At 39.5% G+C, this 102,919-nt stretch overlaps 3 protein-coding genes across 7 annotated transcripts; all 3 read right to left on the bottom strand.

The window, feature by feature from the left end:
* Nucleotides 1–9,526: 9,526 nt before the first annotated feature.
* csgalnact1a (chondroitin sulfate N-acetylgalactosaminyltransferase 1a) lies at nt 9,527–55,104 on the bottom strand. 3 transcript variants are annotated; one of them, XM_049018829.1, is made up of 8 exons: nt 54,985–55,104; nt 36,216–37,923; nt 32,995–33,211; nt 21,917–22,018; nt 14,034–14,212; nt 13,576–13,670; nt 13,227–13,308; nt 9,527–11,759 (listed from the first exon to the last, which is right to left on the bottom strand). In XM_049018829.1, exons 2-8 carry the CDS (start codon nt 36,856–36,858, stop codon nt 11,470–11,472), a joined length of 1,608 nt encoding a protein of 535 aa, XP_048874786.1. In that variant the 5' UTR covers nt 36,859–37,923; nt 54,985–55,104; the 3' UTR covers nt 9,527–11,469. The 3 variants fall into 3 exon arrangements, with proteins under 3 accessions (XP_048874786.1, XP_048874784.1, XP_048874787.1); XM_049018827.1 differs by lacking the exon at nt 54,985–55,104 and adding an exon at nt 53,501–54,470; XM_049018830.1 differs by lacking the exon at nt 54,985–55,104 and adding an exon at nt 54,165–54,470 and having other exon boundaries at nt 36,216–37,026.
* A 2,079-nt stretch (nt 55,105–57,183) lies between these two features.
* nxnl2 (nucleoredoxin like 2) lies at nt 57,184–63,214 on the bottom strand. Its single transcript, XM_049018860.1, has 2 exons — nt 62,554–63,214; nt 57,184–61,631 (listed from the first exon to the last, which is right to left on the bottom strand). The coding sequence occupies exons 1-2, from the start codon at nt 62,853–62,855 to the stop codon at nt 61,463–61,465; spliced, it is 471 nt and encodes a 156-aa protein (XP_048874817.1). The 5' UTR covers nt 62,856–63,214; the 3' UTR covers nt 57,184–61,462.
* Nucleotides 63,215–65,372: 2,158 nt separating this feature from the next.
* On the bottom strand, nt 65,373–97,978 carry LOC125745724 (spindlin-Z). 3 transcript variants are annotated; one of them, XM_049018856.1, is made up of 7 exons: nt 97,806–97,978; nt 76,210–76,259; nt 76,051–76,137; nt 73,214–73,262; nt 72,760–73,013; nt 68,975–69,208; nt 65,373–68,571 (listed from the first exon to the last, which is right to left on the bottom strand). In XM_049018856.1, the coding sequence occupies exons 3-7, from the start codon at nt 76,100–76,102 to the stop codon at nt 68,372–68,374; spliced, it is 789 nt and encodes a 262-aa protein (XP_048874813.1). In that variant the 5' UTR covers nt 76,103–76,137; nt 76,210–76,259; nt 97,806–97,978; the 3' UTR covers nt 65,373–68,371. The 3 variants fall into 3 exon arrangements, with proteins under 3 accessions (XP_048874813.1, XP_048874812.1, XP_048874811.1); XM_049018855.1 differs by having other exon boundaries at nt 76,215–76,259; XM_049018854.1 differs by having other exon boundaries at nt 76,051–76,259; nt 97,806–97,977.
* Nucleotides 97,979–102,919: the final 4,941 nt, after the last annotated feature.

Here is a 102,919-nt window from a genome sequence, read left to right as displayed (position 1 = left end):
ACCCAAAGTTTAAATATAAATTATGTCATATGGAAATAAATGGGATGATAACTATTAATACTTAATATTGTAATTATGGTGGTCTTTTTGTGAGTAAAAGTTTCAGTTAATTACATTTATTATAACAAGCAGACAAACCTTCAACTGCAAATGAAATAGATAGTACTTTACAATATATAGGTTAATCTAAACGATATTCTGTTTCCCTAATAATCTTGTAGCAGCGGCGTAGCGCATGTCCCAGCATGCCCCGCGTACAATTGTAAATATCCCTTGTTGTATCTTTGTTGTTGTTCATGTTAATGTTGCATTTCCCAATTGTCGCGCGTGTGTTTGCCCGTGTCTTGTGTGTACCCGGTCCGATCCTCGCGTGTATTTAGCGTGTGTAAACCTCCCACTGTGTGTGCATCTTGAAGTTCGGTGTCTGACAACCTTGTGTTTCCCATCTTTGGTATGGTGCTCGTGGTAGTCCTTTTAAGGAGCTCTACTAGACAGTGTGTTTTCCCAGCAAGCGAGTCTCAGTGTTTTTTCCGCGATGCGTCGGTCAGCCGAGCCCTACGCTATTTTCTATCTTACAAACGGTTGGGTAATCGGCTGCAATCGGTTTTATTTTGAGTACAATGACTTAATACTTCCACCTACTGGATGGTTCGTTACAACAGCGTTTCCCATTTATAGTAATCGTCTCTTACCATGTATCTACCGAGGCGTAGTGGATAGGCCCTGGACCCAAAGTGATGGAACTAGGGGTGGGCGGTACACCGGTATGATAGTCATTACCAGTGTAATTGTGCAACAGGATACAGATTTGCAGTGTATCGGGAACACCCCGAAAAGTATATAGCCTAATTATACAACATGTTATTTATAAACAATAAAGCATTTTTTCTTCAAAGCTTCAGCCGAATTCTGAGTACTTACCCCTTAGTCTATGTAATTGTTTATCTGCGTTGTGTGTTTTGTCTATTATACACATGGCCGCCAAAAGGGTGGTGGGTGGATGATTCCAAGGGCTCTGGAGTGAGAGGGGCCCTAAAGTTTTTTGGAAAATTACTGAAATGGTCTGGTTTGGGGGCCCCAATATGATATGCTTTCATAGGGCCCACAATCTTTTGCAAGGCCATGCGCGCAGTTAGCACCAGGGACAGATAGGATGGGTCCCCTTCAGATTCAGAGTGACCTCGATCCGTCCCCCCACTTACAGGACAAAAAAAAAAAACAGCATCTGCTGTCTTTGCATAAGGAAAAAATATCCCGTCAGAACTGCGTTTGTTGAGTTGCAGCACAGACAGTTCGCAGTAGCATTTACTGAGAAGCCTGTATACCTTGTCACGTCAACATCTATCCACAAGTGCTCAACACTGATGAGGGAGGGGACAGGCAAAAGCACACAGTAATTGCTATAACTCATACTCCTGTTTTAGGGACTGAACACACTTTATTACGGCTACCTTCTAGCTCCTAGCAGCACTTCTTGTGTTTTTGTTATTGTTAAGGGGTCCTGAATCGTACGAGCTGCCTTATCAGTGCCTGTCAAACTTGTAGCCGTAACCATAGTGACCACTAGGCCCACCTGATAGATTGAATAGAAGGACGAAGACAACGAAAAGGCAAAAAACAATTACAGCGTTTTTTTAAAAAACCAAACGATGTAGGTAGTCTCTCCTTTACTTGTTGCCTGTTTAACTTACAACATTCTAAATATGAATGCCTTTCTAATGTATCGATATTATGCTAATGTTAAAATTAGTGCTCTCAGCGTTAATGTGTTAAGGCACTTTTGACGCAGATTAATCGGACTCTCCGTGCATAATCGAGCGAGCATAGTAACGTTTCGTTAGGAAAATGAGCAAAGAGACGTCTGTTCCGTTTACAATTTTATGTAAATATGTTGTTAACGTGGTTGCAAGGCACACTAAATGGAGAGTGAATTATTTCAGTTTTATTATTTAGTTGTTTTTTTGTGTATTCTGTTTTCTCAAAGAATTAGCATGCTGAAAATCAGTTAATGCTTAAATAAAACATGTTTTGCATAAGGATTTGGTTGGTGATTGATTGGCACACTAAGAAATGAAAGGTTTATCCTGTATGGGTAGCGTTTGTCAAGTAGGACGGTGTTCATTGTTGCTGTGTGGTTTCAAATAATTATCTCATTTTTATTGTTTTTTATTGCAAACCATTGGCGTAAATTACAAAAATAGACTAATTAAGCACAAGTTAAGGCATTTATTGCACAAAAAAATGTAAGCACTAATTCTAATTACGGTACAGTTGAAATGCTGACAGCTTGGTCTAGCCTGATGTATCAGTCCCTTTCACATCATTACACTTTGTGAACCCTAGTAACTTGTCGGATTTAAGGCAGTCTGGGCAAAATGTAAGTGACCAAATACGAAGTCCTTTTAAACTGTGATACCTTAAATCTGACAAGTTACCTCCGATAAGCCAGTAACCCCACTTCGTAGTACAGGCCACTTGACAGGACCGTAGAAGGTCCTTAACCCATCAGGAGAACTGGTATCTGCTCCTTTGGTGAAGGAGGAACAGGATGAGCACTACCAGAACCCTACAAAATGACCTCCAGCAGGCCACTGGTGTGAAAGTCTCTGACCAAACAATCAGAAACAGACTTCGTGAGGATGGCCAACGTCCTCTAATGGGCTCTGTGCTCAGTGCCCGGCACCGTGGAGCTCGATTAGCATTTGCCATAGAATACCAGAATTGGCACGTCTGCCACTGGTACCCAGTGCTTTTCAGAGATGAGAGCAGGTTCACCCTGAGCACATGTGACAGACGTGAAAGGGTCTGGAGAAGCCATGGAGAACGTTATGCTGCCTGTAACATTGTTCAGCATGACCGGTTTGGTGGTGGGTGATGGTCTGGGGAAGCATATCCATGGAGGGACACACAGACCTCTACAGGCTAGACAACAGCACCGTGATGCCATTGGGTGTTGGGCCTCATGTGACGAGAGTATCCAGGCAGTTCCTGGAGGATGGAGGAATTGATGCCATTGAATGCCCCCACGCTCGCCTGACCTAAATCTAATAGCCTCAGGGACATTATGTTTCAGTCCATCGGACGCTGCCATGTTGCACCTCAGACTGTCCAGGAGCTCAGTGACGCTCTGGTCCAGATCTGGGAGGAGATCCCCCAGGACACCATCTGTCATCTCATTAGGAGCATGGCTCGATCTTCTCAGGCAAGCATACAAGCACTTGGGAGCCATACGAACTACTGAGAACGATTTTGAGTTGCTGCAATGAAATGTCGCCAAAATGGACTTGCCTGCTGTATCATTTTTTCAGTTTGATTTCAGATTTTTTGTCTTTGAATTCAGCCCTCTGTAGGTTGATAGTTTTCATTTCCATCGAAGGATGTGGCATCCTTTCATTCCTAACACATCACTCAGTCCATACCAGTATAGATATCCAGCATGATTTTTTCCCATTGAGATCTGATGTGTTTTCATAGTGTTCCTTTAATTTTTTTGAGCAGTGTATATATACAAGCCGCAAGGTTCCAAACAGAATGGATGTTCGGTACTGAAATCCTACAGTTGAAAAGTTTTCAAACGCAGTATTTTACAAAATGTTGGATAAATAGACATAGTTTATTACTGACTTCAGGTTCGTCAAATGTTACGTTATTTAACAACTATATAAAATTATCTTTATGCAAATCAACTTGGGTGAAACAATAAAAAAAATGTGCATTTTCAGGGTTGCCAACTCTCCCACATCTGGCGTGACACTCACGCTTTCAGACTCTCACGCAGGAAATCTATATTATTCCATTATAAACCTAAAATTAACAACATCAAAAGCATTGGGGTAGTTTACAAACGCTACAGACTATTTACAAGGTTAACTCTTACATATATGTAAATGAGTGTGCATGTGTGTGCAGACTTGTCTTGAACTGAAAATCTCACTCCAGCCTGCTGACCAAAGTTGCCAACCCTACGTTTTATGTGAAATGAACTGTGAAATGCATCATTTTTGGCTGAAACGGCTTGTCATTGCCTTTGCATTGTTACTACTACAATTATTAAACAAATATGAGAAAGCATCATTTATGCCACTTTTTGCATCTTTTCGAAATAAAACCGGCCATACCCAACTGTAAATAAAGTGTAAATTAGCAATTAAAGTGTACTTAATATACTGTAAATAAATATTCTTTTTATTTATATAAAGGTACAGGATATACTAATCCTCCCAAAACTTGCAAATAAGTAGCAGGCCTACTGTACTATAATTACCGGGGTTAATAATTAACCCCTGTTACTCTGGTCCACCTATTAAGCTTTCACAGTGAGCGATACAGTGGTACCTAGTTTTACACGTAATAAATGAAGCCTAATCTTCAAGTCATCATTACTTCTAATTACCAATTACATTAATTACCAATTACTTCTAATTACTAATTCTTCTAATTCTAGTCATCATTACTTGTAATCAGGGGCGGCATGGTGGTGCAGTGGTTAGGTTTCTTGCCTCACACCTCTGCGACCTGGGTTCGAGTCTCCGCCTGGGTCACATGTGTGCAGAGTTTGCATGTTCTCCCCATGTCGTCGTGGGGTTTCCTCCGGGTACTCCGGTTTCTCTCCACAGTCCAAAAACATGCTGAGGCTAATTGGAGTTGCTAAATTGCCCGTAGATGTGCGTGTGAGAGTGAATGGTGTGTGAGTGTGCCATCCCTTCCGGGATAGGCTCCGGACCCCCCACGACCCAGTAGGATAAGCGGTTTGGAAAATGGATGGATGGATTACTTCTAATCATTCTAGTCTTTGAACCACTATTAAGCTTTCACAGCGAGCGATACAGTGCGATAAAGCGATTATGTCTGACAGGTATGTGTGTATGTCTGTGCATGGTTAGATCAATCGAAGGAAATATGCTGTTGAGAGGCAAATAGATTTTTCTTTCCATTCGTTCTTAATATTGCCATGGGTCATTTTTGAAACTGATTCAAAAATATGTAGCTGAATTTGTAGCTGTGATTTTGTTGCCAAGTGATTTGTTATGGGACTGGCCCACTTGTTTTTCTGCCGTTCAACCCACGCAATCATTTCTGGCTCCGCTATTGCCATATATGCCAGTTTTTGCTCTAGCTCAGTTCCAAAATAAGATTTAATAAATTGCTGACTGGCTCAATTATTTAAATTAAATGTTAAGATTGTGTTACACCAAAGGTTTTTTAGGAAAACAGTAATGTGAAATAAGATCGTTATGTGGAGGATTATTTTCAGATAATAAGTAATTAGGCCAACTTGCTGGACAAATTAAGCCTTTGTTGTTTCTTTAATTTTCATAGATGATAAAAAATAAGGTACTTTATTGTCAGTACTACGCAGAGTGAATACTTGTTCTTAATAAATTGTTATTAAAGTAAAATGATTAAAATAAAATTTAAAGAAAAGGCAAACTCATGAGAAAAACATAGGCCTATTGGTTATTACCATATGCATTAAGAATTGGATGACCATAAACCCTAATTATCATCATAGAAATGTTTGTTTCTGTCACACCCAGCACCTTGACCAGGGGAGTCGCGATGACGTCACCGCTTCACTGATAAATCTCTGATGCATTTGCACAATTGGTACAAACTGCTGTGCTTTCAGTTTGCCGTGCTGAACATTTCATTAACTCTGTCTATCGTTCTTCATTGCTTGCCTTGCCTGCCCTGCCTGTTTCATCTGCCCTGCCTCTTTTGTCTGCCCTGCCTGTTTCGTCTGCCCTGCCTGTTTCACTCCTGAACTCAGCAAACAACCTTTCGCTCAACACTCCAAGCGTTTGACCATCCAGCTGTGGGCCGGAGTTTTGGAGATCAGCTGTGTGATTTACGACAGAGTTCCTGAACTACCACAGACTCCTCCTTGGAGTTCCGCAAAGCTGCTGCTGGATTGACCTGGCCAGATAAATGCCTGAAGTTCTTGTATTGGCAAGCACTGAACTCATGGTGAGAACTTCCTCTTTTAAGATTATGTCCCCTTGTCCATAACCTTGGATAACAAGATTCAAGATCGTCATTGCCACCACAGTAGACAGGAAAGAGCCTGGAGCTTGGGATCACTGCATGAATGACCTATGCAGTTAGGCAGAGCTTCCCCCATAGCAGTAAACAAAGAGGAGATATTCTCAGTATTTGTGTCTATACTGGGGAAAAACTTGCCATACTTTGAACAATTCAACCTCCTCGCCATGATAACTACATCCAGGTAGGACTGTCCATCTTTTTAGAAATCACCCCGTAATAATTTGTGATCCCTGTCATTGTGTCATATTTCGGGAATACTGTAGAGGTACTTTTGATTTGGGTGCTTTGGGAAGCTTTATTTATACAAAGTTTGCTAAACAGCTTATCTCCCTCTTGAAGCTGTACCCTCTCCGTTATTGGTGCATGGGGTCGGTGGTGAGCCCCTGGACACAGGGGAAATCATGCATCGCTCGCTCTGCAGACCGGAATTCTCCATAAGGAAGACATTCAGCTGTTCTTGATTCTACTATAGATCCCCTCAATTTGGGTCACCATAACCTGCACATAATCTGCTCGACAGGTGAATTCATTTCCTGGTCTCCGACTTACTACTCCTGGTGTTTAACATTTCCTTGTCATGTCTCCTCTATGAAAAGTATCAAGCTAGAACTGACATTGAGGAGTACCTGGGATCATTACAACGATGCATTCAGTAAGTTATGGCTTTTGGTTTACTCCCACACCGATCCAACAATTGCTTTGCTGGAAGGTGCCCCCCCCTCATCCAGAGGGGAGCTTATACTTGTTGTCCAGATTGGAGGAGGAAGCAATGAACACCCATATTACCAATGGGCTCAAACAGGGAATCATGCCCCTCTTGACTCCAGATGGTGATGGAGTACCTGGAAGCAGTCCTGAGTTTTGGCGAGGGACGTCCTCGATCCGTCCCTTATTTCCACTTTCCATCATGAGCACCCTTCGAAGCCCACTCCCTGACTACGGGGGCCTCACAGACATTCCTCCCAGCCTCCAGGAGGTGGCCTTCAGAGGGGGCCTGTCATATCCAGCGGGGTGGTGCACCTGGATCTCATCACTGCTTCCAGCTGATAAAACTCAGATGTGTTTCCAGAATCAGTGTGAAGTATTGTAGCTTCAATGTGCCGCGCCAAGCATTTCATTAACGCTATCTATCATTCTTCCTTGCTTGCCCTGCCTGTCTCACCTGCCCTGACCATCCTGCCCTGCCTGATCCTGCCCTGCTCTCCCACCTGTTCTGCACTATGCTCCTCCTCCTTGTCTCCTTGCATACCGGTAGGGCTGACTTCCCTGGATTACAACCCCCACCCCCCCACCCCCTGCACCATGACCCTGGCTATGTCATTCGCTTTTTGATTTTCTCTCTGGTTGCCCGATTTCCTTAATAAAACACCCCATCTCCAGCGTTCATGTTCTCTGTCTTCTCTGTATTCCAGGCATGACAGTTACTTTGTGTGGACACATGGCAAATCTAACAGAATAAGACTGAGCTGGAATGGAGGACATATTATGCATTTTCAGAAAGATATGAGCTCAGTGGTATATACAGCACATGTATTTGTTATGTCTTATGTGCCGTAAGTTTTTGTTGTGTGCCATAAGGTTTAGCGGTGTTACATGCCGTAAATTTTAACGTTGTTACGTACCGGAAGATTTTTGGGGACAGACGTTTCTTTTCAGTTTTGTCAAACATCAATCAACCCACCCTGAGTTTCAACGGCTATGCCCGAGGCTCTGCCCCGGCTCTCCTGATTGGACGTTGTCACTTTCGGCCTCCAACATGAAAAGGACCTGTGAAGCAAGAATAGGACTCTCTCTCTCTCAACCTTTGTGCTTTGCAGTTGTTTTGATTTTGCTCATTCGTCTATGATTTTTGTTTGTTCCTGGTTTTTTGCTCCTTGTTTTAACCTTGGTTACTGGCACTAGTTCGTTGCACATGCTTTCCTGACTACCAACTTCTTTGCTTGCGTATATTGACTATGATTCAGCCTGACTCTCGGTTCTGACACCTTGGATGCCTTTGTATATTGCGTGTATATCGTAAGGAATGACTGCTGTTTTTCTTTTGAACTGTTTGTGTGTGTTTGGTTAGGGAGTTAGAGTAAGAGATTGCCTTTTATTTCTTTTTGTTTGTACAGGGAAGTTAGTTTGTAATCATTCCATTAGGTTGTTCTGTTTGTTTATCCGTTTTGTTTTGGCCTGGGTCACTTCCCAAGCTTTATACATACACTGTTGGTGCTGTCGGTCCTTGTAAATACACAGCTGATTGTTATCTCTTATGTATGCCATCCTTTCTCTTTAACCCACACACTCATTTTGTTACTCCCTAAACCCCTAGACAGGGGTTCATAACATACGGCGGCATGAAGGCCTAGGTTTTAATGACCATAACCCCAAATTTCTACCATAGAACATTAATCAAAACAGGCTAGAAAGTGTAACCCCTGTGAAATGGTTTTCATTGCCATTTTTGAACTTCACCAAATCCTGATGTACAGAAGAAAAATTCCTCTAAATGCTCTGAATTTTAATGTGAGTAATATGATTTTGTTGGACGTCATCATGGCAACAAGGCTGTTTGTTGCAAGGCATGGGTGGTACAAGCCTTGGTGAATAAATGCAAAATTAAAAAAACTCTTTAAACTCGCGTCACGGTGATGAGCTGGAATATATTTTGAAGAGTTACTAAATCATATATGTCAATATTTCAAACAAAAATGTACTTATGGTATTTATGAGTGATCGTTAACTGCAGTTTTATTATTATATTTATATATTATTATTATATAAGCATCATGATTTATTATTTATATCGACATGGACTGGATAAATTAATGTGAAAAGCAGACTTTCAGGACCCTGACTGGATCAAAAGAAATAGATGATTGACACGCACAGTACATACAAACAGGTCCAGATCTGATCCTGCAGGTGCTGTGAAATGACAAACGTTGAGCTTATGTGACCTGTGATCCAATAAACTGAACACTTGAAAAGTGCACCTATAAGACATGGCCACTAGGTGGCCCAAACTTCCAGTGTTTAACAGCTTTTAAATCTTAAATCTTTTAAAGCTTTTAAAACCTACTGTATTTCATATTTAAACCTGTCGGATGACACTAATAATAGTCCAAGGTATCTCTCACATTCTGTGTTACAACATTTAAGCAAATATAATATAATATATATATAATAACTGAAGTGAAAATCCAAATTTTTACTGATGATACTTGTGTCCTCATTTTCTTTTAGTGTTTATCCCACACTTTATAACTGTAACTGTACTTCAGTTCAATTCAAAACAATTTCCCTTACATTTTATTTTCAACAGCCATCTTGAGCACTTATAGTTTTAATATAACTTATTTCCGATTGTTTTATAATTTAATTGTACATGCCATTTCTCAGTTTTGTCGGTCATTTCTGATATTATGAAGTAAAACATTTGAGTGACCAATAGCAAAAACATTCTTCCAAAATATAAAAACAACAGTAAATGGTCATATTTCAGCACATTACTTTAATATATATTTAATAATAAAAAAATGTCAGGTTATTGTGATTTTTAAGCTTAATACTATACTCATTTCAGTTAATATAATCAAAATAAATAAAAATAAAATTGCAAATCTGAAAAAAATATAGGGATTAATGCCACAACTGGTGCATCCAAGATTTTGGAAAAGTCGTGTTTAACAGCATTACAAATGGTCTATGATTATCTTATGAAAGCACGGAACGTGAACTTATTTGTGACAGTTGACTTCACAGCAATGAGGAATGGAACGGCAACTGATGACCAATTGCTATCCATTACTCAAATGGCATTTCAAACGAAAAACAATACAGCTCACAGAAGCGGGCAGCCAAAAACAGCGAATAAATAACAAACCTGACACATGAAACATTAAAGACTCCAACTCAAAATGAACTACAAGTGAACACAAACCTAATGGAACAGACTTGCTAAGATTATGTCATTTCATGTATATTTATGAATTTCAAATATGTCTTTTCAAAGAAGAAAAGGGTCTGTTTTTTTTCCAATAAAGAGATAAATATGCTGTAGCCTCACCTGCCCAGCCATTTATATATGTAATCTAATCTTTACTTAAAAAATAGTATGTCTGAAAAATGTAGATTCTTTTTGGCCTCTTACACATAATATCCATTAATATTCACATCAGTCACTTCTGAAAGCTGGAACTTTCAAGTGGGACTTCGCCCGCAGTTAATTACTGCAAAATTATTAAGGAAAAACATATCAAGGACGAGGCTCAGAGCAACTTTCCAACTAAAATAATTCCAGTTGCTTGATTTTTTTGTACATTCATCATGAAAATACACAAAGGTGTAAAGAATATTTGCAATACAAAAAACTTCGTAGAAAACATAGAAAAATACTGTCCTTAAGGATTTATGTCTTATGGTCACACTTATGGAAGGTTCCAAATAGCCACTCTCATCCATTGCGATTGCTGCAGCCATCGTGTGTTTGAGTAAGCAGCACACTGCAGTCATGCCAAAGCAGGAGTGCTGGACAGACATGGATATCCTGGCCGATTGGGGCCCAGCATTTTACAGGGGCCCTGAAATATGTAAAACTGTAAGTGAAATTGGGGGAGGGCCCAAGGTGACGTTCTGGCAGGAAGTCCAACATTTCTGGCAAGGACCCTGTACCAAAAATCTCAGGAACAGCTCAAATGACCAGCGATAAATCAGTCAGTACATCAACCGCTTTTCTGGAAGATACGTATAGGATGTTGACATTTCGTTTGACGGAAATATAAACAAAGAAGAATATTAGAATTATAAAAAGCATATATCTGAAGGAGCCAAAAAGACAATTTAATTCCATTTGACTTTATGAGGACCCCCATTAACCATTAAGGAAAGCCGCAATATCCAGGCAATGCAGTGAATGAAAAATGATCCTAGTGAGATATCCCTCGGTTCATAATGGCATTTGGGTAAAAAGACGACGTGGATTGTTGTGCTAATTGCTTCTTGGCAAACTGCATATGTAACACCCTCCACTGTGAAGGGAATATAAACTGCATACAATTATCAATAAATAGGACAAACTAGCAAGAAATTATGAATGGAAGAGAGATGATTGGGATCCCTGATAATTTGTGCCTTGAAAGTCAACTTAAAATAACGGCTTTAACTCCGAGGCTTCATATCAGCATAGGAAGTTATTATCTTCAGCCATCTGTCAAGTCAGCCATCAGGCATCTTCTAAAATTTAATAAAGCTGCAGTCTCATAATTGAAAGATCCATGGCAAGAACAAGGGCTGGGATAAAAAAATGAGAATCTCTGCCTGCTCCTCCATTTCACCTGCCCTCTTCTGCCTGCTCCACCATTTCACCAGCCCTCTTCTGCCTGCTCCACCATTTCACCTGCCCTCTTCTGCCGCTCCTTGGTGCCCATGCGCCCTGGCCTGTCACGGCTTCTTGCCGGCAGCTCTGTGCTTCTGCTTGCGCAGGTGAGCCTCGATCTCGTGGCGGAAGAACAGCATGCCCAGCTGGCTGTGGGAGGCCTCGTTCATGGCCTTCGACTGCATGCACATCTTGTACTGCTCGGGCGGCAGCTCGTCTTCGCAGCGCTTCTCGTGCCACAGGTGGAAGAGGCTGCGTGAGGGGGCACGCACCACCAGCAGGTTACTGTGCAGGTACTTCCTGTACAGGTGCACGTCCTCGCCACCCCAGCCCTTGATATCCACGTCAAAACCACCTGTCAAGAGAAAAGACACAGGCAACATTGATAGGCCTGCTGAGATAAGAGAGGCATGCCTCACGCGTCTTTTGGGATGCTGAACGGATCCATGCCATACAGTGACAGAAAGGCATTATGGGAATTTGATTGGCATTTTGGGACTTCAAATGAGGTAAAATTAATAAAAAAGAAGACAGAGAACAAAAAGCAAAGAACGACGCATGGCTGATAATAATGATAATACATGAATGAAGAGGTTATCACTTGACCTCGTCTTCAGACTCAGGTTTCATAAATATAGACTAAAAAAATATTTAAAAACAGTGAAATGTCTCCATACATTTAATGAGACATAATCTTCTCCAAATATTTATTTAATGAGACAACGATTGCAGATGTTTACAAATCTTCTTTACTGAGTTTCAATTAAGAGTGAGAAAGCAGCATGGTGTTCTGTGTAGAATTAATCTGTGTGTGAGTTGCTAATTCATAGTGCTAAAAAAAAGCTCAGGGCAAAATAATTATATTCAGAAAAATGAAAGTAAGCGTACTTTACAAGCATATCTTGGGTTAAGAATGTCTGACTTATAAACAACTTGTACTTATGAACAGACAGCCAGAAAGCCTATTATATTAAAAATTCAAATTAAATACAATGGTTTGTAATAATGGAGACATGCACTACTTTGTGAAAATATCGTGTGACTTCAGGGGTTTGTCAGCTCGAGTTACTTTTATTATTAATGTATGCAGCCTCTCCCCAGGTTACGATGAGGTTATGTTCTGACTAACCTATCCTAACATCAAAATATCTTAATGTGTGTTAATACTGCACACCTAAGAAACAGCATAGCCTAGCCTACCTTAAACATGCTTAAAACACTTACATTAGCCTACAGTAGGGCAGAATCATCAATGCAAAGCCTAATTTGTGAAAAGTCTCGAATATCTCATGTAAGTTATTGAATAAGGTACTAAAAATGAAAAACATTTACGCATCATAAATGTCATAACTGGGAACATCGTAAGCAGGGAAACGTCAGTAATTATCTGTATTTTTATTGTTCCGACCTACAAATAAAACTCAAAGACAGACTTAAGGAATGGATATATGGGGACTGCCTGTAATTCTATTTGTATGTTTATGTGTCTTTACTGTTTTATTTGTTATTTCATTTATTCTTATCTGCAAGGCAGAGACCATCTGTTTACGTGCTTCACCTGCAATCATTTATAGCTGTATTATTGGGAATCATAATGAACAGAGGAAGACCATGGAACTCTTCCCAAATGAAGTTAGTGAGTATTAGTGCACGATTTTCAAATCTGGTAGGTGGTCATATATACCCCCAAGCAGCTACATTATGTATTTGGTTTTGTGCCGGGAACCATAGTCACATGGATCCACCTTCGAATGTCATAATGAGGTGAAGACAGGAAGGGGGCAGGATTTCAAGAGCAGATGACGCAAATCAATATACTGACCTATATTGATGAAATCTGACCTATACTGGCAAGTCATTCCGAATCCGAAATCTCTCCAGAATCCGGTGTCCTTTTTTATTACCTGATAAAATAAAGATAAAAACCCCGTGACAGCGATTACGATAAACGGCTTGAAGATGGATGGATAAACAAAGATTAAAATATACCAAGAGTCACAGTGCAGAATTTAAAAAATGTACTGTCTAGGAATACAGATGATTTTTTCATAAAGGGCTGAAATGAATTTACATACGAAGGGGAGCCCTTTGGATAAACGCCTTTTATTGACAGACCGCTACACCAATATATAAGCATTATCTAAAATCAACAATGTGAAGTTATACATTACCAGCTGTTGTTCTATAGGTGGAACATTATCATGATGCCCATAAATGAGTCCTGGATTGTACTGGCTGAATAGAATTGGATAGAAAACCTTTTTCCCTGAGAACAGGGGAGAGAAGATCAAACATCAAACATTTTAACATCAAATCCTAACTGAGTAGCTGCCACAGACTTGACAGACAGTATTTTGCAATATTCTGAATGAAATGACTATCTGAGATTAACTGACTAAACAGCCTACATCCATTTAATACAGGGGTGGGCAATCTTACCCGCAAAGGGCCGCTGTGTGTGCAGGTTTTCACTGCAACTCCCTAATTAGCTCACTAATTAGAGGACTGATTGGCTGAAGAGTCCTCACACCTGCATACACACCGGCCCTTTGCGGAAAAGATTGCCCACCCCTGATTTAATATGATTTTTTTTTTTACATCAGGATGACTGAGTGACTATGACCCTCACCGGGTTGCGCGTTCAGCCTACAGGAATTGAGGAAGTCTGACGTGAAATAAATGTCCACATCACAGAAGAACAGGAGGATGTTATTCCCCTTCCATGCCCGAGCGCCAACATCCAAGCCACGTCCTCGAGAAAACTCCTCATTCAGCTGGATCAGCGTGAAGTTCCTGAAATTGATCTCCCTGTTTAGGACAGAAAGCATTTTATCTATCTGTCCTTTCAAATTACATTATTAAAATGTTACATAACATTTCTGATGTTTCAACTGGTTAATATTTCAGGCAAATGATCCTATTATAATTAGAATTGTATTTTATGCACTTTGATAAACAAGACAAAGAAAGATCTCAAAATAAAAAACTGTAAGTTACATTTACATTTAGAACAGTTACAAAGTGAATAACTGGCTGTATTGATACTACCATGTGAAAATATAAAACAGCACCTAGGAATAGCAAAAATAAAAATGCATTCATACACTCAGCATTTTCACTGCAATTATTTCTTTCCATGGCAAAATGGTGCTTTGAGCTATTAATATCTTGTTTTATTATTTTTGTAATTTTTTTTTTTTTGGTAATCTTCCTATTATCTGGTCTCCTGAGCTGCAACGCTTCATAATGATTAGGTGTATTGCAGAATCGGCAATCTCTGTTCGTCATCATGTATGCCTGCATTGCAGCACTGGAGGAATATCAAAGTACTGAGTTATAAGCGTGCAAAGGACAGCGAAACTGAGAGGCTTCCTTTTGTACAAGAGAGACATTAACGGAGCAGCACTGACAGGTAACTTTAATCTCTCCTCCAAAATGAGTTAAACTAATGAGTCCAAATTACTTAAATAGACACATGATGCGGAGAGAAAGGACATCCGGGCATTGGAATCTGGAGATGGCAGAGTGGAGATATTTCAGCCATTCGGTAATATCATTCATTCATCATTTGCAAATTGTGAAATTATTCTGATGAGCGGTTAACCATCAGCATGTCAAAGACTCACTCATATTCATGGTATATAGAACAAATAAATTCATCACCTAGCCTTACTGACTGAGTAAGCTGCAATATATAGTGTGAGTGTAACTTTAATGTGGAGTCATTTCTCATGGGTGGTGTCGGTGTCCGTTGGACCAATGAACAGCACTCAATGCACACACAATAAATCAAGTTACATACATCCTTCACGTTCCAACATGGAAAATTCACTTAAGAAAAAGGAATCAATTAAAAAAATTTAATCTTTTGCCCCTCAATTAAATAGCACTCAGCTTCTATTACAGAAGGAATAGAAAAAAAAACCTGTATTAAGTGTCTTGCATTTTTTCTGAAATTCAGAGCCTGGATGTCTATGACTCAGTCTAACTATAATGAACAAAAAGTGTTCATCAACAACTAGGTGTTGAAGGTGAGAGAATGATTTGGACAACTATCCTACATAAGAGGGGAAGAGGCATCATTATAACAGACACGTTTTTAGAGGGGATGGAGTTAGATGAACTGACAGATACTGTACATCTGAGATCACTCATGAGATGTGCAACAAAACACTGCTCATTTAATGAAGTGACCCTCGATGATGTCGAGTCTGTTTTCACGTGGCAGGATGTCTGATAAGAAAATGCTCACATTCCATATTGAATGTTGTTTTCCATAGTATGTTTCCCGCTAAAACATTCCACATAAATTGACCTTCACAAATGATCTTACTGGTATGTTATATTCAAACATGCACTATGTTTGTTTGTTTCTTTTAGCCCGTAACGTTAAGCCTTAGAGAGCTGTACGAGTTACAGGACACATGGTGCGGCCTGGTTCACCATCTGGCACTCTGCAGTTATGGTTCATGCCGCGGTGCTGCCTAGGCGTAGCGTAGCACGCAGATCAAAGCGAGAGGCCATGCTGAGAAGGGGCCCTTATGACAGCTATTTGCAAAGGAATGAGTTAATGAGCTACACCAGACTCGTGTTTAAAGTTCCTTAAAGTTCCCACACGGTCAGGTGAAATAGCTACCGAGACTGGCCTGTGTTGTTTGGGTACGCATGTCGTGTGCATAGACAGTTTTCTGTTTTTTTTTTTAATTATTAATTTATTCATTAATTTGTAGAGATGAGAGTCAACACTTGAAGCTGGAATCCATATTTTAGGAACTTTCAGGCAAAATTTCCTTGCTTTAAACATTTTAAGGTGGCTAACAAAGCTTATTTTAAAAATCTCTTCAAACTAATTGCTGATTACAAATTTAAACTAATGATAGGCAGCTCTTATGCATAATACTGAACATGCTCCTTTAATATCAAATATACTCAATCACACACTTTTTAAAAAAAAAAAAAAATCTACAGTTACAGTGCCAGTGTTCCTGGGGACTGTCACATGATCACAGACAAGACAGGGAAGCTGAACCTGCATTAAGGTTTTTACAAAGGTGTTAACAGCAAGCCTACTTCAGATTATGTGGTAGGTTATCAGAAGCTTTCCCCGTATCTTAAACTAGAAATCAAACATAGCGAAAATACAAGTGCAACCTGGATGCAAGTGCAATGATCTGGAAAAGGCCCATTCAAAGGCATGATGTGAGAATGTCAGTGTCTTGAGACCAAACCCAGCATTCACGGGCCTTTGGACCTGCCTACTTCAGCACTTTATTATTACATTATATGCACTGTAATTACTGTGTCGTGACCTGCTGCAAGGAATCTGGACATCATGCTGTACTGCAGCCATCCTGGAACAAAGCGGCAGGACAGACACCTGGTCTGACCTCTTTCCCACACAATTTTATGCTAAAACCGAGATGAGATCAGCCATGAGATCAAAGACCAAGGCTTTGATGTTGCTGGTCACTTTTTTCCCTGCTCAGTTGTGGAGAACTGCAGGGAGAGAGAGACTGAGAAACAGACAGATCCTGCCTTGTGAGGAGCAGCAGACAATGACACCACAGCTATCATATCTGAACCCGCCCCCCATGGGTGTTATTCAGAACTCTTGTCAGGCACTAACACCATATTCTTGGTGGCACTGGAGAGCAAAGCCAGGGCTGCGAATCAGAACTAGAATTTAGTTCTATGCATATGAATCCAAAGACGGAACCTAGAATCCAGCCATACAGACATCAGCATGAAATGCGCCACATCCAAGTTGTAGTTTACTGAATTGAAGGGAAGGGTTTTCCTATTCAAAACTTTAAAACTGTGATTCAAATTATATTTTATGTAAGTCTTGTCATGATGAAAACCTAAAAAGTCTGTTTGTTAATATACATTTTATTTACTTTTTATAGTATTTCATGGTTGGAGGCACCTCAAACTTAGTATTATTCTTGTGACGTTGAACAATTTAAATGTCTGACATTTTTCATTACCAAGGGACAGGAATATAATGGCAATCAGTTGTTTAAAAATACCAAAGCTGTGAAAAGAAAGACAGTCTGAACATTAAAGTAATTGAAGGCAACAGATATTTTAAAGGTTTATTTGCCTGATTTTCACTGCGCTGAACACCACTATTCTGATGATAAATATACCAATATTTCTATATATTTTCCATTTTTCCATATACCTGTAAGCCCACAGGGCTACTGTGTTTAACGTTTCACTTACAAATTGCACTATTTTATGTATTTTCTTCAAAACAGAGATGATGATCTTTGAAAATGTCAACCACCACACAGTGGTTCACGGCATATCGTCATTTCAAGAAAATGTACTGCTTTGGTGTAAACATGAGTGAACGACGTGTTAAATATGAGGCCAAAGCAGCTTTTTAATGCTTAATATTACAAGAATTTTGAACATAACAGTTAATGGATCGGTTAGGCTCTGAAAGTTCTGCCCCAATTTTCCGTAAGTCCTGATATATTTATTGCATGATTTTGAATAATGTAATGTCTATAGATGGACTTCAATACAGAAGTGGCTGTATCTTTACTATAAATAATTTTTATTATTATTTTATTCTTCACTTATTTTTTCACAATGTATGCTTAATAATCACAACTGACTAATATGGTAGATTACATGGCGGTCGGGTGTGATCTGATGAAAATATGTACGATGTGCCTTTAACGCTGTAAAAGATGCAACAGATAACTGTGGCCTTGAGGTTTTTAACAGAGATAGGACGGACTCAGTCACACCCTTGCAAAACTCGGCACACACATTCACACAAGCACTGCAAGCTCTGCAAGCTAAGAATGTTATACAAAAACAGAAAACAATATAATTGCCCAGAAGTAACTGAGGGATTTGGAGGAATTTGATCTTGCCAGTGTGTAGGAGTTGGAAAGGTTAATTAACTGAGGTGTAGTCAGTGTGCAACCTGCACTATAGCAGCAGGTGCAGCCAGGCAAAAGCAAACGACTGCTGCATGCTTCGCTATCTCCACTCCCTGCAGCATGACCCCTGAACACGATCGCTTTGCGCTGCCAGTTGGACGGCGATTAAACTCATCCGCCTTTCATGCTCACTGCAGATGCAGGTCTCGAAATGTGAGACTCCATCATGAAGAACAGAGGGCCGGACCCAGCACAGAGAGGGCCAGAGACAGCACAGAGAGGGCGGAGCCAACACAGAGAGGGTGGAGCCAACACAGAGAGGGCCGGAGCCAGCACAGAGAGGGCGGAGCAAACATAGAGAGGGTGGAGCCAACACAGAGAGGGCCGGAGCCAGCACAGAGAGGGCGGAGCCAACACAGAGAAATACCATCCTCCCATGGGAGCCTTCAGGATCCATTATCAGCGAATCTATTCATCCTCATAGTACACAGGGGCAAACAGTCACTCAACAGAGGCAATACAGGCAATGGAAACACAATCCAAATTGGACTGTGATTTTAACAAATGTTGAAAATATTTGGAAACTTCTTAGAACAAAATACATAGATAGCAAATACTCATTAACAGAATTAAGTGCTTGTATACAGTAAAGTATATCACTGACACTTCCAGAACAGTATAAGTGAGAGTCATCCTATTATGCTGGAAGTATTTTCTCTACCGATATCATCTTAGCTCATAACCTGTTAGGGAAATGATAAGGCTTAAGTAAAAAGAGAGACTGGGAAGGGGAAGGAAAGAGCATATTCCTGAGGTCGTAAGAAAAGGAAAACATGTGGTGAATGTAGCCACAGGGAATAAGTCAAAGGCAACGTAAAAAAAAGAGCTGAAAAGCAAATTCTTTAAAGCAGTAAATAATACTTCCAATTCAGTTCAGTCCGTTGCCTCAATTAAAGAAATGAGGACTTTAGCAATTTATATACAAAAGAGCATGTTAATAAACTATAAATTTTCCCCAAAATTGGTCCTAGCAGCAGAAATGGAGATGAATGGGTCCCTTGGAGTGAACATTCCTGTAAACACAGACCCGAGTGTGATGACAGCCCGGACACGAGGCCTTTTTATGCAGCTGCTAGAATGTTTTTTTCCCCCATTTATTATTAAAAGAAAAGCTGTGTTTTGGTAAACAGAGAACTTTGACAGCCATAACCGCAAAGCAAAAAGACACGGTTCATTTTCATAAAAATTTATGTTGGTGTAAAACTACAGTTTTATGTCAGTCAAAACTGTGCCCACACAGCCATTCCTCAAGTCATCCCAGTATTTCCAGTTACCATCCAATACATTCATGGATTTGTTTAACCCGACCACCAGCACCTCTGATCTGGCTAATCAGTATCTCATGAAGTTAATTACCTCATTAAATGAACACGAATACACAGAATGGCTGCAGTTCCCCTGAGGAGAGGTTTGGGGTCTGAAGCAGTGTTAATCCAAGAAACCAGTAACCAGTAACTTCCAGGAAACCAGTAGCTTTTTGGAGAACAGAAGAAACATGACATTTGTATAGCATTAAGCAAATGCCCATTTAAAATGTGAGCCAATTTAAGTGCGCCCTTAAACGTCAATCACACTGTTTGGTCTGCATGTAAATTTCTGCTTCAGTAGTGCTTCTTAGATATTTAAAGTCCTCTGTAAAGGAGACTATGCTTTGCATTCTTTTAGTATGGATGCACAATTGTACCATTGCCCAGTAAGAGTCCCCACAATTCAATATCCTTCAGCTGTCAGTATAATTTACCCAGGCATCAGCTTTACATGTATACAGCATAAGTCAGGAAAGAGACTCTCCACATACATGTAAGTCGCTGTAAATGAGTAAAAGGCAGCCTTGCTGCACATTAGAGAGAAAAGGGTGCTTGTTAGCAAAGTTTAAGCTGGCTTTTTTAAGCCAGATAACCTGGATTGCCTGCTCGCCTCATCCTGAGGGTTGTAATAAAATCACTTTCAGTCCTTGTGTCTGGTAAGAGGTTTATACAATTCATCAACACCAATTGAACTTTATTCAGTGTTTGGAAAGAATGCAGGCTTAATCCTTGACCTGAAAGCACCAGTAATAATGTACATTTGCACTGCTTAAATTATGCTGTTTTCCATTATATGTAGCTACTGAGATTCTGTGCACTACCATTAGAAACAAATGCTGTAATATTTCTAGACTGAGACTGTATACTGTGGTATTTCTGGTAAGTGACTGAATAGTATGAAAGGATAAATGCAGTAAAATGGAAAAACAAGTTGAAAGAATCTCTCTGTAAATTCAGAAAACGCAGCCCACGGTATGACTGTGTCAGACTATTACTCACTGTTTACGCAGTGCCGTCAACATCAGCGAGGGCTGCGTGTTATTCCGAACTGGGTTTTAGGGTAATTGCATTTTGAATAATTGTAATACAGTGCATGATTTTGCATAAATCCTGATTAAGGTGCTTTGAATGGCCACTTAAATGAATCCCTAAAAGCAACTGCCGAGGCGTTCTGCAGTGGTAGGACACAGCAACTGGCATCATTCCAGTATAAGGGAGGGCGTTTGTATGGGGGGGGGGGGGGATTGGTTAAGTTGCATGGGCGTCTCAGCAGGCTGCAGCACAAGCATCTGCCTCAGTCTCAATAAAATCAGCCTGGGCACCGGCACATAGTTACAGCATTTAGTTACGTCGATTAGCACTGCGATGTAAACAACAGACAAAAAAAATGTAAGCTGAAATACTCAGAAGAAAACAAAAGCAGCATTCTTTTAATATTGCTCTGAATGGAAAACTCCATTAGCTTAATCAGCTCTTAAATACAAATAAATGGAATATCTGACCCCATGAATATTCTTGCTGCAATCCTTCTGGCTGCCCCTAGCAGCAAGCACTGTGTGCCTGTTTTATGGACCCATAATACTGAACCCTAAAGTGCTTCAGAACAGCTCATCTGAACAAGGTACTTGTACACGGAGTAAGAGTGAGTAGTGAGTACTACACTGAGTAATACACTGAATATTCTTGGAAAACGATCAGAACAGCAGAGATTCTGAAAAGATACTGAACAGCAGAGATAAATCTATCAACAGTGATGTTGTTATATTCTTACTGATTCCAGTGGGAGTTATCTCTAGGTACAGGCTGCAGTCTTAAATTCACCAGATAGGCACAGAAAGCAGAAATCATTCTAACAAGAGTGAACTGCGAAGGACACTTAGCTACACAACAACAGTCTTTAAGAAAGCCTGAGCCCTCTTGCCCTCCTCAATGAGTCTGGCCCAGATTAAAAAGCAGTTTAATTTTCAACACTGATGCAGGTGAATGGACACTGCCCACTGCAAAGGCTTGCATTGTTTAAGGGAACTGGTATTTTCAAATGTCAGAATGATACATCACTCTTTTTCTCGGTTTAAGTCTATGCCTGGAATAGTAATATGTCTGGTATTGGAATGAATTTTCACTCTGAAGCAGAACCAAACTTTGAGGTTAGAAGCCAGAAGCTGACACATGCCATGACGCCCCCCCCGAGCTTCTCCACCTGGAAGCACCAGCACAGTCGGATTCTTTAGAGATGGATCTCTTACTTGGATGTGTTTTCCAGGATTCCCTTCACCTCGCTCACTTGATCCTTGCCGAAGTACACCACGGTAAGGTGGACCCTTCCATCCTGACGAATGCACACCTCCCTGAAACACACCGGGAAATGATCAGGCTTCATCTCTATACAGATATCCCACGTATGCCAGATGTAGCTCAAAGCCACTTTGCCAACAGCTATCAGTGCTTCCAAGATTCACACGTTTCACTTCTCTGAGCGTATTGGACTGGGGGGGCAGATTTGCGGCCTTTTAAAGGGTTGTTAGGAAATGCTTCACAGACTCCTCTATTTAGGGCTGAGAACAGTGATGTTTTTTCTCTAAGGAAAGACTTTTATCATGAAGTTCTGAAACGGAATAATAAGCGTTTCATAGCTATATACATTTTCCAAACGAATTCTCATTACATCCAGTGAAAAGTACAACTACTAATCTTGTTATTTGTCTGATCAAATTATGTAATTATTTAAAGCGATTTTTCAGCATTCAGAATTACATGATATGAAAATCATGGTCATAATATGGGTAGGACCCTGTCCAGGATAAGCAGATGGAAACAGAATGGATGGATATTAATAAAAGGAAATAGCTGTACTTTACCATGTAAAATGTTATTTATAAAACTCAGTGTATGTCTTGCCATGGGTGTTATCTGTCCTTAGATGTCCTGTTGTACCATCTACATACTGGAAACTAAACAAGATCTCCACTGATCTAAATCATTAAATATGAACCATAGGCATAATTAATATGAATCTATCAAATGTATGAAACAAAAGCTAAACAAAGTTCACATATGAAAAATGTAATACATTGTTTAAAACTTATTCTCCAATATATTGTCACTCATGATACACAACATCAGAATAATATTGTATATAATTATATATCCTTTTATAAAATATGGGACAATACTTTATTACATCTGATAAAAATTAAACATATTTTATACCAGTTTGTTTTATATAATACAAATAATCTGTCAAGTTAAAAATGAGATGGATCATAAATCCCACCAAAAAAGTTTTGTATTAAATCAATTATTGCTAAACAAATTGCTTGTGTGTTTTTGCCTCAATCATATCATTGTTTATTGTAAAACTGAGCACAAGCTTCTGTTACCGTAGTAACAATCATTGATTTCAGATGCTGGATCTCTGCCCTCATTGGTGGTTCTAAATTTTTGATATTAATCATGGAAAGCAAGGCCTTTTCTTTCCTAAGTACAATGAAATTACTTTTGCCTGAGGCTACACAGACAAAAAAAAAACAATTCTACTTTTTAAATTACACTGTCAGCCTAATTTTAATTCACCATATGTCAGGAAAAGTTATGGAAAATATTAGTCTGTGTCTACAAGAGTGCATACAAAAAGCAGAAAGTGAGATTGCTTGACCCTTTGATGTTAAGCATAAAAGATGCATACTAACCACAGACCTAAAGCAATAAGGAGAAGAAGAATCTCCCACTTTGAATAGATGGCCAGCTAGAAGAAAGTTTCATCAGAGAAAGTGGAGATGACCACAGTTATTGATCAGCTGTCAGAGAAGGAAGGAAATGAGAAGTTGTGCTATGGCAGGGTGCTGTCCTGCCTCAGACAGCATAATTACTCCTCAGTGTCAAGCTATAGTTAATGTAGAACTCCTATCGCTTTGTCGCCATGCTTTGCATCGAGTTATTTCACCCATTTTGCCATCATGCTGAAGCAATAAATGACAGTGGAATGTAAGCACATTAGCTTGTAGCTTACTGTGAGAAACAAAGGAAAAGCAATGTGCACTCTTTTTTAGTACCATCATTTTATAATATTGTTGTTAATAAATCTTCTTAAGGAGCAGTGAACCGCAAAACTGAAAAAGGTATGTTGTGGAGGGGCTTTATTGCTATCTACCCATCTACATTGTTCTACTGGGAGTGGCCTAGTTTTGGAGATATCAGCCACAGAAATGCCGGGTTTCTCTCCAATATAATGGGACTGAATGGCATTCTTTCTGTGGTGATTAAAGTGGCAAAAACATACATTTTAAAAATTCAACAGCAATGTCTCTTAACAGAAATCTTGACCCGGTTACTCATGATAATCCACAGACTTTGTAGTGAGCAGTTTAATGTAGGAACTATTTTCTTCTACCGGAGTTCATGCACCAATCATATCACTGCACAGAAAATACAAGCACAAGCACCCCAGCGATATCTGGGAATCAGTACCTTATAACAGTGGAGAGGTTTATGTGCCTCTTTAAAAACACTAGGGGAGATTAAGAACATAAGTCTAAGCAGAACAAAATTAAACAAGGCACAAGCAGGGTAGACCTAAACTAAGGACACAAAACAAAGACAAAAACAGGAGTAAAGGAAAACAGTAATCCAATAAATATCAAAAGCAAGGTAAAAACTCATGACTAGAGGGGTTCAGCCTCCAAGGCCACCCACTCAACCCATTTAGCTACATGGTGGCCTGGGGAGCAGGGAAACGCATTAGGGGCTAAAGGGTTAACCCTTAGGGTTTATTAAAGTTCCCAATTTTCTGTGCTTGCTGATTGTAATTTACTCCACCAGTTATTTGTTGTCCTGTGTCTTAGCTAATTGGCTGTTTTTGGTCATGTTCCACACTTGCCCCTTGTAAGCCCTAGATTTAAGTGGATGTCCTCATACTGTTCTTTTGTCTGTCATTGTAGTTGTTACCATGTGTTAGTAGCTAGTTCTGCTGTCTGTTTTTCTCTGTTCCCTAACTGTGTCTCTTTGTGGCTAATTTTAGTTTAGTTCTTATCTGTCCTGTTTTGTTTGGTCCTTTTCATTTCTGGTCCCCCCCTTTGTGTTCTTTTTGTTAATAAATCCCTTTTTGTTGGAGCCGTTCCATGGATCGTCGCTCTTTTCTCTCGTTTGCCATGCCCTGCTGTTAAACCTGGTCATGGGACAGGCTGTGCCTGTCCATACTTATGCCCGGAACATCAGTTCAGAGTATCCAGCCTTTTTGGAGACCTTGGTTGGGATACTGGTATGTGCCTCCTCTGGGGATTCCATTGTTCTGCTGGAGGAATTTTAACACTCACATGGGTAATGACAGTGAAATGTGGAAGGGTGTGATTGGGAGAAATGGCATGCTTGATCTGAACCGCAGCTATTTATTATTTCTGTTTGCAAACACCGTGGTCAAGCACAAGGATGTTCATAAGTGCACCTGGCACCAGAATACCCTGAGCCATAGATTAATGATTGATTTTTTTTAGTCATATCATCAGACCTGCAACCATGTCTTGAACACTCAGGTAAACACCATCTGGTGGTGAGTTGGATCAGATGGTGGGGAAAAATACCAGACAAACACGGTAGATCCAAAAATACAGTAAGGGTGGGCTGGGAGCATCTGGCAGAACTCCTCTTATATTCTGAGGGAGGCTGGAGACACCGAGTCAGAGTGGGCTACGTTGCTGAGCTGGCTGTGCCGAGTTGTGGCTGAAAGGTTGTCGGTGTCCATCTTACCAGCAGTCCCAGAACCCGGTGATGAAGGGAACCATCATGTTGACGAAAGCAGTCTTTTGAGCTTAGTTAGCTTGTTGGACTCTGGAGGCAGCTGACAGGTTCCAGGAGGACAAGTCCAGTGAGGCTTTAGCAATTGTAGAAGCAAAAACATTGTGTGAGAAGAGTTCAGTGGGGCCATGGTAAATGATTTTTAGTTGACCTCGAAGAAATTCTGGCAAACCGTCCTGTGAATTAAGAAGGGGTTGCAGGGCTTTGCCTATGCTGTTTCCAGCAGGGGTGGAGTGCTGTTGATCTCAACTGGGGATATAGTCAGATTGTAGGAGGAGCACGTCAAGAACCTCCTGAATCCTGCTGATGCACCTTCCTGGGAGGAAGTCAGAGTACTTGGTGGAAGACTCACCCATAACTAGGGCTTCAGCCACTGAGGTAGTTAAAAAGCTCTTCAGTGGAAAAGTTCTGGGAGTGCATGAGATTTGCCCTGAGTTCCTTAAGGCTCACACTGCTGTTAGCTTGTCTTGGCTAATGTCGGGGATAATGCCAGTGGACTGGGAGACTGGGGTAGTGGCCCCCATCTTTAAATAACATGGGTCCGGAGAGTATGTTCCAACTTTAGGAGACCACACTCCTCAGCATCCCTGAGAAGGTCTATGCCAAGGTCCTAGAATGAGGATTTGTCTGATGGCCAAATGACGGATCCAGCAGGAACAATGTGGATTTTGTCCAAGTCATGGAACATTGAAGGATACTGAAGGGTTCGTGGCAGTTTGCCCAACCAGTGTACATGTGTGCTGTGGACTTGGAAAAGGTATATGACCGTATTCCGTGGGGGTCTTGTTGGGAGTGCTTTGGGGTCATGGGGTGCCAAGCTGGCTGTTCAGGACTTTAGGGACCTGAATAACTAGAGAGAGTGCTTGGTTCCCATTGCCAGCAGTAAGTTAGGCTCATTCCCAGTGGGTGTTGGATTCTGCCACGGCTGCCCTTTGTCACTAATTTTGTTCAGAATTTTTATGGATTGAATGTCTAGCTGCAGTAAAGGGGTGGAGGGTGTCCAGTTCAGTGACCTCAGAATCGCATCTTTGATTTTGCAGATGATGTGCTGTTGGCTTCATCAAGCTGTCACCTGCAGCAGGCACCGGGGTGGTTTGCAGCTGAGTGTGAAGCAGTCAGGATGAGGATCAGCACTTCAAAGTCGGAGGTCATGGTTCTCAACCAGATAAGAGTGGATCCTCCAGATTCGGTATAAGATACTGCCTCAAGTGGAACAGGAGATTGACAGGTGGATTGGTGCAGTGTCAGCAGTTATATAGCCATTGTTCCAGTCTATCATGATGAAGAGAGAGTTGGCGGAAATGAGCTTCCTTCTCAGAGTGTTTGGGCTAACTGTTAGAGACGGGGAGCTGGAGCATCTGTTTAGGATGCCTCCTAAACATCTTCATGGGGAGGTGCTTCGAGCATGCCCAAAAGGGAGGAGGCCCCACGGCAGACCCAGGACATGCTGGAGAGATAACATCTTTTAGCTTGCCTGGGAACACATTGGTGTCCCTCTGAAGGGAGGTAGGTGGAGGAAGTGGCTAGGGAGAGGTTTCTCCCCTGACCTGGACACAGATGAGTGGGGGAAGATCGATGGATGGATTTCAGGTACCATATTATGCTGTATAAGAATTTATGTGACCATGATCCCTTCCGTGTCATGTGGGACTGCTAGTGCTGTGACATTTATTTTATGAAGGCATAAAATAAAACTGATTTTCACCTCATTGCTTTACAGCAGTGCACTGCGACGGTAATGTGTAATGATCCAAAGTTAGAAAACTTCTGTTCATATTGGCATTGATTGACTCAGAAATGGAAAACATAGGTAGGTGTGAAGGGGTGGGCAAATGCAACAGAGCAATGTGTAGAGAGCCAAGAATAAATTGTGCCTCAGGGTTTTATGTCCCCATGCAGAGCAGCATGGCGTATAGAGATCCGCTGGACCGCTGGAATCTCAAAGCCGAGTCAGCCGCCCAAACATTTCTGAATGCTGAGCATAAGCAAATTTATCTTAACGGGGGTCTGAGTCAAAGGATCCATTGATTCTCAAATCTAATTCTCATTAGAATTCATCTGAATTCTTATGAAAGTTCATCGCAGTACATCAAATAAAATATTGTTCATGAAAAGTTTGAAAAAGCATAGTTTATTGCAGCTAATCACCAATGAATTGGCTATGATTAATTTTACCTTTAGCTTGGCAGTACTATTTAAAGGGAAGGTGTGAAAGTAAGAACATAACCGATTGCTATACTCTCAATTTATAGTCCATCAGAGCCTTTGATGCTGTCATTGTGTCTTTGCTTGAAAGTGTGTATGTCCACCCTGTTGCTGTCACAGGTTCAACTACTAAAAACACATCCTGATGATCCATAACAAGTCTGTCAGGATGGTTTGGGAATGAATAGGATGGAGATGGTCCATGAGGATGTAAAAAGCTCAGTCTCAGCTCTCCAGTGCTGGGCATAGTTTCTTCAACACACCCTAGCCACCAATCATCATCATATGCAGCCACAACATAACCTTTGATGCTTGCAAAGTCGAGTGATTCCCTAAGTGTGCACTTATACTGGGCCGATTTGCACACGTCACTCACCTCTGATGAATGCAGGGCATTTATTAGCCTTATTTACTAGCCATGTGGGTCTTTTCAGTAGTACAGGTGGCAAGTACAGGTGTCTGCAATGACATCAATGAAGCTTCCATTAAATTTCATTGTAGCATATTTGTAACCCTAATTAATGTTATTGCTTACACCTGTGCTTGTTATACTATTTCATGTCAGTTTGGCTGCCATTAAAAAGGCCCATTAGTGATATGGAACCACGTGACACTACCTTTAAGTCAAGATATCTCAGCAACACCTTAAAAACCAAAGACCAAGTTTTCTGGAGATGTTCATGACATTATGATCTAGCTTTAGTAAAAATTGAACAATTTTGAAATACAGGTTTTCTTGTTATTGAATTTTAAATACTTTTGTCAGTTTTTACGTAATAATTATTCAAATGGGGATGGCATATTATTTGTTCAATCTATAGAGCTGGACAATAGCTTTAAAACAATATAAGGACCATTTCTGTGCAGCTTACATTAAGGTAAATATAGCCAGTCAGAGTCATAGACCCCCCCCCCCCCCAAAAAAAAAAAAAAAAGTTAAAATATTTGTTTGCTTAAATCTCCCTCAATATTGATCCCAGACACGCCCAATTTCAGTTTCAGGAGTTACTCATGTGACCAAATCAGCATGCGAAGTTTCCTTGGAATCCGTGACGATGAGGTCTGAAAGTGTGATGGTCTGGCATGGAATGACCCATGTCCAAATTGGCCATAGGTGCGCATGTGTGAGTGACTGGTGTGTGAGTGTGCCCTGTGATTGGTCGGCCCCCCCTCCTAGGTTGTTCCCTGCCTTGCACCCATAGGCTCCAGACCCCTGTGACCCTCAATAGGACAAGCGGTTTCAGTTTGATGGATGTTTTGTAGTGCATCATATAACATTCTAACAATCTGCTTAACATTTGAAAGATTAACTGAATTACCTGGATTTAAAGGTTTATAAAAATCAGGATGGAAAATGCTTGCCTTTAAGTGCTGTTTCTGTATCATAAACTTGGCATAGAGGTGGTTGTTAAAACACTTCAAAGCATACCTCTCTGCTACTCTAAGTACATATTTAACCTGTGATGTACGTGCTCCAACAAATATACATTGTGTGTATGTCAGTTGTGCTATATATTTTTTAACATACCTAAACATCCATAATCCATAATCAGTAGAGGCCGGTCCCAGGAAGCCCTGGGCACATGACACCCTGGGTGGGATGCCAGTCCATCACAGGGCACATGCTGACACTGAGAGCCTCCAATTGCCTTAACCACAGGTGTTTTGGACTGTGAGAGAAAACCCACACAAACATGGGTCAAACATGCAGGAAGTAGGCCTATATAGCAGGGACAGGTAACCCTGCTCCTGCAGTGCTGGTATCCAGCAGGTTTTCTGTCCTATCTGGTCTCTGGTTAACCACACCTGAGCTCAGGCAAATAGTAACTCTGGTGAGAGTTGAGATTCAATCGCTCTAACCACATTCGAAGGTGGTCTCCAATTAGCCTCAGCATGTTTTTGGACTGTGGGGGGAAACCGGAGTACCCGGGGGAAACCCCACGACGACATGGGGAGAACATGCAAACTCCACACACATGTGACCCAGGCGGAGACTTGAACCCGGGTCCCAGAGGTGTGAGGCAACAGTGCTAACCACTGCACCACCATGCCACCCCCATGTAACATAATTAACAATAAAAAAAGAAATGTTTACAGTTGTTCTTCTGTGAGAAATCAATGTCTTCTAATGAGCTGCATGTGCAAATATTTAAATGAATCAATCTGCATGTAAAGTGTAAACATTTAAAAAGTGCTCACTGAATATTTCAGTTTTTTCTTTTTTTATCCTGCAGTTTCACCTCTCTGTCGAGATAATCAAACAGATCCTCAAAGATACAGAACTGTGTATATCTTCCAAATCTCCACCAATCAAAAAGATTCCTTCCTCTTATCAGTCGTAATTTAAATTTGCAGAATTCGTATGATTTATTTATAGCGTGCACTGAAAGCATCTGTTAAGTTGGCTTTTCTGCACAATAAGTACTAACTGGTGCAATATTCAGCACTGCATAAGTGAAGCAAAAACAGAATAATTATGATGTTTAAGAAAGCCAGCTTGTCAATACTATCCATTACAGAATTTATTTAGTGCTACCATACCTGCAATGAAATCTAATTTTCTATCTGATTCCCTGTCTCCAAAAACATGGCTACTAAGTTTGTGTGTGTGTGTATGTATATGTATATATATATATATATATATATATATATATATATATATATATATATATATATATATATATATATATATATATATAGACACACACACACACACACACATACACACACACACACAAACTGCTAATATATTTATAATCCTCGTCAGCTAGATATCCTTCAACATATCTGGATACATTTCCAGTACAATTTTGAGTGAGACAAGCAGGAAGGAAGGAAGGGCTGGATCACTGTCGGACTAGGTGCCGTTAAAGACACAGTAAATGTCTAAACGCAAATATTCCCAGGGACAGACAGCTGGCGCCTCGCGCTGCAGTCACGCAGAGAATGGCTGCAGTCCCTGTGTGAAATTCCAGATTCCTCAATGCAGCACATTTTGATGAAGAGATGCAGAATTTACCACGCCTGTGAAAGATATAGTTTACAATGAACTGTCAGTGCAGTGAAGAAACAGCATCTTTATAAAGTAAACCAAAAAGAAAATACATATTGTTCAGCTATTTTTGGTTGCGTATTTCCCCGTGTACTGCAATTCAAACATTATTATAATTTTCACTGCTAATAAAGCAATTGCTACTAAAACTAATAATTACTAATTATTACCAATGAAACTGAATTGCCATTAAGCAACTCACACTGTAACCTTTTTTAATAAAAGCAACACTGCTCAGTGTGAGACTGTGTGCAGATATTCAAGTATTGCATGACTAACATATTTATTTGGCAGGGAAGGATTCTTAAACAAGCTTGAATTGCAAACTGTAAAATAAATCACATGTATTAAGAGCCTAAAATATGTCTTAACCAAAGCTATAAACCTGTAATTTCTATCAGAGTATTTACAGTCAGTGTTAAATAAAGAAAAACATTTAACAATAATACTTTTCCTCCATGCAATTTTCATGCATAGCCAAAAGCTGTAGCTAAGAGAAATCAGAAACATTGACATTTGGATAAATCATTTTCTGACTGAAATTTAATGCATTTAAATTAATAAAACCTTGTCAGGAGACAGATACTGATGACAATTAAAACTGTATTTTACAGAATATGGAGCCATCATTCTATTGTAACCCCAATCTTTCTGCATTGCTTTCCATGTTGCTTTCAGAGACAATATATTAGACAGATTTACAGTGAGACTAAAAATTTATCAAGACAAACACCTGCTGCCACTAAAACCTTTGACAGTTACATCTTGTTACTGTGCATGTGCTGTGTTCTCTTATCCAGGGCAACCATACCGCCCCTTAGCTTGATTGTATAGGGCAGGGGTGCCCAACTCCAGTCGTGGAGGGCCTGAGCCCTGTATAGCTTAGTTCTTTCCCTGTTCCACCATAAATGATTCGGCTCAAGAGCTGTGTGGTAATTAGCACAATTTGAATCAGGTGTGTTAAATGAGGGGAAACCTAAAAATGTGCAGGGCTCCGGCCCCCCAGGACTGGAGTTGGGTACCCCTGCTATAGGGTTTCAAATCATGAAACTAATGGCCTCCCATTCATGAAAACTCCAATACAAGTTTACAAGCTTCTGGCTTAACTACAATTGATCAAGGCATTTCGTAACAGTGTAGGATTAATACAAAGCCCTTTTCCCAAGCTAGTTAAGCTGGTAAGAATTTTAGCTATCAAAGCCACTGTTCAGTAAATAGTTGTGAAGTGAGACTTTGATCACTAGCTGGAGTACAACATGGTCTAGCTTAGCGGTGCGAAGCTAATTCCTGCCCAGCTGAATGTACTACATTTTTGTGTGCATCATCTGCAGTACCGGCTGCAATAAGGTAAAAAGTAACCTTGTCTTTTGTGTCATAATTCCTCTCTAAATGCTTTATCTATACCATTTGCCAAAATTCCCCATAATTTAAATGAATCAAGTTTCTCTAAATGATGTGTGTTCATTACAGTGCAGTGTACACTCCTGGTGTCAAAATGTCTGTAATATTTAAGCATTATAAAACCCACAACTTCTACAGATTAATTTCCATAAATCTGTTTCCTTATCTACTGATTAGCCTGCCATTTTTCATTCAGTGTTATAAATTACACAATTAATTTACAGGTTTACATAAATATCCTGTTTGGACCATTACCGTCTGGCAAGCAGCACAGGGCAATTAGATCCTGGACAAACAGAATAAGACACTCTATCTCCCTAAGCTGAGTTGTCCATCTCCCCTCCCCACTCTGCAAACAGATCAATGTGTCGCTTCTCAGGAAATACTGTAAATATTATACATTGTAAATACAAATGCAAAGACTACAACACAAAACTGTAATTTATTTCACTGCGTATTTATAGAATCCCCTGCGTAAGTTGTTTACTGCTTCCTATATGCCTATTTTCATATCTCCATTTTGATAACCTATACATATTTTTTTACATTTTACATTCTTTGAGAGAGCTACAAAAGGGAGAGATGTCAAAGAAATGTTATATGGCAGTAGAATGACATTGTCTTATCTTATAGATATTGCAAACTACATCACGGTCATTAGAAAATGGGAAAATTTGACTGGAAGAGTAAAAGAATTGTTGTTACTTTCACTGGAGAATTCAAGTAAATTCTACCAAATCTAATCTAACTGAAAGAAATCGAGTCTCGAGCATTAAGCACCAGCTGAGACTGATATGATATCAGAAACAAAAGTGATTTTGTCAGGTTACTGCAACGAGGATTATAGGAAGTGATTGAGGAGGGATCGCGTTCTACCTGAAGTTGTGCATGAACTGTCGGAACTTGTCTGCCCGCTTGGCCAGCGGCACGATGATATTGATAAGCGTGTAGGCCGTGTCCACCATCTCATTTTTCACTTTCATCAGCGGACCGAACGGGCGGAAGAACACCAGTCTTCTGAACTCGTGGCTCTGGTCACGCCTGAAGGTGAACTCATACAGCGTGCCCTTGTCCTTCTCGGTCCGGGAGATCCCTGCCAAGACAGCCATTACTATTTTAAGGCATTCTTCCCACCGTGCAAGTTGAAAATGTAACATTTTATATATAGCAATGCATGTTGTAACCAAACGACTATCTACCTTTATACCTCTATAGTCAAAATACATTTTTCATTAAATAAGATGTACTCGCTAATAAAAATATACATTTGAGCAATGAGACATAAAGGAGTATATAATCAGCTTTGTAATAAAAAGGTCACTGCGACTTGAAGTCACATATTTAAAAAAAAAAATAATCGCTGTTCATAAATGGTCTTGGGAAACAGGAACTAGTTGTTTGCAAGACAATGATTCCTTAGTGAACATTATGCATAATCTAACCACATGGAAACTGCCAGGTGGTCTGGTGCCAGAACTGAAAGCGACCGGAAGGCTGATGTTGCCCTTTTGCAGCTACAGCTGAGGCATAAAAAGGACGATATTCCTCTATGGTGTTTCTGAAGAGAGATAGAAGCAATCAGAACGGGAGGGCGACATCATTCAAGGCTGCGTAAAAAAAGGCACCTTAACTGCGAGAGATGATGAGAAAACAGTAGTCACTATAAATGTGTCGTTTTTACATCCACGCGGATTCGAGGACACGCATCCTACAAGCGACGTTGCATTTCTGTAGTGCTTTATCGCTCAGGCATAAGTGCATATTTTTAACTGAAAATATAAATTCTGTAGTGTTGTAGTTTTTTTCCCCCATGGAATGCCTAATGAGAAGTGCAAGTTTTTTAGAAGTGGGCTACAGATTTTTCCATTGAGTGGATAGTGTTCGGTTTTGATGTATTACTTGCTTAGAGCAAAAAATACTGCATTTTAATTTAAATGGGACATGGTCCAAAAATCTAATTTTGATTCAAACAGGAAACCTGTGAATCCTCCAGTGTCCCTGCTGCATTCCGAAGGGCTGAAAGAGCCACTCAGCAGCGAGTCACAGTAGATACGGCAGTAAGTGTAATCTCTGAAGTCTTGAATGACTCATTTTTGAGGCATGACTGCAAGCTTCCATTTCCACAGCAAACAGTCAAAGCTGAACGCCAGTATCAACATCCATCAAGTCTGCGGGCATCGAATCACATGTGAGTAAAGCACAAGGAGACAGTGCTCAGAGAGTATGAGGTTCACTGATCCCTGGCGCGCTGGCCATCCATTGAGCTGAACTTCAAGTACCATGAAAATAAAACAACTTAATGGGACAGGCCTATTTCCATGGCAATGAGAGAGGAAACGAGGGCATCCGAAGCCCCATCCGAAGATATTTCAGGGCCCACAGCCATAAAGGCAACTCAAGATGGCTCTCCAACAGATTAGCTACCAGAGTGCCTTCAGACAGCAGACAAATTGTGATATTAGCAACTGTATTTTGTAGCTCTTATTTGAAACACGACGACACTTCATGAGGGAGCATTTTCATTCAGACCAAATTTTCAACTAGAATTATTTTTGTTAAATAATACTAGGTTTATAATAATTATAAAAAAAATGCAAATACTTGCTAAAATAATGAATGGTTATATATAATAAAACCACAAAAATAACACCAGTGGCCAAAATTGTGAAAATTTACATCCATCCATTTTCCAAACCGCTTATCCTACTGGGTCGCAGGGGGTCCGGAGTCTATCCTGGAAGCAATGGGCACGAGGCAGGGAACAACCCAGGACGGGGGGCCAGCCCATCGCAGGGCACATTCACACACCAGTCACTAACGCATGCACTCCTACGGGCAATTTAGCAAGTCTAATTAGCCTCAGCATATTTTTGGACTGTGGGGGGAAACCGGAGTACCCGGAGGAAACCCCACGACGACATGGGGAGAACATGTAAACTCCACACACATGTGACCCAGGCGGAGACTCGAACCCGGGTCCCAGAGGTGTGAGGCAACAGTGCTAACCACTGCATCACCATGCCGCCCCTGAAAGTTTACAATTTTTAGAAATTTAATAACTTTATTGAACTGTTGCTCCAGATACTTATGTAATCGTGTAATATATGATATTTGTAACATTCTTTGATTGTTTATAAACATTTTTCACCAGTATCCATGTAGTAATTTTGAAAATGTAATTTAAAAAAATGCTAGGTTTCCACAACTCTGGCCCCCAATGTATATGGGCATATGGATATAAGTGAGGGTGCTGGCATGTGAATGTGGGTTATTTTCCTTGTCCCCATCTTGTGGATCTATTTTTATTACATATTTATTTCCCTTCTGTACACCATGCCCAAGCTCTGTATATAATCGATTATAGTATGTTTCGCCCAGTATTGCACATAAACGCTATTATAAACTGTGCCTTGACTGATAGCCTGACCATTCAGATGAAACAGAGGGTTCAGTATCTCAGATTCTCCTATGGGACTAAACAGCTGCGCTCATTTCCTGCACAACGATCATCACAGACCATCTGACACATGCTACCCAGAAGCCTGCAAAACACCGTACTGTCTTATGTGAGTGAGACTGACACATTTCCTTTCCTGATGAAGGAGTCCAAAAAATATTACCTGTGACATTTTCATTAATAAGGAGTGAAAAAGGAAGACCTGAAGACGGAACATAGAAGCAAACAATATAACACGTTTTATTTTTCAATATTAAAACTGATGTTCTTCTGGATGGTAGTAACACGATCTAATGGCCCAAAACTGACATAATGGTAAACAGGCAGCAGTGATGTGCACAGACTTATCGAGGGGCAGGTATCCAAACAGGGAGGTGTGGCCATCAGGTACATTTTCCTGGCCGGATGGGGGGTCAGTCCATCTAGGTAAATTTTTGCATTTGTGAGTGTAGGTGACCCTCGGGAGACTTTGCCTAGTTGTCGTCAGTTAAAAAAGGGCACATAGAACATGAATGGAGTGGGGGGCACTTTCAATTGGTCAGGCAAAAGGGCCAGGTGCTAAATATAATTGTATAAATATAACCCCTAATTGTAATGATGTGTACAATTATACTGTACAATGAGGTGATGTTTAACAAACCTTCCACGAAGTCTGCTGTTGAGTAGGCCTTGTGTTGCAGGAGGTTGCCACCCTCCCTGGGAGAGTTCAGGACCTGCACAGCCATCTCTATGGTTTCGCTAAGCTCATCACGGCGGTCCTTGCGAACAGGCTTCTCCTCCGGGTGCCGGGTGAGGCCCATCTCCAGCTGGTAGACCTTCTGCAGGGAGAAGCTCTCGAAGGGTACCACGGCGTATTCACTGGGCAGCCTGGTGCCCTGGTGGACCTCGGCCCGGTTCAGCTGGCTCCGGAAGAACTCCTGGAGGTCGGCATGGCTCCACTCTGACGTGCTGTCCAGGAGGCCCACCGGGGACGCCCCAGCTGCACGCTCACGCGAGTCCTGCATGCTTCTAAGCTGCTCGCTACGCTCCTGTAGCGCCTCCTTCAGCTGGGAGATCTGCTTCTTCAGGCTGTTCACGTAGTGGCGGTGCTGCTCTTCTCGCTCCTGCAGCAGCGCCTGAAAGCCCTCCTTGCCTGTAGGGCCATTGGACCGGGGCAGCAGCACCTGGGGCTCATCGGACCATGGGCTGCAGGCTAGCGTGTAGAGCAGGGACAGGCAGCAGCACACCACCACCAGCGCCAGGGCCAGGCGGGACACCCAGGTGACCAGTCCCCTCCTCAACATGGTGCGCGACTGCTACATCAGGACCACTGCACACATGCTGCTGGGGGTGGAGGAGGATGCCGCATGGCAGGGATGAGGCTGAAGCAGCTCCTGCTCACATCTACAGCCAGGCACTGATTCCAGCTAATCATCAAATGCAAAATAAATATATTTCTAAGGAAGCTTTATCTGAAAATTAAAAAAAGATAAAAAAAAGATAGTCTCAGGCCCCCATTAAGTCACGCTAAATTTAGTAAAATCATGGTCAATAAATCATCAATGTGTGTTTCGGCCAGACAGTATGGATTCTGTTTATCCAGAATCCTCCAGGGCCGTGTAATGAGGCTTTACAGTATTTATTTCTGGCTGTCACTACTGGCTCCGTTACACTCCTGACGAAACATTCTCTCCCTCTCTACAGCCGCACTCTACAGCACCCTTAGTGATCCCAGCTGTTTAGGGTTCCCTCCTGACTCAGTGATAGTTCTCCAGTCACAGTCCTTGGATCTGTCAGTCACGTCCTGTCAGGTTACCGAAAACGCCCGTCCGTCATCTGAGCCAGCGGTAGCGAAGGGCTTGCCAGGCTTCGACAGGGCAGGAGGTTTGTTTGGCCGAACTGCTCGATATTTCGGCTCGTTTTTAATAAGGGGTGACACACCAAAGGGGACACGCTCTCAGAAAGTGGCTATTCCGACCACTAAAGAACTCATGTGACCCCAACTGAAAACCGGCAACATCAGCATACTATTCCGCTCTACGGTTAAAATAAATGCTCAAACAAATGCTATTTTAGTAGTATTTTCCAGTGAATGATCTTCATTGTTGTATATATTTACACAGACTGAAAAAAGTATATATATATATATATATATATATATACGGCTCTTTGACTTATTAATAACAACATTATGAGATTCCTATGTTAAGCTGGAGTGCTCCAGTATTGACTGTTTCTTAATAAATAATTAACATTTGTCTGCAGTCTCTGGTGCATTCGGTAAATGGCACATGGCACTTTGAGAATTTAAACTGATATCTGAACGGTCCTTTCAGGGGCGGCATCATTGCTTCCGTCTTGAACAGGGTCTGAAACAAAAGAAAGAAAGAAAGAAAGAAAGAAAGAAAGAGAGCAGTTACGCAATGCTTAAGGACTTGAACAGAGACTCCTGGCATCCCAGAGTAAATAGATATATTTCATAAGCCTGACAGGTACTTCCAGTGTCGTCTAACTACCCATGCTAGTGTAATATTTCAGGCTCTTTTATTATTTTAGGTTAGGTCAGTTAGTGTGTCGTTCTAACACCTGATACAATTGAAGTAGTTCAATTGCAGAGATTTATTATGCATTCACTACAATGCATGTTCTTTTAGGTATTTTTGGACAAAAGTGTCTTAAAACGATCACTGGTAAATTCTATAAAAGCAACAATGTTGTCTAAACTAAAATGTAACCAAAAAACATAACTTGTTTAGGAAACACTGTGGAAGTCAAGGCTATACGTCAATTTTAAGTGCCAGACCTCTGGAACAATTTTCAAAGCCATTTAGTGAGTGTTGGCCTCCGGCAAGGGTGACTCTCGTCTCCACTCCTGTTTGCGATTTTCCTGGACACGATATCAAAGCACAGCCGTAATTTTAAGGGCCTCCGGTAATGGGGAGCTACAGGACATTCCGGCTATTTCAGATGATGCCGTGCTCTTGGCCTCACCCGACATGTGTGGTGTTCCAACACAGAGAGGTTAATGGAGAAGAAGACTTATATTTTGATAAACCCCTGGTGGTGGGCTTTTATCTGTTGTTCCGGTCAATATGTACATTGATACTGTGCCACGAGGGGCGCAGTTCACTTCCCGCCGGTAGCAGAGGTGGATGGCTCGTGTAGGGTTTTTGTTTGGTTCGTAAATAAAAGAGATATCTTTCTTTCTACCAGTTCTGCGTCTTGTGTCCTTCCAGTTGTCTGCTTAAAATTAATTCCGAACATAGTTGTGCTTAATACACGACAACATGGACCTACAGCACGTATTTGCGCAATACAATGTCGTGTGTAAAGCGACAGGCTGACAATTAGCGCCGTGAGGCTATGGTGCTCTCTAGGAAACGACAATGATCGATCATTTCAGGAAAGGGAGGAGTCTGCCTTTAGCAATGGAGTTTAAGCACTTCAGGATCTCGTTCATGAATGATGGTAATAGAGAACATGGGATTGAGAAGCAGATCGGTTTGGTTGCAGCAATGTTGCAGGGACTGAGGAGGTACATAGTGATCATACAGGAGCTGGATGAGGTTTGTGGTTTCCTGGTGAATGTCCCTGACCTCACATATAGTCGTGAGCAATGAGTAATGACCAAAAGAACAAGGCCACAAGTACAAATGGCTAGAATGAGATTTCTCCTCAGGCTTCTGTGCTGCTCCTTTGGACTAAGACTGGATTGGGCATCACATAAAGATACCAGCTGGACGTCTCATGCTTAGAGGACCCAGGACAGACTGTAGGGGTTACATCTATCTCAGCAGGTTGCCACTGCAACCCTCACTGCAACCTAAAGGTGATGATGACCTCCAAAGGGCCGATGAACGCTCACAGCTGCAGCGAACTGCAAAAGCCTGCAGCAACGTTTTTTTTTTTTTGTAAGAGCCTGTAGTTCAAGGACTCGTACAACTGCGGCAGGATGTGGAATCATGACTGCAAGCTGAATCATGAGTGAGAAAAAGCACATTCACACACCATTAAATATTATGGCATTGGTATTATGTAGACATAAATTTTAGTTTTGGACTTAAAGCAAAATTTGCTTAAAGTCGCGAAAAGAGAAGAAACACGAAAACAGTGAAAGAGAAGAAGGCAGGTGAGGAGGGTGAGGAGGGTGAGGAGGGTGAGTATGGCATGCGTCTCCATGCATCGCACACACCATGACTGCCAAGGCTTGCCAGACAGGTAGCTGGGGTCGCACCTGTCCGTTGGCTACGCATCTGTGGCGCACTGCAGCTGGCTATGCAGAATTCATTATGACATCAGCTGGGTTTCATCTCACTGCGTTGAGCGTCCTGGGCCCTGCAGTGATGCCAGTCCAATCCAGCACAGACACAACCCGCTACGTAAAATGCTGAACGATGCATGAGATCCAGAAGCCTAATAGCTAAAAAATACACGACTAGTCTGCCGGTACATTTTCAGGTTTAAATTCCACTCCTGTTCTGTGTCCATGGGGACCCCTTCCTAGGACACAACTTTTGGTGAACGAATGACTCTAAACTGCCCTTATTGAGTGTGTGCCCTCATATTGTGGCAATAACATGTTGTGATGTGAATTAAGGCAAAGAAAATACAAAACAACTGAATACTGCTGTCAAGCATAAACTAAGACCAAGGAAGCGGAAGAACGTTCATTAACAGATGTGTAGAGATAATCATACTATTGATAAGTTCAGTGTGGCCATTTAACCTTGGTATGTTGCTACGCAACAATAACATCCTTGACTGACCAATACAGCTCTAATTTAATGAGGTATACAAATAATTTGGATCTGATCTTATATATACACAGTGCATAGTACTCTCTCCCTGTATGGTTGGGGGTTTGCATCCAACCCTCCTCCTGGAGTCCAAAGACATGCAGTTATTTAAATTGGCATCCCAAAATGTGCTATTGTGGGTAAGCACATTTGTGCTCTGTCATCAACTAGTATCCCTTTAAGGGTGTTCCCCTGCCTTGTGCCTTATGTTGCAGGCTCAACATGACCCTGTACTAGATAAATGGTTAGCATATGGATGGACGGCCTTCTTTTCAAAAAGCAGACTAGAAAATCAAATCAAATAAGATGGGCACGGCAGTCACTTCACATCTGAACTGATACACAAATAAAGAAACAGGATGCCAGGCTTTTTTTCAGAGGAAGAACAGCTTCCCAGTATTCTAGCATGCAGCTGAAGCCGTCCAGCAGGGCCGCCCTCAGCAGAGGAGAGAAGCAGGCCGAGCGTGGAGAGAGCGTATGCGTGTCCGCGAGCTCGTGTCCGACGGCATGTGCCCAGTGACTCGCCGCACAATCTGCCTTTATGCGTGCTCAGCGAAGACCTGGCTCACCGAAACGATCCCTTACACTCGCTCCCAATGCAGAGCTGTGCAGCCTACTGGTCCAAATGAAATGGGAACCTTCAGAAATGTTTGCTACTAAAAAAAGCCAGAGAAAGTTTTAAAAAGGTATAGCTATTCACTGTGGTAAAAAAGTTTACAGTCTCTGATTAAAAAATATTCTGCTTGATCAATTATCGGGACCTGCACAATAAAAACAAAACAGCAAACAAAAAAACGAAACAGAAATACAATCCAGGGTGCTTACGTGTGGGAACACTTTATGGATCCCCTAGTAAGATATCACATACTTCCTGAAAATAGGTTATTGTGTCCTTGGCTAAACACTAACAGGGTAGTACCACAATGCAGTCACTCAGTTTTCCATTAATCAAGATCTTACTGGCGTTGTTCCCTGTTTCTTACTGGAAGATTTATCCCTTAAGGACCTGGAGGAAAACAACGTTTTAAAATTCATCAATGCTTTTTTTTCCATTGGTGCTTTTTTTTTTTTCCCTGAGGCGAGTTTCCAAAGGCATGGGCGTGACTGGGCAGAAGCGCTTTCAGACAGCACATGAGAAAAGGCCGAGGCCACTTATTCACCGGCACTTTTGGGATTTACATGAGCAACATGAGCTTATATTTATATATGGGAAGCCAGATTTCTGCACTAAACCCTATTATGTTAGGAAAAAAACAAACATGAAAACAACACCCATAGAAGTTCATGTCTTTTCAGAGTACTGGAGTGCACGATACTGCAATTTGATCATTTGTGACCTACATTATAATAAAGGATAGAAGATATCACTTAAAATCTCCATCCTGCTTTCTCATAGTTAGGTTCTATTTATCTTTTTAGCCGCGGCTGCTTTAATGGAGGGGCGGCGTGGTGGTGCAGTGGTTAGCACTGTATGGGGCGGCATGGTGGTGCAGTGGTTAGCACTGTATGGGGCGGCATGATGGTGCAGTGGTTAGCACTGTTGCCTCACATCTCCGGGACCCGGGTTCGAGTCTCCGCCTGGGTCACATGTGTGCAGAGTTTGCATGTTCTCCCCATGTCGTCGTGGGGTTTGCCCCGGGTACTCCGGTTTCCCCCCGCAGGCCAAAGACATTTGGCGTTACCACGTTGCCCATAGGTGTGTATGTGTGAGTGCCCTATGATGGACTGGCCCCCCGTTCTGCCTTGTGCCCGTAGCTTCCAGGATAGGCTCAGGACCCCTGCAACCCAGAAGGATAAGAGGCTTGGAAAATGGATGGATGGTTTAATGGATAATATGATGTGTGCCAATTACACATTTTTTAACTTGGATACAACCTTTGAGATTAGTTAAGTTCTCCCCAAATGAGCTTGATGGGCCTAATGACCTTCTCTCATTTCTAAATTTCTTATGTTCTTAAGCTGGCACTGAACTGTTAAATGCATTGGTGTACCTACTGCCAAAATATCCACAACTCTCATCAGGATAAGTGGATGGAAGATGGATGACTGGATGCAGAGATTGATCGATGAAAGGACAGAAAGATTCCTAAAATAGGCAGACTGTGTGTCCCGTTGTAATGTGCCCAATTTGTACAACAGTTTGTACCTCTGGAGCAGATAAGAAAATATGCAATGGCTGCAATGTTCTTTTCTGGGATCTGGAAACTTTATCATGGCATCGTTCCTCAGATTCATGGCCAGAAGACTATTTAAAAGGAGCCAGTAATGCATGCATGCACCAAGGTAATCCTTATATATATAACCGGGTATAGCATGGGACGTGTCATAGGGTTAGTTACCTTGGGATATTGGGACACAATGTGGACATGTATCAGTCTGTCTCTAGCAGATGTTAGAAACAAAGTAACAGAAAATTGTTATCCAATTATCCAGATTGTGCAAAAAGTCAATTGGATGAAACGCACCATGTCGGTGCCCATCAGATGCGGCAACAGTTATGACATCTTACAAGCCAAACTTCACCATATATCTAGCTGTACAGCTCGACAGTACAGTCACTCTTGTCCAGTTGCTGTCCACTTGCACACCCTGTGTAATTGTGCTAATTGACAACTTTGCACGCTGATTTGGTTACATGAGTAACTCATGAAACTGAAATTGGGCGTGTCAGGGATCAATATTCAGGGAGATTTAAGCAAACAAAGTTTGAACCTTTTTTTTTGGGGGGGGGGGGGAGGGGGCTATGATTTTGACTGGCTATATTTACCTTAATGTAAGCTGCATAGATGTGGTCCTTATATTGTTTGAAAGCTATTGTCCAGCTCTATAGATTGAACAAATAATATGCCATCCCCATTTGAATAATTATTACGTAGAAACGGACAAAAGTATTTAAAATTCAATAACAAGAAAACCTGTATTTCAAAATTGTTCAATTTTTACTAAATCTATATCATAATGTCATGAACATCTCCAGAAAATGTGGTCTTTGGTTTTTAAGGTGTTGTTGAGATATCTTGACTTAAAGGTAGCGTCACGTGGTTCCATATCAGTAATGGGCCTTTTTAATGGCAGCCAAACTGACATGAAATAGTATAACAAGCATAAGTAATAACATTAATTAAAGTTACAAATGTGCTACAATAAAATTTAATGGAAGCTTCATTAATGTCATTGCAGACACCTGTACTACTGAAAAGACCCACATGGCTAGTGTTTGTTTATTTTTGTTAGTTTTCAGGTTTTTGACAAATGAAGGTCCTTTTTAGTAGGCCAGTGTCTAGTCAAAAGTGTAAACTAAAGAGGAAAATAAACTATCCGCCTGGGTCACATGTGTGTGGAGTTTGCATGTTCTCCCCATGTCGTCGTGGGGTTTCCTCCGGTTTCCCCCCACAGTCCAAAGACATGCTGAGGCTAATCGGAGTTCTTAAATTGCCTGTAGGAGTGCATGTGTGTGTGAATGGTGTGTGAGTGTGCCCTGCGATGGGCTGGCCCCCATCCTAGATTGTTCCCTGCCTCGTGCCCATTGCTTCTGGGATAGGCTCTGGACCCCCCTGCGACCCAGTAGGATAAGCGGTTTGGAAAATGGATGGATGGATGGATGGATGGACTGTACCATTAATTCTCTTTCTTTCAGTTACTTCAGCAATATTGTCTTTTTATTCATTTTTAATAATAATTTAAAATGTTTTAATTTAAATTATATTACCACAGCTAGTTCTGGCAATAGTTGTACTGTAGTCATGAAAAATAATAACCCTGTACCATGTATTGATCAATAACTGCTATTCTGCTACTGCTAACAGCATTGTAAAGAATTGCGGTTTTGATACACACTTCAGATGAGTAGTGATATCTCAGCAACAACTCAAAAACCAAAGGCAAAATTTTCTGGAGATGTTCAACACATTACGATCTAGCTTTAGTAAAAAACTGATCCATTTTGAAATATAGGTTTTTTGTTATTGAATTTTTAATATTTTAATCAGTTATTACATAGTAATTATTTATATGGAGATGGCATATTATTTATTCAATCTATAGAGTTGAACTAGCTTTAAAACAATATGAAGACCATTTCTGTGCACTTTGTTTGCTTAAATCTCCCTCAATATTGATCCAAGACTCGCCCAGGTTCAGTTTCCTGAGTTATGAGCCACTCCCTCATTTTGAGGGTGTTGCACACGTCACCGTCATATCCATATTTAGTCATGCATCTTTATGTTTGTGTTTATATCTGTTCTAAAATGAGAGCATATTTGGTCACTGTCTGCATACTGCAGTAGCTCCATTACTATAGTTAGGCAGGAAATGAAGTCACATGAGTCACAGCATCCTCTGAGAGGAACTCCCACATGCCAACAGCGTGGATCCATTTCAGTGGCATCTATAGAAAAACAGTGACTCATACCAATAACCTCTGACCATGTGCAACAAGAGAATCACTTCCTTCCTGCCAGAATCAAAATCAGAATCTCTTATTTTCTAGTACTTCTGAAATACCGGAATTTACCTTTGATCATCCGGAAGCTGCTCGACTCGAAGACTTACAGAAGTGCAAAAGGAACATTAACAAAATAAATATTAACATGACGGGAATCACAACTTGTTCTTACTGTGTTGAATATAGAAATTATTGTATAAATGATACAGCAACATGCACATTTCACAACAGAACAAATACACAAATAATAGGTGCACGTGCAAAATATAAGTATTGCGCGGCTCAAGATGTACATTTGATGCTGTTTTCCTTTTTTTTTTTTTAGAGGAAGGGATGTTTTCATTCCCGAAGGGTATGTTCAGGGTGATGGTGCTCACAGACTGACAGCATTCCACTCCATTGACAGTGGTACCCTCCATAACCAATAGGGCGGTAACCCTGAGGGATGCTTTCTCAACTCAACTGGCAAGCGGCAAAACCGGGCAGAAGAAGCAGCCTGAAACACTCACCGATACGCCACTGAAGCAAACACTGATGGAGGAAGAACGGAGCAGGGATGATGATATATATGCAAAAATGTAAGAATGAATAAAGAAAAGCAAAAGAAAAAGGAGAGAAAGTCCATAAAGAAAACGTTCAGAAAAGTTTCTGAGATCTCAGATGAAAAAAAAAAACTGTATTGTCTTTATGGAGCCATTCGGCAACTCGAAGCCAAAGGCAGTGGGGTAAAATGCACGCTATGCAGTCTCTGGGCCCAGCAGGCCTGCACTCTAGGATTACCAACATTTATTCTGTCACCATTGTGACTCTAATTAAGATTATACACACACACACACACACTCCTGAGTCAAACAGAAATGGGTTTTGGGTTATGGTTTGTCACAGAGAGAGAGAGGCATTGTTCTTTTATTTCGGTAAACCTCTTTTTGAAGCATGTCACACGATGTGGCCTCTTGTGGGCGGAGCCTGCATATCCATTATAACCTAACAAAACTACAGCTAAAAGCAGCCCGGGGGACCAAATTGTTTGTCCGTTATAAGCGAAATTCCGTTATATGCGAGTCCGCTATATCCGATGCTTTTTCTGCATGTTCTTAAAGGCGCACGGCCGGAACCAGCGGACCCCATCCATTATAGACGATATTCCGTTATAAGCGAGCCCATTATAACGGGATTTAATTGTAATATCTAAGCAGCAATATCCATATCTCAGTTGCTCAACGATAAGGGATGGTTGTGTTAAACTCTGACCCAATATCCACAAACAGGATTCTAGCATATGTGCCATGAAGGTCCAAATGTTGCCAGACAAAATGTAGAGTCATGTTCACAGCGTTGCCCACCTACCCACTGGCCTTCAATGCTAACTTCAGGCGAACAAGATGTACAGCAGTAACAGTTTTTGGGCAGCAGAGAATCGAACATTCTAATGTTTTCATTATCACCAATGTTACTGTAATGGCTCTATAGTCATTAAGGCAGGTTATTTTATCCTTTTTTGAACAGGAACAGTCTGGCACCGGGGACTGGGACAATAATCTATTGAAAATATTGGTGCTTTAGTGTAGCTGGAGATACAGAATTAGATCCTGCTGCCCTTTTGCAGGTTTGCTTCTTAAAAAGCCTTAACATAACCCGTTCTTTTCTGTTCTATAATGACACTTTATTGATCCTTTGTGGGGAAATTCTCTTTCCACGTATTCTTCATAACACACAGACACATAGGCGAGAGCACGCTTGGCAGCTACCTGCAGTGGTACCCATGGAGCTGGGGGTTAGGGTCCCACAGTCATGATCATTCTGCCAAGGCTGGGCTCAAACCAGCGACCTTCCAATCACAGGCATGGAGGCTTGTTCTGGGAGACTGCTCCCATACTAAGAGCTATGTTAAGAATTCTGAGGACTTCTGACAGGTGTTAAATCTTCTGGAGAGGCTGAGTGAGAGAATGTGCATTGCTGTTGACTGGGGAACAACAGCTCATCTCGAGTGTAACATTTCTGAGTCATGGAGTCATGAGACTGTCATGGATTAGGTTGTGTTACAAATCTACTGTAAAATGTGTTGCGGTTGCCTGGTGGAAAACGATCAGGATGAATTTGAGGGGATTTCCTTTTGCAATCTGTAGCAGTTTAGAGAATTTTTCAGACAGACTGACAGCACTGGTGATGACTCATTGTTCCTTGTAAAACCTTACTGGTTTAGGTCTTTGTCATCACTGCTCTGAGCTGCCTCTTCCACCATGTGCTTTTTCTATTATACAGCATCCAAAGTGCCGAGAGATAAGCTTGGGGTTAGAGGGGGGCAGGATCAACTAGCAACCCTGGAGCAGCAGGAATGAAGGACCTTAGTCAAGGGCAGAATAGTCAGACAGTTACAGGCAACCTTCCGGATATGGGCGCTGATCCCTTTCCAGCTGAATTTGACTTGTGAGTATTTGATTTCAAATTTCCCACATTCGCAGAAAATATTCAGAAACAACTCACTTGCCGTTCTTAACTTCTTCAGTCAAGTCTGAAAGGTGAGCGGATTAACTTGAAAAACTGGATCGCCAACATTTCATACCATTCTCTCCAGTGCAGTGTCTCTCAAGTACTGTGTGCTTTACTTTCCTGTAAAGTGCAAATTTGCAGAAGTTACAGCTAAAAAGGTGTGTCAGCATTTGTCTTTGATAAGAACCAGATTTCACAGAAAGCTGATCCCAAATCTATCTATCTATTCATTTATTTTACATTTTTTGCTCAAAATCGGCACAGAACTCCTGGGAATTCCAGAGCATTTCACAAACGGCAGGATCTCGCTCCTCTATCACCAAAGAACGGTGAGCTGATGGGGTGAGCCCAGGAGCACTCCAGACGGCTCAAAAGCTAAATGGAAAGTTAGCACACGGTTTAACTAGATTTTGTAGCTGCAAGCACACCAGCAGCCTACACACAACCAGCAGTAAGCCACAGTTAATTGAATCTCCATATTGTGAACTTCCTGTTAATATAATACCACAGGGATAATAGTTTCCATTCTCCCTCATGATCACCATCACTGTGATGAGGTCAGCGCTGGTGAAGATGCTTATTGTGTTGAGCAGTATTCAGTGCTACTATAGTACATATGTCTGCCTACTGTGTTAAGCAGTATTCAGTGCTACCATTACATACTCACACTAGCAGTATTCAAATTTACTATTTTACTAAACACATCTGCTTACAGTGTTCAATAGTATTCAGAGCAATTGTGCTACATACATCTGCAAATTGTGTTAATCAGTGTTCAGTGGTATGGTATGTGTTAAGCAGTATTGTGTGCTACCCTGATGGCAGATGGGCCACTAAATGGAACACAGAGGAGGGGCCTGGGGCACTTTGATTTTTCCAGTGGTCCTCAGGTAAGTTTCCTTTATTACTCCTCATTAAGCCTTCTCAGCTAATCTCAGTGCCAAGTCCCAATGAAATCGGCTGTAATTCAGGTAGCATGCTAAGCTTTTAGTGCCCAGCGCTGGCAATGCATTCCTGTATTTATCAAAACAGCCTTTTCTTCCCAGCCATTGGTTCCCTAGCAGCTTTAAAAAAAGGACACACTGCAAATGGTAATCCGTAATTAAGGAAGCCATCTCGAATGAAAAACACTCTCTGTGACATACATACATTATTTGGTTTCAGAAAACAAACAAATGATTCAATAGTTTCAAGGTCATTGTGTTCCAACAATTATAAAAAGATGACAATGGAGGACGTGATATATAATTACAGCAGAAGCTCAAACAACTGCGACAAGCCCCAAAGGGATTTCACAAGTGATTTTTTCCCCCAGTAAATTCAATAAAAAGAGGAAAAAAAATTTAACTTTAGTTCATCTCAAGATTTGACTGATATTTTAATAAAGTTTCCTTTTTAATGTATATATTAAATTATTTATATACTATTATATATGATCACATATTATGCACATTATTCACTATCTATACTTTTTTTTGGGGGGGAGGGGGGCTGTACATGTATAGCTGGTGAACATGCATAGAGAGCATATGTAACATAACATTAAGTCATGTAACAGTGCCATCTACAAGTGGGAGTTCTTAGCCAAGTGGGACGTAGCCAACATGGTCCTGCAACACTGTACAATGGCCAAGTCATGTGTGGGTATTTAGACCAACTGACAGGCCTGCTGGTAGCAGAAACACGACATTCAAGGCGTCTGCGTGGATGTGATGTGGTGCCTGATAGAGCCAAGCCAGGCACAGAACTCAAAGTAGATAAATGGGAAAGAACATTTGATAAAATGGGAAGAAAAATGAAAGAAAAGCAGAGAACACCAACAAGACAGACATAATCTCACAAACAATGTGTATAGACTAATGTTGCTTGTTAGGACATTAATAAATGAACTGGGCTCTGAATAACATCAATGATTCACATGACCATGTGTGAAACATGAGCGAACACATTTCCTGGTTACCTCATTCGCCTCAGATTACTTGCCTCTCCTAAACGCCCTAGGAAGTGCTGGGCAGACCCTCTGACCAGACAGAGCAGAAAATCCTTGTCCAGGAAATAGTGCGAGAATTTGGCCAACTCGAGACCCTGCAGAGAGCTCCAGCAGGCAGCATGCCTTGACATCTGGAGCCAGAATTGAGTCACAGCTTGGCAATGGGAGCCCATGTACATACATGGACCCTTGGTACCGTATCAATGGGCATACAGGGAAGGCGCATATGAGCACAGAGCTTCAGTCCTACACGTGATCATATGCCTGGACTGAATCGTGATGATTATTTCACGTCTTAACATTAATACCATTGGACCACTTTTTAGCTAATTTACAACAGCAGCCAAAAGGCTCTTTCGATCACAATTTTAAAAGCTTATGGAAAATATGAGCAGATTAATATGGTGAAATTTTATACTGCTCTTTCTGAATAAAATGGTTGCTGGTTTGAGAAGCTTTGGTAATATCTAGGCAATACAGTTTAAATCTCGTAACTGGCCCCATCAAGAACTGACCTACAGAAGATCTAAAGCAGGGTTCCCCAATTATGGTCCCGGAGGGCCTGTCTGCAACACAGTTTGCAGATTCTGCTGCTCAGACACACCTATTAAAGCTGGCAATTAGCTGATGAGCTGAGTACGGTGCGTTTGAGTGCCAGTCGCTCAGAAAAAAAGTCATTCCTGCAAATGCAAGTGCAGTGCGAAGCAATATGGATGAATATGTACATTGAGTTGTACTTTAATGGAACACTATTTTGTGATTTTCTTTTGTTACATTACTCACAATTAAAGCTATAAGACAAAAATTGGTATTCAGAACCACCACCAGACAAATCCATTTTCTTGTGAGTGATGGACAGTGATATTACACAGAGCTCTGTGTACCGCCTGCTCATCAATGATGTTAATGCTTCCTCGGTTATGTTGATTATTGATTGGTCCACTCAGAAATGGAGCTGACTGAAAGTAATCAATAGCTGGAATCAATTTAGAAAGCAAAAGATCCTGACAGAAGCTTTTCTAAAGAAAATAGGAATATATTGGATATGTTCCTCCAGGTTGATGCTCTGTTAGCTGTAGTTTATAATAGGCTAAGATGGCCCTAAATGTTAGTTTTTTTTAATGGAGAGATTCTTCAAAGAATTCATTTAGGCATGTTCATCTGAATTTTCCTACTCAAGGCTTTCTACTATTAAGTAACACAAAACAAAACAAAAAGCCAGAGGCAAAGAATACAATGAAATATAACGGAAAATCTGAAGCAGAAAATAACATAATTTAAAATAATCGTAATGATTGCAGTTTTATATTTGCAAAAAAAATAAATAACTGAATATAGTTACATCAGACCTCATTTCTTTTTTCTCTCAGAAGATGAGAAAATATGTTTAAAAATAATCACATTTATAAGCAGAAGTGTGCATCAAATCATGGGTCAGGATACGTTGATAGCACACGGGCTGCTGAAGAAGGGGACAATGTAAATTACTGCCTGGATGGAGGGGGTCCCTCGTGTGTGAATACTAAAGCCTGTGAGCAAACTAGCGGCTGAGCAAGGTGACCCAGAAAACCCAAAGGAGCCCGGGCAGAGCACCAAAGACCAGCCAGCGCCTATAAGTGAGGCAAGGGCCCACCTGGGCTATGGCTATGACGCGAGGGGGAGGGGCCCTAGCGGGGCAATGATGGATGGCACCGCCTTTTGCTGCGTAGGAAGGAGAGAGCCTGCAACTTGAGTTACAAACCCTTCCTGTTAGCTCCCTGGCAGGAGCTTGCTGCATATTTAATGGAGGAGAAGTGGAGATGACATGGCACTTTGGCAGCATCACCCACAGTGGTCAGGCTCTTCCAGATTCACGGCTCTGGCTGATTAGGGCAAATGAATGCAAGGGCAGTAATAGGCAGAGGCCAGCAACTGTGTTATTAGAGGCAGCGAGTAAAGCAAGAACAGACAAGGAACCAGTTTCCGGCTGAAAGATTAACACTCAAAACATTTTAAGGAGTGTGCTTATCTTGATCAAAATAGCTAGCATTCAAACGCATGTTAAAAAATGCTCATTTGTGTATATTCACAAGGTCTCTCCGTACATATATACTTACACAATACTGTGCAAAAGTCTTAGGCCAGGCTGATTCAAATCACGGTCCTCGAGGACCGAAAACTGCTCATTTTCCAGCCTTCCTTTTCCTGTGAAACAGGTGTGAAGTCTCTGTGGCCAATCAGAATCTGTAATTATTTGAAGATTTAAATAGCCCTGTCAAAGAAAATGCTTCAAGCTGTTTCTCTGGGCAGCAAGTGAATATTTGCTCAGACGAAAACACTGTGTTTATATTAGAAACTCTGCAAATGAACACAAACACAATGAAAAAGTAACAAGTATTTCTGCTGTTTTCCAAAAGGTACTGATATCATGTTGGATGGCTACAGGAACACTGCACTGGTTCCCAAACTTCTCCTCAGAGGCACCCCAGTCATTCCAGTGGTGAAACTTAAGTTCATTAGTTGAACAGGACGAGGCACTGATTAGCAAAACATGGCATTCTAGTGCGTGAGGGAATAAGTACATGGATATAACTGGACAGTGAGCACAAACACTGGGATGACCTAGGGAGAGTGTTTCAAACATCAACGCTAAGAAAACTTAAAATCATGGTTTCACACCAACTTAATGAAAATTATAACATAATTTTCTTTGACAGCCTAAAACTTTTGCCTAGTATTATATGTGTATGTATACATAGTATGTATACTGTGTGTGTATGTGTGTATATGTATATAAAAACAATTGCACAGAGACAATAAAATATGTGCCAAAGTCTTTTCCTTCACAGTAATAGTTGAGGTTATTTTACATTCTCAAGATTCTCAACTGCTAAAAACAAGAATACTGTGTAAAGGAGGGGAGAGGAACAAACAGAGACATTGATTCTCAATGGTATTTATCAAGAGCTGTGTGAGAGAGGGGGAGAGGGCTGATTCTCAATGGCCTTCAACAAATACTCCGTGGGGGGAGACAGAGATGGGTTCAGGCCATGAACGAGTTATATGTGTGTGTGTGTGTGTGTGTGACTGAGAGAGAAAGAGAGAGAGATGACGCTCTCTGTGCACTGACACTCAGAATTGCCCTGATGGTCAGACCCCACCGGCAGCTGCAGACACTCGGTGGCCAGGCTACATTACCCAGCAGCCCCGGCAGTTGCACCCACACTGCCAGGTAATTAGGGCTCCGAAAAATGAGCAGTTCATCTCTCTTCCGCTCGCACCCCATGATTAGATGCCTTTCTGAAACACTAAATTTAAAATTGAATTGCATTTCCCTGAATTCATCTCCCGGTAACATCGTGTGCCATTCCTCAAATACACAAACATCTCCCCCGCATCTCTCAGTCACATACCCAAATCTCATATGCAAAACTTTCACGTATGAAACGCTGAATTCAGATAAAGCAACATTTCATTTTTTTCCAAGTTTGTAGATATTGCTGGATGTGAGCATTTTGTATTTATAATAATACTGTTCCTAAATAATCTATGTGTTCAAATACAGCTGACCCCAAGAAATCTATTAACACATATTTATCAGAATTATTAAAATGTATTATGCTTTTATGCAAATTTACTTTTCGCACTTCTAGAACTATATCGTTTCCTGCTGAGTTCAGGTTAAGTATCTAGCGAACAGCACAGCACCTATCATATAGCCTATGGGATGTAAGCTACAGATAACATACCTATGTGTTAAACCATGACCCGACTGACATTGATTGGTTTCCCTAAAATAATAGGCTGGGCACAGCAATCACAGGCATTTCATTTTAAACGACACGTGAAAATAAAAATGCTTTCATGTCAAATTTCTGACAGGATGTATACGTGAGATGAACATGTGCTATGAATTCTGAACTCAAGCCTAATATAGTTATTCATTTGCCCCCTTCAGGACAAAAATCAGTTTACTATAGACTGGAGCAGATCACGTTATATTTCAGCCGCTGAAGACGGTATATGCGTCTAGCAGATGCAGTTCAGCTCCGTATGAAGGCACTTGAAGGTGGGGAAACTCAGAAGGCACAGGCAGCCTTTGGAGAGGAAACTTCCCGAGCCTGATCACACAGCGCACTTCTCACCCAGATCCTGAGCGCCACTTCAGTCATTTCATTGCTAGCACTCAGACACCACCAGCCTTACAGCTCCGCAACACCTCGCACCCCCACGGGGGCTCCGCTTACCTACGGCCGGCCGCTGGCGAGCACTCCTGGGAACAGGCAGAGACGCCTGCGTGTTTTCGCCTTTACTCCGTCCAGCAGTCTTCCGCGCATTACTGATATTTCCCCGCGGACGAAGCGCGGCGGTGCGGTGCCTTGCCCCAGGAGGGATCTCCACTCTCTATTTATCATTCGCCTCCCTGAGTTTTTCCGAAGTCAGGGAAAGAAAGCGAGCGCTGCTCCCCATTCTTCATCGAGCTGCCCGGTGTAACTCTATCGCGTCTCAGCCTGCGAGTTCCTGGCTCCTCCCTCCCCATCTAATATAACGGCTATGTTGTTACCTGAAACAACCTTCTGTTCGCTTCAGTTTACTTAAGAAATATTCACTAAAATCCCAAGTTTATCTATTATATTGCCGTCCTGTTCATATGCTTTTTGAATCGCGCAATTCATAGTTTGAAGGCTACATTGAATTTATAATCATGGTGACTATAGTGTCATTCTAGGTACATTCATTTTACCATCATCTGTTTACATTAGTGTTGTCACTTTTGAATTAAATTCCGATAGACTGTCCCTTACTAATTTTAAGTAATTGAACACCAAGTTATCAGTCTTGCGTGAGTAGTGCTGATGCGCAGATCTCTATCAATGTAAATATGCTAGGCTTTTAATTCTTTATTCTCACCTCAAGCCAGAATCCAAGAAATAAACACACCAAGCCTATGAATTAAGTTAGCGGCTATATCCCTACCTAAGTATTCGCTTAATTTTATATCCCGTAAGAGCATTTGATTGTCCTCCTTTCGGCGGGGTTTATACTCCTGAAAAGGGTTGACGACTCGGAGCCTGTCCGCTTATTCCGTGCTGTCAGGGCTGCACCGTCCCAGAGGGAATCCGGTGCTCCGGGCTTATCGCTCCTACGGCATTTCTCAGGCGTGCCCGCTGCTGCCACCTGCGACAAGTGAAAACCCAGCCCCCGTCTGCAGCCTTGCAAAAGCGCAGGAAAACGATCGGGGACTAAGAGACCCTTGTTCTGCTGGCAGTCTTGTTATGTAGGAGGAGTGTAAACCGCTGCTTTTTCACAGTGCCTCTTTCAGTCTTTAGGTGTTGCTAAAATGATCTAAAATGGAGGAGTGCCAGACAGCTATTTTTATTTATTACATCTCAGTTACAAATAATCAGCAGTCGATATGACCTTGAAAAGTCTAAATAGCTTCATCAGGGTACGTTCTTTTGGACAAGCGATTTTTGAATGCAATTTGATGAATTAAGAAAATGAAAACCCTTAAAGCTATTAACTGAAAATTAAGTACTATAACACGGGAAAGAATATTTCAGTTCAATACAATCACATTTACTAATGCACAAGTTAGTATTTTTGAATTCTGTTTCAATATGTGTAATATGTCTATACTGGTATACAGATTTAGCTGTATAAACCTTATACTTTAGCATATCAGCATCTAACAGGCATATAATCAGCCTCTTACAGTACTGTCTGGCACCTGTATGTTGCGCTGCTCCTGCAGACATCAGTAGCTGTCATGCGCGCCGCTGCATAGTCTTTAAGGGAGCCCCCTGGCCCGGGACACCCTGGCTAACAAGCATCCAAGGGGGGGGTTGTGTCAGCCAGAGGAACCCAAACTGAGCTGAAGGCCTGAGAAGTTTAAGAGAAAATTGGTGCTAGAATGTCGTCGGAGAAAGTTAAAGCAAATACTTCTTAACAAAAAAAAAAAAAAAACACCACCGAACTTACCTCCCACTTACCTGTAGTCTGTACCTGTGTGTCTCACGGTCCTATTCCCTTAAAACATGTCACTAAATTACAAAGTTACTTTTTTAAGCTTAAGATTTCCAGAACATCAAAAAAATGTTTTCCAAACAGAAAATTAATGGCTGAAAATTAATTTCGGCATACGTTCAAGTGGGAAAACAAAGCTAATATTAATAGACCGCATATTAGTTTAGGAGAATATGAGTAATGAACCATTTATCAGTTTTATAAATGAAATTATCAGTGTTTTCCCCCAAATACTCATTTTTTATCCCCTAACATTATCCGCGGTCCTTAATTGCCACGTTTTGCTTTCATTCACCCCGGTCAAGCGACTATCCAATGCAGATAGTCCCACACAGGATACGCAAAGCCAGCTGAGCATGCCGGCTTACTGAAAGGGAGCTTGTGCGTGCAGCTAATTTGGTGCTCACAAGAGTGCCCCAGCTGAGTGAATGATGCCTTTCAGCAGGCTGCTCAGGTCTGCTCTCCCTGAGGACTGGCCTGCGGCAAGCTCAGTCACAACGGCAGACTTTAAAGCAGCAGCGCCCGCAGAAGCAGCTCAGGCTTGAGCTGCATGCATGTGTGACCCGTTCCGCTGACTTGAATGTATCCTGGGCCGGGTTTTGCATCTTGGAATAAATGTCTTCTCCATTCTCAATGGGGCAGTTTGGGGACAAAAGTACTTTAGGTATTATTGTGATTGTTAAGTATACCTTGATTGTGGAATTGATTTAAAAATCATTTAAGCAATACCAGTCTAGAACAGTTGTAAATATTAATGTGGGATAACAGGAGCCTTTTCCCTCAATTGAAGAGAAAGACATAATAAAATCCCCACGTAACAAAACCATTGTAGTTCGTGGACCTAGGTTGGTCATCAGCCCTAAAACGTTATTTTTTTTCCTTTGGGTTTTCGTTTTCTGGTTAACGTTTATGCCATAACCACAGGGTTGAACACCTGAAGGGTTGGCAGATTCAACACAAAGGTTTGAGCCTCCATTAATGATAAAAAAATAAAATAAAAAAAGATTGTCACAGGTGCTGAATTAGAGAGAAATCAAAAAAGAAAGATGCAAAATAGAAAACGTCATTTTGGCGATGATAAGATCCCCAGAGAAACGTCAACACTGAATCAAAGGAATGCGCTCGTCTACTTCAAAAGGAAATACATTTCTAAAACATTTTAACAAGCAAAATTCTGAGAAACAGGGATAAGTGTTTTATGTTACGCTCATGTAAATATGCAGCTGGTTTTTGTGTTAGGTTTCAAATGTTACATTTTAAAAAACAAAATTCCTACATTATTTTGGTAGCCATTTGGTTCACTACATGGTGTTTCTAAATTTCAAATCCTGTAAATTTCTGCCCAACCGAACAACTCAGTATGAAGAGCATCCGTGTCTGAATAAGTGATTATAAAAAAATGTATGAACCATTATACTGCTTAGGTACAGTGACACCCAGTGGTGAACCTCATAACTTCAAGGAACCCAGCATGACAAAACGGCGTCTGAGGTGCTAAGCGTTCAAATAAAGCGTCTAAGTGCTAAGTGTTCAAGATGAGGGAGGTATGATTACAGCTGGCATTTAGTTATGCACTTATATATTATATTATATTGTACTGATTTTACAGACTTATAGATTTTACAGTTTAACCCATTAAACACAGAAGAATCATGTTCTTTATTTTTAAGCCTCACAATAAATTACCAGAAAGCTCAACTGTCAAGTGCATCCCACAGGACTACGCATAATTAACTGTCCTAGCCAGCACATCTTCACAAGAATAATTGAACGAGGCAGGATCACCTGTGGAGACTCTCCAGGAGGTTAAATGTGTGTGCAGTGAGAATCGTGAAGTGGAAAACTTTGCTGACTACTGTTTTTTTTAACCAGCTGAGCAGGTGATGAAATACTCCAGTCATCGTTAATTTCGTACACTGCTAAGACTCATCATTTATTTTAAGCGTACAGCATACAAAACTGAAATACAACCCCGTTTCCAAGAAAAGTTGGCATGCTGTGTAAAATGTAAAAACAGAATGCAATTATCTGCGAATTATGTAAACCCATATTTATTTGAAAATAGAACAAAGACATATCAAATGTTGAAACTAAAAAATGTATTGTTTTAAGACAAATATAGCCTATGCACGATTTGATTTTGATGCCGGTAACACTTAAAAAAAAGTTGGGACAGAGGCAACATCCATCCATCCATCCATCCATTTTCCAAACCACTGATCCTATTGGGTCGCGGGGGGTCCGGAGCCTATCCCGGAAGCAATGGGCACGAGGCAGGGAACAACCCAGGACGGGGGGCCAGCCCATCGCAGGGCACACTCACACACCATTCACTCACACATGCACACCTATGAGCAATTTAGCGACTCCAATTAGCCTCAGCATGTTTTTGGACTGTGGGGGGAAACCGGAGTACCTGGAGGAAACCCCACAACAACATGGGGAGAACATGCAAACTCCACACACATGTGACCCAGGCGGAGACTCGAACCCGGGTCCCAGAGGTGTGAGGCAACAGTGCTAACCACTGCACCACCATGCCACCCCACAGAGGCAACAAAAGACTGGAAAAGTTGTGTTATGCTACAACAAGACACCTGGTTGAATATCATTATTTTGGTTAATTGGCAACAGGTCAGTAAGATGACGGGGTATAAAAAGTCCTCCCAGAGGCATAGTCTCGGTGCAGTGAAGATGGGCAGAGGTTCACCACTTTGAGAAAGACAATGTAACAACGTAAGAATAATGTTCCTCAACATAATATTACAAAGAATTTGGGAAATATCATCTACGGCACATAATATCTAAGGCTGTCACTATCGATTATATTAATAATAGCGTAATCTACCGATTACATATATATATTATTATTATTATTGTTATTATATAATACTTACATTGCAAATGGCGCAATGCAGGAACCAACCACACGTTGCAGGGTGCACACTCAGGCACATATTGGGTCAGTTTAGGCACTCCAATTCAAGTTTAATGTTTTTGGATAATAAAGAAATCAGCGGATCTGTTGTAAAGACATCCATACACAGGATGAACATGCAGAGTTAACACAAGCGACAACACTACACAGTACGCCGCTGTATTGGACTTGTATGATTATTAAATACACATTTCATGCACATTAAATCGTCACATGACAAGGACCGCGATAGTCTGCTGGGTTCAAACCATCAACAGACCTAAAACATTTACCTAGATATAGGAAACCAAACTTGGCAAGCTTTGCAATTTTAATACTGGTTCCTTTTCAGCATTGTCTAAGTTTAAAAAACCTAAAGTTTACCGCCGGGGATTTGTATGAGCACTGCGTGCTATCTCAGAGACAATCACAACATTCCTGTCAGATCGAGTCATAGACTGTGTGGCGCGTTTTTGAGAAATTAATGAAAAAATTAGTGAAGAGGAGAACAGCAAACAAGAACTGGTCATGAAAAGCCAGTTCCGCTGTTTGGAAATATGTCGCGGTTTGTAGTGACAGTGAGCAAAAGCAAGTGATTTGTCGGCACTGCTTTGTGTCTCTTAGCACAGCTCTCGAAAACACGAAGTTTTTTTTTTACAGATTCTGTTGGTACATAAGTTAAAGGTAGATACGTCATACATTTGGCTTTTCAGTTAATTTTCAACTCCTAAACATCGCAATGTCATCTTTTTCTAGTCTTGTTCAGAGCTATTCAAAACACACACGTTGACAAAAAATAATGTTACTTGCTTAAGCACCGTATTATGTAAAATGGCGTGGATAAGTGACGAGTTAAACTTCGAGCAGCGATTATTTTGACATGTAGGAATCACAATAAAAAAAATCAATTAAGTCAAAGGGATAACAAGGACGGGCTAGGCTACTTCGAGAGGGTATCTATGGTATATCTAATCTTTCTTTATTGAGCGAGTCCGTCGAACCTGAGTGCCTTCTTTTAAGGCAGGGGTCACCAGGATGCCCCCAAGGACCACGAATCGCCCGCGGGCCTGTACTAAAAATAGCACAAGTCACCAGTGTCTACAATTCAATTTTATCTTATTGCATTAATATAGATTTTAAAATGACTTAAAAAAAAAAAAACTTAAAACATGTTTATTATACATGAAGTGTAGGAGGGCGTTTCAGACTGGTAGCCCTTCATATGGCTCAGCATCTGTGAAATAGCTGTTTCAAAAAGGTCGGTGTGTTTTAAGGTGTATTTGCTTTACAGTGTTGCAGTGGTGATTTTCAGGTTCTGCTTTGCAATACTGACAGATAACTGCATTCTAGTTCACTTTTAATGTGAAGTGCTTCCACACAAATGACGGTTTCGCTCTTTATTTGTACCGTCATTCTGCATGTACCGTCTACCTTCTGCCATAACATTAAAAGATTCAGACAATCTGGAGAAATTTCTGTATGCAAGGATCAAGGCCAAAAACCAACACTGGACAGCTGCGATTTGGGTTCTCAGGTGGCATTGCATTAAAAACAGACACGATTCTATAGGGAAAATCGCAGCGCAGTTTCAGCAATACTTCCGAAAACCATTATCTGTGAACATGGTTCGTCGCTGCATCCACAGATGCAGGATAAAACTCTACTATGCAAAGAAGAAACCATATCTAACCCCGATCCAGAAAAACAGCCAATATCTCTGGGGTCCGAGCTCATTTCAGATAGACTGAGGCAAAATGGAAAATTGTCCTGTGGTTTGACGAATTAAAATTTCAAATTCTTTTTGGAGATCATGGATGCCATGTCCTCCAAGCTAAAGAGGTGAGGGACCTTACAGCTTATCAGCAGACAGTATCCGTGATCCAGTATGGGGGTGAATTAATGTCCATCGCTTGGGTAACTTGCATGTCTGGGAAGGCACCATTAATGCTGAAAGATATATACAGGTTTTGGAGCAAATATGCTGCCATCCAGACAACATCTTTTCCAGAGAAGGTATATTTCAGCACCAAACTGCGTGCTGTGCGTATTGCAACAACATGGCTCCACACTGGAAGAGTCTGGGTGATAGACTGGCCTGCCTGCAGTCCAGACCTGTCCTCCATTGAAAACATTTGGCACATCATGAAACAAAAAAATAAATAAAATAAAATGACAAAGGAGACCCTGAATGGTTGAGGCTTTGAATCAGGCAAGAATGGGGAGTTTCACTTTCAAAATTCCAGCAACTGGTCTCCTCAGTTCCCAAACGTCCCAACTTTTTTGAAATGTGTTGCTGCAAATTCAACTCGAGTATATACTTCTCATAAAAACAATAAGACCTCAGTTTCAACATTTGGTATGTTGTCTTTGTCCAATTTTAAATTAAATATGGGTTTATATGATTTGTAAACCATTGTATTCTGTTTTTATTTATATTTTAAACAGTTCCCCTTCAATGTCTGTTTAACAAAATTAAAGGGGCTGAGCTTATATTATGGTTTCATTGGTACATAATTGACCACCTGAGAATTTAATTGACTCCATCCGTTGAAAACAAACAGCTTATTACCCAGTCTCTGTGCATCATTCCCCCTAACAATGGGCCTTAGAATCAAACAACACAAAGCCATGGGGATGATTTCAGGACAAAAACAAGCATGTGCCCCTGAACCATGAACCACTGAACAAAATCAGCATGAAATTAAATATAAAACACCAGAACAATGCAAAAACAAAAGTAGATCATTGCAACAACAACAACATATTTGAAAAAAAATTGAGTAAATCGACTAAACAAATGATACTCTACATTCTGCAAGCCAGATAAGCAATTTTTTTTAAGTATTTCCAAGTCAGACTGAATTACACAAGACTAAATTACTACAAATGAGTGCTTAAGTTGCCCTTATAACTAAATTTACAAAGTGTACCAAGAGAAAATGTAAGACACGTATTTCGGGCACACAAATTTATTTGTATAACAACAAGAATGCATTATTTACAAAACCAAGAGTATAAAGTAGGCCTTCATGTGTATCATCATCCACATTACTTATGTCTTCATCTCACAATATCAATGAGTCCATTAAAAATTGAAGTAGCAGTAAATGTCTATCACAAAAAGTAGGCATCTATTTCATGAAAAAAAAATGTAATATATAGCAATTTAAAAATAGGTAAATCTCTACATAGGATGTCAGAGTTTAAAGATTATTAATTATGCATAGAATATACATACCATGAGAAAGTGTGCTCAACACCTTTGCTAGTCTTTAAAGTTCTGAAAAATCTCGGCCACCTCCAGCCAGCTTTTGAAGCATGTGAGCCCTTTGTCCCGTATCTGTTTCCTTCCTTTGTCCGTGATAACCTCCCCATTTTCCTTCACAATGACAAGCTTTGGCACAGCCGTAATATTGTACCTTTTTTTCAAGTCACTGTAGAAAAAGAATGGAAAATTGTGAAAAAAAACCATTTCTACAAAACAAATTTGCACAGAAGCAAAGGGGCAACTCACCAGAACCATCAAGAAACTGAACCAAATGAGCAACTTTTAAGGGAAGATCAAGACAAGCACTAAATCATCTCTTAAATGACAAAACCGCACGGTCCTCAGAACTGTCCACAATTTTTACTGTACTCTGAAATCCACAAGGTTTACAGCAAGGAGGGAGTACAGACACCAAGAATTTCTCAAAGTGATGTCTAATATGCTTTGCGGTGTACAATTTGAAAATCCCTGGCTAGCATAGTGACCATGGGGTAATGAGGTCTGTTTCTGATTCTCCCTCACTGAGGTAGGCCGACACACTACAGAGTAAATGGAATTTATAACACAGGTATTGTACTGGACAAAAAAGATAAATCTAAACCATGTTTTAAAGTTTTTAACTGAATTCCATCTACTCGCTCGGCAGGCAATACACTTAATATGGAGGAATGGCTAATTAAATTTCTTAAAGCATCTTCGCAAACAAGCCAGCTTGAACTATAGGTAATACCTAAAACACACGGCAAAGCATACTTGGTTTTTCCAAGGCATGCACTGAAGGTTTTTGCTAAATTTAAACATAATCTCAGCAGAGGTCACCCTTACCCTTAAACCTCTTACAGAGATCTTGCACAAGTAAAACCATACTCGACACGTCTACAGTTGCAAGGTACAGTAGAGTGCAACTGCGGCATAATTCCACACCTAAATCTATAAGTGTTTTTATAGTTACTTCCTCACTTTACAAACAGATAAAACAAAGCTTTTCATAATATGGAGTACATGGAGTATTGCTGATATCCAGAACTCAATGTCTCCAAAAACAGAAAAGGACAACACTACCCTAGATATCCGAAGGTTTTACTCACTTCTTATACTCATCGTTCCAGGGTAGGGCAAGCCAGTCCCCGTGATAGTCATGATAGTACTCCACCATGTCTTCTGCAGATTTATCGGAAGAAATGAAGACTATTTCGAACTGAGCCGGGGAGTCGTTTTCTTCCACCAAATCCGTGTAGAAATCACACAAAATAGGTGTGAAATCGCGACAGGGTGGACACCAGCCAGCCGAAAAATACAGACCGACTACCTTGTTTCTCAATGCTTCTTCTGGGTCAATGAATTCACCTTCTTTATTTAACAGCGTTCGCCCTGCAAATACCTCCACCATGCTGGAACACGTAATTTAATTAAATTGTTTTCCCGGCTAGCTACTAGATCGTTTAATTTGAAGAGGCGTTTGGCACAAGTGTTGTCGAGTACTTAAAAAGAAATCCAACTGACCGGTTAGTTTACAGAGCTGAAATAACGTCCAAAACGCTCATAAGCAGTCAACTATATTAAAACTAAAAACCTACAATTGAAGCAGTAAACTTTATATTATAATTCAAAAGATGAGATTCCTGAAAACTTTAAATCACACGATCACGTCCATACACCCCTGGAATGAATAACCAGACGCCGTAATGGATGCAGCGACGGAAGAAGTTTATGATCACCTATAAACACCAAGTCCTCCACGCGAGCCGCGCTCACCTAAGCCCTTCTTTTCCCATAATGCCTCCCGAACGGCGTCGCCGCCCACTTTTGCGGCGTAGAAATGCCAGTCACGTGACCCGTCAGCCAGCCACGCGACGTTCGCATCGAATGGAAGTGCAAGCTGGAGTGACCTGCTGCGCGAACACGCACGTTGTGGGACCGGCGATCTGTGTCGCTGCCTGGCCGCTTCACCTGCTGAGGGTCTGGGAGTCATCATGGAATATTTTTACTGCAAAACAAAATTAAGTCACGAGTCATTTCGCAACTCCAAGTTTCACTTCATTGCAATTTTTGTATTTATAATAAAATCTGTTTTTAAAAGTTTAATTTAAAAAACTTAATTTATGAAGTCTCTTAAACAGCTATGAATTAAAAATTACTATATTTCTGACAGAGGGGAACTTACAGACAGACCACCATAGTACCAACACAAGAAAAGATACTACTATATAAGATGAAAATTTACTGTTTCAGAAAATGACGGACAACATACTAAACCCGATCAATGATTCCTGTTGTAACAAACTCAATTTACACGTTCAGCAACAGTTTACAGCTATATGCGGTTACACAATTTCTAGTTCAAATGATAATTTTGTAAAACAATAATCGGTAGTAGTATCACGTGAAGTACCGCGAATCAATATATCAGCTTTGGAATAAGATGTATGGTAGTATTAATCCATCTTTCTTTTCTTCAAAAATGAATAGCATGTTAATAAAACTAGAAAGGCAGTGTGTACAGTGTAGGCTACGTGACATAGCTACTGTAGGGTCAATCACATGTGATAGCTGCTTATACTGCTCCCAAGTACTGTCACTTTACTCGTGACCCCAAGACAGCACTGAAATGAAATTATACTTTGTTTGCCATTTGCACAAATATGAATACAGGTTTATTTGAATGCTTCTTCTCGCCTACCCCATCGTGCTCATAAGATACACAGACACATCCGCAGGTGAGAGCAAGTTTGGGTGTCACTGCGCAAGGTCATTCAACGTGCAGCGCCCCAAGAGTTGGGCTACTCGCTGGCTGCGTCCTTCGAAGATTCGTGCAATCAGTCTTGGGATCTCGGCAAAATAACTCATTTCTAAACTGCATTTAAAGGAGCCTTCGAATCGGATGCCCATGTCCCGTCGCTGACACAGTCGGCCTTCGAATGCAGCCTTTCAGCCCCTTCGCATCGTCCGACTCAGAGCCCTGGTTACGTCCCTCACTCTGTGCGTAAAGCGCGGACGGTTCTACGTCCGGAATTTTGTGATCATGCTGCATTTGACCGTGGACGCAAATGGTCGCGAAAGATATTATCGTTTTTTTTTAATTAAAATATCGCATTTTTTTAGACATCGGCCACCCACTGTTCTCGGCAGCTCGACAGGCCCGAAAATGTTACCGACCCACTGGGAAATCTCTCGGTGCTGCTGTTGAAGATTCCGCCCCCAATTTCTACCATTGTGCGAAAGGTTTTAATGTAATAGAAGACCGAGCCTTTCCCGTTTTGTAACCCCTAGTTTTTTTGATGTACTTTAGGATGCATTTTCAACTAAGTTTCTTGTTCTACAGTTAAAAAGTAAAAGAGTTGTATTGCTGATAGTTGAAGATCATCTTGGATGTTACACAAACACTTTGCTTTGCGCAGCGAGAATGAATAATTTTTAATCTGCGAGTTAAGGTAACCACTTTGCTTTGTCAACCCATCTATCTACTGAACCTGTGGTTTAAAAAGCACCGGGGTTGCCTAGCTGCAGATCTTCATGAACTCACCGTTTTGTGTTTTGGAGGATCATATTTAGTTTGCGTCCGTCTGTATCCTTCTTGACTTTTAACTGGTAGTACTTTTGAAAACAGTTTCCCAGAATTCAGAAGGGCAACCACATATACATTTTTAAAAGCGTGTAGGACGAACCATCATTTTGTCTTTATATGTATACATAGATACACAGTTTTTGATTAAACATTTAATTGCATGTATTTGATGTTCAACAGATATTTTGGACCTTGTTCCTGAAGCAGCTGTGTAACAACTAACCCCTCTTTTTCTTGCTCCTTTTGATATAGCCAACACACTATCGTATTGTTTTACACTACTTAGAATTTCTTTAACCCAATTAGTTTACACACCTCAAAAATATAACATAGTACAGCAAGTTCACATTAAGTTTTTATTTTTTTAATGTTATAAGGTATAGACTTACATAATTATAAAAATTACTTACAGAATTAAGTAACGTTTTAAGTGTTTATACCTCTAAATGCAAACAATGAACTATCTACATTGTTCCGAAAACAAGCAGTCAAATAGAAGCCATTTACCTAGACACGAGAAAACATGAAGACCCTTTGACTATACATGTAATCAGTAACCATCAAATTGCACTGTATTATACAAAAGAAACGACTGACAGCATCTCAAAGGGACCATATTGCATTTAAAAAAAAATGTCCTTCCAAGAAAAAAAAAAAAATTACATAATTTATTGATATGGAACTACAATGGTTACTATACACACATTCACACACACAAGCACACAACCTCACTCACAGATAACTCCCCCCAATAATGTAAGGCTGTTTTTCTTAGACATATATCTTAAAGTTATGGCACGCGTAGGACATAAAAGTGATTTGTCTGTCATCCAAGGACCCCCTCCCCATTCAAACCCACACCCAAAGTATTTTTTTGTAAGAGATATGATCCCTCAAATGCTGCGAAACACTGGTACCCTGGCCATGTGAGTCTATACCAGTGCCTTTGTTCCTACACAGCGATAATAAAAAAAGCAAAGCAAAATAAAATGAAATTCACAATTAATATACAAAAAGAACATGTAAAAAAAAATTAAAAAAAAAAAAAACTTTAGGCGAAAACCCATACGAAAGGAAAGTGATTTACATGCAACTTACACTAACTTACATTATTTAATTTCTACTCATGCAAAATAAAAAATAAAAAAAAACAACAAAAAGAAAGACTTCCCCAAAACATCTGACATGGAACTGACATCAAACACAGTACAATACTACAGTAGGTAAATTTCAAAGGCCAATATATCTTACACATTTCTTTTCTGGATGCGTCTTGCATGTTCAAAAGCCCCAAAACAGTTTGGAGTAAGACATAACCCTTATGTGATGAGAGGATTATACTTAGTTACAGGGTTACATAAAGGTGTGCATACTGTAAGCTTGGAAACCTGAACCTCGAGAAGATGGCTACTATTTTTGTTAAAATTGAGCCATTGGTACTTGAAGACAAGCACGCATTTTTCTTCCTTTCTAAAAACACTTTCTAAAAAATAACGGCTATTGCTTTTCCTCAACATAAGAGCAAGAGCCACCACAAAGCAGAAATAGATCATGTAGATCACAAACACCTTGGTGGTGGTGGTGGGGGGGCAGATGATATAGCATGGCCACCCGTTTTATTTAGTTATGCAGGGATGCAGATCCACACTCTAAGGAGTCCTGTGCAGATGCTGTTGTCCAAAACCATCGACAGCTCTCCTGTTCAAGAATGTTCTCAGTATGACCATCATCAGAGGCTCAGGTTTAACTTTTATATAAAACACTACTTTTTCATCACTGAGGAAAAGCAGGATATTAATGAGGTGTGCAGAGGTTGAATTCACAGAAAACACTGTCCATTAACATAATGAATAACATTTATACTCTGGTCTTTAGTGCTTTACATTACTCCAGAAACCACTCTAAGATTCCTACGAAAAGCCTTTTTGTCCATCTTGGATGCAGTAAATGTAGCTGTGGCTGAAAGCACAGAAATTCCATTTGAGTATTCTAACATTGAGTATCTTTCAACAGTTTAAATGAGGCACATGCTTGTAGGCTCAGCCAAGTAACATGGCAATTCGTAACAGAAATTTGAAAATCTTCCAAAAGAGTGTCATTGGCCTGTTACTATCTCTTGAAAACCAGTATCTTTTGCAAGGAAAAGGGTATATTTAACAAAACACTGGCAATTGTTTATATGCTGAAATATTTTTCAGTGTCAATCATGTATTTATGACACGTGTCCATTATGAAATTATATTAATTATATAAAATGAGTTTTATAAGTGGTATTTTATACAAAAAATGCTTACACTTGCTGGGGCAGGGTATGCAACTGATGCAAATTTAATAAATTAACACTTTGGGATGATATAGCACAGAAAAGTGGACCAAAGAATAACAGAATATGTCATTTCCAAACAGCAAGACCTAAAACATTGTTAACTGTTGAACAGAAATGAACAATGTTGTTCGAATTTGAAACAAATGGGGGCGAAACGGCTATGGAAGAAATCCCACAATTCAGTCAAAAAGAAAAGCTACAGTCGGTGCTGGTGTTTAGTTTATCAAATTAAATATAGAAATGTAGGCTGTCATATATCTTGCTCTTATCCATGGAACATACTTAACACTTAAGATGCAACTACAAAGAAGCAGAATGTATATTAAATTCTTTTCCTTAAGCAAGCAAAAAAATAAATAAAAATTTGCATTGAACCGAAGGAAACTGCAACTGAATTAACTTCTCATATATTCAAGATCAAAACTGACAAGTTTCCCCAAAACTGTTTTCTATTTAAGACTTGCCACATAACACGTGTAGTACTGAAGAAATCGTGTGTAAAAAAAAAAAATAATAAAAAAAATGCATTCAAGTGCATTAATGTTAATATGTTTTTACCAATGTTTTGATTTCAATATGTTTTTACTGGATATTTATGTTCTGATGCCAGATTTTCAAATGAAAACAACTCGTTCAATGCAGTGTGCATTACCATTCAATTTTATAAATCATTTTTCTTGCCGGTGAAAGTGGTGGCCTAAAGATTCAGCTGCAGAGTGGGGCAGAATTTAAGTTTGCATCCTCCTGTTAATTCTTGCAACGAGTCTTTAACGATGTCAGGCTGTGCAGAGATGTCCCTTCTTGTGGAAATAATAAACAGAAATGCGTTTTGTTTTTTTTTGTTTTTTGTTTTTGCAAGGTTCAAGAGTTCACAGGAAACCATGGGCTTCAGTGAGAGCCTGCAAAGGAAATATCCATCTTGCCTCAGGCTGTCAAGAGAAGCGTTCAGAAGATTTGCCAAAGGTCTGTAGACAACACGCCTTTTTCCCCCCCCTCACTCTCTGGAGCAACGCGCCTAGGACGTTTTTACCAAATCATAGACGTAGATGTGGAAGTCATCATCAAACTTGATGAAATACACTGATGGTTTGGCCTCAACCTGATGGATCACCATGCCAGTTCTTTTGGAGCCGTCTTCCTTTGCGTACTCCACCTGTTTGCCCACCAAGCTGTCCACCACCTCCCCTGGCTCGCGTTCAGCAGGGGGAGAATCATCTACAAGAACAGGATGATCATGACAAAGCTGAAACTACCTGTTGGGAACTCTAACTGCAAAGATGGCATGTTGATTCATTTGCACTTCCCTGAATTATCATAAAATTCCGAGTTCAATTATTTAGTGACCCCTTTTTAGCAATTATAACAGCTAGCAGGAAACCTGGGGGGGGGGGGGGGGGGGGGGGGGGGGGTAATTGGGCAACATCAGCTGTTTCTCTGCACATATGAATGTCCATTTCTAAACATAAGGACAGACTTCTTGGAAAAATATTTCACAGGAGTATTACATATCAAAATTTCCAGTAATCGGGAACAAACTGAATATTATTTCAATAGCTTAAGCAACTTCAATTACAAAGACCAATGTGCTAAAATTAAGCCACAACAGACATTAACTTACTTGAATCAGGCATTATCCGGAGGTCACCTTCTTTATAATCATCTAATAGCTGATACATGTATAAAACGGGATCCTTTTCATAAGTAATATAAAACCATGTGTTCATAATAGGTGCACGTGCTAAAACCATCCCCCTCCATTCGTCCTTGGACCCGTCTTCCGTCTCAAACATGTGCTCTACTGCCTTGCCAATCATGGTATCTGCCAGATGGGCATCACTGATCCGGGAAGAAGCTGCAACACACACAGAAGAGCACAGCGTTCACAAACCATCCCAAAAAGACCACAAAGCATCTTTATACAGCTACTTTTTATATGGACCTGAGGAAAAAAAAAAAAAAACAACCATTTAGTTTCAGAGAACAAGAGTATGAACAGTTCATGGAAGAAACCAACCAGGCACAGCAAACCTAAGGCAGGCTAATAAAGAGCTTCCACCGCACACATTCCAGCCCAGCTGCTAATTACACTCTGGCCATCAAGTCACTAATGAGCAGCAGCTCTGCATAAAGCTGACGAATGCAGGTGCTCTCATCAACACGCAACCTGTGTTCTCTCACCTGGGGCCTGCATCACGAAGCCAAATTTCTAGCTTAGCCAGATATCTTGCTTGATTTAAGGTAGTCTGGTCTAAATGTAAGTAAATCAAGATTAAGCCCATTTAAAATGGGGTATTTTAAATCCGACAAGTTATCCAGCTAAACAAGCAACCCGGCATAGTGATACAGACCCCTGAAATTATTTACAGTTTAGCATCATTGTTCATTTTTTATTGTTAGTTTCAAGCATCAAGTCAACTTCCCTAGCACCCAGAAGGTCATTAAAAGTTCCATTTTAGAAATACAGATAATTATCAAAGATAATGTAAAGACAAAGTAATGTAAATGTAAAGAATGTGACTCTTGACTAACAGCAATGGTTCAGAAGCTTGACTTAAGTGGGTTATATTAAAATCTAAGGATTTCTTCTAATTTCATGGACTGCAGCCCAGTAAGGTACCCAATATCCAGTGTTCATTGCTGAGTATAATTTAATCTACTTCTATTGTAAACAAATTGATCAGCACGTGTTAAGAACTTAAATCGATATTATTACTGTCTTCCGTAATCAGTGTTAGTTTTACGCATGATAATTCATTAATGTATGCATAACTTATAAACAGGGTATTTTGTAATCAATAGGTATAATTAAGCAAGTACACAGAATATTGTAACAAAGTTATAATTATTGAGCATCCATTAACCTGACTGTGGGAACTGAACTAGCTGTAAGATAAGATTTTGTGCAACAAAAGATGATTCTGTGAAAAAACAATGAGAGAAATACTTGATATGGCCAAGGACATTGCCTCTAGCACTGGGTCAAGACTCAGACTGATAAAGGCCATCTAGAAGGATGTGTGTGTGGGGGGGGATGGTCGGGACCACTCCAAACGTTCCCTTGTAGCCTAAATAATTTCAGATAAGTTACAAAGTGCACAGGTGAATTAATAGATGCTGTCTCAAAGTAGGTCTGCACATTCATATTGACATCACGTTTTACACATTGAATCGTCAATGTTTCGCTCAAGCATTTTTACTCAGTCATATGAGACAAAACTTATCAAGTTTTGCAGTTGTAATGATTGGTCCTTTTCCCGATTATCTGTTAAAAAAATCAGTATCAAGTTTGCTGCTGCTTTTGCATGAGCTCTTGCATGCACTGTGCAAGGCAATCAATTCTTTTTGCCCTTGCCGTTTGACTCACTTATGGACAGTGTGGTGTGTTTGTCAGAAACTTAACAAAAATGAGTGAAGAGAAAAGGGAATAAAAAGTGGTCACCAAAATATTTTGGATTCCAGAGACAATACTGAACAACGGCAAGTGATTTATTGGCACTGCTTTGAGTCTGTTAGTACAACTCATGGCCACACCACAACATATTTGACAGACTATTGCTAGATGATGAATTCTACTTAGCAATAGTTTGAGTAAACTTTCAGCTTGTGTTTTTCTTCTATAAATACGGCAAACTACAAAATTTTCAGATATCGCAATATGAATTTTAGGAGGAACTTCACCTTAAGCTATTTTCTTTTGATCAAATATTAAAAGGTTGTATAAGAAATACACTATATTTTGTAACCACACAATCATTTTTATTGGTCTGTCAATTAATGGCTGTCAGTATGAAAATTAGGCCAGATTGCATGATCATACAACTTTCTAATAATTTAATTTAAACCAATTAACTAATGTACTAATTCATTAATAAATCTAAATGTAATACATTAGAAATGGACTCAAGATGTTTTATGTCAAGTTAAGATGTTTTAGACAGAAATTAAGATGTTTTAGACAAAACTTAAGTTTAATCTTTTACAATATTTTCTTTCACAATTATTATATTAATAATAAATATATTCTAGCTTTGATTCACCAGATGTGACAAATGCAAGACAATAAAAACCGAATAACTAATACTTTTGAAAATCAGAAATTCCATCTTCTTCATTCTCAGCTAGCTAAATCACGGTTTGTTACATTACATTGGCATAGTGTTTAAGAATTCCTCCAAGTGGAATTGCAAATTGAACTTTAAACTTTACCAACCTCTAAAACCCACTTTGGTCCTCAACATTAAGGTAATTGACTGCCCCCCATCTGCATTGATTTTGTTTATAATGTACTTAAAACCGTGTGAATTGGAATGACTATTGCTTTAAGGATGAAGATTATACCAAATAATTGCTATAACAGATTTACACACATGCACACCTAAACATGTATCCATTTTTGCTGGCGTTAAATACGAATGTAACATTTAGGCCTAGTTAGCAATTCTTAACCAACATTAGCCACTATAAAAAACAGGGAGAAATAATAAATCTTAATTATAAACTCAGCTTTGCTTGAAAGTTACATGCAAAAAGACACCATGGGCATTCACTATTATGATTCCCCCATTGCTATTGCTATTTTACATGATGCTGTGTAATAATATTTCCTTATTCCATGACAGAAAATTCAGGGGGAAAAAATGTACAGACAGAAATGAAGATACTTGAAGGTATATATGCAAGTTAATGTAACTATATGACTTTAAAGCAGACTCACATACCTAAGCTTTTTTCATGCATCTTTCTTTTTACTCCACCATAATCTAAAAGTCTACTGCCACAGTCAAAAAACCACCTCAATGCTGTAATTTCGCACATTTTACTTACAGATTGCTAGTCAAAGCTATGCACTGAAAAGCACTTCAGTGCTGCTACTTCTAAAAATATGAACATACTGAGAATTCCAGAGAGGACACGGTAACAGACTTGAGGATTACTTCAAAGTACAAAACATTTATGTTTTATACATTACCAAAAAGGAATTTGCCCTTTCACCCTGCCATAATAAACGTTTCACGGAACAGCCTTAATAATTTGCTGACTTTAATAAATTCTCCTGAATTTACATCAAATTCTCCTGAATGTTTTTGCATTTTCTAGGAACTTGCACATTGTAATTTATTTTGAACATTTCACATGCAAATGTGACAAAAAAAAAACAACAAAATGCCAACAAATATTATTTACTACTCTACTCAAAATGCGATTTTTGTGCTTTTGAAACCATTACAGAATAAGTCTTATGCAACATTCCGGAGTTCCAGAATAAGTCTTATGCAAAACAGAAGAGCTGCACACAGAATCTATGTAGGTAGGTTTTTCGTGTTGTTTTTGACTTAGACAATGCAAGCTTGAAACTGCTTGTGTAAAATATCTTGTGAGCCATTTTAGTTCAAATTCACTTACCGATTCGGTCCGGTAAAACTTCAAGACCTTGCACCCGTTCATCTTTGTGAAGCTCCAGCCCGTAAACACAGTCAAAGCCATCATACTTTATTAAGTAAAGGGAGGGGTTGACGGGAACCTGGTCAAGAACCGTCCCTTTCCACTGAGTCGCTGGACTGGTGCCCTCCTTCCAGTTGTGCTGTATCCTGCAGCCCACAATATTCCGTCTGGGCTGGGAGACTGGCTTACTGGGGCCAACATTGTTCTTGTGCTTCCTGCACACAGGAAGGTGGAAAACAGTGAAGCATTTGGGTTGCATAGTTCAATGAAAATGCCGACCAGAGAATAGGCAACAATACGTCAAAAAAGTCTTTCAGAACTAGTATTAACATTTTGTTGCTAAATATTAATTCCTACCATTATTTACTTATCAAAACACCAAGAAAAAAAGGGTAAAAGCATTTGTTTTACTTACTTGTGAGAATTTTTCTTCTTCATCATACCTGCAGAAACACCTGCGTGCCCTAAAATTTAAGAGAGCATAAAGAACAAATGAGTCACTGTACCTGCTTGTTTGGCAAAAACACAATGCAAAATCTAAAACCAAAATGCCATCTAAAAGTAGGTCTTTCAAAGAGGCATCTGTCAAAATGTCAAAACTTCTGCCATTGAGCATTCAGTCAAAGGGAAACAAAGCAAGATTTCAGTAGAGGGGGAAAAAGAAATCACATTTTGTACAATGAAATTAGAACATTATACAGTCTTATGCAAAAGTCTGGCCACCCCGTGATAAATAGATTTTGGTCATTTTTTAATTCAAAAGATGTAAACACAGTCTCTCGAGGAAATGGAATGCACAATATTTACAGCAAACATTGATGCATAGTTACTTTTTATGTCAAATTGAACAAAGATACAAAAATAAAAACATTATTATAGCACTCTGCAAAAGTTTGGGCAGCCTACATAATCAGTACTTAGTAACACCTCCTCTGGCAGACATCACAGCTTACAAAGGCTTTTTATAGGCGCTTTTTATAGTCTTCCAATTCTTGTGGATTTTCTCCCATTCTTCCTTGCAAAAGGCTTCTTGTTCTGTAATATTCTTTGGTCGTCTTGCAGGCACAACTCTTATGATCTACCCACAAATTTTCTATGATGTTTAAATCAGGGGACTGTGATGGCCATTCCAAAACCAGTTTTGTGTGCAGTTTTGTGCTGTAGGGTCACATATTTAGTGCTGGTGTTTAGTGGAAACCATTCTTCCCTCCACCCGTGCAATGTTTCCTGTGCCACTGGCTTCAACACAACCCCAAAGCATGATAGATCCACCCCCATGCTTAATAGTTGGCAAGGTGTTCTTTTCATTAAATGCTGCTCCCTTTTTTCTCCAATCATGCCTTTGCTGATTGTGGCCAAAGAGTTTTATTTTAACTTCATCAGTTCACAGCACTTGTTTCCAAAACACATCATGCTTCTGTAGATGTTCTGCTGCATACTTCTGACGTTGGATTTTATGATGGGGACGCAGGTAAGGTTTTCTTCTGCTGACTCTTCCATGAAGGTCAAGCATCGCTGCACAGTGGAACGGTGATGGGAGAGGCTATAAGAAGCATGGTTCGGCATGGACGGGGATCGCTCGTTCTCACGCCTGCGCAAATGGGGAACGCTCTTAAGGAACTGCCTTAAAACCTGCATCCTTCTGGGGAATCACCGTTGCCTTTATGTTAATGATTATACGATTATGTTTGTTTATTTTTCTTTAGATATATATATATATATTTACTTTAATTTATGTTTATATGGGTTGTTTCTATTTTTATGTGAATAAATTCATTTGGAGGTGAAGGCTACGGTACGGTTTCCCTTTTCATGTTGGGGCTGTTTGAGCCAAGCAGTCGTAACAGGTCTGAAACCTCGGAAAACTCTTAGGGTGCCCAAACTTTTGCACAGTGCCATAATAATGTTTTTATTTTTAATTTTTGTTCAATTTATGGCATAAAAAGTAACTATGCATCAATATTTGCTGAAAATATTGTGTATTTTTTTTCCATTTCCTGAAGAGACTGTGTTAGCATCTTTTCAATCACAAAATCACCAAAATCTGTTATTTATCAAGGGGTGTCCAAACTTTTGCATAAGACTACATATTACAGCAATATTCATTGCTCACAAAGACATGCATGCGAATGACTAAAACTAACAACCTCACATTCTGTTTTTGACTTATCTTACTTTCAGGAGTGGCTATACTTCCTGCTAGTTAGTTCTTACATAAGGAAAAACCCAAAAACACTATATTAACAGATGTTTTATGAAGAATAAGCATCGCTTAAACTATGGCTTGGGTACTGTAAATTTCAAGAATACTTCAACAACCATGCTTATAAAGCTCTGGCTGAAACCACAAAGTGACCATATATTTGTATTTCTTTGAAAGTGACTCCAAGTAAAATACGATTTTGCAATGTGAAAAGTACAGCAGATGTATATTCAAGGTCAACATGGATACTGTGGCAGGCTGTGGGATAGAATTCTGCCACAAGACATGGTGGGATGATAAAAGAACAGGCTTTAACTGAAGACTGTTTATAGGTGAGAGGGGTTCAACATCAAAGCTCCATTAATGCGAGTAAAACTACCAATAATAATTTTTACAAAGAACAGCAAACATGAAACCTGCACTAAAATTGGTCTGTCCTGCCTCCCCAGGTCTCACCGTCATTTTCCCATCCTTTGTCAATCATTCTCCCAAATGACCCTATGAAAACCTTAGCCAGGTAATTAGCACACCTGGTATTTTGTGGGTTTCGTTAATTGGGTTACCTGTAGGCAAATGGCTGGAGATTAATTGCCATGGAAACACCAAAGATTACCTACACCCAGTCCGGCACCACTACTGCGCCTCTCACAGGCAGAGAATATGTTTATATTTTTTGGTACTGAATTAATTTTGGATTGGGACACCGAGTAAAGTGATGCCAGTTTTGCTTTACAGAATTAGTCATTTTCAGCAGAGAAGGTGCTAAGGTTTTATTTGGAGTTGCAAAACAAAAAGTACATCACGTTATTATTGGCTACCATAAGATTATTTCACAAGTCATTGTCATAATATTTTCTCTTACTCTTTTTAGTGCTGTGTCCTTTTTTCGGAATCTCACTGATGCCTCACATATGATTAGCATTTTTATTGTAAAACATTTATGGAAAAGAATTAATCCTCATAACAGAGTGGCACTGGAATAAACGCAATGACTACACTTGCATGCATGCGCACACAAATACAGAGACAAAATAAAATGTAGGTCTTACCTGCATCAGCTCTGGATCTCTGGCCCGCTGTCTTCCCGAATGGGGTCTTCATTCATCTGGATTTAGGTGAGCAGCCAAGCTGCCGGACTAGGGTGAAAAATATCTATGCTACCCAATCCAGAGGGGAGATGGCAGTAAAAGAAACACCGGTATCCTCACCCCACCATGTAAGCTGATGCTCTTGCTGAGATGATCAGCTGGTGCGAGTCCTGGAAAACAGAAACAAGAAATAAAAATGCAACCTTGACTATAAAGTGCGGAAGAAACAACTCAAGGTAACGTACTGAGAGCATTTGTCCACAAACGGCCCTATGTCCCAGACAGTTTTATGTAGGCTGGCGCTGTACCACATGGTTTTATTATAAAACTAGGCTGCACTTGAAAGATGTGGCTGTTCATGTAATTAAACAGATTTCAATAGGACTGACTGTCACTGTATAAAATGAAAGTGTCCAAAAGCAACTGCTTAAATATTCATGCTCTGAAATGTATTTCATGAGTTTCAGCTTAAAAATGGGATTGAATGAGGACGAACCAGAGAATAAAAGGTCTTCCCTTCAGTGGATATCATTCTGTGCTGGACTTTTGTATGCCTGCTACTGAAGAAAAAAAAGACTTCATTATGTTTTTCTGGATTAACCATTGGTGTGTGCAGCCGGACAACTCTGCTCTTGTACAAACTGAGACTAAACTCCAGTATAAATGTTTCATATTTATTTTACATGGACGTACTGGTACCTGTTAAGCAGTGGCTCTAAACCTTTTTTTCTTTCTTTTTTGAAATCCAATAACCCCGTGTCCAGGAAAACATGTATTGGCCACCCAACATAGGCTATGAAATTGTTTCTGCAATGGCGACAAATTGCCAGTGTTTATTAACAATTTGCTTACACTGCCAATTAATTAAACTTGAAGCTCAAGAAGAGTCGGAGATGAAGAGTGTAGCTGAAGTGGCATCTGGAAATACCTTGTGACGAACCACAGGACACATGCAAGCCAAGCTGTGCATATTACTGACCAAACACCAAAAGTTTAGCTAAACATTTTAAAGGGCAATACAAAGAGCTGAGAGAGATAAGTATCTTATTTATGAATTAATGATATATTAATGCACATAAGCTTGCTGTGGATGCGATTTTTTTGGGTTAAAACCTTTTTGGATTCAGTTAAACATATGCGCACTGAGGCGGTCTGCAATTATTTTACCCTGTGGGTTGCGTTTTGCTCCGTACAATCTTGTGAAGTCGTGCTGATGATTCGGATACAAACTTAGAATCGTGCATTTGTTAGAAGTGTATGGAGCAATGTGAAGGTTTATTATATTTTATTTTTTTTAAGATACAGTGATATGCATTTACAAAAAATTCTAAAGATTTTACTGAAAACAAAATTGAAGTTTTTTTTTCTCTCATCGATTTACAATAAAATTAGCTGGTAATGGATTAGATTATAGTTTCCCTTTATTTTTATGGTGAATTGCAAGATCATTGCAATGTACCCATATAAAAACCTTGAAGAAATAAACATTCAGTAAAAATGCTTTTTTACACTAATTTATAACATTTCTTAAATAGTTTTGTCTTAGTTTTCCAAAGGCACTGTTCTAAAGACAACTTGTTAAATAGCCCACACTACCATATTTGCAGCCTTTTCATAGAAGTGTATGAGAGCTATTCTCACCTCTGACTACATGATAACGACCAGCAATAACAACTACTCAGTCAATGTTTCCACCAAATAAGGAGAGTTTGGTTTATGTGAGTATTCCCACTGATATTTAATAGGACTGTCACTATCGACTGTATTAATAATCTAGCTATCTGCCAGACAATTTGATGATTAATAGCGTACTCATTTATATATTATATATATAAAAACCACACAAACGTGTAAATAAATGCACACACACACACACACACACACACACACACACACACACACACACACACACACACACACACACACACACACACACACACACACATACATACAGCTGTGGGGAAAAAATAAACCACTCTATATTTTTAAACAAATTGGCACTGTTAAATCCTGGTTTAGTTCTGGCCACCCAGAAGGCTACCCTAAGGAGCAGATTGCGTAGAAGTTCATAATTTCTAAGACAGCAGTACACAAGAACAAAGTGAAGCAGGAGACACTGGGAACGACCAGAAACCAGCCAGGTAAAGGGCAGAAGAGACTTTCTAATGCCAGAGATGATCATTCACTTATACGGCACTTTCTCATGAATCGTAGGATGACATCAAGTGACCTTCCAAAAGAATGGGAAACATTAAGTGCAGGTGTGAAGTGCACGGCTAGGACAGTTTGTATCAGGCTCTTAGAAGCAGGACTGAAGTGCCATAAAGCAAGGAAGTGGCCCTCCATTAATGAGAAACAGGGAAGAGCCAGGCTGCAGTTTGTACACGCACATGCACACGCACACACAGCCTTTAGCTTTATGGCGCACATTTGTCATGGCATTGTTTCCACAGGCTTACGCAACATACAAGACCAAGTGCGCGCGCGTATGTATATGTATATATACATATACATATACATACATATACATACACACACACATGTACTTGGTCTTGTATGGACTCCTATTAACTCATTATGGCTCTACAAGGGAACTTCCAGAATTTATGAAACCACTAGTAAGCTAATAAACATAAGCTGACACATACCATAATTTTTAACTGCCGCAAGAGGCATACTACCAGAAACCAAGGCTGTAACGGGCATCAGACGACGAAAAGAACGGTCTGCCATTTACACCATCTAGCACTGAAAAACAGATGGACCAGTGCATTCAGTTTAGCATAACATTTATCTTTAAAAACCAGCCTCTCAGCGAGCGGCCAGACAGTACGCCAAATGTTACGTGACATTAACTTCTATGAACCGTGTCCAAAAAGAAAACTCTTACTAAGAAATTGGCACAAAACTGCAAGATTAAGGCTCGTCATAGAACATGAAAGGAAGCCAGTAGAAACTGGCAAACACCTTCTCTGGTCAGATGAAACAAAGATAAGCTTATCTGGATCTGATGAGACTTGGTGTGTTTGGCGTGGACCTGGGCAAGATTGTCATAGTGATTTCCTAGTGCCAAGGAAAAAGAGTGTATTAACAGGACAAGACAAATAAAGGTCCACGGTGCAGTCTGGTTAGGTTAATACAGATCAGCACAAGTTCAGCAGGTGCAGGGAAAATGACTTTTATAGAGGGCAACATGAATACTAGTACATACAGTAGGGCTGTCACTTTTTTCAAAAATCAAGTTTGAACAAATGTGAAATGTCACGCAATTCGTTCAAATATATTTGAATACCCGTGACCTCAGCCCCTAAAAATGTGCGACACAGAATCATTCATTTCAGTACTTTAACTGCCCATACGACGTCTATTATTTATGTTTATCCATGCCGGTACGTTGCAGCAAATAGCAAGTAGGCAAGTGTAGTCGGATCTCACAAGTATTGTGAGGGAACGCGAAAGCATTGGGAGGCATAGCAAAATTATTTCAGAAAATATTTTCCCACCCTGAGCATTTAAGGGGGACAGCAAAGAACAAAATGACGACTAACTGTCTAATGCCCTTATAGGCAACAGTGACACTTTCAATTCAAATGGGTTAATTATAGTTTGTATATGAATTTTTCACATCGTGTTTGAATATTGCTTAAATACCAACCAACAGGTTACACACCAACATACTGAATGAAAAAGATTCTCACTCTGAAGACACTTGGCTGAAAAAGACAACAGTGTAAACCATCACCTGGTCAGGTGTGTCATCTGACCGGAATCTTACAGAAAACGTTTGGTAATCTTCAAGAGAACAGTAGAAAAGCATAACTTTTCCAGCAAAAAGGAGTAGAAAAGAATCATCTGTAAAGAATGGAAGACTATCTAACCACAGATTTCTGCTACACTGCAATATCCATGTCACTAACAACAAAGGAGGACATGCAAAATAAAATCCCTAATAATGGTTGACATACACCACAAGCTGCATCCTAGAGTATATGAATGCTGGTGGGCATTACTACGAGAGACACCAATGACTAAGGCAAGATGCATCCCAATATAATTTCAATACCATCTTAATCACTTGACACTTTGAATCATGATACTTGTTAGAAGACACTGGGTATCCAAAAATAAAATCATTTAAGTATCTAAGTAATTTAATCCCACCCTTCCTTTGCTATCTGAGGTTTTGTAAGGACACTTCTTGGAAAGGCACGCAAAACAATAATATCTTTTTTTCTATCAGGAAAAGACATTTCACCTATTTTTTCAAGTAATTAACTCATGTGTGTTCAGGAACATTTGAAACCAACATTTCTCTAGCTTGTTACATTAACGAAAGATATTTTTGAACTATTGAAACACTGATGAATGTCAATAATGTTACTGAAACATGTGGACAATCATTGAAAGGAAAGTGGTTACAGCTAAAGCCCTGTTAGATCCTTTCACCAAAATATTTATGGCTTGTTGACTGTAAGCTATAGTGCAGGTTACACAGGTATCCAAAACAAGTGATTTCTCTGAGTTTTGGTCTTGTATGGACTCCTTTTAATCCAGTATAGCTCCACATGGCAACTTCCAGAATTTATGAAACCAGATAGTAAAATTGCACAAATACAGGGAAAAAGTACAAGAGCACTGGTAAGCTACTAAACATAAGCTGAAACAGATGCAGCCGACAGATAGGCACAAATACATCAAAAAGTATCTGGCTACATATTACAAATACTTGCCCAACAAATGTATCAAAACACTGGTGTGAGTTAAAATTCAAGTAATTTTTTATTTGAAAATACAAAATACATGTAAAATAGTTACAGCCCTCCTAATGCGTACCATTTACAATACATACAGCTTTTCCCTAACTTTAAATAGAATAAAAATGTTCTAAAAATTAAAGAAAAAAAGATTTACATGTGTCATAGCGTTAATTGCAAAATGAAAAATAACTTTTGTAACATAATGAGAGCTCAAACGGTTGCACCTGTGGCAGTGGGTTGGGGTTGGGGGGGATAGATATCGGTGCTGTCTTCCAGAACCGTGATAAGAAATCATGAAAAGTTGCATCATGGTTTTTGTCTTTGTTTCAGAACTATTACACCAATATTTCCCACAGAATTTGTGCTGGTAGCCAACAGGAGTGCCGATGTGTGTGTGCGCACATGTAAGGAGCCACACCAACACTTTCAACTTCCAGAATTTATTGCATAATGTGTGAATTTCCCACTTTGTCTTGCAGTATGGTGGTGTCGAACATTTGTGTTAACTCTAAGAAACTGTTTTTAAAATGTACACTGAAAATATGTAAATGTAACCAACGAATGTGATGCATATAATACTCAACATCAAGTTCATCAGTCGGTTCTCCCTTTTACACAGGTTCAGTGGCTATAAAAATGCATACTGATACAGAATGATACTGATAGAAATCAATTTTGTCCTTTGGAACAAAAGGAGCTAGTCTGATTTATTGTTAATGAAGGTTTCCATATATGACAAAAACACCATTTTTCTTTCGATTACTGGTCATGGGAAAACAAAGTTCACAAGCAAGCTGGGCCCAACAGGATTTGTCATGCGATTTGCTAGCATCTAGCTAGAGATGGCAATAAACTACATTTAAAAGTCCGTAAGGCTGGTCATGAAGGTTCTAAAAATTACGGAAAATAAATAAAATGACATTTGAAGTATTTAAATATTTTAAATGCATAAAACACAATCTCTCCAAGTATTTTGTCATAAATTATACATGATCTTTTTCCATCCAGCAAAATACAAATTAAAAATACACAAAAGTAACTAAATACGTATTTTAAATAAATTTTATTAAAATACAACCCATTTCTGGCAGCAGTTATTAGCAATTTCATTTAAGTTAATTTAATTTTAACGACTAACTGTATGTGTCACTGCGGGGCTTTAGATAACAGATGCTTTAAGCACTACATGGGCGTTATTTAAGCAGATTAGTATACACCAAAAATATTTATGAAAGGCGTACTGCAATATTCAAAATTTAGAAAGTTGTATAAATTCCGCATATCCTTATTAAATTCAGTTAGCAGAGCACACCACATGCGACTGTTTTGATATACGATAGAAACAACTACAGTGACAAAAGATATTATAAATCTCTCAGTAATAACGGTAATTTCATGAATATGAATAGACAACACTTAGAGTGGTTTTGCCTTTTCTGGCAGTCGATCATCCAGAATAGCGCTATGACTGTATGACTGGGTGTTTACCACATTTTACAGGATTTTACAACACATTTTTGTTTTATGTTTTTGTATTGTTCCCACATTAACTATATTTTATTATTAGCCATTGCGCCTATCCACTACCGTAATGATAACAGACGGCTAACGTGTTTGTTGGCTAACTGCTTATAGATTTCCTTTTCTTAGAAGGAAAATGCATTGCCTGGTTTTTATTGCGAAGACTTTAATGGGAAAATTACCTCAGTACATATGTAGCTTGCTGGCATTCCGCACTATTACACAGTGCCCGTTCATCAGTTAAGCTTCTCCTTCAGCCTCCCACCACACGCACAGAACTGAAAATCCACCTTTTGTTCTTATATATTTCACTCATGTGGTGCATATTACAAAATAAATTGAATATAGACTTTCCTTCTCTGAATGTGCTTAAAAATCTCAAACATTGAGCTTAAAGAACAGTGTCATTGATTCATATAAATTAATTTTACTCTAGGTATTTTTGGAGAGTTTGAGTATTTGAACATGTTTTAGTTTGCATTTATATTAATCATCTCTGTGTACGTATATGAAACTTTTTTCTTATTCTTATTTGTTGCCATCTTCGTCTTGGAAGAAGAGATATTGTATCTCTATGGAACCTTCCAGGTAAAATAAAGGACAAATAAAATAAAATAAACGACTAATGTTAAGGTGTGCGGTGGCCAAATTAACATTTTTAATGTGTTTGATAAGTTCAGTGTTGCTTGAACATGAACTTTACTGACCTCGCGAAATTTCTCATAAAGACCGGGATGTCAGTCTTTAAGGTGCTTCACCAAGTTTGACGTGCTACTTGACTTCGTCGCCACAACTTTGCAGCACTGTTTGCGTAGAGGCTTATCGACATCCTTAGCCTTTCCATGCTCGTCTACAAAATACTTCCAAACGGGACTTTGGAGTTTATTTTTTTAACTAAAGCAGCTTGCGAAGTGCCTTCAACTGCAGCATATGCCAGGTTCAGCCAACTCGGTATGTGTGTGTTAACCAGCACAAATGCATTCAGTGGCTATTGAGAGGAGGGGAGGGCTGCGTGAGTGTATGCACGTGTGCACGCGTGCCTGGGCTGTAGTGATGCTGTGTGAAGTGTGGCGAATGAGCTGAAAATCAGCAGCGAATCAGCAGCGAATCAGCGCTGTTCATTCACATGCGAATACAGTTTGAATTTACAGTAATGCGGCTATTTAGAACGTGAATAGCGATCTTCAGGTGAGAGCGGCACTACACGCCCCCCATGCGGGTAAAACATGCATATTTAACTTAATTTGAAAAACTAATACCTACGACAATGGAAGTTTTCAAAAGATGACAGATTACAGATTTAGTCAGTGTTTTTTTCATGATTCTACAAAGATTTCAGCAAAATATAAGCTGAAATACAGGAGAAACATATGCAGTTGATGATACCCTTGTCCTTAGAGGGTTAATAATAGTGAATTATTTTATTTCCATGAACTCTGCATAGGCACTTCTTCATATTTATCATGTTCTATAGCGACTGCTCACAGTTCCATTTTTCATTCCATCTACAAATAAGCTGTGAAGTGGTTTTTATCATTGTTAGTTTTCTTGCCGTTCCAAAGTGATGGGTGTATGCAAACTACTACAGGTGTGGGGACACCTATCTCATCAATGTTCATTATGTAGGCCACTGACTTTGGGGGGAAAAAGTGTCACTCTAAAGTTCTAACACTTTAGTAATCAAACCACATAAAAATTCAGAATGTCTCATTCACCAATGTGTAGCCAACCCCTGTGTTTATAAGCTTCAGAGCTCAAAAGTCTTGGTTAGAAATGTTTACAATGTGATTTTTTACAATTTCTGAGAAATTGAAAATAGGTCTGAAAATAGGTTTTTGAAAAGTATATGTTTAAGGTTGATTAACAAAAAATAGAATAACATTCCAAGTGGTTTCAGATTATTGGGGCTGAGTTTGTGCTGAATAAAAGCACATGTAACACTTTGGGATACATGTTTTTTTAAATAGGTGAAATATTTTAAAATGTCAAGGCATGTCAGACTACCCCAAAAGTGGCTGAGAGGCCTCAGACTCCTGAGGATTAAACACATTTGATAGTAAGTTTTAAGTCTCAGCTCATGCAAAATAGGGATGTGGACATTGCAACAAGACACGCTCCCTCTCCCAGAAGTTCCACGAGTCTCCCGCATATTGATAGCGGCTCCCTGACTCCCGGAAATCATATACAATGATCTAGAAATTAGTTTTATAGTTTTTCGACGACTGGTGTACATGAGAGAGAGAGATGTAGTGAGAGAGAGAGAAAGAAATCTGCTTTGCATTAGCCTATGCTGTTATACTGATGGCATGTACACAGTATAGGCTAATACGAAGCGCAACTGGTGAGTGCATGTGTATGTTTCAGTGGTGTAGACCATTTGAGCATATGTATGCGAGTCTTTCAGTTTTCCCTAAACAGCCTCTCATGCTGACTTTCCTCAGTATAGAACTGTGATTGCAAAATTTAGGTGCAACAGAGTGTAGACAGACAGCAGAAGAGACAAAGAACAGAATGCACATTTCTGTCCTTACTGTTGAAGTTTAATATTTAAAATTTAAACTGATCGCTTGGTTTACTTAATTTAACTGATGTTTTCATATATTTAATTGCTGCTACTTTGCTTATCCTTGGGTTTTAAATTTTAACAGGACAAATACAGTGTGTCTCCCCTACCATTATATTAGGGTGAGCGCCCCACCAGCCCAACGGCACCTCCCGCCTCCCCTGAAGGTCAAGTTGATTTTATTTAATTCTATTTTCTATATAGCGCCAGATCACAACAGAAATCATTTAAGGTTACCTTTCTTATAGAACAGGTCTATAGATTGTCTTTTTATTAAACAAACTAAATAGCCTTATGTTATTTATTTTATTTACACAACAGCTTGGAATTTTTTCTCTACATGGTCGCGCGTTTACAATTCTCCTCTGCTCTCTGTATCGCGCATGGTGGAATTCCGGCCCGATGCGGGCACAGACACGTGTGCCCCCACACAGGTGAGCACACTCCCACCAGTGGACAGAGAGCGCACGTCGGAAAATATGTAGTGCCAGTCTTACCCAGAAAGGGCCGCTGTGTGTGCAGGTTCATTGCGACTCCATAATTAGATTACTAATTAGAGGATTGATTGGCTGAAGAGTCGTCACACCTGGGTGTGAACAGCTGACCTAAAGATAATCTCCAAAACCCGCATACACACCGACCCTTTAGATTAGATTAGCCACCCTTGATCAAAACAGTCATTTATTGCAGCCCCAGTTATCTCAAAATAAAAAATGTAAGGCATCACATCCCAGTTTACTTGGGACAGTCCCAGTATCACATGTGTTCCAATGTCCTGAGTATTCTTAAAAATATGCAAATATGCTGCCGTTTCAAAGTATTCTTTATTGTTCTGAATGTATAAAAAAAAATTAAAACAATAACAGATGCAGCCCTAGTGTTTTAAACTGCTCTCTGTACTATTATAATTACTCATTGAAATAGGAAGAATTTTAAAATTTTATTCACATTGTTTGAACTACACCACAGCAAAGAGAACAAAAATTCTAAATTACCCTTTGGATGAAAAAAAATACTCTTCCTGAAGTTTTGAAGAATATTCTAGAACTATTATTATTAGCGATATACTGAATTGACGACATACAATAACCAACATATTTTTGTTGACTATTACCAATATCAGTAACCTTTGAGTCAATTGCCAAATGGGCGACTGCCGGTAGTGAAACTTGCAGAACTTGCCCTCAGAGAATAGTGGAGTGATTCTATATCGTTTTTTATTCTGCATTGAATGAAAGATCACTTTACAGTTTAATAATGAATTAAAAACATAAAATTGTCTCTCAGGCCAGATCTCAGCCGCAGGCTGGTACTTTGAGACCTTTTTTAAGTGGTGAATGAGTTGACGAAATCCCTTGTTCTCCACAACAGAAAATCATCCAATGCAATAACCACTATTATTTTTGCAGTTCTGTCTTTAGCTCTGGTCCTGCTAACTCTGAATGTTGATTACATTTATATCTTGATTTTTAACAAATACATGTTAGAGATGCATGATATCAGTTATTATAACATTTATGTATAAATATATTATTACTCAGCATAACCGCTCAGTGGCTAGAACTGCTCTTCAAATCCCAACTCCACTTTGGATGTGGGTGATAAGCTCATTCTTCCCATGCGAGTTTCCTACTGCAGTCCATAGACATGCAACCAGGCAAAATGGCATCTCTACATTACCCAGGCAAATAACTGAGTCTGTAAGAGTTTCTCTTGTGATGGTCAGGCATCAAACACAGAGTTGCGCCCCAGTCTTATGCCCTTTGCTGCCTGGGAACACTAACCAGGATAAGTGGTAAGAAATGAGGTTCCATCCATATTCTAACAATTCAGACAGTTACATAAACTCATTTCTAATCAGCAATGCCCTTCAGTTTCAGTCAGGGCTTGAGGTTTCAGCCTGTTCTGTTGAATAAATAAATAAAGTCTGAGACAGACGGTGTAGCAGACATGCAATGTTTAAAATAAGCTACTGGCAGCAAGGAGGATGGATTTATTTTATATAATTTGTCTCACTATAAACCAATAAACCTGGTACATTAGTACCACTGCTCTCCACGTTGAGAATGTTGTGCTGTAATAAATTTAATGCGTTTTATTCGTTCCCCTTCATCAACTGAATTGTGATGTAGTCAGCTGGTTTGCAAGCTCCTTTTCCCCACGTTGTTTTTATGATTATAAATTGTGCGATTTCTCCTAAACAAATACGGCTGTACTTATTCAACTCCAGCACCACAGCTGTGCATTAATGACTTTATAAAGTATAAATATAAAATGTGTATTTCTGTAGAACTCTCTAGACTGAATCCAGCTGATGATACCAGCTAACCGATTAAGGATTACAACCACTAGCAGCAAAGCAGATGTGTATAATATTCTTAGAAGCATGAATACTGCATTGGTCTTTTGAGAATCTGAGCATAAATACAATATACACATAAATAATGGATTGTTACAGCTGCAAACATTGTTACAGCATTTTAACCATGAGAATTTTCCTGCCACTCTTTAAGAAGCTAGATGACTGCATCTTAACGAAGTTAAAGACTTAATGATATTTAAAGAATCAAGAGTATATCCCTAACTAAAAAGAAAACAATGATAATTATGAGAGATGTACTTCTGTGTCAGTCAACAAAATACCCTTGACTACAGGTACCTCGGCATTAACAAATGATTCGATTACTTTTTACCATGATGTGTTAACCTGTGAAAAATTGAAATAATATCCGTACAATTTCTAAGACATCCATCCATCCATTTTCCAAACCGCTTATCCAACTGGGTCATGGGGGTGTCCGGAGCCTATCCCGGAAACAATGGGCACGACCCAAGAACAAGCCAGGATGGGGGGCCAGCCCATCACAGGGCACAGTCACACACCATGCACTCACACATGCACACCTACGGGCAATTTAGTAACTCCAATCAGCCTCAGTATGTTTTTGGACTTTGGGGGGAAACCGGAGTACCCGGAGGAAACCCCACGACGACATGGGGAGAACATGAAAACTCCGCACACCCAGGCGGAGACTCGAACCCGGGTCCCAGAGGTGTGAGGCAACAGTGCTAACCACTGCACCACCATGCTGCCCATTTCTAAGACATATTATGATGAAAATATACACATCTTGTAATGAGCAGTGGAGTGACAGGAATGGCAATTTCCAGTGTTCAAGAAAACACAAAGATCTGGCAGACAAGTCATCTAGCACACACTGTTCAGCTTGTAAAAAGCAGATACTTTAAATTTGTCAGGAATCAGTTAAATGCTGGACATTCTAGCCAAAACACTGCCTGTGCAACAGCCTTTGTAATGGCATAATTTCTGCAGGAAACTGGAGATATACTCCACTGTGTCACAGCATTACCACTGCCTGAGCAATGCCTGCTCAAGAGAAGGGGCAGGATTTTTCATGTGAAACTGCAGTGTTTTCAGTTTAGCAAAAGAAGAATTGTAAGCTACACAAGGACATGCTGTGAGACGTATAGAAAAAGCCAGTCTGGGAATGACAACTGTTAGAGGGTAACCATAAGCAAAAAGACCAGTGCGTGCAAACCAAGTCGAGTTCTTTGAAGTGGAGCTGCAACGATTCAAGTAAACGATTACAAAAAAACCTTGACGCAAATTATTTGCTTCGATGTTTTGTTTAATCCATATGACTATGTACTGCTAAGTGATCATCGTGTTTCACATGAGGATTATTACTGTTGCACAGTGTCCATACACTGCATTACGTGTAGCGGTAGAAAAGATCATATTATACATACACACATATACATACACACATGTATATATATACGTATACATATACACATATATACATATACACATATATACACATACACATATACACACACACATATACACACACACATAAATAAAATAAAAACTTCTGTTTGTCAATATATTATTTTACCCTTATTACCCTCATCCCCAGTCTTTGCCCCTAATGTACAAGGAGTACAGTTACATCCATAAGCTCTTGGACACTGATGCAACTTTTTGTAATTTTCTCTCTGTATATCACCACAATGGATTTGAAATTAAGCAATCAAGATGTGAGGGAAGTACAGATTTTCAGCTTTAATTTAAACGGTTTAACAAAAGGTATTAAATTCAGCTATCAGAAATTACAGCTATTTTTCAGAGCGCCTCCATTTTCGGAGGCTCCAAAATAATTGGACAAAATGATATAATATAAAATGTATGTATTGTTTTAATATGTGTATGAAAGTCCTTTGCAGCCAATGACAGTCTGAAACGGTGGTTCTCAAACTCGGTCCTCAGGCTCCAGTGCCCTGCTTGTTTTCCAGCTATCCCTGCCCTACACACTGCTGATTGACTGAACACACCTGATCCAGGTAATCAAAAGCTGAAAGACAGCTGGGACTTGTGCATGGGGCAGGGATGGCAGAAAAACAAGCAGGGCAGCGGGGCCCCGAGTATAAAACCCATGGACACCTCCAAAAGCCAAGTTTCCTCTTGAGATGCTTTGCCAGGCCTTCAGTGCTGCCGTCTTCGGCTGTTGGTTGTTTGTTGGTCTTTCTGCCGTCAGTTTTGTCTTCAGTAACTGAAAAGTATGCTCTGTTGGGTTGAAATCAGACGACTAACTTGGCCATCGAAGAATGTGCCGTTTCTTACATTGAAGAACTCTTGGGTTGCTTTTGCAGTATGTTTTGGATCATTATCCATTAGCACTGAAAAGCACCTTCCAATCAGTTTCGCAGCATTTATCTGAATTTGAGTAGAGAGTACAGCTCTTTCCTGCTACTTCTGTCAACAGTCACATCACCAATAAAAACCAGTGACTCAGTTCCACTGGCGGCTATACATGCCCATACCATCAGAATGCCTCTCTATGTATGACAGATGATGTGGTATGTTACCAATCATGAGCTGTCTTTCTTTCATCATAATCTTCTCTTCCCATCAGTCTGGTACAAGTTGGGATTGGTTTCATCTTGGCAAAGAACCTTATTCCAGAATTTGGCAGGCTTTTAAAAATGTTTCCTTGCAAAATCTAATCTGGCCTTCTGGTTCTTCAGTGTTACCAGTTTGCATCTAAAAGGTAAACCCTCTGTATTCACATTCTTGAAGACGTCTCTTGATTGTAGACTTTAACAGTGATACACCTACCTCTTCAAGAGTGCTCTCGACCTGGCTAGATGTTGTGAAGGGGTGTTCCTTCACCAAAGAAAGAATTCTGCGATCAACCACATTAGTTGTATTCTGTGGTGTCCCAGGTGTTTTGGTACTGCTAAGCTCATCAGTGCATTCCTTCATTTAAGAATGCACCAAATTGTTGATTTGGGCACTCAAGTTTTAGCTCTCTCTCTAATAGGTGTGTGTGTGTGTGTGTGTGTATATATATATATACACTGAACAAAAATATAAACGCAACACTTTTGTTTTTGCTCCCATTTTTCATGAGATGGACTTAAAGATCTACAATTCATTCCAGATACACAATATTACCATTTCTCTCAAACATTTCTCACAAATCAGTCTAAATGTGTGATAGTGAGCACTTCTGCTTTGCTGAGATAATCCATCCCACCTCACAGGTGTGCCACATCAAGATGCTGATCTGACATCATGGGTAGTGCACAGGTGTACCTTATACTGCCCACAATAAAAGGCCACCCTGGAATGTGCAGTTTTTTGCTTTATTGGGGGTCTGGGGACTCAGAACCGGTCAGTATCTGGTGTGACCACCATTTGCCTCATGCAATGCAACACATCTTATATATATATAAAAAAATTCTCAACCTAATGATGGTCTCCTTCACTGGCATCGACACCTATTTGGACCTTATGTTGAGTTCTGGTGAATAGATACCAAATGCAAATTCAGTGCTTGGAATCGATTCCAGACCTTTTATCTACTTAATCTGTCACAGAGTAACGAGGGAATAGGCCACACCTGGCCAAGAAACTAGAAAATAGAGGGATTCATCCATCACATCTTGATTGCTTAATTTCAAATCCATTGTGATGGTATACAGAGAGAAATTCTGTTATGGTGCAAATTACAAAAAATGTCCAAATACTTATAGACCTAACTGTAAATGGGACATTACATATAGCGGTAGTTTTTGCAGTGTTTGCCCAATTTAGCTTGTTTTGTGGATGAAGAATGACAATGGATTTTGATCACTGGACACTTTCTATACAAGTGAATAAACCAGAAGGCATATTTTGCCTGGAAGTCTTTGTGAAACATTATACAATATTATTATTTGTACATTATTCCAATTGGGAAATGGTTCAAAACTGTTTGAAAGCTTTACATTTCTATGTTAATTTTTCGAATGATTTTTGTCCCTTAAAAATTACATTTAATTTAGCATGCTCCATGTAAAAATAGCAACTTCTGGTTTGCCAAAGGCCCAGTGCTTGTGCTGTAAACAGCTAAATTTGTTGAGAAACTGTTCTTAGTGTTCGGGGAAGATGTATTCAATAAAAGATTGCACAGTTACGGTTATTTGTGGCTTGACTTTTAAATACAGTTTAAATAAGTTTTCACTAAAGTCCGAGGTGTGTAATAATGTTTCTCTTTTGAATAGTCACTATTGCTCTTTAATAATAAAATTATTTATGCAATTACTCGATTAAATCGATGGAATAAATAGAATACACAATTACTAAAATAATCAATAGCTGCAGCCCTACTTTGAAGCAAATACCAATTCTAAAAACAACAGGGCTGCTTAAAAAAATTCTGCTACTTTAACTTCAAAACAAGACAGTCAACATTATTCAAACATTCGAGATCTTAAACCCAAAAAAACAAACAAATAAAATTCTGCAAATATCCACTGCAAAGAAATGCATAGTCATTACAATAATTTGATTCTGGTTATATAGTAAGCTAAAGTAAATGAATGCAAACTAAAGTATTTCCTTCAAGTTAACATTAAATTATTAAATTTGACCTTACTGCATGTAATAATGAAATGATGACATTTAATGTTCTTTGAGGTACAGCCCTTTAATTTGACTAAGTACCATCATTTACATTTCATTAATGTTCTGTTGAGAATAAACCGTTTTTCCGTGTAGCTTGATGTTACTATAAATTGACGGAGGTTTACATATGATCCTACTAGGTTTGCAGGTTAAATTGCATGTTTGTAAAGATCCAGAGGACGAAAAATATAGCAGGCTAAAAAAAATAAGCTAGAAAAAAAAAATATATACATAAAAATATGGCAACACCATAAATCTTTAATCTCACCTAAGTTCATCACAAGATTTAATTCACAAAATTACTTCACTCTCAGGTTCAGCACCAGATTCAGTTTCAGTTTCCAGTGCGCAGTCCACAAGTCAACATAACCCGTCATTGTTGGAAATCACCAAATACAAAGAGTTTATGATGGATGGAATGCATAAATCCAAACAATGAGATGCACTGCAAATGAAATTGGTATGTTCTCACACAGCAGAGAAGGCCTCTTTCAAAGATATTTAACATACCCGAGTGTCAACCAGAGTTGCCACAATTATTCAATTAAATGTCATTACTTAAAATAATAATAAAAAAAACAACTTATAAAATGTTCCTTCTTGATTACTCAGCAATATTGTAGAAGGAAGGTGGCGAATAGCGGGTAAGAGTTCCAATAAACAGTGAAAGCCTCAGTTGTGTGGAAGCACTTCAAATCATAATGTATAAGAACTTCAACTGGGAACCTCCTTACAGGCGCAAACTGGCTGATTTGCATACATAATTAGACTGGCATAAAAGATAAAATAGATATATGGCCCCTCAGCAATATTGGAAACTCTCACCCACCCGTATAGAAATGTGTATTATATTTCATACTATGTGGTAACCTTTATATAATAACATTTTTATAATGTTTCAATATGTAAAATACTCACAAAATTAATTTGTGGGTATTTCACAATTGAACACTGGCTCGTAAAACGATCACACATGTGATGCTCATATGCACAACCGAATAGGTACCATAAAAGCTGTCTAAACATTTTAGTGCCAATTACTAAAACTCAGAATCATGTGACTGTGAGACATAAGAAGAATCAAGACTAAGCACCAATAACTGTCATGCTATTTATGTGCATATAAACAACAATACTAATGCAAGTAATAAACACTGACCTCAATTTTGTTCCGTTAGCTTAATTTCTGTTTTATCCTTCTTTATTACAATTCCAACACAAAGTTTATGACAACTTCATGAAATTCATTCTTAAGCATCAGGTTGTGAAAGAGGGAATGTCAGTTGTTCATGCATCTATTCCACTGAACTAAAAAGCCAAATAAAGGGGGGGAAAAAAACAAAGAACTGTAAACTTGTTCCCAACGGCTTGTTTTTTGGTGGGAAAGTCAAAACAATGTTTGCTGAATGAAAATACTAGATAGTACTTGACATTAAATTCCAGTGGGTGGAAAGGGTAAAAAAGCTTTAATTATCGTTATCAGGGCAATTATGCTGATACCTCAAATTATATGCATGACAAATTCAGTTCGATTTTCAATTTGATGGAATAATCCTCTTCTAAGAGTAGAGAGCATAAATGTACTCCTGCATTTGGAATACCTAAAACAGCTTGAAAAGGTTTACATTCAAAATGCTATTATTTTACTATTTATTTCAATTATTTTGCAAATTAAGATTAGTGATTCAATTTCTAATACAGCAACTGTTACTACAACCCACCATTAAGTACAGTTAAATACAGAAGGTGGGCAGAGTTATAACTATGCATTGCATATCAAATTTGCATCAGGCATCATAATACATTATTAAGATTTTTGATTTTTATTCCTTCTTGCATTGTTTTTGTCATTAAAGTCATACTATGAAATACATCTGCGATGCTGTGGTTTAGCTTTCAATACAATTTCATTCCCCTGAATTTGTTTATATTATACCACATTGCAACAAATTAGTTAATGAAAAGGTAAAATGAAGCACTCTTTGTAACGTCTGCTACATAACATGACTTGATGGAAGTTACTTTTCATTGACAAGGTGCTTCTAAGTAAAGCAGCTGCTCCCTTTTTAGAAAATGATTTACAACCTATTAATGTCAGTGTTCACTTCACTTGTGACTCCAGAAAAGTTAAAAATGAAGCAATATATAAATAATAATAGTACAATTACAGGTACGCTCCTTCTTGCCGGTACAGGGATACTTCGGCTCATGAACTTAATTCATTCGAGGACTCAGTTCGCGACCCGAACAGTTTGCGACCTGACTCAATTTTTCCCCATTTAAAATAATGTAAATACAAATAATTCGTTCAAACTTCAGAAACACTGAATTTTTTTTTCTTTTTATGTTTTTCTGTGAGGAAGAATATAGACTTAAATTAAAACAACCTTAAAAAGTGAAAAAGGGAAAGAGAGAACATACGTTTACGGAAGGCGGACCAATATAAAACAGAGCATATGCTTGTTGGTGCGCTGGTCGTCGAAAGATACCAAAACACGGAAAAGAACCACAAAACATCCCGCCAAAAAAAACAAACGGTTAACGGTAAAAGACAGAGCAACAGTCAAAAACAATACAGTTCTCAAAAATGTGATTTTTTTATTATACTGTACATTATTTTCATATGCATAAAATTATGTACATTTCGTGATGCCACGCGTTGCATGCCGATGAACTTCTTTGATTGTACTGTAAACAAACAATACGCAATTGCCACTATGAGTGAATGGAGAATATAACACTTAAATAGAAGTTACTTAATTTCTTATTAATGAAATACTGTAATGCGACTTATGCGACTGTTAACCATCACAAACACGTTAATCAATCACTGAAAGGTACCGCTATAACATATAATGTTCTCTCTCTATTTTTTTCAGACATTTGACCTCTGAGGAGATATAGTAAAGACATACATCTACACATTTTTTTCTATACATTCCACAACCGTTCTTGGGAATAATGTTTTGGGTGGTTCTTTGGGGCACTTTCAATGGACCCTTTTGGGGGGTGTTTGTGTATTCGTAGTCTTCACGAACCGGTACAAAAATTTTTCAAACATCTGGTTCGTTACCCGATTTGTTCTTGAACAGGATTGTTCGCGGGTCGAGGTACCACTGTACTTGTATCAAGGGTGGTCAACCTTATCTGCAAAGGGATGGTGTGCACACAGATTTTTGGGATAACCTTTAAGTCAGCTGTTCACACCCAGGTGTGAGGACTCCTCAGCCAATCAGTAATCTAATTAGGGAGTTGCAGAGAAGACCTGCATAGATAACAGTCCTTTTTGGATAAGACTGCCTACCCCTGACTTGTATTACAAAAATGTCACCAAAAAAAACGCATGCCCAACATTGTTTAACTTCTTAATAATGTAATGCTTCTTAATAACTGATCTATTAATGTTGGCATTTTGACCTCCAGAATAAATTTTTAATTCCACTGTCCAAAAGCTCATCACTACTACAAAAAACTTCATATCACCTTTTCACAACCAGAAATCAGGGAATTTCATGAAAAGCTCAGTAAATGCTAATTAACTTATAAAAGACCAATGGGAAAAAATAACCACCACCTGGATGGTGCAACAGGGCCCAGAAAAACACGTCTGTAGAGTTAACTGTACTTAACACAGCAATCTTAAAGGATTTGTTTATTATTCATAATTACAGGCCTAAAATATCTAGAATAAAAGGGCATGCACATTCCTTCAGAATTATTTAGCTTTGTTTGTTTCATGGGTTTTAGTCAGTATCATTTGGGAAAAAAATGAAATGATTACATATCAGACGCTTTGCCTGCACTGTTGTATGTTTTTGGATCAAAACTGCATGTAAGTGGACTGTGTATCTGTTTACACAGAACTATGATACATACAGGGTAGTTACACTTACATAAAAATCAAGCAAGACTAAAATTACTTTGCTCTACATGCCACAACCAGCATTATGAGTATTAAGAGAATGATTTAATAAAGCTCAAGTGCTTCCTTAGGCCAGGTGTGCTTTAAAAAAAGCTAGATCGGGCACACACACACACAGGCACTCATGAATCACGATTCTTGATGGAAAATTTTCCTTTTTTTACCCCTAGTGGCAGGTGAAAAAATGAAGAACCCCTCCCTGCTACTTCCAAATTTACTAAAAGAAAAAGGCAAAATGATGTTGTGAAAATGATAAGTTGGACTGTTATAGTATAGAAGACATTTTTCGCAAGCAGCAGTAAAGGCCTGGTATCTAACTTCCCCTTTTTAATAAAAGCAAAAAAAAATGTCAGTTACTCAGTGTTACAAAAGGATTTCTTGTTAGTCTTCTATACATATGCTACCTCCAAGTACATTTTGCTGTTGTTTTTTTCCCATTTGCCATATTGTAGGTTAACCACCAAATTAACAAGCTGTTGTGGTTTCATATGACCTTTTCTCCACTCTTATCAAATGGCATTATTTCAAAACCCCAACATACAGGCCTTCCTTCTTATTTTGTGAAACTGTAATTAACATTTATTTTGGTCCTTCCAACATTCTTTGAAAGATAGTGATTTAAGTGAATTGAGTGTCAAACAAAAATCTTTATATGGCCTGATAGGTGTGTGCAAGTGAAGAAGAGATTTAAACCTTATGCAGTCAACTGCAGAAAAAGTCATTATTTCTACATTTTCTTCCCTTGCTAAATTTAGTTAATAAATAAAACTAAATCCCTGTCATTTGTTGAACAATGTTTTAATAGCAAAAAGTATTCTTTATTTTTATTACTATTGTTATCATCAGCGACAATACCAATAATCACTACTGTCATTATTACCGATTATATCCATTTATCATCAAATGTGAAACAATGTGCACTGGTAAAATCTATTCCAGAAAACACTGCAAAGTGAACATAAATATATATTATCAGGGCAGCTTTAACTGCAACGACAATGGCAGTTAATATTCCCCAAAACCTGCACTGTACAATGTATCCTGCAGAGGTGCTTGTTTAAATCTGTCACGAATTTCAAAATAACTAACAGCACACCCCCTCCCCACACACACACACACACAGAGATTTACTCAGGATAATTAAATCGGCGTACACGTTTTCTATGACTTGGCCGTATGCTTATAATGTATGTATTGTTTTCTATTTCATTACAGTGAGCTCTAACGCCTTGACAGAAAAAAAGATCTTTTACTACAAAAAATGACGACAGCATTCAACAATGCAGCAGAAAACCAGTTTAAAAAATAGGTTTCAGGCAGACTGGCGAAATTGGATGAAAACAGCGCATTTTCATCATAACGACATGCATTGAAACAAATGTATCAAAGAACCCAGCTACTTATTCGCTTATTGCATCAACTTTTGTTCCACTACGTGTTTTACAGTGCAATTTGTCTACGGTTTGGAGAAAACTGGAGCAAGCTTATTTTCTTTCAGTGAGGTAAAAATCCATACACCAAACTACCCGCATATCGTCAAACTTACCCCAAGGATGTTCACCTACACAAAAATGGGAACAAGTTGGCCACAAATGTAATAACACTAAATAAGCAGAGAATACTGACACGATTTGTTTAAATGCGAAACAAATACTCCCGCCTGCAACAGCAATCGGCACAACATGCTAGCTACAGAGCCAGCGACGTCAATGTCAGCCATATTGCTCCAGTATTACTAGCCTATTTAGTTAGCCACAAACCCCGCAGCAAAAAATAAAAAACATATAGAAGCGCGGTGCAGCTGAACAAAGAAGGGCTCTGCTTGTCAAACACAAGGCATGGTTTCAAATGAAAACAGGCACCTTTACAATCCTCATTTTTCCATTTTACCGCATAATTCCACGCATCTAAAAATGTGCTTGTAAGGTGGATCGCCGTGGCAGAAAATACGCGGCGGTGTCGGCATTTTACGTCGCTTACCCTTTATGTTGTCAAGTTAGGAATGGCTGAGCGGCTTATTTCACCTCCCGCTCTGCCCAGTCTCAGTCAGTCTTCGTTTGTAGGGACCAGACAAATCCGACTCCACGGCCTAGCCCACCCCTCCCCCTCTGCTGCCAAATAGAGAGAACCAATGTCTAGCATAGTACACGCGCTGAATTCCACTTCCCTGCTCAATAATGATCCCCCTCCCTCCCGCGGGCCCTTCCCTGCGCCTGCGCCAGTTCGACTGCGACAGAACTGGGAACATCGAACGCGTGTCGCTGCTTACAGAGACGAATGCTGGAGTTTCAATAAGCTAACTGAATATTTCATTTTAAATATGCATTGCTCTGTTATCTTTAATCACTTAATTGACTCATCTCATTGATGAATGTGACGTTTTTTGAAAATAAAAATATAGACTTATAAACGTTACCCCTTGGAATGAAATTATTACTGAAAATATCTGAAAACCATTATTATAATATTTTAATGTTACATTTACATATAATATTTATATTCAGATATCGATAACATTCTCTATAATTAGACCATCTGCTTTCTTCATTAATATTTTGCGGTGGTTAAGGTTGCCAGTCAATAGTTAAAAACAATTCATAGAATAATACAAAAGTGAACATTTCAATCACTACTGAGTACAATCCTGAAATAAGTAAATAACACAATTGCCGCAACACCTAGTATGATGATGCATGATATTTCATTTCTATATATACATAGGAATTCTTTACTTTTTCAAGTATCCCACCTTGCTCTCCTGTGAGACTGCAGCATATTACGTGATCCACCACTTATGAGTTCCACAAATAACCATGATAGTCCAAAACCACAGATGTTCAAGACCCTTTTATGAGCACCCATTTACTTTGCACATACACATATTAGTGAATGCTATAGTACAGTACAGAAATAGCAAGGGCAGCTCCACCACCAACCACTGCTAGACAACAACTGAGTTAGGATGCAGGCCAGTCGGTGTCTAAACAGACAGCATGCTGATAAATACCGCGTTCAACCCACAATTATGCTCTTTGAAGTTGTGCATTTTGGTTAGTATTATATATGCATATATTTGAATGATCCAGGTTGGGAAATTATATATACACATACACACAAGGATCGTTCAAAACCACACTCTCGAAAACCGCAAAAGATGAGGCCTGACTTCACCTTCACAGGGCAGAGTGTAGGGTCAACCATTTATGCCTCAACCTTCAAGTGTTTTTCTTGGGATTTGAACTGGCAACCTTCTAATCAAAGTCCTAACCTGTAGAGGGTCCAACAGTCAAACCACTCTGCAGACCTTGGGATTTTCTCCAGTGATTTTGTCTAATCACAAGCCACCCACTTAGTCATATACCACCTAGGAGTGATAGGGGTCCCTAACCCTGGGGGTGATAAGCAGTACAGCTACCTACTGAGCCACGATGCAACCATAATACTGGTCAGTATCATATTACAGTTCACTTATTAATACATCTTTAAATATGATGTGGAAAGGTATCAAGAGGAAAAGCTTTCATATAATTACAGTTTATACAACATGCAGAGTGATGTTAATAACAATGAAGAATCAAACTCACATTCCAGGAAATATGATGCAACATTACTACCCACTGAGTAGCCATGCTGACAGTGGTAGCTTTTATATATATATATATATATATATATATATATATATATATATATGTATATATATATATATATATATATATGTATATATATATATATATATATATATATATATGTATATATATATATATATATATGTATGTGTGTATATATATATATATATGTGTATATATATATATATATATATATATATATATATATATATATATATGGCGGCGGCGCGAGGGCGCAGTAGTTAGCGCTGCTGCCTCACAGCAAGAAGGTCCCAGGTCCTCTCTGTTTTCACGTGGGTTTCCACCAGGGGCTCTGATTTCCTCCCACGGTCCAAAAGCATGCAGGATAGGTTAATTGGTCAGTCTTAATTGGCCCTGTGAGTGTGTTGGAGCCTGCCCAGGGTTGGTTCCCACCTGTACCCGTTGTTCCCAGGATTGGCTCCCCCACGACCCCAGTTGGGATTCAGTGATTTCAGAAAATGGAGATATATATATACCCCCCACTACTCCACCCCCACCCCCCACCCCCTGTAACACTGAATCCTGCTGTGACTCACTGACCCTTCTGTACTATTATTACTGCACCTTGAGTTCCATAAAACTACAATGTCAACCTTCGTATCTGCCTCACAAGTTGAAGCATGTTACAACCCCATTTCCAAAAAGTTGGGATGCTGTGTAAAATCTATATAAAAGCAGAACACAATGATTTGCAAATAAATAATAAATAATATACATATGTAATTGAAAATAGAACAAAGACAACATATTAAATGTTGAAACTGAGAAGTTTTGCTGTATGACAAATATATGCTCAGTTTGAATTTGACGCCAGCAACTCTTTTAAAAAAAGTTGGGACGGGGGCATGTTTACCACTGTGTTGCATCACCTCTTCTTTTAACAACACTCTGTAGATGTTTGGGAACTGAGGAGAGCAGTTACTGGAGTTTTTAAAGGAAAATGTTGTCCCATTCTTGCCTAATATATGATTTCAACGGCTCAATACTTCAGGGTCTCCTTTGTTGTATGTTTTGTTTCATGATGTGCCAAATGTTTTCAGTGGGGGACAGGTCTGGACTGCAGGCAGGCCAGTCTAGTTCCTGGACTCTCCTACTACATATGCTGTGTAACATGTGCAGAATGTGCTTTGGCATTGTCTTTCTGAAAAAGACAGTTACTAATTAACCTAATTAGTTGTGAAAAATTCAACCAGGTGATTTATTTTAGCATTACACAACCTTTCCAGTTATTCGTTGCCTCCATCCAGATTTTTTTGAGATATGTTGCTGGCATCAAATTCAAATTGATCCTATATTTGTCATAAAATAATTAAATTTCTCAGGTTTAACATCTGATATGTTGTTTTTTTCTATGTTAAATTAAATATTGGTTTATGTGACTTGTAAATCATTGTATGTAATATATATATATATATATGCAGGAATATATATACATTTTTGGTGTATATACAGAATACAACAATAATATATATATATAATATATATATATATATATATATATATATATATATATATATATATTCCTAAGTCCCACTAAGTCCTAATTTACATAGTAGTTGTTCAATACTAAGTTGATTATGTATATAAAGTGCTTACAGAAAATCTTGGGACTGACTCATTCAGTTCTGTTCTTGCCATTTTGTTATTAATTGCAGTCATCGGCTCCCAGAGAGATACTAAACAGACATTTTTGGTGTTTTATGTTAGTGCAAAGTTGTTACTAATTTAAGGGCACCCAGTGAGACTGCTTGTAAATTAACTTCTTAACTCAGAACAGCTCTTTTCAAACTGTAAGTTGGGTTTCAATTTATTGCTACTTGAAATTAATGTTTTATTTAAAATGGTTGTTTCTAGTATTATACATATTTTTTGTAAATGAATAATGATTTTTGTTATAAAACCAATAATTGTGCAACACTTTTACTGAATTAAGCAAGCATCCCAAGGCTTTCTGTGAGCACTGTGCATATGTAATATGTATGTTATTACAAAGGTAATTAAATGTCATTGTATGTGAGTAATGTATAAATCCTTGATCATTTTGTGGTGATAAAAATGCAGAAAGACAAGGCATCTTGGTATATGTACCATAACATGCACTACCAGTTAAAAGTTTTTGCACATCACAGGTTTTCACCACTTTTCCATTTATTTCATAAACTGCAGATTTTATATTCTTGTTAAGCATTGGATTGTTGAGTGAACATCTATAAATATAATTCAAATAAAACAAGTTTCCTTTATAAATATAAGTCAAATAAAACAAGTTTCCTTTATAACATGGAAAGAGAGTGTAACAGTGTATGTCTGACATCTTATTAACTGGTTGTGTGGTGATGGCTGAGCCAAATTCCAAGATGTCCTTTAACTTTAAATGCACTAGGTAACTGTTTCATCCCATGAGAGCAGTGTTTAATGTACCTTCTGGAAAGAATGCCTCACATTTTCTCTGCTGCTATAACTGCTAGGGGAGGTTACTTTGATGAATCAATGATATCACATTTTCTTGCTAATAAAGGTAATCAAATGGTGATCATATTGTAAATTTAAAATTAGCAAAGAAAATTCAGTGTATTTTTAGTAAATGTTAAGTGAGTAGCATGGAAATGTAGAAAACCTCAGTGTAAGTCAAAACTTATTTTACTGGCAGTGTAGCAACCTGTGTAAAGATTGCAGTAACAGCCCTGCTGTCATCATGTAGATTAGAAAGTACCATCATGAATACATACTCTCACTTGCTTTGTTATCAGCAGGGTATAATGGTCAGCCTTTGCATGAACGAATACTTTTAAGCTACCTGTCTTCTATTTGGCAATGGCTAGGTTGGACAATGAAGGAGGTTTAAAAAAGCACAAAGATGACCTTTACTAGCTGCTTCTCTAGTTAGCACTGACAGCTGCCTGAAAGCCCAACAGCTCGTGGTGTAAGGAATTAATGATTAGAGTCAAAAAGAGGCTGCTGGGTAAATGTTGTCAGGCACGTGAATTCAGCCAATGCAATGAGTCCCTGATGGTCCATCAGGGAGCAAAATATGTCCATGTATAGAACAAGGCCCAGGACATTGCAGTATTGCAGTAGGAAATGAAAGGGCAAATTAATGATGTTGTTTTCACTGTACATGACAGGACTGTACACAAGGCTAAAGCGATCAGTTTCTCTCACACCCATATACACGGAGGTCAGGTCACTGTAAGTTGAGGCCAGAACTGCTTATAATTTGCCTCTTGAGGAGTGAAATCCTGACACCCATTGCAAGCTGGAGATGTGGTGATACTGTAGAAATACATCTGCCATCAATGTTCATCATATTCTTTTTGATGTTCAGTCATGCAAAACAGTGATGTGTTTCCCCAAAACCCAGCTGTGCAATGGACAGTCTGAGTAGTAGATGGCATAGCACAACATATTATAAAATAACAAAGATGTGGTTCTTATTCTAAGAGCTCT

Source organism: Brienomyrus brachyistius, chromosome 7, assembly GCF_023856365.1.
Source record: "Brienomyrus brachyistius isolate T26 chromosome 7, BBRACH_0.4, whole genome shotgun sequence".
Lineage (NCBI taxonomy): Eukaryota > Metazoa > Chordata > Actinopteri > Osteoglossiformes > Mormyridae > Brienomyrus > Brienomyrus brachyistius.
Note: the sequence above shows the minus strand (reverse complement) of the source record. Positions and strands in the feature narration are given on the sequence as shown.

Coding starts and splice junctions, on each gene's coding strand:
- csgalnact1a (XM_049018829.1), bottom strand. CDS start 36,858: ATGTTGAGGAGGGGACTGGTCACCTGGGTGTCCCGCCTGGCCCTGGCG. Junction 14,213..21,916: donor ATCCTGGAAAACACATCCAA/GTAAGAGATCCA, acceptor TGTCCTAAACAG/GGAGATCAATTTCAGGAACT. Junction 13,671..14,033: donor TAGGCTGAACGCGCAACCCG/GTGAGGGTCATA, acceptor CCCTGTTCTCAG/GGAAAAAGGTTTTCTATCCA.
- nxnl2 (XM_049018860.1), bottom strand. CDS start 62,855: ATGGTGGAGGTATTTGCAGGGCGAACGCTGTTAAATAAAGAAGGTGAA. Junction 61,632..62,553: donor TGGAACGATGAGTATAAGAA/GTGAGTAAAACC, acceptor CTTTTTCTACAG/TGACTTGAAAAAAAGGTACA.
- LOC125745724 (XM_049018856.1), bottom strand. CDS start 76,102: ATGAAGACCCCATTCGGGAAGACAGCGGGCCAGAGATCCAGAGCTGAT. Junction 73,014..73,213: donor AAGAAGAAAAATTCTCACAA/GTAAGTAAAACA, acceptor TCCTGTGTGCAG/GAAGCACAAGAACAATGTTG. Junction 68,572..68,974: donor CCGGATAATGCCTGATTCAA/GTAAGTTAATGT, acceptor CTGTTCTTGTAG/ATGATTCTCCCCCTGCTGAA.